At 43.0% G+C, this 121,896-nt stretch overlaps 1 protein-coding gene across 3 annotated transcripts; it reads right to left on the reverse strand.

The window, feature by feature from the left end:
• Positions 1-55,247: 55,247 nt before the first annotated feature.
• RCAN1 (regulator of calcineurin 1) lies at positions 55,248-119,358 on the reverse strand. 3 transcript variants are annotated; one of them, XM_065416308.1, is made up of 5 exons: positions 119,148-119,358; positions 108,455-108,568; positions 62,599-62,772; positions 58,375-58,534; positions 55,248-55,520 (listed from the first exon to the last, which is right to left on the reverse strand). In XM_065416308.1, exons 1-5 carry the CDS (start codon positions 119,355-119,357, stop codon positions 55,348-55,350), a joined length of 831 nt encoding a protein of 276 aa, XP_065272380.1. In that variant the 5' UTR covers position 119,358; the 3' UTR covers positions 55,248-55,347. The 3 variants fall into 3 exon arrangements, with proteins under 3 accessions (XP_065272380.1, XP_065272381.1, XP_065272382.1); XM_065416309.1 differs by lacking the exon at positions 108,455-108,568; XM_065416310.1 differs by lacking the exons at positions 108,455-108,568; positions 119,148-119,358 and adding an exon at positions 65,462-65,548.
• Between the last annotated feature and the right edge of the window lie 2,538 nt (positions 119,359-121,896).

Raw genomic sequence — 121,896 nt, forward strand, 5'->3', positions numbered from 1 at the left:
CCCCATGCCACCAGGGGCTCCAAGAAGCTAAGTTACATGCTTCAGCTCCAGGAGGCGGGGATCGGGCTTCCAACTCCTGAAAGGGGTATAGTAGTCTGGAAAGGTTGAGAACCACTGTATGCCAAAGGGAGAGTTGCAAGAAAAGAGATCATAAGAGAATACAAAAGATTCAAGAACAAAAATGAGACGGATTAAAGAAGAGTGAACCCAGGCAGATAGTGACAGGAGAGAGCAAAGGGACAGGTATTGTGCTAAGGCATGGCATGTGGGGGTTGAAATGGTGGGGGGCAGTCATCTGTCATAAGGTGAATGCCAGCAGAAGAAAGGCTGGGAACCAATGTAGCAGAGTTACCCAGAAATAGAACAGCTTGAATATCACTGCTCTACAGCCAAAATGCTTCTGAAATAAATGTAGTCAAACTTTACTAATTCTGGGTCACTGAGAATGAAAATGATGCTTAAAATTGTTGATTGGCTCTAGTTTTCAAGATATGCTATTGGGTCAGTATATACGACCCTTGACTTGGGAATGGCGGAGGATAAGTGAGTTATAAAGGGAAGGGATCTCAATTTAAACTAGAAATGACTAAAATACATCTTTGACTGGAGCTATGAATAAATCTATGACTGGGTTTGGACAGTACTTGCTTTTTAGGCAAAACAATGAATGATGCAATCTGAAGCTGGTATTGCGTCATACATTATATGAATTGCATCACGTTATTCCTAGACGTCATGGATGATGCAATCATAACGAAGCTTACATCACTCTGCTGAACAAATTGCCCTATATCAGCTCTAGAAATCATACAGTGTCGTGGTCTCTTATTTGTCAGTGTTTGATTTTGCAAAGGGACACATTTCTGTTTAGCCAAAGTGAGCAGAGATGCCTCGTACTTGTGTGAACAGTGCAGATAACTTCTGCTATGTTTGTGGTGAAGTGACTTTTGCATCACAAAAGCGCAGTATAACCACTATGGTTAAGAAAGCCTATCACCTTTATTTTGGCTGCAAAATTGGAGATCAGGACAAGAGGTGGGCCCCACACATATGCTGCAACACTTGTGCAACAAATGTGGTTGAACAGGAAAAGGAAATCTATGCCTTTTGCAGTGCCAATGATTTGGAGAGAGCCAACAGATCATACCAGCAATTGTTACTTCTGCATGGTGCCTCCAGTTGGGAAAGGTGTGTCAAAGAAGAAAAAGTGGACTGTGCATTATCCAAACATTCCATCAGCTATACGCCCAGTACCCCACGGAGAAGGACTGCCGGTTCCTGGGAGGAAAAGTGTTCAGCATCCACCACTTGTTGAATCAAGGAAGGTTTTGTTACCACCCTTACACATCAAGCTGGGTCTGATGAAGAACTTTGTCAAGGCCAATTGACAAAACACAAGCAGCTTTCAAGTACCTCCGTGGAAAATTTCCAAGGTTAAGTGAAGCTAAGATAAAGGAAGGTGTCTTTGTTGGTCCTCAGATTCGTGAACTTCTTCGAGATGATGCATTTGACCATGCACTGCGTGGCAAGGAAAAGACAGCCTGGAAAGCCTTCCAGTTAGTGGCAATAAATTTTCTCGGAAACAACAAGGCAGACAACTACAGGTTGTTGGTGGAAAACCTCCTCAAGGCATACAAAAGCCTTGGTTGCAACATGTCACTAAAGATAAATTTTTTGCACTCTCATCTAGATTGTTTTCCACCGAACTGCGGAGCAGTGAGCGACGAGCACGGTGAGCGATTTCACCAGGACATTGCAACAATGGAGAAACGCTGTCAGGGCAAATGGAGCCCATCAATGCTTGCAGACTATTGCTGGACAGTGACAAGAGATGCTCCATTTAATGAATACAAGAGACAAGCCAAGAAGCGCCGAGTAGACACTGAATAGGACTAAACTATGTACAGAATAGTTTTTTGCCTTTTGTTTCATAATAAATTTTATTTATATAACCCTTTTGCTGATTTTTAAAATGTTACATAAACAGGACAGGTGAAATATTATCATGTAATGCAACCATAAACACATGAAAAGACCTAGGTTTACAATTTATGATTAAAACTCTACTATCTACACAATATACATAGACATAAAATGTAAAAACTGAAATATCTTAGAAACAGTAGCCAATCAGTTGTTTTAATTGTCATATTTGAATGCAGCACATCAAAATACATAATAAATAGCACATTTTATCTCTGAAGCAGACGACTTCTCAAAAATTGTAGACCAGTGATATCTGAGCGCAATACAGGATTCTATTTATGTATCTTTCTTGTTGGATAAAATATTTGTGATACAAAGAGAAAAGAACAAAAACAGTTTGTGATCACTGTTTGCATCTCATGGCTAGAGATCTGTCTTCAGCTGCCTAACCTGTCTAGACCCATTCTTTAAAAATGACTAGTCAGCTGTGAGGTGTCAGTTGATGTGGAGGAACTCATTTTCCTTCGTGACGTATTGGAGACAGGATTCACAAACCACATGCAAATCTTTGGTGATAGAAAGATGCATTTTTCCGGTTAATCCATTTCACCCGGTTAAATCCTGTCACTTGTACTATCTGGCACACTGCCTTTCTGGCCTAGGTTTTTATCAAATGCCTGTCACTTTACTAGGTAAATGCCACACAACAATTAAAGACAGCACAAAGTGTGCCCTAAATGTACTAAAAGGGCGCTAAAAGGAAGATATTTCTCAGTATCTCTCTTGGAATCACTAAATCATCAGGGCTTGTTTTTCTCATGCCCTCTCCAGTAGAAAGACCAATGTGTTCTGATATTTGCAATAATATTACTGAGATCAGTGAGACACCTTGAGGCTTGTCTACAGGTGGGCCCATGAACACTACAACAGGGCTGTGATTTCTAAAGCTGTTGCACATAAATTGGTCCGTGTAGACCCTGCTGGTGTGCATTAAACGTTCCCTAGTGCTGTTTAAAGAAGTGCTGTTTCAAACATGCTGAGTGGAGAGTTGGCTAAGCTAGCCAATGGGAAATACTGAAGAGAAGGATGGGGCCTAAGCCCTTCAAAGAGAGATAGGGGCCTAAGTCTGGGCCGGAGGTGCCTGTCTCCACTCGGGATTCACAGCTGTGAACCCTCTCCTGGAATTTTGCACCTAAGCCCTTTGTTGCTAAACTCTGAAGAGGAGGAGCCCTTTCCCCACACCCCTTATAACCTTTAACTCGGTGGTTAAGGTACTCACCTAGGATGTGGGAGACCCTGGTTCAATTTCCTGCTCTGTCTGATGCGGGGAAGGGATTTGAACTTGGTTCTGAGGCCCGTACCCTAGCTTATGTACTGTTCCGGGGTAGGCCTCTCGCAGTCTCACCTATTGAAGTGGTTTCCCTGTGTATAAATAATTAAAAGTTGTTGGTGCAGGGGTACTGTGCAGCAGCACCATCCGTACCTTCTCCTCCCCCTTTGTCCTGTGCGGGGCCTGATCTGATAGGGAGCTTCTGAGAATGCCTACCAGACCAGGCCCCCCAGGCGAGTTAGGCAGGGGAATGTCTAGTTTGAAGAATTCTATTGTGGTTTAGGCATCAGCTAGGTGCCTGAGCACCAAGGCTGAGGTGGCTGTGTACATACTCACTGGCAGGTTCTCAGGGGACTTTATCAGTGGAAATTTAGGCACCTAGGGACTTAAGGCACCTACAGGGTTAGGCAGCAACTGAGTGGGAGGGTCTAAATTTTGGATTTAGGCACCTGAGGTTGCAGTTAGGCACTTAACTCCCTTTGTGGATCTGGCCCAAAGTTTCCATACCCTACTGGGTCTGTAAACAAGCAGTGTTTTCATTTTCTTTAGTACACCCTATGCAGTAGTGACACGCTGAGCAATGGGATCCATCAGATCAGTCAGATGCTGCCTGTTTTAGGAGATTGGTCAGTAACATTGCACAAAAAACAAGGCTTTGCAGCTCTTTCAAAATTGCTTGCTGGTTGCTTACAAACAAGGTCAAACTGGCCCGCGCTGTCACCCTCCTACAAGCAGCACTGAGCCGGTGTATGGAATAACAACTGTGACAAAGTTCCTTCTCTATCTTGGTGGGTCTGTCACATATCCCTCCCCCCTGCTCAACGCCAAGGGGTTGGGCAGCTTGGGACGCCAGACAGTGCACACGTGACAAGCCATCGGCGTTGCCATGACGGCTCCCTGCTCTGTGTTGCACACAGAACTGGAAAGGTTGGAGGGATAAGAACCATCTGGTCACCCTTGTGTTCTTCTCCTTGTTCCGCTGCATCCATTGAAGAGGGGCGTGGTCGGTCATGAGGACAAATCTGCGCCCGAGCAGGTAGTCGTGCAATGTTTCCATGGCCCATTTTACAGCGAGGCATTCTCTCTCCACCACTGCATATTTTTGTTCCCTTGGAAGGAGTTTCCGACTGAGGTATAGAATTGGGTGTTCCTCCTCCCCGACCATCTGTGATAGAACGGCCCCCAACCCTACTTCCGATGCATCCGTCTGCAGGATAAACTCCTTGGTGAAATCAGGGGCTATCAGTACGGGGTTACTGCAGAGGGCAGTCTGTAGGTCTGTAAATGCTTCCTCTGCTGTGTCAGACCATCTCACCAGATCAGGTCCACGGGCTTTCACTAGGTCTGTCAGGGGGCTTGCCCTTGTGGCAAAGTGGGGGATAAATCGTCGGTAATACCCCACCACACCTAGGAATGCCCGGACTTGTTTCTTGCGACTTGGTCGGGGCCAATTTTGGATGGCATCTAACTTGTTCACTTGAGGTTTTACCAGACCTTTTCCCACAATGTAGCCAAGATATTTGGCCTCTGTAAACCCTACAGCGCACTTGGCAGGGTTTGCTGTAAGGCCAGCTCGCCTGAAGGTATCGAGGACTGCCTCCACCTTCTCCAGGTGGGTTTCCCAGTCTGGGGTATGAATGACCACATCGTCCAAGTAGGCAGCAGCATAACTGTTATGTGGGCATAATAGCTTGTCCATGAGGCGCTGGAAGGTAGCTGGGGCCCCATGTAGTCCAAAAGGGAGGACAGTATATTGAAAAAGACCCTCTGGTGTAGAGAACGCAGTCTTTTCCTTTGCGTCTTCTGCAAGGGGAAGCTGCCAGTACCCCTTTGTCAAGTCTAGGGTAGTCAAGTACCGGGCATTACCCAGACGGTCCACTAGCTCATCTATGCGAGGTATGGGGTACGCGTCGAACTGGGATACTTCGTTTAGTCGCTGGAAGTCGTTGCAAAATCTTGTGGTGCCATCAGGTTTGGGCACCAGCACGATTGGGCTGGACCACTGACTGTGGGATTCTTCGATGATCCCCAACTCCAGCATTTTTTTTACTTCTGCTTTTATTTCCTCCCTTTTTGCTGCTGGCACCCGATAGGGCCTCATTGTTATTCTGGCCCCAGGGTTCGTGACGATGTGGTGATATGTCTCGGTTGTTCGACCCGGTTTTCTCGAGAACACATCTTGGTTCCGGAAGATCATCTCAGACACCTCATTCTTCTGTTCTGGTGTTAAATTGGGAGACACACTCACCTGTTTGGAAGGCTTGTTTTCCTGGGTTAGGTCTTTTTGGACCGTTGTGCATGCCTCTTGTGCATGCCAGGGTTTCAGAAGGTTAACGTGATAAATCTGTTCTTGTTTTTTGCGTCCTGGCTGCCGCACCTTGTAGGTTACTTCCCCCACGGGTTCAACCACCTCATTGGGCCCCTGCCATTGGGCCAGAAGCTTGCTTTCTGCCGTGGGTACCAACACCATAACCCGATCCCCTGGTTGGAACTGTCGCACTTTTGCCTGGCGATTGTAATGGGTTCGCTGGGCCTCCTGTGCCTTCTCCAAATGTTCCCGTACAATAGGGGTAACCCGGGCTATCCGGTCTCACATCTGCATTACATGCTCTATTATATTTCTCCCCTCATTGGGTTCCTCTTCCCAGATCTCTTTGGCGATATCTAGTATGCCACAGGGGTGACGCCCGTATAATAATTCGAAGGGGGAAAACCCAGTTGAGGCCTGTGGTACCTCCCGGATAGCGAACATAAGGTAGGGTAGTAGGGTGTCCCAATCCTTCCCATCCCGACTTACCACCTTCCTTATCATAGCTTTGAGGGTTCGGTTAAACCTTTCTACCAACCCATCAGTCTGCGGATGGTAGACCAAAGTTCTCAGGGTATGTATATGGAGCAGCGTACAGAGGTCCTTCATTAGCTTCGACATAAATGGGGTTCCTTGGTCGGTTAATATCTCCTTTGGTAGCCCCATTCAGGCAAAGATCCCCACCAGCTATAGTGGTTTGGCTATAGTTTTAGAGGCCGTGTTTCGCAGGGGGACGGCTTCTGGGTAGCGAGTAGCATAGTCCAAAACAACAAGTATATATTGGTGGCCCCGAGCCGTCTTCTCCAGGGGTCCCACTAGGTCCATGGTTATTCGCTCGAAGGGGACCTCTATGATGGGAAGGGGTACTAAAGGTGCCCTCAAGTGGGGACGCGGACTATGCAGCTGACACTCCGGGCAGGAGGCACAGTACCTCCGCACTTCTTCATGTACTCCGGGCCAGAAGAACCGTCGTAGGACTCGTGCCAGGGTCTTCTCTACCCCCAAATGCCCCCCAAAAAGATGACTATGAGCAAGACTTAATACAGCGTTCTGGTGTTTTTGAGGTACTAGGATCTGCTGTACCTTCTGCCCCTGTACTGGTGCAACCCAGTATAAGAGATCCTTCTTCATTATGAAGTAGGGTCCTGGTCCCTGGGTTTTTCCTTTCACGGGGACCCCATCTCTTTCAGTCACCTCCTTCCTAATGTTGTCATACCTTGGGTCTTCTGCCTGGTCCCGTCCAAAATTTCCTCTCCTGGGGCTCATCTGCCCAAGATCTAGGGGCCCAGTCTCTGTTGCCTCTACTCGTTCAGAAGCATTAGGGTGGGGGTCAGACTCAGGTGCTTCTCCCTCCTGCGTGGCCTCCTTTTCAGCTGCACGGGTCCGTCTACCTACAAGAGCGACCCTCTGGCTTTGGGTCAGTATTTGGGTTCCCAAGGCCTTAGCTGCCCTTCTTTCCCTTTTTGTCTTTCTACCCTGTCTGGGAGTGGAGAACAAATCTGGGGACATTTCAGAGAAGATTGGGGGTTGACAGTCTGCTGTGGATGCCTCACCAATTTTAGGGTCCCCATCTTTCTCCAATCCCCCTACTGGGAGTAAGTTTCCAAACCCTGGGAAGTCCCTATGAGCACTGGGTATGGGAGTTTAGGGACTACACCTGCTGCTACCTCAGTAGTGTTCCCTTGGATCTCGATTTTTACTGGGATGGTGGGGTAGTAACTAACTGTCCCATGGACACATGTTATCCCGGTACGTTTAGCCTGCAGCAGCTGACTACGCTTCACGAGCTTCCCTGAGATAAGCGTGATAGCACTCCCCGAATCAACCAGTGCCGTGGTCCCTACCCCATTTAGTTTCACTGGTCTGGTATACATATGTGGGGTTAGTGAGACCCCCACAAGGTGGATTAGGGAGCATGGATCTGCCCAGTTCCCCAGGTTACACTGCATAGGCTCCTCAGCATTGGGACACTGTGCAGCTATGTGTCCCCACTCCCCGCAGGCATAACATCTGTATGGAGCCCTAGGCGTTCCCCGGTCTCTTGGTTTGGGCAGTCTAACATCACGATCTTCTTCTCCCTCAGTGCTCTGACTCTTTGTGGCCTCTAGTGGGCCTTCAGCCTCTCTCTCTTTTTCCACCTGGGCCCTCCTGGTGGCCCAGTCACCCGAACTTTAGGGCTTGGTGCTGCTAGTTTAACCCGGGGTGCCTCTTCCTTAGCTGGTCGGGTCAGCTCCCTCGCTGTCCTTCGCCTCTCTACCAGGGCGACAACCTCGTCATAGGTGGAGGGTTCATTCTGGCTTACCCAGGCACGAAGGTCTGGTGGTTGTCCCCTCATGTATCAGTCGATGACCAGAACCGCTAGTATCTCTTCCGGACTCCGGGACTCTGTTTGCAACCACTTTCGTGCGAGATGGATGAGGTCATACAATTGGGACCGCGGGGTTTTGTCTTCCTGTGATACAGCTGGGCCCACACTGCTGTCGTTACCCCAGATCTGGCCAGGATCTCTGCTTTCAGCTGGGGGTAGTCTGCCGCAGCCTCTTCAGGCAGATCATGGTAGGCCTTCTGGGCCTCCCCACACAGGAATGGGGCAAGGATACCAGACCACTGATCTCGAGGCCAGGCCTCCCGTAGGGCTGTCCTCTCAAAGGCCAGAAGGTATGCCTCTACATCATCCTCCCGTGTTATTTTCTGCAGCCAATGGCTGGCCCGTATGAGCCGCGTCCCATCATGGCCGCGATTCAGCTCTGTAAGGGACTTTACCTGGTTTACCAGTTCCCACAACATAGCTCGGTCTTGAGCAGCCTGGTCCATCAGCAGGCGATTAGTCTCTTGCTGCAGCCGCACTGCCTCCTGTTGGGCGACTGCCTGGACACGGGTAGCCTCTTGCTGGGCCGCCGTAGCTTGTATCAGTGCCCACACTACGTCATCCATTGTGGTGGAAAAAAATAAACCCTCTCCCTTTTTTTTTTTTGGTTTGTTTGTTTTTGTTGTTGTTGTTGTTGTTGTTTTAAATCACCCTCCTTCTTCCGCCGCGCTGTGCACCCCAAGATCCCACTCCTGACACCAGTGTGACAAAGTTCCTTCTCTATTTTGGTGGGTCCTGCACTTATTGGCGGATTTTCTTGCCTCAGAGATTCACCATGTGGGTTGGGGAACAGCCCAGAGACCTTCCCCTCTGGAAGAACCCACAGTCCAGGTCAATTGGGAGGTTTGGAGGGAACCCGGGCCCGCCCTCTACTCCGGGTTCCAGCCCAGGGCCCTGTGGACTGCAGCTGTCTATAGCGCCTCCTGTAACAGCCACATGACAGCTACAATTCCCTGGGCTACTTCCCCATGGCTTCCTCCAAACACCTTCCTTATTCTCACCACAGGACCTTCCTCCTGGTGTCTGATAACGCTTGTGCTCCTCAGTCCTCCAGCAGCACACCCTCTCACTCTCAGCTCCTTGCGCCTCTTGCTCCCAGCTCCTCACACTCGCACCACAAACTGAAGTGAGCTCCTTTTAAAACCCAGGTGCCCTGATTAGCCTGCCTTAATTGATTCTAGCAGCTTCTTCTTAATTGGCTCCAGGTGTCCTAATTAGCCTGCCTGCCTTAACTGGTTCTAGCAGGTTCCTGATTACTCTAGTGCAGCCCCTGCTCTGGTCACTCAGGGAACAGAAAACTACTCATCCAGTGACCAGTATATTTGCCCTCTACCAGACTCCTGTACCCCACTGGTCTGGGTCTGTCACACAACTTATTGTTTGGGGCATTTTCAGTGTCTATCAGAAAGGTTAGTGAAGGACTTGCTCCAGTGGCTTTTGTTAGCAATTAAATAATGAATCATGTAGTTCATGAGATTGCTATCTTTGGCACAACTCCCATGCATCATACTATATTAAACCATTATCATCACTATAAAATCCTAGGAAAATCAGCTGGAAGTGATACACCTCTTGCCTCTATTTATAATGTATACGTAGTGCAGGGCCCAGTGGCCAAGAACCTGAGTTGTAGCCCAAGATTGTTCTGTTTGGCTCTGGAAGGGGGGAGGGGCACAAAAGTAGTTCTAAGGCACCTTTGTACTCCCTTGCTCCTGGACCGACCTGCGCCAAGCTAGTCCCCCAGCTCACACTGAGAGAAAATGGACTGGCCTGTTTGATCCTGAACCTTCTTGGCTGGACACAGTCCAGATATCCTTCTCTCCTTCTCAGTCCTGCCTTCGTACATCAAGAGTACTTTTATAAAGTGGGGTCATTCAATTGCCCGAACATATTAAATGCCAACCTCAGTGACCATGGCTTGAATCCCCCTCCTAGTGGCCAAATTGACCTAGATTATCACCTTCTCCCCAAATATAAATCCAGTAACTCCAACAGCTGTCAAATCCCATGATACCTCAAGCTATTAGATTTTACCTTGATCCATGCCGGTGACAACACACAAATCACTACTCCAATCTACCTGGGGGAGGCCTGGTAGATTGGAGGTCTCGGAGGGAATCCAAACACCAGGCAGGTTGGAGGATACATGTAGGCATTCCCATCTTGGTGGTTCAAGGAATTCTTAGAATTTAAAAGGATTACATTGCACACTAAGGAACATAGTGTAGTTCACACCAATGAAGGGTTTGTAATAACCACAGCACTGGTGTGAATTAAGTTTCTTAGGATGTGGGATTTGATCACACACAGACACTATAACAGGCTCATTGGTATTCTGCTTGAGGCACTAGCACAAGAAAACGGAACCAAGTTACTTCATTCTCTTTTCATGTATTTAAAAGTAAAAGGAAATCAAATGCAAAAACCTAATGTTAATGAAACATTAATGCTAATAACTTAAACATATATCTCAAGACATTTAAAAGCTAAGATCCCCACAGAAACATCAACTCACTCACATTCAACATACACTCGTATCAGAGATGGGCCAGAACAAAAGCCCAGGTAAGGATAGTGTTTGCACGAGGACACTCTCTCTCTCTCTCTCTCTCTCTCTCATGAATATGCATATCAAATCTGATCACCCTGAAATTTAGGACAATTTGGATTAGAATTTTAATCCTCCCCCTACGACTAAATTTCACATTTTCAGTCTTTGATTCTCCCCACTAGAGAGAGATCAAATATTGGTTTGGGCCCATCCCTACCTAGTCATTTGAATTGCTTGTTCATTACTCTTCTTCCCTTCAACCCTAACACTTATTGTAACACCTCTTTTACCAACATTGCCTCAAGCTTCTCTCCAACTTCATCTGGGCTCCTCTCCAATCTGGCTTCTGCCCATTTCACTCTGTTGAAACTGCTCTAAGATTTCCAACAACCTCTTCTTGGCAAAGTCTCAGGGTCATAAGCTTCAACTTCAGTGCAAACATACTGAAGTGTCTGGTGATTTTGAGTGATCAGCCTATGACAGTTTAAAGAGGACTGATTTTTGAAGGACCTTAACACCAGCCCTCTGAAAATCAAGATCCTTTAATTTGTCTCAAATTATAGAGACAAAAATAGAATCACTCAGAATCATGAAAATCACAGCTGAGATATTAATACACTTATTGACCTGCCAATATTCCAACATTAATGTATGCCCATCAGATTCATAACAACAAGGACATCAATCAATCAAATTCCTTCCCCATAATCCCAGGTCCTTGAGCCACATCCTCCTCTACCACACTATGGGCTGGGGGGGGGAGGGGAGGGGAGGGAGAGGAAGGGGATAGGGGACAGGGGGAAGCGAGGGGGGAGGGACAGCTTGCTTGACTACAAAACAAGTTAACTATCACAGGCCAGATCCTCAGCTGGTATAAATTGGCATAACTATGTTGAAAACCATGCTGATTTACACCAGCTGAGAATCTGCCTCAACCTTTGTAATGATTCACAGATTGAATCTACAGCTTAGAATGGATTGTTTAATTAAAAATGTGCTTAAACCTGAACAAATTGTACAACCTGTTTGTAGTAGCTTCCACTGTCCATAATGTGGGTAACTATAATTCCCTCTCCCCTTGATAAGTGTGCATTTTAGATGCCAATAGAGACATGCATGACAGAGCCGTTCAATTTTTATGAAGAGCCAGATGTGTCATCCAAATGAGTGCTCATTCATTTAATGATGGTACAGAGAGAATTTGGTTTAAAGGTGAGGGTGCTACAGTTTATACTGATCACAACTCATCTGTTAACTGGTGGGAAGACTGTGCCACTAACTAGAAATTAAAATTCATTCAACCAGATCTCTTGAAAGCAAACTGCAGTTATCGGGTATTGCAGAGTACGCACTGGAGAACCCCGTGCTGAACCTTTGAAATACAGTTTCAAGCAGCTCTACAATACGAGCTTTTTGGGGCCTGGGCTGTCTTTTTACTCTGCTTGTGGAGTGTAGCCCTGGAACCCGGGGATCCTTGATTCATTCCCCTCGGTGCTACTGAAAATACAGTTAATAAAGGATAACGATAAATATAACTGAAATAAAAATCACACTGAGGTGGAACTCTGAGACCACCATAAAGTTCTCAGACACATTCCTACACAGGAGCTGAGTCTTTTTGCAGCAGTAGATTGCCTGATTCTGACCTGGGAATCTGTACTTTCTGCAACTGGGACAAGAACATACCAATCAAGTTGAATGGTCTTTGTTCCATTCTCCGTAGACAGGTGGCCATATCACAATAATTACTGTTGTAATTGGCAGCCGCTACTGCAACTGGTCAGCTCAGCAGAGGTGCAAGGACCGAATGGGGCTAATTACTTGTAAAAAATTAGAATTTTAAATGATGCTCTCCCCCCCCAAAGGAGTACAGACTAGCTCCTTAAAGAGAGCCCTTTTTAAAACACACAACACATACCAAAACATGTAAAGGACTTTTGGTTAAATTGGGAATGGTAACAGAGCCAATCCTGTCTCCTGACCGAGGTAAAATCCCAATAAAGCCACTGGGATTTTTGCCTGAGGTGGTGTGCAGGAGGGAGTCCTCACCTCTGAGTATGCTATTTTGGATGTAGAATTTCATCCTAGAGCAAATATTGTTTCTTCCCTCTTCATCCCAGGAGGAACTCCCTTTTCTCTGCAGCAGTGCCCCTGTCTCCTGGGAATGGGAGAATTCAAAGAGTAGACTAAGGGTAGGTCTACACTTACCCGGTAGTTCGGCGGCAAGCAAATCGAACTTCTGGGTTCGACTTATCGCGTCTTGTCTGGACGCGATAAGTTGAACCCGGAAGTGCTCGCCGTCGACTGCGGTACTCCAGCTCGGCGAGAGGAGTACGCGAAGTCGACGGGGGAGCCTGCCTGCCGCGTCTGGACCGAGGTAAGTTTGAACTAAGGTACTTCAAACTTCAGCTACGTTATTCACGTAGCTGAAGTTGCGTACCTTAGTTCGAATTGGGGGGTTAGTGTAGACCTGCCCTCAGGGCTTGGCTACACTTACGCGGTAGTTCGGCGGCTGGCAATCGAACTTCCGGGTTCGATTTATCGCGTCTTGTCTGGACGCGATAAATCGAACCCAGAAGTGCTCGCCGTCGACTCCGGTAATCTTGCTCGGCGAGAGCAGTACGCAGAGTCGACGGGGGAGCCTGCCTGCCGCATCTGGACCGCGGTAAGTTCGAACTAAGGTACGTCGACTTCAGCTACATTATTCACATAGCTGAAGTTGCGTACCTTAGTTTGAATTGGGGGGTTAGTGTAGACCAGGCCTAAGGAATTAAAGGACTACAGAAACAGACTCAGGACATACATTTGTTTCACTGCTCCATATTTTAAAACTGGGCTTCCAGTAACATTAGTTAACACAAATGGAAAAAACAGCTTTGCAAAAAAAAAAAAAAAAACTCGAGCTCATTATGGAAATATTAAAAAAAACCAACCCTCAGTCCATTGATTTAAATAAAGTCAGTAGAGCCATCAGATGCAAGCTGCAAAAAATAACAGATATAGAATTAGAGTATTTGGTCTATTGTCATACAACATCATGGCTCATTCAATCCAGGAGAAGTAATGATAGTGAAACAAAGACCTCGCCTTGATTATATCTAACATCCCATCTGTAACTCAAGTATGCTACCCCACCGTGGGAAGGGCGATGAACTCCAGTTTCCATAGTGAACAAGTGATGATCAGATATCACCCACTACACAACAAAAGGGCAAAAATCATTTATTACATTCATAATGGAATCAGCAGGTTCTCAGTGTCACTGACTTGAGGAAATTAAATTGTTTGTTATTCTTCCTACCACACAGTTTCAGTACATTAACACAAAAAATGGATCTCAGGGATTACGAATAAAACTGTGGCAGAAAGTTCCCAAAACAGAAAGGCCATCAGGGAGGAGGCTTTAGCATGTGGCCATAACCTCCAGGGCCATAGGGGACTGTGCAGCTCAAAGAATGGGTGGTTCTGGCTGGATAAGAAGTGTGGCCAGGGCAGGGGGGATGAGGTGGCCTTAGTGAAATTCATTTGCCAGTTCAGACCATTAATTCTGTAGGTGGAGTAAGCCCTGAAGAAACTGAAGAGAAATAATGGCATGAATACAAAAGAAACATCCAAACCATACTTGGATTTATGGCTATGATGTTAAATAATGTATGCAACATAACACCGGGAAAGGAAAGATGGGAACAGAATCAACAAGGCTTAGACACCCAAAGACTTCTTGGCATAGGAATTCCTTTTAGTGTTGATGAGGGGCCCAATTCCATCAACTCCCATTGATTTCAATGGGAGTTGATGCGGCTCACCACCTCTGAGGAGATGCTCAGTGAATCTTAGGAAAAGGCCCTATATTGTGGAAACTTGATAGTCTTAACAATAACTGGAAATACTTCTAGAGAGAGAGAAGTTAGGTGATGTTTTATTGGACCAACTTCTGTTGGTGAGAGAGACAAGCTTTTGAGCTTACACAGAGCTCTTCTTTAGGTCAGGAAAAGGGACTCAGAGTGTCACAGCTAAACACAAGGTCGATTTCTGGCATTCAACAACAAGGAGGCAGCCTCCACTGGTAAGAGTGTGCACAGGGATTTGTTGACTTGGAGAATGTCCCACCAAAAATTACTAACTCTGTGTGGGTGGGGTGGGGTGGGATGGTAGGGGAGGAATATTCTGTGTTCTGTTCATACCATGCAAATTGTGAAAGAGACATGGGGAAACTTGAATCCAGTTGGAGAGGGATTTCACTTTTCATAAAGCTGCTAAACTCAGAGACTCTGCATGATTTAACATATCTGATGTGTGTATTTAATTCAGTTTAGTGGCCACGTGCACCTTGAACAACAAGCTTCTGATGTACTTTCAAAGCTTTATATTTGTGACCTTTTATCTCTTTCCCCTTTTCGCAGATTCCATTTCTCTTTTCTAATGGGAGCACTGCCAGACCCTCCTGAATGTTGGAATGCATGAAATCCAGATCCGAACATTAGGTCTTGGGCCAGTCATTTCTTCCAATAATGTTTGCTATCCCCACCCCTTCTCCCACACATCACATAATGAGCAGCTGTGTGGTAAAAAATCCAGGTGGCCAAAGTATTAGAAAAATGTTACTTCCATAAAGTAAGTCCAATCAGAATAGATCCCACTGTATCCAGAAGTCTATAGCTGTAAAAAGGTGTGATCTCCTAAAAAAAAAAAAAAAAAAGCTACACCTGAAAATGTGTGCAGATCAATATTTTTTCAATGAACCATGGAGAGCTGTCATATCACCTCATAGGCGGGGAATTCAGAAACAATGACACTGCTGTATTATGACTAAGTTGTTGGAGCGTTATTTTATCGTGCAGATAACATCAATAGTGCCAAGATCCTAACAGGTTTTAACTGCTCACCTTTGTCAATATGTGCTTTGACTAATAAAAATATCTAGCATGTTATTTTCTATTTATTTCACTAATACTGGATTTTTTGCCTTAATTATTGAGGAAATTATTATAACGCTTATGGGCAAAACACTGTGGAAATCTTTGCACTTATATTTAATGCATTGTATTGTTTGTGACCTGTATTGTTGCTCAGTACATTCAAGTCTGCATTTAAATGGTGTTTCACTTGGCTCAGTGTCAGTAATATAATTGAAAATTGCCAAGTTAGAGACAGGGATGCAGTGAGACAAAAATACTCTGATGTCCCCCAAGGAGAAAAATTCTTTGCCACATTTTTCAGTCCCTTCTAGGGGCAACTGTTTATTTATGATCTGAACAGCTTGTTGAATTATTCATTATGAATAATAACCTTAGCCCCCTTTTATGTAGCAAATGGTTTGTGAGGTGATCTTTATTTGTATTTATTATTCATAATTACCCACCAGATAGATTGAATGAACAATTTTCACCCAGTAGGTTTTGCAAAATAGTCACTTTGACTATTTGCCATTAACTATTTGTGCTGTGTGGCCAATTAATATTCCCTCTGTTTCCTGTCGGGATAACTGAAACAATTTAAACAGTACAATAACAAATAAATCACTTCCTATAAACATTCATAATTACATCTGTGAAAACTGCTGAGATTTACGATTTTTTCACAAATACTTGGCAGTTGTCTAACCACTCATAATAGCTAATAAAAGCTCTCAAATGATAGTGACCCAAACAGTGCTTTCATTCACAATTTTTGAATTATTCACCCAGTCCATAAAAGGAGCATTATGTGGGCATGTATCTCATAACTGACTTCATCTGTAGCACTACATGTTGCTGTAAGAGGGCAGGACAGAGTCTAAGGACATTATTCTGCCAAAAATATTCCTTGGGTAGTACAAATCTGAGCACATAATTCAGAAGAAAGTAGCACATATATAACTTTTTATCTAGTCTATGTGAAAGGTATTCAGTCACCAGGTTTTCTGTTTGTTTCTTTGCACCACAGAAATATATATATTCTAGTACCTATTGGGAAATCCCCGAGCACAAAAAGGGACCCTATCAGAGTGAAGGAGAAGGGTCCTGTCCAGTTGTGCAAATTAATAAAGGCAAAACTTTCCCCAACGAGTCAAATCAAAAGATGAAAGCTACCCTATACATAGCACTTTAACTTATGCAACTGGGAGGATGTGGTGCAGTAAGTAACCTGAGTTCTCATTGACCTTGGCTGCATTATCACAGATGTCTTTAGAAAGGATGTACTGTTCTTTTTAAAAAAACAAAACAAAACTTTCCTTTCCAATGAGGCATAAGTATGCTTTTCTTCAGCAGCAGCCATGCATGCCTTCCTGTTTCAACTATTTTTCTCTTGAACAAATATTTAATGTGAACAGTACCAGAAAATTACCGCCCTTCTGAAATGTCTGAGATTCTCGTTATTTCTTATTCACTGACCCAGAGCAGTAATACAGAGCGGGATTTCCCACTCCACTTTGATTTTTCTGAACCAACTTTGTATCCCAGTAACTTCTTCTTTGAGGGTTGGAATTGATGTTCCCTACTTTAGCATACTCCAGAGGCCCTGATGTCCCTTTACACCAATTTTACACTGGTCTAACCCAATTATCTTTAGTGGAGTTACTTCTGATTTACAATGTTGTAAGAAAGGAAAGACTTGGGCCTTGGAGTGTTGCCTTGATGTGTGGCCAGACATTATGCAGACATGGCACCAACAGCCTAAACTGAGGAGGCAGTAGCTTCTATGATACCAGAAGTAACAGCATCAGAGATGCTAAATAAGTAAGCAGGAATAGATTGTCAAAGCAATTCTTCTAGTGTATTTTATAGGCTCAATCCTTAGCTGGTATACTTTGGGATTCTTAGAGACACAGACAGCTTCATTGTGTGTGGACTGTCTTATTCTTTGAATCCAGGGAAGATACTGCCACATATCTGAAAAACCATGCCTCAAGAGCTTGAAGTGGGTGTCCTTACTCATTAAAATGATACAAGGTAATTCAGGAATAGCTCGTATTTTGCTTGAGTCCCAGGTAACTGAGTGGCTTGCAGTGCCTTTTTCCATGTATGGCTGGACAAGAGGTAGTGACCCTTCTTGCTGTGGTCATCCATGTCTTTGTGACCTCTAGGACAATCTGCTGCAATGTGCTTTGCTGACATCTTCTCTTTAGGTCTACCCAGCATCTTCAGCCAGTGAAGAGTGCAGTTGTTGGCTCATGCTGTTATGAGCACACAACACCTGTGCTGACGCATTCGCACTAGCTTTCTGTTTGCTTCCGGATACCATCGGAGCTGTTGGAGATAATCATTAAATCTTTGTTTGGGCTGGGATCAAGCAGCCTGACAAGGTGTCTCGTGCTAGATCTGACTGTGACAATTATTGTTGGGTGGGGGATGTTCTCGCCTGTACTTCCTGTGATTGAACATTCCACTGCTGCTACCAGATGCTCTCAGTGAAGGGTTAGTGCGTTGGGAGCTCACTCCCCCTGACCCTGAGGGTTTGCCAGAGCCATTTTTAGTGGACCTCAGGGCACTCTGTAAGGTGCATTTACTTGGTCTGGCTTTTGGTTACACTTTTCAGTGACTGTATGTAGTGGGTGCATCTTGATTCCTGACTCTTGGCTGCAGTAGTAATCCTCTGGCTACCCCCAATCGGATACCATTTGTGTAGTTGACTGTTAATTTAATGTTGGCTTTAGTAACAAGTTGCTATAATAATAGGAGGGTGGGGGGAGTATGAAATAAACAAAAATATCCATCACCCAATAAATAGTTAATAACAACTTCTCAATTAGCCACAATTGAGTGATTTGTCCAGGCTCAGAGAATGGATACAATGTTGACTCCCTCGGGCTGAATCACGAAATTATCCCAGGAATTACAACATCTAAAATCTGACATTTGGCATTTCACCCGACTTCCTCTTTCTCAACAGGCCCTCATCCAGTTCATGCAAATGGAGGAAGAAGTTTGTGCAATCTGTAAAACAGGATAAATTGAAATCTAAAAACAGGATGTTGTAAAATTCATGCACTGTTTGCTGTTAAATCTTTCTATGGGAAATCTCATTGATTGGTTATAGTTCTTCTGAATAGCATCATGAAAACCATTTATGACAGGGCTGATAGCTACTGTCTCCAGCGATGGTCTAAAGGGACCTGGTAGCCCAATAAGGCTGCAGCTGATTTAATCTTGATCACAGCAGGCAGGACATTGCACCATCTCTAATTTTCTAAATCCCCTTTTCATGCCCAGCAGAGATCATGAATGGCCTGTTTATGGAATCTCCTGTACTGCAACTGCTCTTTGGAGAGATTTTTCTGTAAAGTGGAGAAATAATGTTTGTGGCAATGCATTTTGGTGGGGGTGGGATGGGATGGGATGGGATGGGGGAGGACAAACACCTTCTCTTCCAGAAGATCCAGCACAAGGTTGTATGACACTTCTCCAGGGGATCAGCACATGTATGAATCTCCATGGGGAAAGCTTTAGATTTCTTTGGTAAAGACAAGTATTCCCTTGTAAAAAAGTTTTCTCCAGCAAAAGCCCAAAACACTGTAGCACAGATTCTCCATTGCTCCATGTGGGCACCAGTATTTTTGAGACGTCTAGGGCTCTGCCTTCCCCTAGTGTCAGAGTCAGCCTAAGGATTGCTCTAATTTACACTCAAGCTGCAATGGCACCCTCTATGGGTCATCCCTCAGCTGAGAACATTACTCACGCTGGTGTAATATATGCCTGATCTTGCCATTCACTGCTGAGGTGAACAGAATGAGGATCCATGTGAACCAACTATTTCCCAGGTCAGGTTTCATTCATTTTGGTCCACCTTTCTGCCGCAGAGCCAACGGACATTTGTGTTTAATACTTCTTTGAAGTGGAGTGCTTTGAGTGAGCTCATGTACTTGGCACCTCTTTATTTGGGAATTAAATCTCGCTTTTGCAATTGTGAAAATCACACATGCCCCTGTGCTGCAGGCAGAGCAAGTTTTTGCCTATGCAAACTCTTATCTTAGGCCACATAATGGATATTCAACCCTTCCAGGCTCTTTTTTAAAGTGACTTTTTGTTCGTCAGAAGGTGCTTAAGGCTCTCACCAAAGAGAAATATTTTAGTTACTATAAGTGTCCATCTGTGTTAACCCTGCAGCCATTCTACTGCAGGCTTGTCAGCTTTCATAAGATTTGCTCAGTGCTTGGTTGAGAGGCCCCATGTAAAATGGAGACGCTCCAGGATCCAGTGTTGGTGAATCAGCAGTTGGCACTTCTCTCCAAATCAGAAAGAATATAATGCCTCAAGCAAGATGTTAAGGGGCTCTGTGCCACTGGGAGTGCCATTTACCGGAAGGGTCTGTGAAACCAAGCTCCTCCCATAGGTGGTCATTCGAGATGCCTGACACTTCTCGCATGAGTGCTAATCCCAGCATCATGGCCAAATTTAAACAAGGGTAATTTCATTCTGCTTCTCCAAAATGCTTGCTGTAGTTTCACCACAAATTATTCTTTGCTTCCGCTACTAAACACTGTGGTGTAGTGTTTGTGAGGCAGAAAGGCTATAGGATACAAGTGGTAGGTAAGTGATCTCTCTCTCACACTAGACTGAAGTCTGTAAAAACATTTTGTGCTTCGTCACGCTGAAAGGTGATACAGAATTTATAAACTGCTGTAATTACCATTTTGCTTGCTTTGGTGAGTAGAATGATAATTCTATAGCTTTAAGATTAGTATTATCAAAGTGTGTATCTATCTATATATTAAAGATCAAAGCCAGCTACAGAGAAGTGAAACTTGAAGGCTTAGAGATGGACAGGTCAGGAAAACATTTAGACCATATACATTCTTTACATTTTTCCATTTAAATAAAAGATTGCTGTTGAAGTAATCTCATGTGCACTGCCTATCTCTGCATGACATGGTGGCACAGGGCAAAAAGAGAAAAGAAACAGGGAAAAATCATTAATTATAAGGGTCTACTTTGCCAGACTAGGCTGACTTGCAACAGCACTTACGCAGTTTCCACATAGCCACCCACCAAGGTCAAAGAGGATAACTCAGAGCTACAGGTTAACTCATTGGTAGAGAACATAAGAACGGCCATACTGGGTTAGACCAATGGTCCATCTAGCCCAGTATCCTGTCTTCTGACAGTGGCTGGTGTCAGATGCTTCAAAGGAAGTGAACAGAACAGGGCAATTTATCAATTGATCCATCCCATCGTCCAACCCCAGCTTCTGGCAGTCAGAGGTTTAAGGACATCCAGAGTATGGAGTTGCATCCCTGGCCATCTTGGCTAATAGCCATTGCTGGACCTATCCTCCATAAATGTATTCTTTATTCATAAACTTATTCTTCTTATCCATAATCTTATATTTTTTTTAACCCAGTTATACTTTTGGCCTTCACAACATCCACTAGCAATGAGTTCCACAGGTTTACTGCATTGTGTGAAGAAGTACTTCCTTATGTTTGTTTTAAACCTGGTTCCTATTAATTTCATTGGATGACCCCTGGGCAAATAAGTGATTATTTGGTTCTGTGGCAGTTCTGGAAAAAAATTGTTTCACGTCAAACTGAATTTGAAATTTTTCAGAGTTTTTATTGAATTGCAAAAGTCTCTGCAGGGATTTGAACCTGGCTCTTCCACATCTCATGTGAGTGCCCAAACCTCTAGGCCTCACCATCTCTTCCCTCCACCATTTTGTGAATGGCAGAAACAATTAATGTCATATCAATGTCATATTTGCAAACAGTTTCATGTCAGCCAAAACTGTATTTTTCATCCAATAAACGATTCATCCAAACACTTTTTTACCCAGCTGTACTCACTAGTTCATGGGATGGGCAGCCACGCCCAGAATCATTTTACAGTCAATTATTTTTGAAAGAGGGGGAAGAGACAATTTAGACAGCTTAAGAACATTGGAGAAATGCTTCATGCCAATACAAACTGCAGTACATTAGAGCACCCACTTCCTCCAGAAAGCAACTAAAGTAGATGAGACCATCAAAGCCTGGATACGCTCTCCTAGTTACCAGGTAAACAACACCTGTGACCCCACTTGTGCTCTCTGGGCACACCCATTGAGGTCCAGGCTCAGGCCATCTCCTGTCTCTTGGGATGGAATCATGTGATTTTCCCACTCTCAGATGGGCCCTATACGTGGCAGTCCCCTGTGCTCAACCATGTTTGCCTCAGCAGGTCTGATGTAGGCATAGACCCTGAAGTTCTGTTCCCCCTGGGGCAATGACTACGGGAACCAGTGGCCAAGCATCCTTCTTCAAGCAAAGTATTTAGAACAAAAGCATTTCAAAAAAATAGATCTTAAAATCACTTAAATGGACTGTATGCATGTTTACCTTTTCCCTTAGGCTTACTATACCCTGCACCTGGAAGGTCCAATTCCTTCAGACTCCTCCAGCTTGTCTGCCTAGACAGCTTCTGGCAAATGATCTCCCTACCTCCCTTCAGAAGGGCTTCTTAACTGTTTTGTGTTCTTTTGATCTCCAGGCTCCCATTCTGCCAAAACAACTGTGCCACTTCAGCCTGAAGCCTTGAAGTGCAAGTCCCTCGCTTCCCTCCCCTCCAACTGTTTGCTGGGATGTTCTTATTTACCGCACCATTGGGCTGCCTTCCTGTACAGTCCCAATTGAATTCAAGCATTATAGGCAAATAATAAACATTCCCGGACTGCCCCAGTTTAAGTTAGATCCATACTGTCATACAGGAAATTCTAACGCCCACTGCAGTAACACAGTAACTGTACCTCACTGGCCAGGCCTCTGATCATACTCGTACCATTCTTACATGTTATATATCAATGCATATCACTATGCATATCATAAGTCCACATCTGCCACAAAGACTTCCATGCAAACATGTAGAAAAAACGGATTTTGTGGATCACTGCATGCATTAGAGACTGATTTACATTCAGGCCCCTAGATAATAAGGCCCCTCTAACTAAAGCAGTGAAGGATATCACTATGCAAAGCAGCGCAAATGGTAAAGTAGTTAGAAATGGCAAAAAAAGGTCAGGCAACGAGAGTCTGGAAGCGCTTACAAAGAAAGACTTCCAAGTGAAGATGGACAATGTGTGTGTGAGACAGACAGACAGACAGAGGGGTGAACTGGGGTGGACAGCATGAAGAGGAACTATACCTGAGGAATGGCAAACCGGTGCACAAGTGCAATGAAACCCAACTGGCCAGAAGAGGCATGAGCAGGAACTGCAGGAAGGTAGGTCAGTGGGAACATGCCTGGTACACCAAAACCACAGCTAAACTGGTTGTTGCCCATTGGGTCTTTCTGAGGGACTCAAGTGCATGGTGAAGCTGAAAAAGTTTAACTGTTTTATTAAACTTTATAATAAAAATAGGAGCACCTGGCATTACAGAGGAAACATTCACAAAATGAATAGAGTCCTCCCCCGAGACAGAGAAAATTAGTTATAATCAACAGCACAGATGGCAGAAAAAATTACAGACACACGTCTGTGGCTTGCACCACCTTTAAGGGCATCGCCTATGCAGGCATATGTAGCTTTTATAATCAGTAGGTCTGCTGTGTATAACTTGTTAGGTCAGACAGCAGACAGAACAATAGATCTTGTAAGAGGAATCTAGGGAGCTTGTGGCATATTTGGCAAGAACCTGTTAAAAGAACTTTTAAAACAATCAGGTAAGATCTTACACTCCCCAAACAACCTACTGGAGAAAGATATAGCAGGGTTAATGAGGACAGAAACAAATGAGAGAGTAGTGAAAATAATGGACCCAACAGAATGGTACACGTCTATGGCACCACTTCTGAAGCTTGGAACAGGAGAGATGGCACAGCTTAGAGGAAAGACTATGGAACTGGGAATCAGGAAAGTAAATGAGGCGATCTTCTGCATGACATTGCCTCAAAGCTGACAGGACACAACAGTGTTTTCATTCCTGGTCACAGCCAGGGGTTTCTGGAAGGTTCCTCTACATTCCTACACATCTCTTGAAATATAAAGCAAAAGGGTGTGGTCTGACCCAGAAAAGGTGAAGGCAATACAGGAACTCTCACCACCAAGCAATACCTCCAAGCTGAAATGGATGCTAGGGATGATAGATTTTTTCAGGTGATATTTGTCAGAACTACCTAGACAACTCCCCTATACCTGATGGAAGAACTAAAAGAATTGAATTGAATTGAATAAAAATTCAAGATCAAATGGCGTTATTTTTAAATGGAAAATGGAAACATTTTTTTTTACAGATAAATATTGCTATAAGAAGAATGTTGAGAAATAACAAATATTACTGAAGAGAATAACTGTTGAAAGTTTCATCTTTCCTATGGCCAGGGATGACTCTGACCTTCGTGGAAGCTGCTATTTCCAGAAAGTGAGAGCAATAAGGATGTAGAGAAACTCATTCTGCATAAAATTCAGTGAGGGAAGGTGACCACTTTGAACAATCTTTATAAGACCCGTTTCAATCTATAATTTCTTTTAAACACAGGTGTTTTTTTTAAATTAACTTGGTTTTGTTCACTTTATAGGCAGATGGGTCTGGTGATGATCGGTGAGGTTAGATAATCAGCCTCCTCCCATACCCCTGGGAATACTGCTCCTATAACTGAACTACACAGTCTATCAGCATTTTTAAAGTGCCTTTCATCACAGTACCTCTTTCTTCCTTCCCTGATTCTTTGGCAACTCATCTGTCTTCCCATCATGCCCTAACCCAACTTTGGCCTCTATGAGACTCATTCAGTAAAGTCTTACTGTAAATACCATAGATAACAGTCTATGGACTTGATTCTCCACTCCATAATGCCAGTATACACTGGCTAACTCCAGTAAAGTCTGTCTAGTTCAGGGGTCTCAAACACATGGCCTGGGGGCCGCATGCGGCCCGCGGGGTTACTTTCTGCGGCCCGCGAGCTGCTCGCAGCCCCCCCACCCTCCCCCAGCGTTTACCTAGAGCAGCTCCGGCCCTGTACCGCCCCCAGCAGCTCCCATTGGCCGCGAACCGCAACAGCCACACACACCCCTGCGCCTCTCCTTCCCCAGGTTCCGTCGGCTTCCTGGAGTGGCGCAGGGGCAGGGCAGGCAGGCAGGGAGCCTGCCCTGCCCCCGGTGCGCGTCGGGCTGGAGCCCAGCCCCCGAACCCCTCCTGCAGCTGAACCCCCTGCTGCACCCCACACCCCTCCTGCACCCCAACCCACTGCCCTGAGCCCCCTGCTGCACCCCAACCCACTGCCCTGAGCCCCCTGCTGTACCCCGATCCCCTGCTGCACCCCGCACCCCAACCCACTGCCCTGAGCCCCCTCCTGCACCCTGAGCCCCTGCCCTGAGCCCCCAGCTGCATTCCGACTCCCTGCCCTGAGCCCCCTGCTGCACCCTGCACCCCTCCTGCACCCCAACCCACTGCCCTGAGCCCCCTGCTGCACCCCTCCTGCACCCTGACCCCCTGCCCTGAGCCCCCAGCTGCATTCCGACTCCCTGCCCTGCATCCCCTGCTGCACCCCGCATCCTGAGCCCCCTGCTGCACCCCTCCTGCACCCTGACCCCCTGCTCTGAGCCCTCTGCTGCAGCCCAACCCCCTGCCCTGAGCCCCCTGCTGCACCCCGCACCCTGACCCCCTGCCGCACCCCTCACCCCTCCTGCACCCCACAGCCCAACTCCCTGCCCTGAGCCCCCGCCACACCCCTCCTGCCCCCCCTGGGGGCAGGAAGGGGGTGGAGTTGGGGTGGGGATTTCAGGGAAGGGGTTGGAATGGGGGCAGGGAAGGGGTGGGAAGAGGTGAGGCGGGGCCTCATGGAAGGGGTGGAGTGGGGGCGGGGCTGAGGGCGGCGTGGGGGAGGTGTCAGTAAATGCGACCCTCGGGCCAATGTACTAGTCCTCATGTGGCCCTCGTGGTCATTTGAGTTTGAGACCCCTGGTCTAGTTACACTGGTGGAATGGAATGGAAAGGCAGGCCATATTATGTGATGATGGATGAGTTTAAGAGCAAACAGAAAGGGGAAGGAAATCAGAGAAACACCAATTCTCAGGAGGAAAGGAGGGGGCAGTATGTAGATTAGGTTAATCTACAGCACCCAGACCCCGTATCTGCATGCAAAGCAATGAAACATTTTTAAAAATGTTAAGAAACAAAAAAGACATTTGCCAACGTTTTTTTTGTAAATATCTATTGAAACTTGCCTTTAAAACAGCATGCAAAGTGTCTTGCCTTTTCCCCCACTAAATCCTGAGCAGAGTGATTTTCACAACACCACACTTCCTTAATTGTCCTCATTGTCTGGAAAGACGGTCTCCATAGACATATTTATTGATTATTACATTTTAAAATGTCTATGCTGTTGTTTTGGACAGAATTCTATTGCACCTAGGTCCAAGCATACATTAAGCAACATGATTAACAACTGTCACATATCTGTTCTCTCATCATCTCCTTAGGGGAAAAGGTGTGCACAGTGGAGTGTTGTTTTGGAATTTTTTTAATAAATGCACACACACACACACACACAGAGCTGTGTGTTTATGTTAGAGAAGGATAAGGTCCCAGAAAGCTACTTTTACTTAGAGTGGCAGGTAGTGAAGTTTGAGATGGTTTCCTTTAAGTATATGAAGAGCACTTTCGTGCTACTCTTATGCACACAAGCAGCCCTATTGAAGTCAATGGAACTACTTGTGTAAGTACTATGAACCATGGGAATATGGGGCAGAATCAAGCCACAAAAGAGCTGGGGTGAAGTCCTGGCCATTGACTTCAGTGGTGCCAGGCTTTTATCCCTGTAACTACCTGGGACCAGCATAGCATGATATCCACAAAACAAGATTAATACCAAACCTCATGGTTCAGCCTCGTTGCTTTTCAATGCATCCCACTTCTCTTCTGTCATCTGTGTTCTGTCTAGTTAGATTGCAAGTTCCTCAGGGCAGGGACTTGTCTTACTTGTCTATAAAACCTCTCACACATTTTGGGCTGCATATAAATAGAGGTAATGTGAATAATTAATTGATTTAAGGTATAATAAATCTTTAATACTTTCAATAAATAAGACACAGAGGAAGTGCCACAGGCTGAAGCTCTGCCTAATGACGTTGCAAAATGTCCAGACATGCTGTGAGGATTAATTGTGGCAGATACTCTGCCAGGAGTCCAATGGGATGTTTTATCACCAACCATCTAGAGACAGAAGTCCAGGCCTATGTTGGTGTTACTGAAAGAGACAGACTAGCTCCCCTGCAGCTAGAACAAATATGAGCAGTATAAATGGCAAAGAAGAATGGGTAGCCCATAAGTAACATCCAAGTATAGGCCAAGAATTTTATACCGTCTCACTGAACTAAATGACCTGATGGCAATTCACATACTGTAAACTGCCGTCCTCAAAACCCACCTCTCAGCATATTGGCCCTGCATTGGTGCAAATATAAAAGAAGAGGTGGAGACCTATTAGGAATGCAGGTTCAGCAGAGGGTCTGAGAAAAAGGAACCACTCCTTTCAGCTCAGTTGCTGGAAGGCCTATGGCAGAGAAGTGCCATTACACACCTACAGAATCTACTGATTATTTTCTGAGATTTATTGAAATACATTTACAGTAAACCATCAATGAGAAGGTAAAAGGCACTTGTGGTTATTCTATCACGCCTAAAGAAGCTATCACTGGAGATGGTCAAAAATGGGAATGGCCATCCCATGGAAAATTCCAATAATTCAAAATTTATGTGTTAAATCAGGATGAAAAGTTGAAATAGCCAAATATTTTGTGAAATGGAAAGTTCTGAAAACTTTCACTTCAGAAATGTCCAAATGTTTTGTTTCAATATTTTTGGTTAAAACAAAATGTTTTGACAACTTTGAATCAAAATGTTTTTGGTCTTGAGTCAGTTCAATGTTAACTGGTGTCCTCCTCAGATCTGCTCTATTGTCTCTGGCTAGTCCTAGTCTGAGTGCCTTATGCCCCTGTACTCTGTAGGCCAGACTCCCTGGCTGGATTATGGCTTCACACACACACACACACACACACAATTTTCTTTACCATAAGCAAATTCACTCCTAAGCAAAACGTGAACCCAAGAACAGGTAAATCACATTTTTGAATCCCCGGTCAAAACGGGCTTAAAATTAAGCAAAATGGATCTGCCCACCCCTAAATCAGACTATACACACTCTTCTCTCTGTGCACTTAAATAAAAGGCTGTTGCTGAACTAGTTTAATATGTCCTGCCCCTCTACATTACAACAATAAGGGTGGAGCATATTCTGTTTCCTAAAGGGTGATTACAGCAGGTGACTGGCAGTCACGTCCTCTAGACTCTCCAGCATTGATTTACTGTGTAACAATGGCCAAGTCATGGTTTTTGGCTTAGTTTCTTCATCATCTGGACCCATGGGAAGGAGACCCTGGAAGAATTCCACCACGATTTCAACAGCTTCCACCCCACCATCAACCTCAGCCTGGACCAATCTACACGGGAGGTCCACTTCCTAGACACCACAGTACAAATAAGTGATGGCCACATTAACACCACCCTATACCGAAAACCCACCAACCGCTATGCCTACCTTCATACCTCCAGCTTCCACCCCGGACACACCACACGATCCATCGTCTACAGCCAAGCGCTGAGGTACAACTGCATCTGCTCCAACCCCTCAGACAGAGACCAACACCTACAAGATCTTCACCAAGCATTCTCAAAACTACGATACCCGCACAAGGAAATAAGGAAACAAATCAACAGAGCCAGACGTGTACCCAGAAGTCTCCTGCTACAAGACAAGCCCAAGAAAGAAACCAACAGAACTCCACTGGCCATCACCTACAGTCCTCAGCTTAAACCTCTCCAACGCATCATCAGTGATCTACAACCCATCCTGGACAATGATCCCTCTCTTTCACAGACCTTGGGAGGCAGGCCAGTCCTCGCCCACAGACAACCTGCCAACCTTAAGCATATTCTCACCAGCAACCACACACCGCATCATAACAACTCTAACTCAGGAACCAATCCATGCAACAAACCTTGATGCCAACTCTGCCCAGATATCTACACCAACAACACCATCACAGGACCTAACCAGATCAACTACAACATCACTGGTTCATTCACCTGCACGTCCACCAATGTTATATATGCCATCATGTGCCAGCAATGCCCCTCTGCTATGTACATTGGCCAAACTGGACAGTCACTACATAAAAGGATAAATGGACACAAGTCAGATATCAGGAATGGCAATATACAAAAACCAGTAGGAGAACACTTCAACCTCCCTGCCACACAATAGCAGATGTAAAGGTAGCCATCTTACAGCAAAAAAACTTCAGGACCAGACTCCAAAGAGAAACTGCTGAGCTTCAGTTCATTTGCAAATTTGACACCATCAGATCAGGATTAAACAAAGACTGTGAATGGCTAGCCAACTACAGAAGCAGTTTCTCCTCCCTTGGTGTTCACACTTCAACTGCTAGCAGAGGACCTCACCCTCCCTGATTGAACTAGCCTCGTTATCTCCAGACTGATTCTTGCCAGCATATTTATACCTGCCTCTGGAAATTTCCATTACATGCATCCGACGAAGTGGGCATTCACCCACGAAAGCTTATGCTCCAATACATCTGTTAGTCTTAAAGGTGCCACAGGACTCTCTGTTGCTTTTTACAGATCCAGGCTAACACGGCTACCCCTCTGATACTATCTTATTCCAGTACTCAGCTTCTAGCAAGTTCCCTCAGGTATCTTTACAATCACAGTCTACATGTGTCTAGAATCTTCCGGTTACTGAATCCTACTGGCCCTCTCTATCTCAAACCTCCAGGTGTATACAAATGAAGGTTGTTAGCTTTCTAGCTGGATGTCCAAATAGCAGGTCCATCTTTATTATGGTAAAGTCCATATGCTAACTACCCGGCAGGTTATTTAAAACCTGTATATTAGCTTTGAAACCATTTTCCATGAGCAGTGGCATTAAGATAGTGTGACATTCACAATGCACTGACTAACAGGGACTTACTAATTTTAAGCCTACTTTGTTTGTCCTGTACGAGGAAATGGAAAAAGTTAATTCCTGTGGGATTAGCTAAACTTTTAGACACAATTTGAGGTTACTCTTTTTGAAAAACTAACAATGTTTTCTGTTCAATGCTATTGACAATATAGCAAGAAAAGCCCAACTGGCAGAATATCCACAGCTGCTTAACAGTGAGAGCTCCTGAAAGCGGAGGAAAATCACAGGAAGGGCCAAGCAAACAATCAATTCTCAATATGTTTTGACCTGGAACTGAGGCTTGCTGGTGTATTTTGTTTTTTCGTTAATAGCTCTTTGATGTCCTCATACAGAGCTTGATCCAATGTTCACTGAAGTAAAAAGGTACCAGCCCTGCAGACTGAAGTCTCCTATTTATTCACCTAGCTGGTGAAGGGTTAGCAGTGCAAGTTTTCCCATTGATCAACTCCCATTGATTTTAGTGGTAAAGGATCAGGGACATATTCCCTTAATCCCCCTCTTAAAGGCCCCAGAAAGGCTGATTTTATATTTCTAATTGAGGAGGGCCTGGTATAGCTCCCAACAGTGACCATTAGTGTTACCCCTGGGTTGGCTGGAGGGATTATTTGGGCCAATGTGAGGTGACCTGCTCCTACCCATGGACTGAGCACATAGCTCTTAAAACCTCAGCAAGCAAATGGCCCTAAATGATTTTGAGCACTTTGGAAAATATGGTTGCCCCTTGGTCCGAGTGGTTAACCAATATTTGGTGTCTTGCCTTGTTTCTGCTAGAAGGAGAAATTGATGATAGGAGTCAGGGTTGTGTGTGTGTGCAATCCTGTTTATTTACAAAGAATGTACATCAAGTCCTGTTTCCCTGACCACAGTAGAACAAACAACAGAAGATAGTTTCCTTATTCACAATTTCCAGGTCTGCCTATCTGGCCAGCACTCTGCCCAAAAGAAGCTCTCTCTCTCTCTTTCTCCCGGGTCACACTTGCACTGAGTCTCTCTCTGCCTGCTCACTTTATGATTCCATTCACACACATTCAAACAGCTGCAACCAAATCAACACCACATCCCCTCTGTTTACAATCAGTCTCCAAGGAAACCTCTTGGGCCACATGTCTCAACTTCTGTTCAGGCCTTGCCATGCTGGTCCATGTCTTGGGCTGTGGCTTCTGGTGTTTCAGCTACTACTAAACAAAAGGTAATTTAGTTGCTGAATGAAAAGTGGCTAGCATGCCCTTCAGCTTCAGCGAGGTCTGTGATTGCCCATAGAACAAATACACAATTGCTGGAAGCCATCAATACCCTCCAGCTTAACAATATTTTAAAAAACCATTGACTCAATACTATCATTGAGCATCGTTGACTCAGTACTACCTCTTATCTCCCCTCTCTGTGAGTCCTAGCAACTGTCTGAATTACAGTGCCTCTATATGGGGATGGATACAGAGCGCACACAAAATTTGCTATCTATCCATGACGCACTGACCACAGAATGCTTTTCATTTTGATGTAGGACAGTACCGAAAGTACTAATTTTTAGAGATTACTTTTAGATGGAAAACCATTAACCAACTGGTTTTACTTACCCCATGTCTGAAAGAAAAAGCAGGTTGGATGAAAACCAACATATGTGTAGGAGTAGTTAAATATAAGGGACAGCATGAATAATGTATTTCAGCAATTTAGGGAACTTTATTCATGTCAGAGAACTGTCCCTTAAAATGATATGGCCTTTTGGCTCTAGAGATGTGATCTACTGAAATGAATAAAGATCTTGTCACTGGAGATGAGGAAGCTTACGATTGCTAAAGGAGCAGTGAACTTTGGCTCAGTTCAGTAGTGAGTGACCAAAATTGATTGCCACCAGTGTCTGTTTGCTGTACTCTGTGAAACAAAAAGAGTTTGAATTCTCAATCCACTTTTCAGTGGCTGGATGTCCTCGTTGTAACTGACACCTTTACTGGCAGCATCAATCAAAAAGTCAAAGAAGGGATGGATAGGGGATGGATAGGGGAGACTGAACTATCTACTCCTGCTACTTGTCAGGGCTGAGTCATATTGTCAGGCAGCATGGGAAAGCCAGCTCACCTGATGCCCATGCTGTAACTGCTTTGTGACTAAGCAGAGGAAAACACCTGACTACTGAGCTATCATATTTTATAGACGCTAATAGACGCATTGTTTTCATTTTTAAAATCTTGCAATTAACTGCTGACTATATAAATGACCAGCTGAAGTTCTATAGTTAAATCTTTTAAATAGAAAACTTGAATGTTAGGATCACTATAATAGTTTATAACTCTACTCTAGCAGATCTGGAAATGACCTTAACTTTTCACCAGCAAAATGGTTCTCTCTCATCCTTCACAAGATGTAATAATGAGCTTGATGGCAAATACATTAAATATGTTGACAGCCTTGTCTCAGCCGCTGTGGATGGAACAAAGTATTGAAAGTCAAAGATACAGCATGCCATAAAAAGGTTTTCCATATAAAGCAATAAAGTACATTTGCTTGCTGTAGTATCATACTAGTTTAATATTAAAGGGACATTGTCAGGTCAAATTTGGCCCCAAATCTGGGATGTGTGAAAACAAGGTCTTACAAAAGCTAAGAACAATACAAATGTTTCCAAGTGATTGTGCACATATACAGTCCACTGCAGGTATGTGTGTGCCCAATGCACTCGTGTTGGAGACTTTTGCCAGCAGGACCACTAGGAGACTCATGTGCCCCTGCTCTCCTTGTGCATTGAGCCAAAGCCAGAAAAGGGGCGTGTCTGCTGTCCACATCTCCGCTCCTTCTTGCCACTTGTGCAGTTATTGTCCCAAGCAGCAGGGAAGGTCACAGGGTCACCGAATGTATATGTGCACACCTCTCGAAGACCAACAGTAACTGTGGATAAGTAATCGCTTTTCTCCTTCACTTGATTATGCACATATATGTTCCACTGCAGGTGACTCTGTGGCAGTTCCCTTGCAGGTGGTGGGGGACTTCAGATTATCTGCACGGAGACTGCAATACTGATTTGCTGAAGTTGGCATCGTCCCGAAAGACCTGAGAGAAGGCATAATGTCTGGAAAAGGTATGTATAGACAACCATGTTGCTGCTTTGCAGATGTCTGTTATGGGAACATTGCTCAAAAAGGCTGAGGAATTGGACTGAGCTGTTATTTTTGGTGGAGGAGAGACTTTGGCAAAATTGTAACAAAGTTTGATGCAGTCAGAAATCTTGTGTGACGTACGCTAAGCTGCCACTGGTTGGCCTTTGACTCTCGGCATAGGCTACAAATTGCCTGGGAGAAGCTCTGAATGATTTAGTGCGGTCAAGGGAGAACACGAATGTTCTGCAGACATCCAAGTGCTGGTGGAGCTGCCAGTGTCGGTGGAGCCATCCTGCGAGAATGGAATGATGCTGTCGAAGCTTCTGATGATGCTGGTCACACTGACTGCATTAATGATGCCAGCAGTGCCGAGCGCACGGAGGGCACCAATTGCACTGATAGTGCAGACCAGATTGATAGTGCTGACTGTGCACCAGCAGTGCCAGATGTGTTGATTGCCTGGAAGGTGCTGGCAGAGCCATTGGAGCTGGATGTATTGATGGTGTCCAAGAAGCTGGAGTCTTCAATACCAGAGCCAGGTGTAATAGTGGGGAGTTTGGTACAGGTAAACAAATCAAACCTCTCAGAGATAGAAAAGTCTGCAGAGTGGAAGGCACAGAGACAGGTAGGTGCTTAAGTGACAGGGCCTGCTGCAGCAGCAATGTGCCAAGACTGTCTGGACCAGCTGCAGTGATGATGGCAGCCCTGGTACTGATGAAGGCACTGGACTCGATGGTCCTGGAGGAGCAGGAGTCAGCAGTGCTGCCTCAGATGGAGCCAATGAGCGCTTATGTGCGTGATGTTTTGAACCAGTTCTGGAGAACTTACTGGAGGGAAGACCTAGTTTTAGAGCATTTGTCAGCATGAGAATACTCAGAGCACTTGGAAGAGGACAGGGGAAAGGATGAGGAATGAAGTTTGTCATCTGACTTGCGTTTAGAGTCCCAAAGAGGTGGTGAGGCACTCCTCGTGGACTCAGCATCTGCTGATTCATAGTCTGAATAGCTGAAGACTGGGGAGAGGCAGACATGGTGAACTCAACCAGCTCGTTCTCCTACAAGGTTCAGCAGCGGCACAAGTGAGTCTCTGGTCTCTTGGTTTGGTTCCATCTCTGTCTCCAGGTGGTGGGGCCACACAGGGCTGTCCCAGAAGCATTGGAGAGGGCAGCAGGAGAGGGCAGCCTGTCTCTCTTGTTCCTTTTGCTCTGGCACATACAAGTCTACATATGCAAGTGCATGCATAGGTACTGGTGAACAATGTAGAACTGTAGGGGAAGATTTTTCAAAGGCACATTGACAGGTGTCTAATTGCTATTGGCTTTAAATAGAGCCAGGCATCTAACTGCTTTTGGTGCCTTTGAAAATATCCCTCTTGATCCTTTCTTAATCCTAGAGCATAGCACTAGAATCAGCTCGCCTCAATGCCTCAACAAAAAATAAATTTTTGCCTTTGAAAAAATATCACCGTGTCAGCGTTGCAAAATTTCACAAGCTGTGGGGAAAAACAGATTTCCATGACTTTTACACTCTGTTCAAAGGTGAGTTTTTGCTTTTATTAAAAAAAAAAAAAAAAAAAGTTTTCTTCATGATAATAAGTAAATAAATGCATTTAAAAATACATTAAGTTCAGCCGTTTAAAATTTTCACGTTGCATGGAAAACAACAACATTAAATGACACCACAAAGTGCCTTGAGAGCAAAAGTCTTGGGCCCTGATTCTGTAAAGACCTGTGAAGGCCAAGACTATAACAGGGTTCACAATAGAACTAGATAAGTTCATGGAGGATAGGTCCATCAATGGCTATTAGCCAGGATGGGCATGGATGGGGTCCCTAGCCTCTGTTTGCCAGAAGCTGGGAATGAGTGACAGGGGATGGATCACTTGATGATTACCTGTTCTGTTCATTCCATCTGGGGCACCTGGCATTGGCCACTGTCGGAAGACAGGATCCTGTGATAGGTGGACCTTTGGTCTGACCCAGTATGGCCATTCTTGTGTTCTTACGACTTACGAACATGCTTAACTTTGCACACCCATCAACTTCAACAAGACTATTCATATTATGCAAGGTTAAGCATCTGTGTAAAATCTTTGCCAGATTGGGGCCTTGATTTTTCCCTGGTGGTATAAATTGTTTTCCACTGATTCACTCTACTGCCAGCTTTCTCTCTCCTTCACACACCTTTGATTAGTATCAGCCTGGTTGTGCTTCTTTCTGAGCCATTAATGCCCTCTCACTCACCTTTTTGTGTGTGGTCCACTCAAGGTAAGTATTTCTGTTGATACTACAGCAAATTGTGTAATGTTCTGCACCTCTTCCAATAGTAAACAACCGATCCAAATTCATGGACCTTGTGATGAGGACAGGGATAAACGAGTACCATAAATCACTCTTTTCAAAAGTGTTTATTTGTCTTGCTGTGGTTTTTTAAAAAAAATAATAGTGGCGACTTGGAAATTTAGTCTTCAATTGCTCTGAGCCTAGGGTGATTTTGGCTGATGAAAAGGCCTGTATCCCATTATCAGACACACAAACCCTACAGTCTTTTTATGAAAATGCTTTTTTAATGTTAAAGATAGTTCAGAGTGCTGTAAAGAATCTCACATTTCAACGTTTTCTCTTTAAAGATGAAGTCAGGTACAGTAGAACCTCAGAGTTACGAACAACTCAGGAATGGAGGTTGTTTGTAACTCTGAAATGTTTGAAACTCTGAACAAAATGTGATGGTTGTTCTTTCAAAAGTTTACAACCGAACATTGACTTAATACAGCTTTGAAACTTTACTATGAAGAAAAATGCTGCTTTCCCTTTTTTTAGTAGTTTATGTTTAACATGGTATGGTACCGTGTTTGCTTTTTAATTTAGTGTCTCTGCTGCTGTCTGATTGTGTACTGCCAGTTCCAAATGAGGGGTGTGGTGGACTGGTCAGTTCATAACTCTGGTGTTCATAACGCTGAGGTTCTATTGTAATTAGGGTTGCCAACCCTCCAGGATTGTCCTGGAGTCTCCAGGAATTAAAGATGAATCTTTAATTAAAGACTATGTCATGTGATGAAACCTCCAGGAATATATACAACTCACATTGGCAACCCTAACTGTAATATACATTAGTTTCAGAAATTAGAAGATTCACATATAACAGTAATTCCATTCCAGCCCTAACATTTCCATATTACTTAGTTTTTAGGGTTAAGGACTTGCTTCCTGACACAGTTTAAACACAAAAACAGATTTTAAAAGCAAAAAGTCTAAACAATAGTTTTTAAAAGGAGGGTTTTTTTTTTATTTGTTGCATCCAAAACAGGTCTAGTCATGGGAAATTCAAGGGTGTCCCAGGGTCCAAACATGTAAGGCCAGTTTTCAATACCTGAAAAATTTTAGTCAGCAACTATGAAGGGTGGCTGTTAGTTATGAGAGTTTCATGTGCACCCTGCTAAGAGTGCTATTAGAATAACCTTGTGCTTCACCCACTTTGAGGAATACAACATCCTGGATAGGTTTGAGGACCTCTCAGCATGAGAAAGTGTTCTGGTTTCCAGTAGGATGTTAATTTAGATAAAAATCTGAGATCAAATGTTTGTGCTCTGAGGAGCCATCTGCTGTCACATGTACAGCTTCCCAGATGCACAACATGGGCATCTAATAAACTAATGAAGGAAATTAGCAGAATAGCCTGGATTTTAGTACACTTGCGAACTTGGACAGCTACCAAATTAAAGTTGGCTGAAGCAGGAGTCGTTTAATTGCATTGCCAGAAGCCAGTCATTGCTCAGATCAGTCCACAGAAGTCCTGCTTTGGTGTCTAATGCAGCTGAATTTGCAACATTTTTATGCAGCTCCTGTAAAACATTCAACATGTTACTCTCAGGGCTGGAGTGAGGTGAAGATGACTGGACAGCCTAATCCAAGTCTGAAAATGGGGCTCTCCACAAAGGTGCAGACTTGAGTCTATTTCTGTTAAGGAATATATTTTAATAGGACCTCCCTTCGTAAGTGTCTCCTCCTGAGAAAAATCATGATTTTCCATAGCACAATGGAAGATAGCTCAGAAATCCACAGGGGGTGGGAGAACGCAGATAAGCAAAACATTTGGTCAGTGGTGTTTATGTGTACTTATATTTTAGTATATGGGTGGGAACAGGGTGGCACATAAGCAGATCCCAAGTTTAGCTGTACTACAGATTCCTCACAGATCTCCTGTTTGAAGACAGTTTCTAGAATCTGTTTTTGTTTTGATTTTAAAGTTGGTACAGCCCATCTGGTGCAATATCATAAGATGTAGTCCAGGGAAATTGAGTTTGGAACCAAAATACTTAACATCTACAGCTAGTAAGAGGCATGCAGGTCAGCCAAGCTGCAGTGCAAGCAGCAGTAATCTGCCAATACTTTAGGATGTATTTACAGGAGTTCCAGCACCAGCCACACAGCCTTGCTGATTCTGCAATGTTAACTTGAGAAGTACTGCTTTTGGGGGGCTAGCACTGCCGTTCAGATTGGCCCTGGATAGCAAAATGACAACCCCAGCTCCAGTCATCCTAGCAAATGGATGATTTTTATGATGGTCACAGAAGTGAATCCTTGTGACTGAAGCGAGTCATACAGTAGTGCCCATGAGCTCCTTTCAGGCTCAGGGTTCATTGCGGTAGGTACTGCGGCAACTGCGCAAACACATACAAAGATAGGATCCCTACCCCAAACAACTTACAATCTTAGTCCCCAAGTCAGGAAAGCACTTGAGCACATCTTAAGTCCATCCCCATTCAGGACAGCACTTAATACACTCCTAGGTCTCTTTGATCTCAATGGGACATGAGCATTTAAATGTATACTTTCCTCAATAGGGCATGAATCAGGTTCTAAGAATTTTCCCAAAGTTTGAGAGAGTTTGGATCCTGAGTTCTTGATTGGGTCCATCTCTATTTAAAGGCTGATTTATTCATTTAGCCTTCCTCTCTGGTCTCTCCAGTGCAGTTTGCTCACATGGCTGGATCTGATCCCTAATTGCCTGTATTGTAGCTTAAGTTGCTTGAGGCTGAGACCTCAGTTTTGTAAAGCACATGTGCTATGACATGGTGATTGCATGTGAATAGCAAATAATAGCTTTTAACCTGAGTGATTCTTCCCTTCTCCATTCCCACAGGCAGTCCACACATCCACTGAGACTCATGAGATATTATCAGCACCTTTGAGAGTAACATAGGCAAAACAAGTGAGTGAGGCACACCTTGCTTCCTCGTTAGCATTCTCTGAGATACAACCTGGGGCCACATGCTGACATGTGCAATGAAACCCCAAAGGACTCGTGCAATCTGGCTGGAGCTCAGGGATAAGTACAGTAGTACCTTGATGGTGGTGTTTATCAGAAAATGAGGTCAAAGGGCAGCTGGATTATGAGGATGGAAGTGACTTAAGTTACTAAGCAGTTATATTATATTGAATAAAAAGTTCAGTTATTACCATCCAGCACAACATGCATGAACCATGCTCCTGAAATTAGTGCTGCCCCTTCTCTGGGCTCCAGCCAGTGTTAAAGGAAGACAAGCGTTTTTGCTAAACTCCTTTCCTACATAATGCAATTTGGCTAAGGGATCAGTAGCATCATGCCCATATGGCCCTTTAAATCTGTTATGCACAAATTTAGACTGACTTAAAAATACTCTCCTTAATTAGCAACTGGACATGTAAGCCACTCTACTGTGAGCACTTATTATATACTGCACCACAAGATTACAGGGCTAGGATCGGGAAGCTTTCTTACTGACCTACATACCGTAGCTATATTATAACAGCACTAGTCTATCATTAAGGCTGTGTCAAAGTTTCCATTGTACAAACCAGCCATAGAATCACAGATTTTTTTGGAGTTAGAAGGGACCCACAGTGCTCTCGTGTTTGGGTTTTGCTTTAGTTCAGCTAAGCCTCCAAAATGTGAATGCTTATCAGAAAGCTTATCCAAATCTTCCTAGGAGCCCAACATCACATAGAGTAACCCTCCATTCCTGAAAGCCCCATCAAAGTGAGGCACAGCCTACAATAGCCCCAAACTTCCCACTATCACTTTACCTTGAGTTGTCTTCTGAGAGCAGGGAGGCTTTAACCTATCCATAAGAAACGGTTACCTTTCTGTCAAGTATCAGAGGGGTAGCCGTGGTTAGTCTGAATCTGTAAAAAGCAACAGAGGGTCCTGTGGCACCTTTAAGACTAACAGAAGTATTGGGAGCATAAGCTTTCGTGGGTAAGAACCTCACTTCTTCAGATGCAAGAAGTGAGGTTCTTACCCACGAAAGCTTATGCTCCCAATACTTCTGTTAGTCTTAAAGGTGCCACAGGACCCTCGGTTACCTTTCTGTAACGGTCCTTCTTCAAGATGTTTTGCACATGTCCATTCCACTGTAGGTGAGTGCACCCCAAGCACACGGTTTTCGGAGATTTTTTCCCCCTCAGTGGTACCTGTCAGGACATCTTGAGCGCCCTCTGCTGCTTGCACACCACTGTGTGCAGATATAATGAGTGAAGCCAACCCCCAAGCTCCCCTCAGTTCCTTCGTACTGGATAGTCTCCGACAGAAAGAGGAAGGAGGGTGGGTCGAGGAACGGGCATGTGCAACACCTCTCAAAGAACAACAGGTATGGAAAGATAGGTAAGTGTTTCTTCTCCTTCAGGTGATTGCACATATCCATTCCACTGTAGGTGAGACACAAGTAGATCAGTCTGGAGGTGGGATCAGAATCTATTTGAACAGTGATTGTAGAACACTATGTCTGAATCTGGCATTGTTCTTGGCTTGATGGGCTATAGAGTCATGACAAGCAAACGCGTGCACCGATGACCAAGTTGCCACTTAGCAAATGTCAAGAACTTGTGCCAGGAAAGCAGCTGAGGCTGCATGATCTCTAGTTGAATGGGCCAACACTCTAGCTGGAGGAGTTACATTAGTCAACTAGTAGCAAAAACAAATATAGGAAGAAGTCCAGGGGGAAATTCTGAGAGGATACTGTATGGCCCTTCACTCTGTTGGCCACTGTGACAAACAGCCGTGATGAGACCTAAATGGCTTAGTCAGGTAAAAGGCTAAAGCTCTTCTAACATCTAATGAATGAAGTCTGACTTCTTCTCCGTGAGTATGAGACTGTGGGGAAAAAGTTGGAAAATGGTTTGCCTACTTAACATGAAATTTGGAGACCACTTTTGTCAGGAACATATGATGAAGGAGAAGCTAAACCTTGTCCTTACAGAAAACTGTACAGGGAGGCTCTGATACCAGTGTTCTCAACTCACCCACTCTCCTTGCTGAGGTAAATGCAATTAAAAACACCACTTTAATAGGAATGACAAGTTGTGAGTAGTTCAAAGGGTGGCCCCATTAACTTTGTTAGTGCCAAGTTCAGAACCCACTGGGAAACAGGCTCTTGCACTTGTCCCTTCAGAAACCTGACAGCTATGGGGTGGGGAAAAGATCTACTATCCACTGATGGATGGAAATCTGAGATATCTGCCAAATGAACCTTGATAGAGCTAAATGCCAGGCCTTGATGTGTTAGGTACAGAAGATGGATGGGAGCTTGCTCTGGAGGAACACTTTCTTGTGGGACTGAATGGGAAACACACTTCCATTTAGACAGGTAAGTCCCTCTGGTGGAAGGTTTTCTGCTATTGAGAGGTACCCTCTGTATGTCTTTAGAACAATCCCTTTCCCGTGGTGGTAACCATGAGCATCCATGTTGTCAAGTGGAAGGCTTGCAGGCTGGGATGAAGCAGGCACCTTGGCCCTGGGAAATCATTCCTGGATCCAACAGGAGAGACAGTGGAGGCCTGACTGACAAAATTAGGAGGGTCCAGTACCAGTGTGGGCAAGGCCACCCTGGTGCTATAAATATGATACAAGTGTGGTCTTGCTTGGCCTTGGACAAGACTTTGGAAAGTAATGGAATTGGAGGCAAGACACAGAGTAGAGAGCTCTTCCAGGGTGGCAGGAACCCATCTATCAATGACCCAGAATTGATGGCACTTTCTGAAGGTCCTTGTTGCAAATAGGTCCACTTGGGGAGTCCCCCACAGCTGGAAAATGGTTCTGGCAATGTCCAGACATAGTGGCTGCTTGTGGTGACCAGAGAAGGACCTGCTCATCTGATGTGCCCAAGTATTCAGCACCCATGGAAGGTAAGCAGCTCTGAGATTAAATGAATTGGACTCCTCCCTGTACACAAAACGTACTTGTGCGTTGTCTGTCAGCAACAGCAGATTCTCTCCCACAAAATGTGGCCGGAAGACTGAACAAGCTAGACTGACAGCTCGCAATTCCCTGATGTTTAAGAGAGTCTTCAGATCTTGAGAAGACCACAGACCTTGAGTCTGCAAGGTCTCCATTTATTCCCCCCCAATCCAGGGATGACACATCTGTGATTAATGTGAACATTAGTTGCGGGATAATGAAGGGTACCCCTATACAAACTCTCAGAGGGTCTGTCTACCAGTCCAGAGAGGACAAAACTAATGTTAGTATGTGAACCGTCCTGTCCTGACAGATGAGGACTCCAGGTACACACTAACGCTAGCCATCCTGAGGCATAGTCTGGTGTGTTGCACCACATAGGTACATGCTACTACATGCCCCAGGAATCTATGACAAATGTGCACTGTGGTGACAGGATGTGCTTTTAGTTTCATGATTAAGCCCTGCAGCTTTTGGAGCCTCTACTGCAATAGACACGCTCTGGCTTTCACAGAGTCCAGGACCACTCCGATAAATTCTATTCTTTGCACTGGTTTCAGATAGACTGGTCACTGGAGCCCCGAGGCATAGGTGCCAACTCCCTAGCTTAGCAACCACCGGCAGCCTCAGTGCCTCCCATCTGTCGGTGGCCCCTCCAATCAACTCCTCCCCCTCCCTCCCAGTGCCTCCCACCCACTGTAATCAGCTGTTCTACAGTGTGTAGGAGGCGCTGGGAGGAGGGGGAGGAGCGGGGATGGAGTGCGCTCAGGGAGGGAGCGGAACTGGGTGGGAAGAGGCGGGGCAAGGGTGGGAAGAGATGGGGCAGGGGCTTGGGATAAGGTGTCAGGTGGGGGCAGGACTTGGGGTGGAGCAGGGGGTTGAGCTCCCCAGGGGCCCGGTGAAGCTGGCACCTGTGCCCCAAGGCCCCACCCCCTGCTCCACCTGTTTCCCCAAGACTCCCCCCCTCCAGATAAAAGAAACAGACATTAGGCTTGTCAAATGGCACCCAGACACACAAGCCAAAACCTGGTCTGTCCAGGTGAAAACTGGACTGGTGGCAACCCTAATGGAAGTACTGTGAATTGGTAATCAGTCCCTTTTACCATGAACCTGAGGAACTTTCAGTGATTGTGGTGGATCGTCATGTGAAAGTAAGCGTCTTTTAAATAGAGGGCAGCATATCAGTCCCCTTGTTCTTGGGAAGGAATAATAGAAACCAGTGGAACCCTGCCAAATTTTATTTCCTTCTGGTATTTGTTTAACTCTCTTGAATCTAAAATAGGCTTGAGACTGCCTCTTGCTTTGGGCATGAGGAGTCTAGGGAATAAAAACCCTCCCCCCTGCAGAACAGAGGAACTTCCTCTATGGCCTCCACCTGAAGGACAGCCTGCTGGGGCAGGAAAGTGGGGATAGCAACAAACTGAAGGGAGTATCCCACTTGCACAGTGCTTAAGACCCACTGATCTGATGTGATGAGAGTCCAAGCACATAGGAAGTAGGATAGATGATTGGCAAACATTGGGATAGGAACAGATGGTACCATGGGGGAGAGTCACTCACTGCCCCTACACCTGATCTGATGATGAGGAAGAGGATGCAGCAGGATGCTGAGTCCGAGCTGTATCCATCTCCTGTGATGGTAGAACTGGTAGAGTGGCTTCTGCTTGTTTGGTACTGGTCCAGTTCTGACTATCAGAGGATGGTTGTGGTGCTGATGCTCATGGTCATGGTGAGATCTCAAGGAGACCAACTGAGGTGGGTGAGGGAATGCCCTGGCAGGAAGAGGGAAACCCTACAGGGTCCAAGCCATTGACAGTCTTGGAACCCATCCTTGGGTGGACCATTGGCCCTTAACAGATGACCATTGCTGAGTCTGCTGAGAGATCTATGGCCCACAAAGGATATATGTCCTATCTAGTTTGAGACACATATGACCCAGTCTCTGACACTGAGAAAAATGATGACTCCAACTGCTCTGATAACAGGGCAACAGACCCTGTCAGTACCATAGAAAGACAGCCAGAGCCCAGAAATGGGGGAACCAACCAGACCATCGGCAGCTTCTCTCTCAACCGTACCATCTTCTGAGGTAGGGAAAGTGGAGATGGCATTGGTACTGCATTCTCCAGAAGAACAGAAGTAGGAGCCTTAGGTATGAGTATTGGCTGGAAACCTTCCTGCACTGCAGGGGACATCAGTACCAAGAGGTTAAGTAGCTCCTTAGAGAATGCAAATATCTCTGGAGTTGTTGGTACCAGTAGTCACTCATGTTTTTGAGACTTTTCCACAGGCACTTCAGGTGTCGGCCTTGATGGACCTGGCAGAGGTTCCTTCTTCTTAGACAAGGAGCCTCTGCCTCCTCACAGACCCCCCACCCAGAATATTTGCCTCTAGGTGACTTTGGTACCGATTAACTTGCTGAGCAGGACACTGAGTCTTTTGAAGCCCTGTGCCGCCTTTTTGGCACTGGTGACAGGGAACATGCTGCCAACTCAGGCAGTGCACTCTGGACAGAAGCCATGGTACCTGGAGCCCGCTCCAAACGTGGCCATCTCTATCAGAAGATATTTAAGTCTGGCTGCTCTGTCCTTCTTGGAGTGAGGTTTAAACCCATTGCAAATGTGACACTTGTCACTTACATGGGATTTTCCCAAGAATTTCAAGCAGGTGTGGTGTGAGCTGCTTACCAGCATTGGTCTACTACATGACCAACAGGTCTTAAACCCTGGAGAGTGAGCTTTGCTACTGGTCCTAGTACTGAAATTCAAATTCAGTGAGAATAAGGACCTAATTTAAACTGAAACGTATCGTTAACTGTCTATAGTATAACTAGCTAACCAACTACTAAATCTAAGAAAAACAGGCTCTTTACAAAGATATGAGGGAAAAACTTGCAGTAGTAAGATTGAAATCACTCCAACTCCAACGGTCACTGATGGTAAGAAGGAATTGTGTGGGGGTCACGGTTGGCTCCACATTTTATACGTAAACAAAGTAGCACGCGGCAGCAGAGAGCTCTCAAGCCACCCCGACAGGTACTGCTGAAGGGAAAAAAATCTCAAACTGTGGATTAGGTGCGCACTCACCTACCGTGGAATGGACATGTGCAATCACTTGAAGAATATAATTACCTTCTCCTGTGGCATATAGAGGGGCAAGCTGACTTGTTCTATAGTAAATGTGTTGCACTTAAATATGCATTTCACCTTCCAGTCATATCTTTGAGGTTCTGTCTTTGTTCAATTTGATTGTGTCTTTTGGATAGTTAATCACTGGAATATAGAACGTGTCTGTATATTTATATCAGTTACATCTTAATTGCGTATATTCCTTGTAACTAAATTAATTAGTACAGTGGTGGCTCCTCTCCTCCATTCTACTCCCCACTCCTCCAACTAGCTGCGCTGCTGCAGGTTTGGAAGTCCTTGCTGTGGCCTAGATCTAGCCTGGCCCACCCAGACCCGGTACCAACTTTGATACCTCTTGCCGGGCACAGCGATGGCTGCTATACACTCAACATCTCCCTCCACACTTCCCCAGTCTCCGGTTTCCCATTTGTCACCTCAATTCCTTTGCCTCCTGCCCAACCCTTGCCTCCCTATTTCCCTTGTCTCTTATCTATCACAGTGTCTTTCTGCCACACCACACACTCCTGGCATACTCTGCTCAGTCTGCCTACTGCTCCCCATGTTCTGCCTGCACCCTCTTCAAAAACTCAACATCGGTTTGGTAATTTTAAGAGAAGTAGAGAAGTATTGTACACAGTGATGCTGATCAGTTTGTATAAACTTGCCTGTGGCTCAATAAAGTGCCATGAATGGCAAAGGAAGCAAAGTACGTTTCAAACAATTCTTCTTTCTATAATGTATCTGAAAACAACATAACCGCTTGAGAACTGGACGTTAAAATAACCAGGGCAATCACCATGTTTCAAAACCAGCCACTTTATGCTGAATGGATAAAACAATTACAGGCAAGAGAGGCACCAGTTTTCCCACAGCAGAATTTCTACTTACAAAAATAAATAGGTCCCCCCCCCCCCCCCCCATCATTCTTCAGCACAAAAAAGCCTATTTACATTGTAACATTTTTAAAATAGCCCTCACCTTTTCAATATTAAAATGACAATTCAATATTACAATTCCATTTTGCAACAAAACATTTTATTCCTTTTTTATATGGTCTTGTCCTGAAACTATACATACAATAGGTGCAAATTGACTTGGGTTCTCAGGTTTTTTTTATTTTTTTTTTTTATTATTATTATTATTATTATTAAAGGTACTTGGCTGAAGAATATTTTCCTAAAGCATTTAGTTTAAAGGCAACCATTCACTGGCTGTTCATTTCTGCAATATCATACAGGGATTAGGAACAACTTTTTTCAAATGCATCCTTGCATGAGAAATAAATTACATGTAGGTAATGGAGAAGATCTAATACCTTGAAGGATATGTAAATTCTTAGAGCACATAAATAGATAGGCACACAAAGCCATTGTCCATAATGGACTTGTTATACACTATTTGTCACTTAACTGCCAAATAATTCCTGATACAATTTATTCATTTTGTTTTTCAGGAATATTATGACATCATAGCTTAGTATGGGCTCAGTCCTACACGGTATTGAACACTCTGGCATGTACAGCTAAACACTTAAACACATTGAAGTCAGTGGGGAAATATTGAAGTTAAGCAAGTGCTTTGCTGGATCAGGCCAAAGTGCTCCGCACCCTGCGGGATCAAGCCCTACATAAGAATAATATAGGTTGTTTTATCAAATGTGCCTCCTAACAAATCGAGAAAAAGTTCAGTCTCAGGGCTAGATTGCTGCACTTTTACTCATGCTGAGTAGTACTTTTCCCTGTGAATAGCCCCATTGGTGTCAATACCTTAAATAAAATAAATAAATTGCTTAAATACCACATCACAGGCCCAAGCCAGCACCCATTGAAAAACTTCCATTGACTTCAACGTTGGATACTGATGCAAAATTCACAATGGTATCTAGAGATTAAATGCTGCATTTTTTTGAAGTTGCTTCCATTGTTCACTCCCGTTATGAAATGCTTTTGGCTGAACCAGAGCCTAACTTTTTAATATATTTACATTCCATATTGCTTCTAATCTTGCAACATTTAAGTCATTATTTAAAAAGGCATGAATTAATATCAGACATTTCTAATAATCTAAAAATTGTTCATGTAGGTCAGGATATCTTAATTTGCAAAATAAATATGAGTATTTTTTCTCATTATCAATTTTCTATACATTCATTTACAAGTGAATTAACCATGCTAGAAAGATCATTTTAGACAGCTGAAATGTTCTAAAAGGCAGATTAAAAATCCAACATCCAGACTCATGTTTTTGTAAACAGTTGTGATAATTCCAGAATTGGAATATCTAACTTTTAATATTTTTGCACAAAAAGTCTATGTGGCATATAGATTTTCATGACTTTTGTATATACAGTATATATGCACAATACAACGTGTCAGAGGCAACATAACTATTAGAAACCATACTGAAGTTCATGCTCATGGCTAGATTGCTAACGTCACTGCACCACAAACAACATAAAACTAGCTTTAAGTTTTTCTCTTTTAACATATAATTTCCCCTTTTTTTAATATGTAGCTTAGTTTTTGGGTTATATGTGCTCTGAAATAGCCCTCAAATCTGGGGTTTAGAATAACAGTAGTCTGAAATTTTGCAATACAAAGACTTTTTTAAAAGTAGAAGCATTAGTTACTACTATATATATCAGCATATAATGCATGCAAATCTTTGTATACCTTTCTTTTCACATGTACCATGTAACCTTCATGTACTGCTTGTCACCCACTAACCCCCACAAGAAGAACCTCACACTACAGATGAATTTCACCCAAGTGTTGAGGACCTACACAAGATGTTCTGTCCTGCACCACTTGAGTGCCGTATGTAAGAGACTCTGCAGACATAGCACAGTTGTGCAAAAACCCTAGTCTATGAGTAGATGTAGCCAAGGGACTATGTTGCAGCCCTCTGGCTCATCCACAGATTGAAGATGTGAATTCTGTTCCCTGACCTAACTCCCACTGAGTTTCCTGCACCTTGGTTCTACTTATGAGTGGAAGTCCATTACTTTAGGCTCTCATCCTGTTCAATGGGACTACTCAGGGGAGAATGGTTTCACATGTGAAGTCACAGAGTTCCCAGGGTTGGGGCCTAAGATGGCAATTACAATTTCTACATTATAAGTTTAGAATTTTCATCGCTAAAAAGGGAACATCATTACACAGTGTTCACTAAAAATCCCATTAAACAGTTTATATTTTAATCAGCCATATTCAAAAGGGACAGAGGCTCTGTGATGGCCACATCTCTCTCTTCTACAGTGGTCTTGCTATTGTGAGTTGAAAGGTGATCAGCAGCTTGCAGGATTGGGCCTTTATTTTGGCTAAATGATAAGCAGTTTGATATTGCTGGATATTTAGCTCCATCTACTGGGCACCTACATATACTATTTACTTTCTAACTATACGCAGTGGGACTAAACTATTTTATTTATATTTAAGACCTGATCCTGCAAGTTTTCTACACAGGCAGATGTAGAGGTCTGCTCAGAGCAACATGCAAAATCAGGGTGTACTTTAAAAACATTTTTGGCCCCAAAAGCATGTTTTGAGACAGTTTTCATTGTAAATAAACCAGGAAAAAGCTAGAAAGCATTCAATAATAAAAGCCATTAGTTTTTGTAGATCCTTAAAATGAAGCATAAAAAAGAAAATATTTTCAGTGTCTCTTTAGATTGCTTTGGGTTGGTTGCAGAACCATTTAAATTTTGCTTTCAAAAATGGGTTGGGAGCTTTTGTTTGACATATCAGATAGAGAGCTTGAGCTGGACAGCCAGTAAGAACTGTTTGTAAAACCTCTAGTTTTTCCTCATTTTATTTTGGCCCACATGAACTAGATTATTACAGTGATGGTATCTATCTTTTTACAGAAAAGTTGGCTTGAAATCTATGTTCCAAGTTTGGATACCTCTAACTTTTCAAAGATTTGGACAGTTCAAAAATCTAACCGGATATGGATTAAAGTGAAAATCTGAAATAATTCTGTAAATTGCAGTTTATACACTACTGCACAAAACAGAGCATAAAAAGCCCAAGCTATACTTATTTTCATGGGAACAGTTGTTTTTTTAAAAAAAATATTTTTCAATCAAAATTTAAAAGCATGGATAAAAAGACATCTAGAAATGGTGAGAATTTCTATCAAGCTGGGTCCCTGATTTTCATTAGATTCTCCAACACCAAATCTTACTTCAGTGAAAGCTCAAGGTTTCATCTAGCTATTCTTGTGAATGCAGAGGTCACAACCACCAGAAAAAACTGGAAAGGCAAGATCTCCAAAAATAGCTATTCTGCTCGGGTTTTTTTAATTAAAAATCAATAACATTAAGGAGATCTGAGAGTCTTGTGAGGAAAACGATTAAATGCAACAGATGGATAGTTAAATAGATTTTAATTTTCGCCTGATACTTTTCAACTTCAGTCAGGGCTTGAAAGATGAACCCAAAGAGTTTTAAGAGAACTAGCAGAGGAAATCTTGGAACTTCTCAAAATAATCTTAAGAAAAATATCACTAGAGTCAGAAGAGGTGATTTGATGATGATGGGAACCCCCCAAGCTTTAGTGATGGCCATTAAAAGGCAACTATTTGTCCATCAAAACAAGGACACAGAATGAAGAGGTTCAAAAGTGCAGAGTACATAGCATACATAGAACTAAACGGAGGTTCTAGCACAGGTATATACCTGAGTGTAGTAGCTATATTTTCTACAGCCAATAAAAAAAAAAACATTAAATTGAGTGACTCCAAATCAGGTACTCCTTGGGCTCTCCCTGAATCACTCCTAGAGTAGAGGTCCTTCCTTCGCAGCATTGTCAAGATCTTGAACCAACCATGGAAAAAACTCCAGGCACTTGGCTAAAAGGGTGGAAGTTTGATTTCCATTGGTCAGAGAGAAGTGAAAGAAGGCATCTCAGATCCTATGGTGAGACAGATCTATACCTAGACTGGAAAATGTTCCAGAATATATATTCAGAAGTTCCACAATGTTTCAGTGAACATCATTCCCTGACTGCGCCTTAAACTGAAGCTTGTCTAATGCTATGAAACAGAGCCCCACAATAGGAGACCTGGAAATAACGAAGAGTCTGAATAGAGCTTTAATTACCAGTGGAGGGGTGCTGAATACCACAACCAGGGTGCCTCGTCTAAAGCACTCTTAGAGATTCCCTGCCTACGGTGGTATTTCCAAGAACTCAAACTTAAAAATGAAAAGGGAACAGAGTAGGGGACTACCAAGGAATTACAAATAAAACTAATGCCTGTGCTTTGGGCTCCCTGTACATTCATTTACCTTAGGAAAGGCTTTTTCTTGGGCTGAAAGTTCAGCTTCTAGGCCTGTAGTCTAAAGGAAATGTCTTGTTGTCAATTGTCTGATGGGAAGCAGGAATGACAGGGTGAACGTGTCCAGGGATGCATCACAGGACCAAAAATAAATAAATAAAAATCAGCAACTAGGAAGATGTCCTGGTTTTCCCAAACTATTTAGCATCTTTGGGAGCTCTTGGGAGCCAGAAGGCCTAAAGAAGGAGGAGGGAGAGGGGAATGGAACAATGGGAGATAGCAGGGAAAGGGAGAGCCCTGTCTCAGGAAGAAAGCCCATGGTACATCACCCAGTAACTGTAGACCAAGTGCTATGGTAACTCACAGCCCTCCCTCATGTGCTGCAGCAGCTTCTCTCTTCTTCCTAGTAGCAGGGATTCAATAAGAGGGAAGAGCTCAGGTTGCACAACTTAAGACACCTGCTGCTGAACAGGTGAATGAGGCAAACATGAGAGGAAGCACTAGGATGGGTAAGATATTATGGGTTTACTCCCCAAGTTGACCTTTAAAGACCCAACTGAGGAACTGCACATGGACTGGGATAAAATTGGAATGATAGCTTCTGCTGCAGCTATGTGGCCCATATTAACCAACATACCTGCTGTCGCCAGCTCCTGCTTGCAGAGAGGTGAAAAGCAACTGCCCTGGTGGCAGAAAGGGTAAGTGAGCCCTGTCACCATGGGAAACATCCCAGCCATGCAGGTTGAACACAGCCTCTATTTCACAACCACCAGGTTTTGAAAGCAGCAGACCTACTTGTAAGTTCAAAATGGGAAAAGGTAGAAAACCAATTGGTTAGAGTAGGACAGACTCCTCCTGAGAAGGGCAGGATTGAAAATGTTTGGTCTACTCAAGTTTGTTTAGTCTACCCAAGTTACCTAAGAAGTTAGAGCAGCTCAGACTTAGGGAGACTTTGACAGGAAATTCTGCCAATGAACATAACATCTGTTCCAAGCAGAATATTCATGTGTATTATTACAGGGGGGAAAATTGGAAGAGATGTTTAAGACTATATATAAAAAAAGAGGTTTATTAGAAAGAGCATGTGAAAAATCTAGTGTCCTTCTACAACCTGACTGCTAATTTGTAAGGTACATATGTTTCCCCATTTCCATTGTATCTGAGTGCCTCATTCTTTCATGTATTTATCCTCAAAATACCCCTATGGAGGCAAGGAACTACCATCAAGAGTCTATGACTTGACCAAGATCATGCAAAAGTGTCTGGCAGAGTAGGAAATTGAACCCAGATATGAAGTCCAGTGCTAGTGCCCTAACCTCTGAACCATCCTTACATCTAAAAAATAAAGTTAAAGGGAAGTCTGGATGGAGCATGTTAAATTTTCAACAAGACATTCAGTATAGAACCACTGAATAAGTTTGATACCACTATATCAGATTACAAATATAGCACGTGTCTGAAAATTAGCCGTTATAAAGAGTGCTCATTGACAGTTAAACCTCCAGGCGTGTGACCCATACCATTTAATATGTAAATATATGGTATAGGAAGGTGTATGATTCTCAAGGTCCGAAGTTGTAGATTGTTCAAAATTCAAGGGATAGTAAACAAGAAGAGTGTGGATTGTCTTCAACAAGATCATGTTTATTACTAACAAGTGTAAAGTTATGCAGCTAGTGAGAAGAAATGATTAAAAGAATCAAAAGGCTGTACATCTGGAAAAGTCACCTGTTTGACAGAAATCGGTAGGAGATAGGTTGCAAATGGACAGATCGTGCATTGCTGGTGCAAAATGAAAAAAGAAGGCGGCATTTTTGTGTGTTTGCAGGGAGAATTCAATGTAATACCAAAAGTAATAATAGGCCTGTTGCAACCAGACCTAGTAGTCTGCATGAAGAGGGTGCTACTGTTTTGGGAGAAAAAGAAAATACAAGGAACAGCCAACTATATGGCAGAAAGACTGAAGGATAAAACATAAGGAACAAATTAGGGAGCTATATTTTTATAGGTTACAAAAGTAGACCGAAGGTCAACAGAAGGGCAAGCGATAAATAACTTTTCCTGTTACTTTGAAGTTAAAGAATATAATTATTCACGGGGTCAGAATTTGCTAGCACAAAAAAGCAATGGGATGAAGATAAGGACTGAAGAGTTTTGACTAGATATAAAAATGTTCTACTGCTCCTCCATGCTACCCTGCCTATATACAAACTCCAAAAAGGAAGTGCTAGGACATCAAAATATCATGGTTTCGAAGCCATGTCTTTTGTGGGAAAAGAGAGGAGCTTCAGGCCTTAAAAAGTGACCAGGGGAGTCTCCCCTAAGCTTCATGGAGAGGCACCTTACTTCTTCAGGCTTCTTTGACAATGCCAGCCTAAGGAATTAGAACCCAAAATAGTTAAGTACTTCTTGATGGCTAGAAATAACAGCCTGCTTAAAAATAATTTTTGCCCTATGCATTTTTGGACTCGTCTTGACTATGAGTAAGGGCCGTATTCTGTTAACACTTAAGGCACCGTACACAGCCCATCTGTACCAATTTCATTAGAATGAACACACATTGGTAACTATTCTTATATGCATGTGATTTCTTGAATGGCAGAATATCATTTTCATTTTGCTGGAGTTTCACAACAGTGGGCGGGACTCTTATAAAACAGACAATAAGCAAAACAGAGTGGAATTAGCCAAACACAGCAGCTTCCATGTATTTTTTTCTAAAAAGTGAACCAGCTTAAGGAGGTGTGCGAGTTAAAGCAGACTGGTCCAATTAATCCTGTAGTTTGAGTTGTACTTTCTGATCAAGAGCCAAATTATTTCCTCAGATGTGTATAAGTGGCTTCCATTGAATTCAACTAGAGATGCTTGTCTGTATTAGAGGCAGAACGTTGCTACACACAATAAATATAAATAATGCCAATTGTAAGATGCTGATACATCAGAGTTTCTATGCAGAATGCAATGTAAAAGACTGACTAACACTGACATCAACAACTCCTTTCTCCACATCTTTATTTTACAATAAAAGAATTCTTGCCCTGGGTTAAGAGGTGGCCCTTTAATGCATTTTGCATGCCTCGTAACGTTTTGTAACGACTAGGCTTGCTGGCTAAGTACATGAAACTATTCAAATGTTGACACTATGAAAAATGTAAGAAAATCAGTTTTTAAAGAGATTAAACAATGTTGTAAAAGACTATCAAACTGGATTCTCCCCTCTCCCCCCCGGTAATTAATAAAATTAAATTTGGCTGGCAAGGATGTGAGCATACCAAGTAAGCTGGGACAAAGTCCTTATCCTGACATAAGTATATTTTTGGATACTTGAAGTTTAAGCATTTTTACACCAAAATCTTTAACTATTGCTTCATGCATAAACACCATGACATTTATAAGTAGACAATCCAAATATTTTAATTTAAAATGTCCCATACTATACAATCTTATAAAATACCAGTTTGTCTTAACATAACAGCTGTTATTTTCATACAGAAACAGAGTGATCCATACACCACACTGGTGCTAAGAGAACAGACATAGGCCAGGATACACAACCTGGGGCCAGACAGCAAGATGGGCAGTTACCGTCCAGCAATCCGTGTTCACAAATACAGTTGGGAGTGGCAGACACTGCAGCCAGCCCAAATCATTCATAGTTCTGATTCTGAATGACTACCTTCAACCTCCATCATGCAGAATGTCTCAATGTGTACCAACATTCAAAATCATGTCACTGTTTGTTTTACATTCTCTTTTCTATTGAAGATAAGTGATGCATCTTGGCCGTCCCATAGAGGCAACAGTAACAGCACCTAGTGTCCAGGGTCTATGCTGATAGCAGAAGAGGAGGTGGAGGAGAATGCTACAGAAATTAGGCCAAAGATTTTGTGTTGAATGAAGGGCAAATATAAAACATCTGCATCAAATCTAGCAGCAGTGTCTTGGGCTACATGAGAAGCCTTAGAAAGCTATACTAGAGACATTTGTATACTTCGATGTTTCTCTAGTTTGGTCATTGTATCCTGCACTTAAAATATAAAAAGGACAAAATGTCATGCATTGCAGTCTGCTGTTTACACTTCAGTAACACAAAAGTAGCTCATGTGCCCCTGTATTTATACACTATATGAAATCAGCAGTAAAACACAGCCTGACCTAAAGCTATGCTGGGTGACATTCTACACCTGCAAACTTTGTATCAAATAGCATAACATACACGGGGAGAGCGTATCTCTCTCTCTCTCTGTGTGTCACAGATAGGAACCAAAAGTCAGCATCAGTCTGTGTGCATGCATACGTACTGTAAGTCTAATCCATGAGAATAAGGCCCTACAACTTCAGACTATTACTGAGGTTTAACAGGTTTGTGTTCTCTTTGGTCACAATAACATCGTGTGTCTTGGTCAGCACAATGGTAGGCTTTTAGTAGTGTGGAGTCTATACTGTATTATCAGTTGGAATGATTGTACAAATTCATCAGTACATACAGTATTGTATTCTTTATAATATTTGTTCTATTTCTACCCCAAAGTGTATTATGTTGGGCCTCCAAGTCAACATTAACTACAAATGGCACATAATAATGCATATCATTTTAATGCAACAACAGCTACAATGCTCATCCCGAGCCTAGTCCTACTACTAATGAAGCGAATGGCAAAGTTCTCACTGACTTCAAAAGAGGATCAAGGTTTTTAGAAATAAAGACATGTCTGAACCCCCAAAATAACTCTCCTTCTAAAAGAGAAACATGTCCTCCCCCAACAGTATATTTTGTCAATATATTAGTGTGTTTTTAAAAAGTATTAAAATTTTCCAAAGTTAGAATCTCCATTTTAAAAGCAGATTCTTGGAAACACTTGAACTGGTATAGCATGTATTTGTTTGTTATGTAAACATGACAGAAAGCTTGTACATCATTCACCACTGTCCTTAAAACAGTACCCAAACCAAACAGAATGAAAGCTTGTCTGTTCCCACAGCAAGCCATCACCTGAACTGGTAAAGCATGCATTATTACTTGGTACTAAGCATTTCTAAATGCCAGCCTGTTTTGGAAACAAAGCCAAAAGAGAATACATACTTATTGGACAGACACAGCTATTAGAAAAAATACAAGCGTTCAGCTAGTATAACAATCCCATCACAAATTAATGGGGAAAAGGCACTCCATCCCTCTCAAATATACCACACATCTGTCATCTATTTCACATCATGTGTGTTGAATCACTGTTAAAATGTGTAACTGCACCAGCTAAAATGTACAAGTTAATGTAAAGAGTAATACAGCTCGGGTTTTCTTCCATTGCCATACTTCTCACTGAAAATTGTACATTGCTGTGAAGATACAGTACTAGCTTTATTTACATGTTTAAGAATTTTGTTTTTCAAAAGGAGAAAATCAAAATAATTGAACCAGTATTACTTAAAAACGTATAACTTAAAGTTTAAATAATTTAAAATCCACTTACTTGAACAATTTTCCTATTGCACAATTTTTTCCATAACTTTGCTAGACAAAACCCTACATAAGCATTTAATAACAGATTAAAATTTTAAAAGCACAAATTATATTGCACCAAAATAAGGTGCTACATAAATTGTATGTCCACTGGAAACTGAGTACCAATAAAACATACATACAGTAAGAGACCCAGGATGCTGAGAGAGAAGCATTGAAGACAACTTCCCAGATTTCAAAAAGCGTGAAGTGAGAAACTATATAGAAAATAATGCAAAGTTATTTTTGAACATCAGTAATACACATGCACAAAACAACCTAACATAAGAAAAATGTTTACAATTCCCATATCTTTAAACCCTCTCAGTATCACATGTACTTCACATATGTTTAGCCTATGAATTAGAGGCGTATCATGTGAGATAGAACAAAGAAAGCTTTCCCCATCTGTTTTATAATGAAGCAGCCTAGGATTCCTTAAAAAGGTATCTTCAGCATATCAATTCTTTCTCAAAATGCCTTTTTCTGATCACCCTAACTCTGACCTGGAAGTTGATTTTAGGTTCCGTATATATTAACCAATGTGCAGCATTAAAAACAATGAGGAAACTTCCGGTGTTTTTCTGAGTAACATTACATTGGAATTTCTCCTACTACTGCTGCAGCCACTGCCACCAAAATTGTGACCTGACACTTCCATAGTAAGCATTTTTCTTGTATACGTCTACTTGAAACCCTTGAAAGTTAGAATCACTTCAACTTAAATGAGTAGGAGTATACTCCGGCCTTCTTGTCTGAATAATTTTTGGTTTGGGTTTCTTCGTGCCTTCCTCTTCCTCCTCCACTTCATTTTCCTGGTCACTCTCACATACGTGGACAACAACACTGGGAGTAGTGTCAGTTGCAGCATGGAGTTCATATTTTTCTCCTGAAAGTTAGAACATTAGCAAAACTGGTCAAAAAGGCTCCATTCTACACAGTAAGCACAGAACATATAGTCTAAATTTAAAGAAAAACAAATAAGAGCTTGCAAATAGTATACTACTGACAAGGCAGTCTGAAGCTAAAGTCCAGCAGGTCAACTTTGGCAGCAAAACTTTCACAGATTGTAGCAAAACCAACACCAAACGTTTTAGGCTCCATTTTCAAAGACTGATGCTCAGCTACTTTGCACATACAATTGCACATACGACTACATGTGTTCATATGAATGTATGGGTATTCACAGTCAGTCATGTGTCGTAGCTAGCCACTTGTGTGCACAAATGATATCCATTTGCGCATGCAGTTGTGGTTTCTCAGCATGCAAATTTTATACACCCATCTTTGATAATCAAGCCTTTTTTAGTGTATCATCGAATCAGAACCAGAGGTTTAGAAGGGACTGCAAGGGTCATCTACTCTAACCCCCTGCCAATATGCAGGATTTGTTGTGTCTAAACCATCCAAGACAGATGGCTATCCAGCCTCCTTTTGAAAACCTCCAGTGAAGGAATTTTCATTAAGTAGTTTGTTCCATTGTCCTACTGTTCTTACAGTCAGGAAGTATTTCCTGAGGTTTAATCAAAATCTTCTATGCTGCAGTTTGAACCCATTGCCTCTTGTCCTACCCTCTGTGGCAAAAGAGACATCTTTTCTCCTTCTTTTTTTGGCAGCCTTTCAAGTATTTGAAGACTGCAGTCATGTTCCCACGTCATCTACGCTTTTCCAAACTAAACATACCCAGTTCCTTCAGCCTTTGCTCATATGGCTTGCATTCCAGCCCTTTGACTATCTTTGTCGCTTGCCTCTGGATCCTTTCCAGTTTCTCTATATCCTTTCTATACAGCAGTGACCAAAACTGGACACACAGCTCCAGCTGAAGACTAACCAGCACCAAGTAGAGCGATACTATCACCTCCTGCGACTTGCATGCTACGCCTCTGTTATTGCAACTCAAAATTGCATTTGCTTTTTTTGCAACAACAGTGCATTGTTCACTCATGTTAAGGTTGTGATCCAACACAACTACCAGATCTTCTCAGCAGTGCTGCTGCCAAGCCAGTTATCCCCCGTTCTATATTTGTGCATATGGTTTTTCTTCCTGAAGTATAGCACCTCACATTTGTCTTGGTTGAATTTCATTTTGTTGTTCATAACCCAATTCTCCAATTTATCAAGATCCCTTTGAATTTTAGCTCTAGCCTCCAAAGTGTTTGCAGCTCTACCAGGTTTGTCTCATCTGCAAAATTTGAACAGTATGATCAAATCTGACCATTCAGGAAAACTGTCCATCTCCATACAATGAAGATTTAAAATCACAGAAGCAGATTTTTTCCAAGGCTTCCACTGGCAGAAGTTAATGAAGTTAGATATGGTTTTGATCAGCAAAACCTAAAGGGCTGAATTCTGCCTTGGGATTCCTGTGTAATAACAGAATTGGCTAGAAGGGATTTTACAACATTTAGATATGTTGTGTTTATAATTTTGTTATGTCCATTGATTAGTCATTTGACAGTGTCCATCAGAAACAACTCTACAATTTATTATTTTCAAATACCTTTTCGGTAGGAGAGGGAGGTAGGGGAAAGAAACCAGCACTCATATTTCTAAATGTGTTCCATCGGTCACTTTTTCTTCTGTTTCACTCAATTTGGTATGTTTTATCCTCATGCTTTTAAGACCTCAGTATCTTAGCTGTTGCATCACCATGCAAATTGTGGTGCTTGAGACATCAGCTATTTTAGGGAACCAAAGAGCAAGCCAGCCTGGATAGTCTGTAAGGTGTCCCTTGCACAGTTTTTCCCAAACAGTTCTACAGAGAACTGATGAGAGCTCCCACAGAACAAAGAAGGGATTCGGTCTCCAGCTCTGCAGATAAATGGGAGCCAGGCTCTTAGAGCTTCCTCTATTCCCCTCTGCCACTGACTCACTGTATAATAAGTCACTTATCCTCTCCGATTTCAAAAAAACCTCTATCAAATGATTACAACACAACAACATCACAGTGGTGTGAGACTTAATATGTGCAATGTCTGCAAATCCTCTGATGAAAGTAGCTAAAGATATGTAAATTATTAATTTACTGTCAGATGGTTGAACAACAGCAACAGTGTTTAAGAAAAAGTAGTAGTTATATACACCTCTACCCCGATATAACGCGACCCGATATAATATGAATTTGGATATAACGCGGTAAAGCAGTGCTCCGGGGGGGCGGGGCTGCGCGCTCTTGCGGATCAAAGCAAGTTCAATATAACGCGGTTTCACCTATAACACGGTAAGATTTTTTGGCTCCCGAGGACAGCGTTATATCGGGGTAGAGGTGTAGTTAAAATATAAATATTTTACAAGTTTCATTTTATTTCTGGGGAAACGTATGTTAGAGTTACAATTTTATTTTAAATCTTGGCATAAAAAAAGTAAGTAGCTTTGCTAAAACTATTGGCTGGTCAAACCTAATTAAAACATTTAGAAAAATGAGTAGTATGCATTATGTAAGGTCATGACCTTCATGAGATTAGCAAGTTGTAATGCAATTCATGCTGTATGGCTCAGCAAGAATGTTTTGTTCTGGCAAGGATATTCCTATGGAAATTTTTATCTTTTTGATACAAAAAATGTGATTTCAGAAAACAATCCTTGACATAAAAAAACTTCAGAGTGTTTTCTATAGTTAGTAATTTAATTGATAATGAACAGATATCTTGGGGGGGGGAAGCTTTTTGAATTATTACTAGTATTCCAAGTCATTTTTTACTCAAGCACAAGTATTAAAACTTTAAGCTCAATATCCTTCTTACCTGGCCCTAGCTTGGAGATAGCATAGAGAAGGTCATAGTTAATGACTGGCGTAGCATCTTCTACTTGTTTCCAACCAACAGGAGGAGAGGCTGGAGGTGAAATCAAAAACTGTTTGTCTGGTTTTGGTGGAGCCAAACGCGAGCTTCCAATGTGCAAAGTCTGGGAGAATAAAACAAACGATTAACTATTACTTTTAACTTTCCATTAATCAGTCATTTACATAGAATTTAAAGTTTGAACAGATATCGTACTACAACAAGCACTGAAGGTGGCAGTATGTAACCATGTGTGATAACATATCAGACATACAAATTAAAAACCACCATGCTGACAATGCTGACAAAACATGCAGGGAAATGTGCACATCTGCTTTTTTTTTTTCGTTTTTGTTTTAATATATAGTTATTTCATCAGAGAAAAATCTGCTCCTAAAAGACCAAAATAGAGGGAAATTAAACAGGGGCTGTAAGGTCTAATGATAAATGGTGTTGAAACTTATTACCACAAGAGGTGAAAATTCCAGAAGGTATATAAATAAACTGGCTCCTTCAGGATTGTCCCTAAGGACATTTGAAACAAACACAAAGGATACAAAGATGAAAGGGACACTCAGATTGATTTTCCCATTAAAGTTTTAAAAGGGGTGCCTAATGATAGCAGCCGAAAGTGCACACATTTTCAGAACTGAGGTACAGTTAGAGATCTCCTTGGTCTTTCCTACACTCAGGAATCCAGCAATCAGTGACCCACTGACCACCCATATAGGTGCACTGGTGGAAACCCGTAAGTGTAAATAAGAGTATGCAGGGGTTTGCACCAACCAGTGCAACCATACAGGTTTTAGAAAGTATTGACCAGAAATCAGTGTAGCTGTATATACTGGTACAGACCCCTGCACATCCTTGACTATATTTAGTAATCACTGCCAATGCAGCTCCCCAGACCATGTCTGCTGAATCAGGGCTATTTTTGAGAATGGACAAGATTTAACTTCCAAGCCAGTGTTATTTGCATCTCTGTATAACAATCAGAGCAGTGTTTTCTTTACAACTCCACAGACATCAGGTTTGCTGAGAACCCACTCCATGCTACAAGAACTGTGCTCAAGAATGTAAGCTTTGACTGAAGAAAAATTACATTTCTAACTGTTATGATTGCAAAGAGCACCAAACATTAACCAAGTGTAAACTATGCAGGTATGTGTAAGAGTTTGTGCATAGCCAAAACAATTGGTCATCCCAAAGGGGAGTTAACTTATCAAATGATTACCTTATCTAATATTACAAGTTAATTCCCCAATATCATTTACTATTTAGTTGCTTTATGTAGTGTAGTTGGGTCCCAGGATATTAAAGATAAGGTGGGTGAGGTAATAGCTTTTATTGGACCAACTTATGTTGGTGAAAAAGACAAGCTTTCGAGCCATACATAGCTCTTCTTCCGGCCTGGGAAAGGTACTCCAAGTATCACAGCTAAATGCAAGGTGGAACAGATTGTTTAGCATAAGTTGTTAGCACATATTCTATTCTAAGGGACCATTCAAGGTAGAGTGGCCAGCTAACACCTTTGCAGTCATAGGACAAAAAAAGAGGACTTAGTGGGTTACATTTCATTGTAATAAGCCATGGCTCAAAAAGCTTTGGTCCAATAAAAGATATTACTTCATCCACCTTGTCTCTCTATTTAGTTGCTTATCATTTTGGCAGAAACCTCCAGCTAACGCATTTATCCAACATAATTCCCACACCTTCCCCCAGGTGCCAAAGCTATAACTGTCACTCAAGCTGCCAACTATGTTGTCAGTACAAATCCCTGTAGCATCTTTAAAAATATTAATGTATATATTAAACACCTCAAACTAATTAACACAAGGGACACAATACTAGTACAGTAAAAACTTTTTAAAACTGGCATGTTGGGGTAATGGGGGGTGCCGGTAAGTGAAAAATGCTGATTAAGAAAGAGGGAGTTTGGGTGCGGGTTCCCATTGGTTCCCAGCCAATGGGAGCTGTGGAGCCAGTGGACAGGGCGGGGGCAGCGCACAGAGCCGTCTGCTGGGCCTCCGCCTAGGAGTAGCCGGGACAGGTCGCTGCTTGGAAGAGCCTCCCGAGGTAAGCGCCCCCCCGGATCCTGCACCCAACTCCCTCCCAGAGCCCGTGCCCCGCACTCCCTCCCGCGCCCCATCCCCTACTCTCGCACTCCAAACCCCTTGTGGCCGTTCTCCACCTAGGAACAGCCGGGACATGTCGCCGCTTCCGGGGAGCCACATGGAGCCAGGTAGGGAGCCTGACGGTCTGGCACCAACCGGACTATAAACCAGACTTTCTATCAAGATCAGAAATGCCGGTTTATAGAGCTTTCCAGCTGGTACAGGGCCAGATAATACAGCTTTTACTGTACTAGTTATTGGGATTTAATTCAATAAAGCCTTCCATTCCATTGAATAAATGTATTTGAAGCTGCCACAGAATCTTCTATAGCTGCACTGTAGCGATGCAGAATATCTAGGAAGTGTTGCTAACAATTTGGCAAAGAGTAGACATGCTTTCAGTGACATATTCCCCCGCCCACCCCAGTGAAATCTTACAGTTATTTTGTTTTTTAAAACCATCTTTGTTTTATGTTTAATAATCTGAAATTAAAAATGTACCTTTTTTGTCATTACTGACACCAATATAATCTTGCTTGGACACAGAAGAAGCTATAAAAATGACCCTGGATATCTTTAAGTGTCTCATTAGGAGTTCTGGGGTTACTAGATTTTCAATTAAAGCTGGCTGAAAAGTGTCAATTTTTTCAACAGAAAAAGTATTTCCAATAAAATGGAAGTTTTTGCAACAATATTTCATTTTGATTAAAATTGATGAAAAATTTCAGAACATTATGAAAAAGAAGAAGCTAGGAAGAGATGAACACTCCCCTCTTTCAGTGGAAAAAAATTAAAGTAGTGAGAGAAAAAAGTTTTTATATTCAATAAAATCAAATGTTTTGAATATTCCCAAAAGTTGTTTGAAATTTTACAAAATATACTCCTCCCCTTGTTTACGCAACCAGCTCTTGGTATGACACAGTGTTGAGTACTAGATGTTTGCCCTGTCTTGGGATAAAGGGGAGACAATACACAACCAGGCAGAAACCTAACATATCCATTAGCCTCCAAACACTCCTAAGTTTGGAGGGACCTACCTGATGTTTTCTCCAATGACTGCACCAAAACTAAGGTGGGGCAGAGTTTGTCTGGGGCTTACCCAGGAAGGACAACTCTGCTTTATGGTGGGGGGTGGGGGGGGAGGAAGGAGGTCAGAAACTGCTGCAAAGCTGACCACCGAGCCCCTTTTTACAGCAATGACTCCCTCTCCTCCCCCCCAGGAATGTGAGATCTGAAGGGCATAAAGGTATGAAACCTGGGTGGGGCATGTCTCTTTGTTCCATGCAGCGAGGAAGCCAGCACCCACCCTCCCTCCCCTAGTGGAGGTGAATGGCAGGCTGGGTTAGGTCCTGCTGTGGGCATTACGCTAGTTGCTCCTTTTAAAGGGGGGCAGGGAAGGAATTTTTCCCGCACCACCAGAATTGGCTTCGGTGGAGTGTTTTTTTCGCCTTCCCCACAGCGGGTGTGAGGGAGGACCTCTTCTAGTGAGAAGAAAAGGTGGCAGGCCATATGTCGCAACTTATTTTGTAAGGTTGGGTGGATGGTCAGTGCAGGTACTCCATAGGGAAGGCAGCCAGTGACCAGATAAATGGCATGGTAAAGGACTTAAAAGGAGGTAACGGATAAAGGAACAGAACGGGGGAGGGGGTTGGGGACTCCTCTGATTGGTACGGCAGGGAGCCAACCCCCACCCCATTCTCATAGCCCACCTTAACCCTATTACAAGGGTGGTGGATGGTAAGGTCCAAGCCATGGGTCGGCTGGGGGACCTGGATGGAAACAAAGGGGGGGCTGGTGGAAGCCCCAGAGAATTGATTTGAATAAGCAGATATTTGGCCGCACTGTACACTTTATCTGCCGGGTAGTCCCAGACATCTATATAATAAAGTTGCGGCCTAATTAAAATCCATAACAAGTGTCTCCTGTCCTTCTTGCGGTGTACCCAGACAATCAATTTGATCACTAATGAATGTTACAAATTTTCACGGGTCTTTAAAAAAATTATGTACTACAACAGCATAAAACTCAATGGCAAAATGATTACATTTATACAGAAATGCTTGGTAAAACATACCTGAGCAAAATACAGTTTTATTTCCTTTCCAAGAAATTCTGTCTTATGTAGCTGGATTCTAGCATCTGCTGCTGATAAAGGGTTGCTGAAGTTTATTCGTACTCTTTTGAAGCTCTTAAAATACTGAAAGGTGATATCTTTGTCATATGTTCTAAAGAGAGATTCAAATTTGGCCTGTAAAAAAAAAAATTTTTTTTTTTTTTTTACAAAACAAGCCATGTACATGCCACATCCCTTTTTTCTTGTAATTTATTCTCACTCCCTCAAGGACAACTGGTGATTATGATGGTTAATAGTGGCATGCTAAAATATTTTAGTAGAGAATACAGTAAGCCATTCAAAATAAACCAATCATCATTTATTTACAACATAGCAGCTGCTTTTTTCTTGCTGAAATAATACTGCCTTCAAGGTAGAAGAAAAGATTACAAAAAAGTTAAATATGTTGCATGTCTACTGACTTCTGTCTCAATTTTGTGGCATGCAAAAAAAGGTCTATTCACAAGTGATGAAAATCATGGAGTTTTAATTGCTTAGTTTAGTTTATATAGAAATATCTATAAAAAGCAGGCAAAGTAAAGTGAGGGTCAGAAGTCCTTACTCAAGTAAAACTCCTGTTCAGTAGACATGAAAACTGAATATTGTGCTGTACTAAAATGTGCTTGTTTTTAAGGTAACCAGACACCTCAGTAATGTTATGACATATGAAAACTATTTTTTTTACTTGTTTTTAATTTAGGGAAACAAAGTGTGCTTAAGGAAACTTCAGTTATAATGACACACAGTAATTCTATAACACCCTCCATCTATGGATCTCAAAGACCTTTACAAATGAAGACTCAACTCCTTTAGTAAAGAAAGTATTGTTCTAATTACGCAGACATGGAAACAGAGGTGAGGGCCTTGCCCAAGGTTAAAACAGTACATTTGTTGCAGAGTGGGAACAGAACCCAGCCCTTCTGACTCCGAAACCTTGTACTTTTATCGCTGTTGGCCCAATGCCTTAGCCATCCTATCTGGATGACAGTACAAGAGTAAGTCCATCAAAAGTTGGCAGTCTTCACTGACTATTTGTGTAAGGCCTTGGCTACACTGGCGCTTTACAGCGCTGCAACTTGCTGCACTCAGGGGTGTGAAAAAACACACCCCTGAGCGCAGCGAGTACAGCGCTGTAAAGCGCCAGTGTAATCAGTGCCTGCAGCGCTGCACGCTCGCTCGCAGCACTGCAAGCTATTCCCCTCGGAGAGGTGGAGTACATACAGCGCTGTGAAGTCCCTAGTGTAGCCAAGCCCTCACTAATGTTTGAGCTTTTAGAGCACATGGGGCAGCTATCCAAACCAAACTCAGCTATTTTTACATTATTTATGAAGAATGTTTCCATTTTTACTTCAGGGTGCTGAGGGGAAGGGAAGGGAAAAATGAGTCTATGGCTGGCATGCTTGCTGTTTCAGATTTATTTTAAGCACAATGACTCGCTATGTACAGCCCTTAGTAGTAAGTTATGTTTTATGTATTGACATTTTGTATGTTACTAATTCACAGAATCTTACTGATCAGAATGTTCTGACTTCATGTTCATCTTTCAACTGCATTCAGTCTAATCACTGAGTTTTGGATAAGACTACATAGAAGGGTATAAAAAAATAGCGTAATAAATTGTTTTCTTGAACACTTAATTTCATTATTCTCTTATATAAACCTTTGGTTATAGTTTTTATTTAAGCTAAGTGTGGTTCTAACTCACAACAACTTGCTACTGCTATCCCAAGACTCTAAGTAACAAATATTTATTAGACAAAAGCCAAATATTTCATGAATGCATGTTAACTCAAAACTGTCCTGTCTCTTGTTGGGCTACACTTAGTGTTCTAATAAAAGCAAGTTGTATGTAAACTCCAAGTAGTTTTAATACAATTCTCAAGAATAGAACCCTTAGCACAGGAATTACTTGTTATTGTTAGCCTTCTACACTGGAAAGAAAGCTGCTTTGTATTTCTGAAATCTAAGCCTGTATTTATCCTTTTTCTATATTACACTACTTGGTGCACCAATCTCTCATTCATATCTATTCAGAAAAACAGTTTGGTCTATAATTCAGAATTCATATGCACCACTAAACCTTTGGAGACCTTCTGCATGATTAATTAAATGTATAGTATCTTCAATTTTATGTTAGCCAAAAAGAAAAGTCTGTAGTATTATAAAATACTCACCTCACAGATCCAACTTCCAGATGAAATCAGATGTTAGCATCAGTGTCTACTAATAAAATCCAATTGTTTTGCGCCTGACAGGTGTCTTAAGACAGCTAATCAATAATTCACTGCTGTAAGTCCAACATTTATGTGTTTGTTATTCCTTCATTCTCTTCAGTTATATAACTGGAGTGATTGTATTATGTAGCATTCCAACACTACAGCAGTATCACCAATCTTAACGATTACAGTGCTACACCAACTATGTAATTTAAACATCTTCATATATTCTAATATAAATGATCCTATTAGCAACATTTTAAATCTGAACATTACTGAAAATGCCTTCAAATGACATTTTTTTCAACTCATACTCACATACACATGCATATATACACAGTATTTTTATGGACAGACTACAAGTATTTGAAAAAGCAGAAGATAAAGATCTTAATGTATCACATGGAATTTAAGACTGAAACATAATACATGAAATACACATTTGCAGACTACAACCTGTTAACTCTGAAATAGTTCTTCCCTACTTCTTAAGCATTATCTGTTTAATGTTTTAAACAGCACAATATTTTTCAACTATTTTAGAACAGCACCTATCCTTCAGTATTTAAGAAGTTTACAGAACTAAAACAACTTTAAAAAAGCCTTACCCTCATTTCAATTTGATTGAAGACATCGCTGTCTGCCACATAGGCAATTAGGGAACCAAAACTGTAGTTAAGGTTCCTAAAATGCATTTTGTGCTTCACTAAAGCAACGTTAGCAGTTCAACACAAATCCAAGGCAATTACTTTTAAGGAAGCTGTTGGTTCTGCAGACTGTGTTTATAAAGGAAAAAAGTCCAACCCCCTCAAAAAAGCTTTCAGTGCATCCCGTAAGTGACAGCAAATTCCTGAACAAAGTCCTGCATGCTTTAAGGCAGGCAGGGACAAAATGTAAGCGTCTACTGGAAAGAGGTGACATCAGCACATTAGTCAGCTTTCCTATGCTAATTAACTTTGCTTTGGAAGATGGAAAAAACAGCTGAGGTTTGCACAGCAGCTGCTTTATCAACTCCTCTTGCAGCATAGTTTCCATTGGTAGTAATTCCATTCAGCACTCAGACAACATGCTCTTCACTTGAATGGGCCAACCCATCTTAAGATGGAAAATGTTACTGCTAAAGGACCAATGTCTACAGTAATAAGCAGTAATTAGCCAGCAGGGAAATTTCAAGACTTTGGAAACCAGAAAACAAATCCCTCAGTAAATTTAGTCCTTATACTTTCCGAAAACGTACAAGAAGTTTTAAGTTGGGGATTAGAGGAAATCTATTTTGAATAATATTTTTTCCAATGAAATATTTTATAGTGGAAATTCATTTTGAAATACTTTTTCCAATTAAACTTTATGGAGAAATTTCCTGCTTCCACTTTATTTGATTCTCTTATGGTCTCAAGGCCCTGTAATATGAAATCATACAAGAGCTCAATTAGTAGTTTACTACTAGGATTTTAATACAAAACCCTAATTCTCATTGCTGTACAACTGTAAAGCCTACACTTATATCCCCTGTTCAATGAATTCAGAGTGTTGTTTGGAGAAAGTTTCCAGGGAATAGAGCAAGATGGAGAGATTTAAATCAAGGCTATTTAAATCACTAATTTAAAATATTTATATCAGATCAGATGGAGCTTTTGTAAAGCTAATTTAAAAATCTGTGCTATTGCAACTATAAATTTTAATCTAATGAACAAAATTACAAATGCTTTTTTTAGTTAGTTTATTTTAGTATAAATTCTACTACAGTTAAAGTATCTTATTTGAATTTTACAAAGCAGCTACAGGCAAAAAACAAAACAAGGACAATTAAGAGTCTGTAGGACAAGGACTAAAACCAGCATGTAACTTTACTCAAATGAAGAGTCCCTTTGACTTCAGTGGGACTACTCATCTGCTTAGTTAAGTATGTGCATAAGTATTCGCAGCACCGGAGGCTAAATGTTCTTAATATTTGTGTACAAAATCTTTGTCACTTCAAAAGACTTTCAATACATTAAATTACTGTAAACTATTTTCTACACAGGCAGAAGTTTTCAAAACTATGAGCCTAAAATTAGGCTCTCAAGCCCATATATAGGCACTTAAAGGTGGAATTTTCAAAAGCACAAGTTACACTGAGTTCACCTGAGAACAGCCTAGCTCCATCCTCTTTGAAACCCCCCTTCAGGTAGTTGAGGGCTGCTATCAAATCCCCCCCTCACTCTTCTCTTCTGCAGACTAATAAGCCCAGTTCCCTCAGCCTCTCCTCATAAATCATGTGCCCCAGCCCCCTAATAGTTTTCGTTGCCGTCCGCTGGACTCTCTCCAATTCGTCCACATCCTTTCTATGGGGGGGGGGGGCCCAAAACTCGACGCAATACCACTCCATGAGTGGCCTCACCGGTGCCGAACAGAGGGAAATAATCACTTCCCTCAATCTGCTGGCAATGCTCCTACTAATGCAGCCCATTACACCGTTAGCCTTCTTGGCAACAAGGGCACACTGTTGACTCATATCCAGCTTCTCGTCCTCTGTAATCCCCAGGTCCTTTTCTGCAGAACTGCCGCTTAGCCAGTCGGTGCCCCAGCCTGTAGCAGTGCATGGGATTCTTTCGTCCTAAGTGCAGGACTCTGCACTTGTCAAACCTCATCAGATTTCTTTTAGCCCAATCCTCCAATTTCTCTAGGTCACCCCTGCACGCAGAGCCACGTAGGGAGCCTGCCACCAACCAGACTATAAACCGGACTTTCAATGAAGATCAGAAATGCTGGTTATATAAAAATATTAATGTTAGCATTTTCTTTGCCAGTAATGCCTGCCATTTTCATCATATGGAGTGAACAAAAGTATTTTAAGAACTCTAAAAGCAAGAATACCTCTTTGAATATACATATATATCCCAAACCCCACTTACTTCAAAAGTGGAAGACTAATTTAAAAATTTCTCTATACTGATACACCCAGAAATCCAGCTTTCAGCAATGAACTGAACAAGTCAACTTAAATCACAACTGTGATATCACAGCATTAACTGACAACATACTTAGTCAATTTATTCTAGTTCTTGTTGCAGAGTTCTATATTCAGTTTATTTCTACTCAGAAGCTGTTTTTTCCTGAACGTCACCTTCATGGTATAGTAAGTGTATTACTAGTAGTCTGCCCAAAGCATGATGTTGTATTTGCATGTGGGGGGTCAACTAAGAGACAAGATTTTGACCGTGTAACAACCGTTCTAGATGCAGTAACTCTTCGCTTAACGTTGTAGTTATGTTCCTGAAAAATGCGACTTTAAGCGAAACAATATTAAGCGAATCAAATTTCCCCATAAGAATTAATGTAAATGGGAGGGGGGGAAATTAGGTTCCAGGGAAATTTTTTTCACTAGACAAAAGACTATATTTTATATTATATATATATACACACACACACACACACACAGTATAAGTTTTAAACAAACAATTTAATACTGTACACAGCAATGATGATTGTGAAGCTTGGTTGAGGAGCTTGGTTGAGGTGGTGAAGTCAGTGGGTGGAAGAGGGTGGGATATTTCCCACGGAATGCCTTACTGCTAAATGATGAACTAGCAGTCAGCTCAGCCCTCAAGGGTTAACACATTGTTGTTAATGTAGCCTCACACTCTACGAGGCAGCACAAACGGACGGAGGAGAGACAGCATGGCAGACAGAGACAGAGACACACACTCTGTGTGAGAGAGACTCGCATTGCCCCTTTAAGTATGCTGACCCCACTCTAAGTACATTGCCTTTTTAAGTAGATTAGCAAATTGAGACAGCAGCAGCTGCTGCCAGCAAGCTCCCTCAGTCCTGAGCCCTGTCGTGTCCCCCCCGTGGAGATAAAGTACAGGAGATGGGGGTACAGGAGTGGGGGGAGGGAGACACCCTGACATTAGCACCCCTCATCCCCCCCACCTCCTGCACAGCAAGCAGGAGTCTCCCGGGAGCAGCTCCAAGGCAGAGGGCAGGAGCAGCACACCGCAGTGGGGGGAGGGAGAAGCTGAGCTGCCGGACAATTGATAGCCTGCTGGGCGGCTGCTGCACAGGGAACTTAGGGGAGCGGGGAGCTGATAGGGGGCTGCCGGTCCACCCTGGTTCCAAGCCCCCACCAGCTAGCTCCAACGGGCTGCTCTTCCTGCAAGCAGTGGACAAAGCAGGTGGCTGCAAACGTTATAAGGGAGCATTGCGCAACTTTAAACGAGCATGTTCTCCAATTGATCAGCAACGTAACAACGAAACAACGGTAACTGGGACGACTAAGTGAGGAGTTACTGTACATAGTTTTAGGGCCTAATCCTGCTCCCACTGATGTCAATGTGTAGCATTCCTCTTGGGACTTTAATGGAAACAGGATTGGACCTTAATTTGCTATGGAAAACACACACGGCATTTTCTCACAAAAGCAGTTTCCATAAGAGGTAATGGAACTAAGGAGAACTTAGTTCTATGGGAAATGAGGCATAAAAAAAACCTATCAGTCTTCCTGTGCTAATGCTCCTCTTCCTGTCACTATGGCCCAAACAGGATGACTTCATGTTTCTTCCTGATGGCACAGTCACCCACATTCTGGAGATTACTTTTGAGGCTCAAAACCTGACTGAGGCTTCTGGGTTATTGTAATACAAGTCAACAAAATCATCAACGTTCCATGAAAGTGTTTAGCATTCCACAAGATTGATTCCTTATACTGTACTCCTTGCACTTAAAACAGAGCATCCTGGTTCCTGAATGCATGTATAGTACTTTTTTTTTTTTTTTTTAAACAGCAAAGACACATAGGTATGGGGAGAAACCAGTTTATGTTGTGCTCTATATTATCCTTGCACCTCAGTTAAGGTTACATCACCACTTAAGCCCCAAGGAGTTAACTCTGTCCTCCCCCCCCCCCCCAAAAAAAAATAACCAACCAACCAAACAAAAACCAGTCCTGCTCCAAAACTTCACATATAATGCATCAGTCAGAGAACAAACTGTTTTGGCTCCAATCTGAAAAGTGAAGTTTGGTAAGAGATTAGTTTAAAACAGAGTCTAACCCATTGGTGCTGTATTTTGATTAAAAGAAACAGTCTACATGCTCTGAGATATTCTGTTAAAAATAAGATAGTGTATTATAACACAGTTTCTTATTTTTAACAGAATCTCAGAGTATGTAGACTGTTTCTTTTAATCAAAATAACTTGCTGTGTCTTTATACAAGAAAATAAATGTATACTGTCAACTATTCTGTTTTATCTAATAAAGCATTAGTAATTAAAGCAGTACTCTGCCTTGAAGAACTGAATATCTGTTTTAGAAGCAATCAGAAGTTACAACAAAATAACTATTACAACTTCCTGAAGTGTGTGACAAAGTTTACTCGGTGGCAATGTTGTTTTATAGCATTTGATATTGCCACAGAAATGACACATCATGAAAGAAAAACTGAAAAAATGTAGGATTTCACAGAATCTGTCTCTGGCTGCTCTATTGCAATATCACCTTTCCTTCTTCCCCACTCTTGACTACTAGGGACATGCACAATTTGATGCTTTGCCTCCATGATGGCCTGGTGCACCAGCAGGGGGAGAAGAAAGGGGAAGCAGAGAGGGACCCTGCCTGCCTAAATCGAGGTGCCACAGCAGACTTTTGTGGCTGAAGGGGAAATGGCAGCACCCACGTAAAGACACTCCAGTAGGGTTGCCAACCCTCCCAGTTTCGCCGGGAGTCTCCCAGAATTGGGCTCTATCTCCTGGAGACTACTGAAGCCACACAGGGAGATGTTAGGTCGCTAAAACTCTGGTGGCGCAGCGGGGCTAAGGCAGGTTCCCTGCCTGCCCTGGCCTCGCACCGCTCCCGGAAGCAGCCCCGAGCTCTGACTCTGCAGCTCCCATTGGCCGGGAACTGTGGCCAATGGGAGATGCGGGGCGGTGCCTGCAGGCAGGGGCAGCACCTGGATCCCCCTACCCCTTCAGGGGCCACAGGGACATGCTGGCTGCTTCCGGGAGCGGCGTGAGGTAAGCGCTGCCTGGCCGGAGCCTGCACCCCTCACCCACACCCAAACCCTGAGCCCCCTCCTGCACCCAAACTCCTTTCCAGAGCCTACACCTCCTCCTTTACCCCAACCCTCTGTCCCAGCCCTGAGCCCCCTCCTGGAGCCCACTCCCCACGCCCCCTCCTGCACTCCAACCCGCACCCCCAAACCCTGAGCCCCCTCCTGCACCCAAACTCCTTCCCAGAGCCTACACCCCTTCCTTCACCCCAACCCTCTGCCCCAGCCCTGAGCCCCCTCCTGGAGCCCACACCCCATGCCCCCTCCTGCACTCCAACTCCCTCCCCCAGCCCTGAGTCCCCTCTAGCACCCAAACTCCCTCCCGGAGCTTGCACCCCACCTACACCATCCTGCACCCCAACACCCTGTCCCAGGTGCAGTCTGGAGCCCTCTCCCACACTCTGAACCCCTTGGCCCCAGCCCAGAGCCAGCACCCCCACCCACATCCCAACCCCCTGCCCCAGCAACGTGAAAGTGAGTGAGAGAGAGTGAGTAATGGAGGAAGTGGGGGTGGAGTGAGCAGGACAGGGCCTCGAAGAAGGGCGTGGCTGGGGCGGGGCCTCAGGGAAGGGGCATGGCAGGGGTGTTTGGGTTTGTGTGATTAGACAGTTGGCAACCTTACATTCCAGCTGGATGCAAGAGGGACCTGCTGAACATGCGACAGGGCTATCAAACATAGAAATAGCACATGAGATAAGAGAATCGAGATAAGAGAATCATGGCAGCTCTGCTTTCTTAATGTTTTCATTTCCAGCCAAAGCCTCAGGGATTGTGACTGATAAAGCCCAAGTTTCTAGACGCTGATTTCTGCCACTAAGTTGCTGTGTGAGTAGAGAAGAGGCTGGCCGGAGACTGCAGTCCCCTATTCTTGTACCCTCTAGCTACTCCTCCTCCATGATGCTTAGTTGGTAGCAGTTTCAGGACAGAAAAGCAGACCTAAGTGGAAGCCCAAGCAGCAGGGTTTTTTTGGAGGGTTGGGGGAGAGAGATGATGGGTCACAGATAGGTGACAAGTGGACAGTGGAAATATGAATGGACAAGTGGAATAGTGGGAACGTGAAGGGGAATAAGGAGACACAAAGCCACAAATGGTGTATAAAAGGATATCAGGAATTCCAGGGGACACATGCAAGACAAACATGCAGAAGGGGGCACACAAAAAAAAAGAGGAAAGCCACAAACATCACTTTTTTTAGTTGACACCTGTGCTATCACTGACTGGGAAACCAAGGAGGAAAACCTACGTAATATCAGAAGTTACAGAATTGACAATGCTGTTAAAGAAACGTTTGTCCTACAAGCAACAAAACCAGAATTTCATAATCCAGCTGATGCCTTCTTACACTTGGTGAATGTTTACACCAAACCTCAAAAGGTTCATAACCCAAACACTCCCACCTTATTATACAGTTGTTGATTTTCTGTGTCTATGTACTGTGTCCATTCATGTTTTTATGTACTACATAAAGTTTAAGATAATAAAGGTTAAACACTACCCTGGAGTATTCTGGAATGAAATTTCCTAATAGCATTGATAGGTTTTGTTTTTCAAAGTCAGGGAAACAAGATTATCTATACATGTCTGGTATCAGGAAAGTATATTTTTTGCGCATGTGTGAAAATTGAAGTCAACCTCTTACCCAGATCCCAATAAAGGAACAGGAATGCATAAGTGTGTGAAAGGCATTCTAAAGAACAGGATGTGAAAGACAGCCTGCATTCCTGTTTTGCACTCTGGATGAGAGGTTATTTTTAAGGCACACTCTGAAAAAAGAGCTGAAGAAATTACTCAAGGAAAGAAAAAAAGAGGCAAACTCAAGTTAGACAAACAGAGTCAGCCAAAACACTCTTTACTCTGTACCTGTGTAAATGGGTGCCCTGAATACTCGAACCAAATTATCAACGTTTTAGTCATACAAGGGACATACAAGAAACCTCTTTGAGCATCTCTAATTTTCCAGTCAGTGGGAGCAAGAAACTTTCCTGTAAGGAGAGAAACTAATTTAACAAGAGGCTACTGTCTTTACATCTTTGTCAGCTGGCTGATCCACAAAAGAGTAGTAGGGACAGGGATCAGAACTTCCTTGCCTCCCATATAGTGAAAGAGTCTATGCTGGCAGTTAGCAGTAAATGAGGCTTAAAAAAAGTAACATGATAGAGAAACAGGAGATATGCATATAAAGAGGATGATTCTGCAATAATTTTAACAGTCAGATGTTTTGGGTTTTTTTTTTTTTTTTTTTTAGTTTTTTTAATCTGGATGTTTTTGTTTTTTAATGCCTCTTTTGGCAAGTCTAATGGGACTTCCCATGACACAAAAACAATTGGCAGATAAATTATGCCTGACAGACCGTTTGTGGGCACCTGACAGCCTTGATCTTTCTCATCCAGCAAGGAAAACAGTACAAAGTGGATGCATCTTCTTATGTAGCCATGCAAATTTACAGCACTCCTGCAGCTATTTTAAGTAAGTCCCTGCAGTGCCATGCAAAACCATACATGAAAGAAGTTAGGCAGTGGTTTTGCAGTTGTTCTCAATTAACACCATAATAGAAGATACAACAAAGTATATCCCAAATAAAAAAATAATTAATAAGACACCAAAAACACCATCATGGCTAAACAGCAGAGTAAAAGGTGGTTAGAGGCAAAAAGGCATCCTTTAAAAATTGGAAGTCAAATCCTAGTGAGAAAAATAGAAAGGAGCATAAACTCTGGCAAGTCAAGTGTAAATGTATATTAGGCAGGCCAAAAAAGAATTTGAAGAGCAATTAGCTAAGGACAGAAACACTAAACAGAATTTTTTTTCAAGTGCATCAGAAGCAGGAAATCTGCCAAACAGTCAGTATAGTCACTGGGCAATCAAGGTGCTAAAGTAACACTCAAGGAAGACAAGTTTCAGAGTGGTAGCCCTGTTAGAGTCTGTATCAGCAATTGTAAAGAAGCTAAATGAATTCTTTGCATTGCACTGAAGAGGATATGAGGGAGATTTCCACACCTGAGGTGACAGATCTGAGGAACAGTCCCATATTGAGGTGTCAATAGGAGGCTTTGAAGCAAATCAATAAATTAAACAGTAATAAGACACTAGGACCAGATGGTATTCACCTACGAGTTCTGAAGAAATTCAAATATGAAATTGGTACGTAACCTATAGCTTAAATCAACCTCTGTACCAGATGACTGGAGAATAACTAATATAGTGCCTATTTAAAAAAAAGGCTCCAGTGGCAATTCTGGTAATTACAGGCTGGTAAGCCTAACTTCAGTAGCAGGCAAATTTGCTCAAACTATAGTAAACAAAATTATCAGAGATACATAGATAAACACGATATATTGTGGAAGAGTCAACACAGCTTTAGTAAAGGGAAATCATGTTTCACCGATTTACTAAAATTCTTTGAGTCAATAAACATGTGGACAACAGTGATCCAGTTGATAGAGTACTTAGAGACTTTCAGAAAGCTGTTGACAAGGTCATTCACCAAATGTTCTTAAGCAAATTATGCAGTCATGGATATGAGGGAAGGTCCTCTCATGGATCAGTAACTGGTTAAAAGAAAGGAAACAAAGGGCAGGTCTAAATGATCAATTTTCCATGACAAAAAGAGGTAAAAAGCAGGGTCCCCCAAGGATCTATACTGGGACCCATGCTGTACAACGTATTCATAAATGATCTGGACAGGGGAGTGAACAGTGAAGTGACAAAATTTGCTGACAATACAAAATTACTCAAGATAGCTAAGTCCAAAGCTGACTGTGAAGAGCTACAAAAGGTATCTCACACAATTAGGCAACAAAATGGCAGATGAAATTCAATGTTGGTAAGTGCAAAGTAATGCACATTGGAAAACATAATCCCAACTATACATACAATATGATGGGGTCTAAATTAGCTGTTACCACTCAAGAGTCATCGTGGATAATTCTCTGAAAACATCCATTCAATATGCAGCAGCAGTCAAAAAAGCTAACAATGTAAGGAACTATTAGGAAAGGGATAGATAATAAAACAGAAAATATCATAATGCCACTATATAAACCCATACCTTGAATACTGCATGCAGTTCTGGTTGCCCCAACTCAAAAAAGATATATTAGTGGAGAATGTGCACAAAAGGGCAACAAAAATTATTAGGCGTATAGAACAGCTTCCAGACAAGGAGATATTAAAGAGACTAGGACTGTACAGCTTAGAAAAGAAACAACTAAGGGGGTGAAATGATAGCGATCTATAAAATCATGAACGGTGTAGAGAAAAATTAATAGGAAGGGGTCATTTGCCCCTTAACATACCAAAAACCAGAGGTCACCCAATGACATTAATAGGCAGAATGTTTAAAAACAAACATAAGGAAGTACTTCTTCACACAATGCACGGTCAACATCATTGCCAGGGGATATTGTGAAGGCCAAAAGGATAACTAACTGGGTTCAAAAAAGAATTAGATAATTCATGGAGGAATTAGGGATATACTGAAACTATTTTAACACAGGCGAGCCAATCAAACATGCTTTTTCCTTAGAAGATTTATTACATTTCCCATATTTTATACATTTATTTCAGCCTGGAAACTGACCTTTAAAAAAGTATTTAAATATCAATTGATTAATATTTACCACAGTATTAACGACAGCAAAAGCTGCATGTGTGTTTAAATGGAGGAAATTGTGAAGCCACAAGGCCTTTGTAATAAATTATACAATGGGTTTTGTTCTTCTGGGGTCATAAGTGAGTCATAAGGGAATTATAGAAGCATTTTCCCAGAGATACAACACCTTTTTAAATAAAGGAAACAGCCTACAGGGAAGCATGTAGCCAGAACAAAATGATAGAAATACTTGGGAAAGAAAATCCAGTGACACTAAAGGACGATTCTGTGTTTTTTTCTTTAAAAAATGAGATCATAACACTTTTGTCTTGAAACAATGAGTACCGCCACTATGAGGAAATTTAAGAGGCTGGTAATGGGAAAAGTGATTTTTTTACATTAATTGCTGGATTTGTAGGCCTCTTTAGAATCAACTCTCCTCCTCTGTGGTAGAGGGGAAAATATCCCAAGAGAAATTAATTAAAAAAAAAAAAAAATAAAAAAAAAAAAGGCAACAAACCCATCTATTTAGTTTTAGTAGCACATTTAAAGAGTGTAAGAATTTTTACCATAAAATAGCATTAATAAGGAAATTCTTGTTAAATAAGAAATAAAGATCTGAAAAACAGTTTCAGTGGAGATAAAAGTATCTGCAAGACTACATATAAGAAGAATAGAAATAAGTAATAAGTAATGTTTTTTCCTAGAGATATACACCATACATAAAAATACATTTAAAGCCTCAGGGTGAATTTATTACTGTGCTGTGGAATACAGGAAGCATCAGATATTCTTCCCACTACTATACCTAGGAAAAAAATGAAAGCCGCTTCAAAAGAGAGTTTTAGAGGGTATTAGTTTGAACATCAGGTCTGGGGAAAAGTTATAGACAAAATTATGGGTATTTAAGGCAAATTAAATATTAGAAAGAAAAAATGCACAATTTACAATTCAAATTTGGACCAGATAGAACTGATTCTCCATCTTACCAGAGCTCTGTTTGGCTGAGGAATAGGAGTAGGTGGGGAAGAGGAAGGGGAGAAATGGGGGGAAGGGAGGAAAGTGGCTTCATGCACCTTTACACTTCTTCATATTGACACTTCTCACAGCTGGAGTGCAGCAACACTCCAGCCCTTCCCCAGTACAACTCCTATGCCAGGGGCTTGTGAGAAGGGTAGGGTCACGTCTACATCACCTGAGGAAATCCCTATGCTAGGCTTGTATCCTGGCAAGAGAAATATGCTGTCATCATGCTACTGGAGTAGCATAAAGGGGATATAAAAATTATAAATTATCTTTGTGATAATTCACAAAGAACTGACCCCAGTAGTTCACTGTTGGCCAAGTTAATGTTTAAATTAGTGGCGAGGTATCTAGGAGACATCTTAGACAGGTACAGACATGCACCTGGATGGAGGAGGGAGAGGAGAGGTAAGAAGTGGAAAGGCAGGTTAGAGAGTCCTGGCATAAAGATGATAGAACCACATGAGCTGATGAAAATTCCCAAAGTAAGGGTGCAGAATGACAGAGGGAGGCAGAGCAGCTATGTGGAAACCCCAGGTGGTGAAAGGGGAAGAGTATTGGCAGTGGATCCATATTGCTGTGTATTTAATAGTCAAACCTAAACCCCAACACCTAACCTGCCTTACTCCTCAAAACCCTCTGATGCTATTACAGACCAAGCCCAGGTCAAGCGAAGCTCCATAGCACACAGGAATTTTCAAACTAGACCTTTCATTGTCTGGCGTCAGCTTACATAGCAGCCCCAAAAGAGTTGTGCAGCGTTTTGAGTCCTATGTCTTCCATGGCAATTTGGGCTCAACATTACTTAAAATGTAGTTTGTTCATTTATTCTGATGTGTAGTTTTTAAATTACACTTTATAAAAATACTTCCCAGAAAGCTATTAAAGAAAACAGGAGGGGTATATGAAATCTAGACTGAATGGGGGGGGAAGGGATAGAGTAATAGCCCAGGCTCTCAAATTTTAACTTTATATGGATAGTGTTATGTAATTAAAAGATTTAAAAAAAGTGTATTGTAGTAGATTGAATAAACAGTCTCAATGTCAACCTTTAGAGAGCATTCTGTCCTATTAAATATTTGCTAAGAAATGAGGATTTGTTAAGCATGTACCTACCTAGTCTTCATTATACTAGGACTTTAAAATACTAAAATGCTCATGTCAGTCAAATATTCCAATGTTGTATGCAGTGTTATTGCAGCAATGTTGGTCCCAGGATATTAGAGAGACAAAGTGGATGGCAATATCTTTTATTGGACAACTTCTGTTGGTGAGACAAGCTGTCGAGCTTATACGAAGACCTGAAGATAAGCTCTGTTTTACCTCACCCACCTTATCTCCCAAATATTCCAACATCAGTTAATACCTTCTGGAAAAATCATATGCGAAAAAGCCAAGAAATTCTTATCTTAAAAATCGTAATAAATGGAAGAGAGAGCATGCAAGTTCAATATGAGGGAGAATGAATGGAAAGAATGAATCAGCTGTGTCACTGTGTTTACCTAGACTTTCAACTCAAAATCTAAACAAGAGCTATCATAAAAGCACTGATCATTATATTGCAGATCCTCAGATACACGTTAACCAAAAGAATGATTCCCCCCCCCCCCATTAACATAGTTCGTATATATTTTGAATCTTGGGTTTGACTCAATATTGACAAGATGAATTGCCTTTTATGGTTTCAGTTCAGCATTCACCTTTGCTTTCACTGGGTGAAGGACCTTTTTAGTTTGTCCCTCAGTCTCCTTGGGAAGACCTAGCTGTTATCAGACTTCTATAAAGGAAGAATGCTCTGAAGCCATTGTTGGAGAAACCTTGTTCTAAATGCATGCCCCTCAAGGGTAGAGAAAAAAAGCAGAGAGGTATTTGCCACTGCTGAAGGAGAAAGGCAAGATGTTATTTATTTTTTAAACATAAGGGCAAAGTGCTGACTTAACTCAAAACAGTACTCTTGAGGTCCTCACCCAAGACTCCACTCCATCTCTTGACAATGGCACTCTAAATGTTTCCCTTTGGGATTATGAGGAGTCTTTGGTGTCACCTGAAGTCCACCAACATTTTGCAAGTGTCATTGTTTGGATGATCGCTAAGTGATGGAATATGGTCAGGTGTCTAGGATTCCTTAAGATTTGTTCTCAATCTTTGTGGGTTGTGTTAAGGTGGGCTCTGGTTGGTTTGGACAGGATTGCTTTGGAGGGGTTCTGTTTTCTCTTCTCTGAAAGGATGTAGAGGGTGGTTTGGGGCAGTTGCTCATTGTGCCCCAAATAATCTCTTTTGCAGGAGTATGCGATACTATTTCATTACCACTCCTTAATGTGTGTGAGACCATATAGATTGTGAAGCAGTTTTGCCTATGGTGTCATCAATAACCCCTGAAGTCCCATATCTGTCTTTTCTCCCTTTACTGAAAAATTAAATGATTCTATTAAAAGCACATGAACTGCAAAACCACTTGGCTCTAGTAAATGCTTACTCAATTGCTAAATTTTTTTTTTTAACCCAGATTCAAAAGTTTGTCACAAGATTGACAAAAAAATTCCCATAAAATGCTGCCTACCTCTACTACTACTATTTTCAAAAACATCAGGAACAATCCTCCAAAAAGCATAGTATTTAATAAATTACGTTTACTTTAATAGTATATTGGGGAGCGTATGATACAAGGAATCCAAATTTTGACTGCAGATCAAAGTGTGCCTTAGCTATAGATATCAATGGGACTCATGTATCCAAGGGCAGAATCTGGTCCTTGTTCTGCACAGAACTACTGTATAACTATTTATTCTGTAGTCAATACAGTGAGGGGTAAAAGAATCATAAGAAGTGCTCTGACAATGCTTTAATTTCCTTTTTTGAATGCACTGAAATAAGTTATTTCCTTCCTGGAAACATTGCTGCATGGTTTTTTTTAAACTGTTTATACTGAATAGGCTCTCATTAAAGGAAATATTATTACAATAAAACATAATATATTTTTATACTTGATCATGTAGTTTTCATGTGTCCAAACAGAGTATAAAAAGCTGTGCTTTTTCATAGAAAGGCTATTTACAGATTGGCTGACCATTAGTTGGAAAACTAACACATTCAACCAGCAGAAAATAATACCTACAGTGCTTAATTCCTTCCTTGGAAAATCCATGACTTACTTATATTTCCAAGCATTAAACATTAAATTCCTGTTCACTGACTGGTAATATTAGAGTGGTAATTTGGAAATTCCACTGCAGAAAATTTTTGCGTAACCAGCTAGACACATTTACTAAACTCTGTTTTTTTAATGTGGCATACAAGTTAAAAAGTTTCTTCAATTATGTAGTTCCCCTTTTATGGAAAGTATTTCCTGAAAATACACACAGGGAGATACATTAAAATATATGCTCCATGTAAGTGTGTAAACGTATTTTAATAAGCATTCTTCATATGCTGTATTTACTGGAAAATCCATGATTACCTACATTTCCAAGCATTCAACATTACATTCCTGTTCATATTGTCAAATAGAACTGCATTTTCTAGTGGAAAAAATATCCAGAACTTGTGTATTAGCAGTGACTTCCTCAAAGACACACACAACTTTTATATTTTTCTATGCTGAAATGTAAGTAAGTATTAGAACAGAGAAACAACTGCAGTTGGGGTATCAAAACTAATTATATCCACTGTAGAATTACTGTAAGTGGTTTTTAAAAAGTCTATATTCCAAGTGAACAAAGTCAGTGTAACTACAGATAGGGTCTAAGTATCATGGTCCATACATTAAAGCAAGATTATTCCAGGAACAGAAGCTATACAAATGCTATGTATATCTGTACAAGTACTAGTGACTAACTCCACATCTCCTAGTAAGTGCATTTAGAAAACTACACATTGTGCATTAGCAGATCTGTCCTTAGGAAGCCTTACTTCCCAGCTCAGGAAGTGGCAGTGCTTTCGGTAAAGTAGGTCTTGACCACCATTACATAAGGCTGATTCTAAACACTCAAGCATCACTGATCCACTCTGATAAGTGAACAAACTCATCAGCACTAAAATTCCCTTCTATCTGTGTAAAAATTCCGAACTCTGATATCTGAGTTATGGAGGCACCAATTATTATCAAATGCCTAAATCTTCACCATTGTATTATCATCATTTTAGTGTGTTTCTGGTAAATGATCTACTTGTTGGGATTCCTCCACATACAAGCAACCTCTGTTCCACCAAGTGGATGCCTTCTTAATCTTTGGTTCCAAGGATCTTTTTTGCATAGTTTTTATAATCCCCTTTTCTGAGTGGCAAGACTCAAAGATGGCACCACTCTTGTGGCTCTTCCTTGGCCAAGGCTTTGTGTCAAGGACCTAGTCCATTTGTCCCTAGAAAGAAGGCTCCTATGTATCTGGTTTTGCATTTTTCTGGCACTAGTCCTTGATTTGTGTCTCAAGATCCTAACCCTAACAGCCTGACATGTAAGAGTTGTTTCTCTTTCTCCCTTGTTTGGAGTTGACGTGGGGTGGTTGGGGGAGAGAATCTGACAAACACTGGAGACTCTTTAAATCCAAAATTTTTATGCTTTCTTTTCCTATAGTAGCTGCCATTGACTAAATTTAAAAAAAAAAAAACTTTAGCCTACAAAATCTCACCAGTAGTATTAAAAAAAATCCCAATGGAATTGACAAAGCTGTTGCAATCAGGTCCTTAGCAGCCTTTGCTTTTGGGGAGGTGTTTGAACATGGGGGTACCATTCAAAAGTACACTAGAAGACACCTTTTTTCCCAGAGCATTTTTAGAGTCCTTTTTACGTTTAAGCCCAAATGGAGGATGAATCTAGTATTACAAGCTCTTAATAGTTCTCCCTTCAAACCTATGCAGGGTATTCCTTTGAAGTTCTTAATTCCTTTTTTTTCTAATGGCAATTGTCTCTACTTGCCTTGACTAGGAGTTAGCAGCCCTGGCTTAGACTTTCTCCTATACTTCCTCAGAAGAACAAAGTTGTCATCAATACTCTTTAGTTTGTTCAATACCCACATTTCCATCAGATCCAGAATATCTGTCTTCCCCCTAATAGTTCTCTCCTGAGATTGGGAAGTTATTTGCTATAAGGTTGCTTGTTTTTGGGTCTTTTAGAAAGGGGGAGAAGTGAGTTCTGCCACCAATATTCAACCATAGCAAAGGCTTGATCACTTGCTGGTCTAAAGCATAACAGTAGGATCTCGAAAAGGTGTTTTATGTAAGTGCAAGATGTCCAGCAGGATGGATGGGCAAAATCTAAAAACAGTCAGGCCCCACAATGTGAAGGGCTCTAAAAATAACTGTACTCGTTAAAAGGAAAAATAAATAAATAAATAAAAACACTTCAGTTTGCCAATATCAAAAAAGCCATGATATGATCATGCCTACTCAAGCCAGTGAATCAACATACTTCTCCTTTATGAACATGATGCAAGCAATTGAAAAGAATAAAATGGAACAATAATTGATCCACAGTGATATGGCACATGTTGCTGTTACAAGGATGCCATAGGATTAAATAAAAAAAATAGGTACAAACCCTTTAAAGGAACAGTAATATTTTCTTTTTCTTTCGAAGGTACATTCCTTGAGAAAAAAAAAAAAAAAAAAAAAAAAAAAGCTTACGGATGGTAACTGGTTTAAATTGAAAAATGGAATCAGCAATTATGGTTTCCTAAGTCAGGGTCTGAATGAATCACTAAATTTCAAATAAGAAGCTTTACTGTTTATCATCTTGAGGTAGACTGTATCAGTCACATACCATTGAAATACAATTTTTTTTTTTTTTTTTGAAGTGAACTAGTGATCATGAAAAATAAATTAGAATATATACCCAGCAATTTGACCGTATAGCCCATGAAGATGCATTTCCATTGGCTGAAATGTAATATGCAAATTAACTGAGTAAGAAGCAACCATCCCTGTGATATGCATCTCACTATTCAAAATGAGCAGTCTGAAACATACGTATGTACCTACAGTATTGGCATGCGTACACAAGTGATAAGCCACATCCATCCTGATATGGCTCATGAAATTACCTTAGGGATGAGTTTGTCCTAATGTCTGCTTTAAAAAAAATAATAATAAAGTAAAAGCCGTATTTGGTTGATTTTTAAAAAACAGAGTAAAGGTATCTACTTCAATACCTTAAATATGGTTTTTTCAGTTATCATGAGGTCAACTGGCATACTCTGCAAGAGCTGAGCTGTAAACACTCAGCAAGTAAATAAATCTTTCCTCCTTGAATGGATCTTCTGAAGTCTGAAGGCAAAGTCTCTGGATGTAAAGATCTATAAAACTTGAACTGCAGTACACTCCAAAACAAGGAAAATCACCAGGTTATTTTCATTGGTTATGAAAGTGTTCTACTATAAGAAGCTGGAAGATTTTTGCTTTCACCATATCATACATATGCATAATTAAGTGCAAAAAAAGTTTTGCATGTTGTAGAGGTAGCACAGTTAAAAGCAAAGATATGCAAAGCTAAGGCTGCCACAGCAACATTAAACATTGCACATGTAATGTTTTCTATTGCTATTCTTCTGTTAAATATATAGATTAGAAGTGGTGCTAATCTGAAAAGTGAAATAAGGTCACATTATTTGCTTAATCTGTTGCATGTGAAGATGCTATTTTTACAATTACTTCTCAAAACAAACTCCATTTCTACATATAATGTTAAATGTGTATCAAAATACACAGGTATGGAAAGTTGATACAGAAGCCTTAACTTTTGCAGTTTTGGTAATTTCAACTGTACAGCCTTAGGACTAAATTTTGGCCTGAAGGATGAAGTACAGATGTGGAACAGAAATAAAAAGGAGCTAAACCCATATATTTGAAGTTTACACCTCCGTGAAGGAATACATTCCGTATATTACTATTACTATTTGGCCAGAGACAGTTTTCTACAATTTTGTGTTAATAGCCTTAATTATTACATTTTGCTAACAATCTTAGATATCCACTGAGCATGTTCTACTCCTGGGGGAATTCTGTGCCAAAAACTTAAAATTGTGCACCACAAAATTAAAATTCTGCAAAATTAAATATTTTATTTGTCGAAACAACACAATATAATCACACCAATTTGAATTATTTTTGTAATTTATTTCAAAATACATGTCAGCAAGTGTGCACAAAAAATAATGCATTTTCTGGGGCGTTGGGAGGGGGGAAGGAATTCTGCGTGGCACATGAATTCTGTGTGCGTGCGCAGTGGCACAGATTTCCCCCAGGAGTAATGTTCAGAAGCTTTTTTCACTCCTTCAAAGAGCTGCCATTAAATTTGATCACTCGCATAATCCAAAAAGGCCCTTTTTTGTCCTTAAACAAAAAAACAAAAACACACCCCAAACAACGACAACAGCAATAAAAAACAAAATAAAACAAAAAAGCTTCTCATGTCAGCCGAGATTAAACATGGAAATTCATTCCAAATGAGTATTTTTGGAAAGTTAAGAGTGCTCAGATTGTAAGTGCTTGCAACCTTACTAGCAAGCTTTTCTTATTATGCCATCTGATTTTAATAAAACCATGGAAAGTCACAGTATTTCCTGATAGCAGAAGCTGAGGTGGGTCACTCAAATACTTCTTCTGACTAATTCATTCCATCGTGTTTTCCATAAATGATTCACAGTTGTATTCTACTTTCCTGACTACCTGGAAAACTTTTTCACAAAGTCTGTACATTATGTAAAGCAGAACACATTCTTTGTTTAGTTTCTGACTACAACTTCTGAAGACATTGTTTTCTCCCTAAAAGCAAACAGAATTGTTTTTTAAACAATTTATTCTGGTAAATATTCTTACAGTTTCATGAAGTAAAGTACCTGCCTGAAATAAATTCTGCTATGGAAAAAAACCCCACATTTTTTGCAAATGAAAATTTCACTATGTTCTTGCAAAATTATAGTTACATTTCTCACACAGTTCTACTCAGTTATATATAAAATTTATGTCAAACCTTTTTAATATTTATTCTACTCTTATATGTCATCTCCCGGTGTGAGGTCATTACTTTTTTATTTATGGCCTAATCTTGCTCCTATTTAAAACCAGCACTATAAATTTGCCACTTAAGTGGAAGCAAGCTCAAGCCCTTAATCATAAACTCCTAAACAATGACCGGTCCTTGTCCAGAGAAGTCTGTAAAGCTATGCTGCTGTATAAACAGAAAAACTTGAAACTGATTATATTAACTTCTTGCAGATAAGCATGGATTTACAAGTGGTCTTTTTAAAAAAAGACACTACCTAGATAAGCGCATGACAGGTTGTGAAATATGCAATACGTTATGTTTAAGGATAAAATTATTCTTGAAACAACAATAATTCAGCTCAAAACATGGAACTCAAACAGTGTAATTTAGAGGTTTTATAGCTTTCTCGCACCTAAATTAAGTTACAAAAGTAAATTTGGTTTTCCAGTATTTCATTGTGATTTCCTCACATATAACTATATTTCTCACAATTTTTTTCCAGTTAAATTCTCCATTACACTGCTGTTCAAAAGCAAGCTGGGTGATTAGATCTGTGTCACAGTTTGAGGGGGTAGGGTGTCACACTGTGAACTCCGTTTTTGTTTAGGAGTGCCACTTTTGATTGTAAACTTTATTGTGACCTTCATTATTGTCATAACTAAAAGGGAAGGGTAACAGCCCTCCTATGTACAATACTATAATCCCTCCTGGCCAGAGACACCAAAATCCTTTTACCTGTAAAGGGTTAAGAAGCTCAGGTAACCTGGCTGACACCTGACCCAAAGGACCAATAAGGGGACAAGATGCTTTCAAATCTTGGGGGGGGGGGGGGGAGGCTTTTGTTTGTACTCTTTGTTTTGGGGGTTGTTCGCTCTTGGGACTAAGAGGGACCAGACATCAATCCATGCTCTCCAAATCTTTCTGAACAAGTCTCTCATATTTCAAACTTGTAAGTAACAGCCAGGCAAGGTGTGTTAGTTTTATCTTTGTTTTCTCAACTTGTAAATGTTCCTTTTGCTAGAGTGTTTATCTCTGTTTGCTGTAACTTTGAACCTAAGGCTAGAGGGGGTTCCTCTGGGCTCTTTAAGTTTGATTACCCTGTGAAGTTATTTTCCATCCTGATTTTACAGAGATGATTTTTACCTTTCTTTAATTAAAAGCCTTCTTTTTAAGAACCTGATTGATTTTTCCTTAAGATCCAAGGGGATTGATCTGGACTCACCAGGAATTGGTGGGGGGAAAGGGAAGGGGGAGGGAATGATTAATTCCTCCTTGTGTTAAGATCCAAGGGGTTTTGGATCAGTGTTCACCAAGGAATTGGTGGAGGAGTCTCTCAAGGCTACCCAGGGAAGGGAATTAGTACTTGGGAGTGGTGGCAGCAAAACCAGATCTAAGCTGGTAGTTAAGCTTAGAAGTTTTCATGCAGGCCCCCACATCTGTACCCTAAGGTTCAGAGTGGGGACGGAACCTTGACAATTACGTATTGTAACCATGTTGATTAATGCATCAAGTTTGTGCTAAAAAGTGCCTGGTCTTGACAAGGCCAGTCTATTCTAGACATGGTATTGCTCATTATGAGGAGCAGGACTCTTCAGAGAAGGCTAACAGAAACATCAATATTTAATGACTCCTCCCTACTGGAACAATGGGTTTTCTATCCTAGGAAAACTGACTTTGAATAACTCTAAGGGAGTTGGAAGGGAGCAGTGACAATGCTGGAGCCTGGTATTCTTCCATCTGAAGCACACGGTACACTTATACTGAAGCTGGGAGCAAATCTTCCTACCTACGTAGATAGACTCATGCTAGCAGGGCTAGCACTAGTGTGCTAAAAATAACAATGTGGACATCCCAAATCAGGATCTCAAACATACCTGATCTCCTTAGCTTCAAAGCCTGAGCTGGAACATCCACATTGCTATTTTTAGTATATTTGTTTGAGCCACACTAGTGCAAGTCTGCTACTCGGGCTGGGAGGCTTACTCCCAGCTGCAGCATAGACATACCCATACCAGGAAGAGGTACAAACATGAGACCTGCACCTGGAATGTGCCTTAGAGACCCAACGGAAGGAACAGTGACCTTGACTCAGGTTGGGACTACTCCACAGACTGGTGTCCACCGAGAGAGGGTTGTGACTCCCTGCTTCTGCTTACATCCAATCTCACAGAAGTAGGGGGCTCTTATGGCTAAGGCAGGATTTCATCCACTGTTGTTTAGGACTATTACAACTTGTCAGGTGGAAGAGCAGTGAAGGGCCTAAAAAACTGCTCAGAAACTTAAATTCTCATCCCAACAAAAATATTTTCAAAAAAATGTAATAGACCTCTAAATTGGCATATAATCTGTCTAGACAAAGTGTTGCTTGAACACCAATCAGGGATTGACCAGGGAATTTCAACCAAAAAAAATTCTAAGATTATGCCCTATATAGTTAAAGCCACTTAAAAGCAGGATTCTCAATATGGATCTAATAATGTCTACTAGTAGCAAAAAAATGCTTCTGACATGTTTTTTTTTTTTTTTTTTTTTTTTTTGACAGAGAACTGAACTGTTTCAGAAATAAGTGTGGCTAAAAGTAAGTATGATTTAATCACATTATTGCAAGAAGTCTGAGATAATTCCAGAATATTAAATGTTAAAAATGTCAACACCTATTTATCAGGAGTACATCTGTGCATAAGTTCCTAGTGCACATCTAAATTCATTCAGATACTCCGTTAACAGTAACAGTTAGAGAGACATTTAATTTTACTTGTTTACCTTGGACCAGGACATGAAATTCACTTACTTCAAATGTCTTTACTACTTAGCTAAAAGACATGACATTCTTCAGTGTCCAAATAGGTATGGTAAAATTAGGTATTAAAAAGAAGTATTTCATGTCAGAACTGACACATCTGACCATGTATGGCTGAATTTTCTTGAACGCTTCTGACAGTGCAGACCCTTACACAGTCCTCAAAGGTAGAATTCCACACAGGGACATGGAGACATTAGGCTCCTGCAAGCTCCTCTTTGTTGGGGTACCCTTAGGTGGGAGTGGTCTCTAGTGAGGTTTTGCTACACAAGAGGAAGCACTGATTCACATCCATGGCAACCTCCAATGGCAGATGCTGCCCTTACTGGTGGAACCCTCAAGGGAGGGCAGCACTGGCAGCAGAAACAATGCCTTCCTTTCCCTGGCACTGAATGTCCCTTTCCCCTCTAAGCAAAGGAGCCTTTGCTGGCATAGAAGGTGTACTAGTAGGGATCAATCTAGCCTACCTACTTAGACCCGAATCCTGCACAGATTTGTGCATGTAATCCCACTGCACTCCTTGAAGGATCAAGGCTTAATAATTAGCTGTGTGCTCTTTAATGGAGAGTTTCAGTTACAGGCCTTAATCACACACACAAAACTCTAAAAACCTCAAATACTTCTTTCAACGTGGAATATCATGTGTGGTTGCTTACAGCGGAGAATTTTTTTTGGAACGTGATGGACAAGCAGGTTGTGGTTAGATGTTGATAGATGTTTGGCTGCGTGTGTGTTTTTTTCTTTGTGTGTTGCCCCAGCCCTGCGCAGACAGCTAGCATGGCAGACTTCGAGTGACCCACCCAATGACCACAAGATTTGTTAAGGGATGAAGGCACCCAGCCAGGTTTATTGTTGAAGCACAGTACTAGTTTCCCACAGACTTTACCGGACCACTAATACATGTATGCTCATAACAATGGACCAGCTCAGTGAACGGCAGGACTTTCCATTCCTCCCTAGGCCAGACAAATATACTCCCTTTGAGATACAACTTTATACCCCGATATAAACAAGTTAGTATTGCCCCTCTGACAGAGTTAGTTATTATCCATCACCTTGTACATATTGGTTTGATTAAAAATTTTTTATTACGTACTGTTATCCTGACCTTATCTTTTAGGAGGGGTCAGTGTGTTCCTGTTATTCTTGGGGAATGTTTTTGTACCATCCTTGATATTGGGATATTCTGGTACCACTTGATATCGGGATGGGTTTGCATGAGTACTTTGTGACTAGCACTTTTTAGGAATGTGTATTTTTGCAAGATCAGCCCTGTTCTTGCCAAATTTTGTGAGCAGGTTCTGCCTCATACCAGGCCTCTGATACAATGGCTTATGTTTCAGGCTCTATTCCTACTACATTCTCCTGCTTTTTGTCTTTTTATGGGGACGATGTTTACCCATTGTCCAGAAAGGCCTAGTGCATGGACTGAAGATGGCCCAGTGGGCTAAACACTTATGTGGCCACCTTACTTAAGAGTCTTGGGAGACAAAGGAAAGGAAAGGGAAGAAGAGGTTTTTCACATTTCAAAACACAATTTTTTGAAAATGGGCCTCAGCTTGGTCTTTCAAAAAAGTGTGTACAAGTTGATTTTATTTTTTTTATATTTATTTATACACATACACAGTGTGTTTTACAATATTTATTAAATATTCCAACTTTATTTGTCCTGGTCAAATTTTGTTATCTAGGAATACTAGTGAAATGTCTACAGAAATTATTCAGTAAACTTTTTTTTATTCTAGTAAGTCTTTTGTTCTAATAATTTTAGAAGTTTATTCTTCTCTTGATACACGTTGCAACTCTGACCAGAGTTTGTCTACATAATGAAAGGAGAACTGACTAATTACATGTATTTTGGCTATTCCCAAGAATAGTTTCCACATTATGTTGGAAAACCTTGCATGGCATAAGCCTTTAGAGTAATTTGAAGTCAATTAAATGCTAAACAGTATCTCATCTAACCCTTTGTCTCTCAAATGACCACTTCCACTGACTGTATTCAGATGAGTCAAGTTACACAAAGGTCCAGTTATCTCTCTACTTGCATACAGAAGTAATGAAAACAGAGAACTTGAGTTTGATTTTTAAGTGATGTATGAATACAAATGATGCTACAAAAGTAAGAGACTGACTATTTTTGTCAATTCTGTACAGTTTTCTAAATGTGCCTTAAAAACTAAAAGAAAATAGTGCAACTATGACCGATCAAACATACATTAACATTGATTTAATTTCCCAAGTTTCAGGATATTTCAGTTTAAACTTATGATTGAGGAAAAATTGTATATCAATTTTATAGCCATAAAAATCCTTTTAATGGCACCTATAATCATGAAACATTTTCTCAGGTTAAGAAGGCAAAATATAAAGCTTCCTTCAGAGTACTGCTCAAAGTTATCTGTAGTTTGTCTACTATTAATGCCACTCTCTAGTGTATTTCTTGGAGGAGCTTTATTAAATTACTGCAAAGAAAACATCTTGTTCAAAGGAAAGACTACCACTGTATATACAGTATATGTACAGTGATTAAAATAACCAAAGAGTTGAATACAAAGGGCCTTCTCCCCTTACCCATCTGGAGAGCAAATTTAACCGGAAAAAGTGACCAGCTTCTTGTGCCTCTAGACTTAAAATTACATCAGAAAGGCAACAGTATACAAATCTGAATCAACATTCATATAGAAACATGTTAAAAGAATGATGAGTGTTAATGGAATATGTAGAAGAATAGGGAAGGGAGAAGAAAAAGAAAAGGAAGACTACTAGTAGTACTTTTCCCCCCCTAACAGACAGTGGTCTGGAGATCTCACAAGAAAAGCTGTTCAGTTAACTATAAGAAAGAGCGCCAACTGTCTATTTTGAGACTCGGTAACTGACAATTATGCTAAAAATAAATCAACTTGGTTACAGTTATACAAGGGATACAGTTATGCCTGTATCAGGAAAGCTGTAAAACTGGGAAGTGTCTATTTTTGATTACAATTTTTTTTTTTGGAGCAATAAAACACCTTTGATAGTTTCTTGAATCAGGTGTTAAGCTGCAACTGGTGCAGGATTGTGCTGGACATTAATCTGGTCAGATCCCACTCTCGCTTACATACGATTTTAATATACAATGAAGCCTAGCTCCTTAGGGATTACTTTTTTATTCCCTCACCCCAAGCCAATGTGTGACCAGTTCATTGAGCTCTGTTTAGTTTGCTTTGTGCTATTTAAGGTAATTCATATTAGTGTTTTCTATAAATCCATCAACTATATTTCTTTGATACTAAAATTTTCATTCTTCATTGTCGCACACAGAAGGAAGAGTATATGTGAATGTGAGTGGGAAAGAAGTGTTTGATTTAGCACCTAAAATCCTCACTGGTGGTTTTGTCTTGTTACTGAAGGTCACCAAAATCAGAATACACAGACAATAGTGACTTGCTCAAGGTAACCTACCTCACCTACTTTGTTTTGCTCAAGTTAACAGTCAACTGCAGGGATGTGAATAAAGCCTAATTCTTTGCACTATGTTGTGTCCACTAGACAACCCTCCCCCTTCAGCTTATTCTTGGTTTTCTGTGCTTTCATAATGGAAACCTAGAGTTGTAGTAAGACATTAGGCAACAGATCTTATCAAGCTGAAATCTTTGCTTGTTCTGGTCTTTAAGTCTCCTCTACTAAGGAAAACCTTAAAAGACAGAGTTAGTAGTCTCCTTGAAATTTAAAGTTTTATCCAAGTCCTGTTTAGCATATACTACTCCCAGGGGAATTCTGCGCCACTGCACGTGCACAGAATTCACGTCCCCCATATATTTCTTTGCTTCCCCACAGAAAAATGACTTTCTGACAGGGAAGCAAAGGGAAGCTGCAAGAGCAGTTACGCATCATTCCCTAGCCGCGCAGGTACATTATTTCAGGCACCCAGAGCTGCTGGCAGAGAGGTAAATCACCCCAGGGCTGGTGACACCCCAGCCAGAGGCTCCTACTCTGAGCTGGGATCAGATGCTAGTCCCGGCTGGGCTGAAGGCAGGAAAGGACGGGACTTCCTCTTCCCCTACTATGTGTCAGACCCACCCCAGAAACCTTCCCCAGCTGCAGTAAGCTCAGCATCCTCCCCTGCTTTCTACCCCCATTGCTCCTCAGCTGTGTGGGGAGAAGTCACTGTACAGGGAGCTGCTCCCCCATCCACCCAACCCCCGTGTATCTGGCCATCCCATACCCAGACACCACTGCCACGCCTCGCCCCGTACACCCAGAACCCTCCTAGTCCTCCATACCCAAACCCCACCCCACTGAACTTCAAGCCCTGCATCTGGAGCACCCTGCACCCAGACCCCTGCCTCCAGACCACCCCCCACTGAGCTCCCTGCACTCAAACCCTGACATGCCCCACTCCCCTGCACCACCCTGAGCCCCCACATCCAGACCCCCAATTAGCTGCACCTAGATCCCCACCCCACCAAGCCCCACTCCCCCAGCACCCAGACCCCCTTGCTGAGACCCCCACACCCCTCTGCTGAACCCCAACTACCTTCACCTGGAAACCCCTGAAGAGTCCCATTGCCCCTGCACCTGGAACCCCCCCCAACAAGCCTGTGCATCCAGTTCCCCCCACACCTAGACCCCCCCCCCAATCTGCACCCAGATTGTCCCACACAGAATCCTCTCACCCCACACTTGGATTCCTCCACACTTGGATCCTGCCTGATTGAGCCTGCCTGCCCCACACTTGGTGCACCTGCCACAGAGGGGCAGGGCCCCAGAGTGTTTCTGGGGCAGGCTCAGGCCCTGTACTGTGTCAGGGTTGGGTGCAACCTCACCACTGAGTCTGTGTCCCTGGGGTGGGGGCTGCAGGGTGATCTCCCACCTTCGTGCAGCCAGTGACCTGTGCTCTCCACTGCCATGTGGTGCCTCTGCATTTATTGACAAATAAAACTTGCAGAATTTTAAAATATTGTGCGCAGAATTTTTAGGCGCAGAATGCCCTCAGGAGTAACAGTTTTCAGAAGTTGGTCCTTTAAAAACAACCAGAATGAAATAGTCTGTAGGACCTGAAACAGACTTTTCTGATATGCTGACAAACTAAGCATTTTTGGAACCAAACTGAACTTTTCAGATTTTTTGATTTGTTAGCCAAAATGGAAAAAAAAAACAATTATTTGTGCAGCTCTAGTTATAAACCTGACGAGAATTAGATTTTAAGTATTTACACTGTGTCCAAAGCACACATATGAATCAGAAAATTGCAGATGTATGTAAACCCTGAGGTAATATATCCACTTGATGAACAAAGGCATTTAAATATGAGAAGCCAGCAAGACCAGATTCTAATATTAGGGTCATGGGGGCTACAAGCGAGCCACAGCTATTGCGGTTGCTTCTTCCTGTCTATCCTGCATACCAGTAGACTTGGAGGAAGTGCAGAGACACCTTTTGGCCCTAACTGATAAGAAGCATCATGGACAAAAAGCAGGAGGTTCTGTTCTTTCTTCTTTGAGCTTACTCCTTCAATTGCCTTCTCAAAAAGCTACCAAAGAGCTTTGAGTTATTCCTAGGGACATTCTGCACCAAAAATTAAAAATTCTGCGCACAATATACTAAAATTCTGCAAATTTGTCAAAACAACACTACATAGTCACACCAGTTTCGATTATTTTGGTAATTTATTTCAAAATACCCATCAGTATGTCTGTCTGTAACAATACAGACACAAAAAATCACAAAAATTCCCCTAGGAGTAGAGAGTTAAAGAAACCCCTATGACAACCCAGTTCATATTTCTCTGCCCCCTTCCTCCCCAGAGCCCAGCCATAGGCCCGCCCCCCCCCCCCAGCCCAGACACCCAACTCCTTCCCCCCAGAGCCCAGGCACAGGCTCCCCCTTGCCAAGATACCCAATCCTCTTCTCTCCCCGCCCCCCTGAGCCCAGCCATGGCCCCCTCACTACTCAGAGCCCAGGGCTCCAGAGGGAGAAACAGCCTGATGCTGGATCTCGAGCTTGTGTGGAGTTTCCTGCGCACTGCCGTCTCCTTCCCTCAGGGCGTGCAGGGAACTGTAGCTGCCAGAAACCGTCTAGCTCCTTCTCCTTCCCCAGTAGTGTCTTCTGTGTGTGAGCTGGGCTCTGCCAGGTCCAGCAGCCCCTACTGGCAGCCAGCAGTACTGCAGCCCATTTCTGTGGGGGAAAGGAAATTCTGTGCACACATTAATTTCTGCAAAATTCTGCATTGCACAGTGGTACAGAATTCCCCCAGGAGTATTTAGTGTATCTGGAATCTGCCATAAACTATTAACCTGGATATCTGCTTTCCGTGATTTTAGCTACAAATGTCACATGGCTACCATATGCATCTGAACCTTACTGGTGAACTTCAATGGGTTCTGTGAACTCCCAAAAGAAAGATTTTCTCATTAACAGATGCTGCACTAGGTCAAGTTTGGGATTTGGGACACCAAAGAATTTTCCATCCTGCAGACTGACACAAGATTTGTCTTTTTCTGTGCGGAGATGAAGGGTGGCAGAAAAAAGGCACAGTTTCTATTATTTTCCTTCATTTGTTTGGCCATCAATCTGGGCGCCTCTATGAGGGACTACTGCTGTCTATATGGAAGGAAAACTCCTTCCTAAAGGCAAAAATCACTTCAAAAACGCAAACTTGGTTTCAACTTCCAAACGAAACAAAACACCACAAATAAAATAGGCTGAAAATTGAGGGGGAAATCTTCCCAATACACCTGTGCCAACACCGCACTTCCTGCGTAGTAGAAGTCTAAAACTGAACTGAACTGAGCTGCCAGAGAGGGTAGAACCAAGTCCTATCCTGATGACTGATTGAAAATGGGACCAGACCAACCTTATTCACAGAGGGGAAAATGAGTTGTCAAAATAAGCCTAGATGTGAAGAACAGGAACTCACCTTTCCCATAAATAAAATCCTGTCATTATGAGATTTTTCTAATGAAAGTTTACTAACCTGATTTTTTAAAATATGAAGAGGGAGGAGGAAACTGACAATGCCTGGTATACTGTATAATGTCATCTATTATGAGCTGCTCCATTTCCATTATCATTAAGCGCTCAATACAAGCAGTACCCAGCTTCTTTAGAAGACCAGCTTCCACACTAGGCTTGCTCGCCTCCTTTCCTGGAGTGGTAATTCTGAGGTTGCTTTATGACCCTGGATCACAGGTGACAGTGCAGAATGCTGCAAGCCTACAAACCACGTTGCCTAGTTGCTTATATCAGCTTTTTTCAGGGGGCAAAAACATCTGGCAGTACAAAAAATAAAAATGTGCTTGTGGAATATTGGTTTGGAAGATGTTTTTTTTTTTTTTTTAAAGTGAGAATGAGTTCAAACCTAAACAACTAGCAACATCATTCTCCCATTTTCTGAAGTATGCTGAAAAGGGAAGTCTCTTGCAATATTTCCTGTTAGGCTTCTTGGCACTTCAGCCATGTCACTGCAGTCTGATAGCAAACAGATCTGTCCTAATGGAAATAGTGATTGCTCCAGGGAGATACGTGAAACAGCTGCTGTTGCAAGCAATGGAAAGTATGAATAACTCCTGCCTGGGGTTGCATAACAAAGAATAATCAGATCAGAGTTTATGTTAAGTTATCATTACTCTTGACGATTAAATCCACTGTTAACCAATGTGTTTTCATGCCTCAAAACAACATATAATGATTTAAAAGTGTCAATAGACACTATGAATAACTGGAGAAAGCCATCAGAGTTCAGGAATCAGACACTTTCCTCTTGACTGTTCCCAATTGCTCCCACTCACAAAAGATGCAGCTATGTCTCTTCGGTAACTAACCAAGGGAGTAATAAAAGGAACTATTGATCTTATCAATATGATAATGCAATAGTAAGGTTTTGAAGCTCCACTGTAAAAGACTGCCAAACAAAAGACAAGATTAAAAAGCAGCAAAAAGGTGGAGAGAATGAAATGAATAATCATCTCTGGTCTTACGTAATACTAACTAAAGCTTACGTTTAAAATTGAAAACTGTTGCCCTGCCAGTTGAAAAAGCTATGATAGTGGAGGCATTATTTCCTATAAGTGATCACTTTTTCAACTTAAAGACCACCACTTTTCCCTATAAACTTAAAAAAAAAAAAATCACTTAATAAACATGTCCTAAAAGTTAAATGCATACTTATTTAAATACTACACTGTCACAGACAGACAGACTTTTTCTGCTAGGACATTGCAACTGGAATTACCCTACACTCAGGCTTTTCTATTTAGACCATAGGGTCATATGACCCTGTCTCATTCTATTTTTAGATGTCCAGAAATGCCATCAAAAGTTAACCAAGTACTATATTGTCAGATCATTGGTGAAACAGAAGGGTTAAATAGTAATATTAGTAAGTTAGAGATACGTGTCACATATTCCCTAAACAAGAAGAGCTGCTTGCAGTTAGAATTACAAAAAAATCAAAACCACAGAATCTTAGTGTCCATTATGAAATTTACCTTTTTTGGGCTTGTGCCATCATTAGTGTTAAACAATTCTCAATATACAGTAATTGCACCTGGAAAAATACAATTACTTCTTGAAATTATGTTGTCTGTTTGGCTAACTATCCAAAAATGTTCCACTTCAAAATATATTTTTAAACTAACTCATTGTTCTTCCTTCACTGACTTCAGTGGAAAATTTCATTTGATGGAGGCTACAGAAATATAATCCTGCCATTTTTAACATCTATTGTGGTTTTCTGAAGATTCCTAGAGCAGACAGTAATTTTTTCCTTGACTATCCTTAATTACAGAGGATGCAGAGGAAGACTAGTCAACAGAAGATAGATATTAAAAAGTTCGTAACTTGTATTTAGCTGTGATCCCATTTCTACCTTTAATCATCCAATCATACAAGCCAATACAGTACCTGTCTTTGTAACAAAAACAAAAAAAAAACAAAAAAAACAAAAAAAAAACTGAATCTGCAAGACAACAATTTAAAATCAAACCTCAATCCAAGCAGTAGTCTGATTTAAAAACCCAAAACCTTGTCTTTAAGTAGTACAGAGAATCAGGCACCAATTATACAATACTTTATAATAAATCAGTTAACTGCAGGAGTATGCTTTAGAAAGTTTGTTTAATCATTCAGGTGACTTAGATAAGTCATACAGAAAACTAATTTCTTGGTGTTTTGGGGTGGTTATTCTACCTATGAAGATACGAGTTCCTGGATGTAGATAACACCTACCACAGAATATGCTCCAAGGAGAAAGTCCAGGATATACACCTTAACACACTCAAAACCGCCTTCACCAAACACAGACAATCCTCCAGAAAAGTAAATCGCATCATGGAATGGACCAACCAAATAGCCTGAGAGAACCTGCTTCAATACAGAAAACGCCTTCTGACCGCCCACCTGTACTTGTCACCTACCACCCCACACTGGAACCTATATGGGTATCAAACAACTACAACCCATACTGGATGGGGACCCCCATCATGAAAGAAATCTTTCCTGAACCCCCTCTTCTGGCCTTCAAACCTATGTGGGTGAAACCAGACAATCACTACACTTGAATGAACTCACAGGAAAACTATAAAAGACAAAAACCCCATGTCACCTGTGAGTGAATACTTTTCACAAAGTGATTGCTCTACATCTGACCTCTCAGACCTTGTCCTCAAAAAGGAAACCTGCACAACAATTTCAAAAGACAAACCTGGGAGCTTAAATTCATAAAAAATCATGGAATGAAGAGACACACTGGATACTGTAAAAGCTGTTTTATACAGCACTTCAGCAACCAGAAAGTTCTATAAACTGGCATTTCTGATCTTCATTGAAATTTCGGTTTATAGTTCGATTGGCGCAGGAGTGGGTGCAGGGCACGGGATCTGGGAGGGAGTTTGGATGCGGGAGGGGGCTCAGGGCAGCAGGTTGGGGTGAAGAATCTGGGGGCTGCTCATCTCGGGCATCACCTCACAAGCGGTGACCTGTCCCGGCTACTCCTAGGCGGAAGCGTGGCATGCGACTCTGCTCACTGCCCCCGCCCTGCCACAAGCGCTAACTCTGCAGCTCCCATTGGCTAGGAACTGTGGCCAATGGGAGCTGTGGGGACGGTGCGCAGAGCCGCCTGCCACGCCTCTGCCTAGGAGAAGCTGGGACAGGTCACCGCTTGCAGGGAGCTGCCCAAGGTGAGCATCCCCCGGATCCGGCACCCCGCACCCTCTCCCATGCCCCAACCCGCTGCCCCGAGCCCCCTCCCTCTTAGTTAACCGGCATTTTTCACTTACCGGAACCCCCCATTCCCCAAACATGCCAGATAAAACAGCTTTTACTGTATATGGCTTATTACAACACACTATAACCCATTAGCAACCCCCCTAGTTGCCTTCTCTCTCTTCCTTTCATGCCCCCCCCCATAATTGGAGGGCTGTTAATGGGCCACTTCACCTTGAATGGTCCCCTGAAATGAGTTAACTACTTATGCTAAACAATCTATTCTACCTTGTATTTAGCTGTGACACACTAAGTACATTTCCCAGACCTTAGGAAGAGCTCTGTATAAGCTCAAAAGTTTGGCTATGTCTACACTACAGACCTTACAGCGGTACAGCTGTACCACTGCAGCTGCATCGCTGTAAGGTCTCCTGTGTAGCCGCTCTATGCCGGCAGGAGAGCGCTCTCCCGCCAGCACAATTAAACCATCTCCAATGAGCGGCGGTAGCTATGTTGGCGGGAGATGCTCTCCTGCCAACATAGCGCTGTCCACACGGGTGCTTTTGTTGGTGAAATTTATGTCAGAGGGGTGTTTTTTCACACCCCTGACCAACAAAAGTTTTGCAGACAAAAGTGCAAGTGTAGACATAGCCTTTGTCCCTCACCAACAGAAGTTGCTCCAATAAAAGATTACCACCTCACCCACCTTGTCTCTCTGAAATCCTGAGACTGACACAGCTACCAAAACACTGCATACCTCCACATATGGGCATTCTATCTGCATGCCCATTCAGTCCCTGGTCCCTCTGCTAAGAATGCCAGCAATGCTGCCAAATGTGACAGCAATTTTGAGATGTGAAAGCATGTTCACTATAGACTAGACTAAAGTCCCCTACTTCTTTTGTAGGGACCACTAAGGTAATAGCTTCCAGGCCCTGCTAGTCTGGATTTGAACCTGTAACCCCACAGTAAAACACATCTCCTATAATAATCCTGTAAGTCATCCATTCCCACAAAGAGTTGATTTATCTTATGTGCAAGGTTGGAAAAATTTACTCACTTACTAGCCAGCATGAAAACTACCTGTGCCACCACACAGCCCTAAAGCCTTGCGATCTGCAATTCAATGTCCCAGTCATACAAAGACTTATGCAATTTCTTAACTGTATGCATTGTCTTTGTAGATCCAGACCCAAAAGATTACAATAGTCACATGCTGTCTGAACACGTTGTCAAGCTACTTCCTATTTAAATATCTTTTTTTAAAAAGTGTGGATTACAACTATTATTTTTTTTCTGTAAACACCTATTGGCACTATTTGAGAACTTAAGACAAATTGTTACAAAGGGGACAAATGAATGAACTAAGCAGGGATCACTGAAGGTATACCTTGCAAATTATAACTTTTTGGCACAGATTTCTTTCCCAGTTCACTTGTCTATTCAATGTGTTCCCATATGACACATCTAGAATCTAAGGAACCAGGGCTAACACTCTCAGAATAGTTTCTCTCATTTGTCTTTCAATGAGACACTTTGCTTCACTACATTCTCAGGGAGTGTTTCAAATACTCAGTTTTTACCCAACTAATGGGTCAGAACAGCTAATGAACGTATCTTCTAAGAATCCATGTTCCTAAAGAGGATGCACCATTAAAATATGATGCAATCAAAGAATTATAATTCTAGAATAAAAACACTATTTTCCAGGCAGAATGCCCACAGCATAGGAATAAATATGGACTACTGAAGAAGTGACTTTACTAAAGATTAGTAGATTTAGTCATGCTATTGGAAGTGAAGTTTACTTACTTTGGAATTCTATGACCTTTTCATTTCAAAGTCTCTGGGCCCAAAACAGAACTTCAGGAAGCAAAGGTCAGAAGTAGTGAATTAGGAACACAATCTGCTCCCTCATGTCTACTTAAAAACTGCCCTTGGAACCTTCCAGCAAAGTTCCAGATTTGAGCCAGCAGCAAAGGCTCCTCTCAGAAATACAGCCAACAAAACAAAAATGACTGCAAAATTAATAGCTCAAAAGGCAAAAAATAAGCATCCAAGTGTAAGATATATTCACATTTAGCTCTGAATGATCATCTGAAGACAGACGCTCTGACAGGTCTGAAACAGAGTTCAGATTTATTTTTTTTCTGGATCAGTAGGGTGGTGTAAAGACTAGGCATTTTTATGGTGGTAGCCATATTGCTACCACCGCTGTAACTGAACTATCAGTACTGTGTAGCAGTAATTTGTCTAGTTCAACTTCACTGGTGGTAGCAATATGGCTTAACTCAGGTTTTTCTGCAATTGTGTTCTCCTTTCCTATTAGGTATATAGGGAGTAGGAACATCCTGTGGGATAGAGGCCACTCCCATATCTGCAAGGACTTCCAGAAACATGAATCACAACCCAATGCCTTCCTGCTTATTTATGTAAAACATGATGAACAATCAGCCCACTGGAACCTCTTCAGATAGCAGATCTCAAAATCCTTAGTGCATACTGGACTATCCTTTGCACAGCATTGATGTTCAGCTGTCGTGTTTGAAGAGACTGAGTTTCCTGGTTATGGGGTATATCCATATGCAATTCCCATCGCAAGCTGGATGCATCCATGATCGTTACAATTTGAATGAGTGGCATTTGGAAGTCCATTCCTAACTGCATATTGTCCCTGAACTTTCACCAGGCCAGAGATGTACAGAGAGGTCATCTGTCATGCAGACAGTATTAAGTCCCTGTGATGCTTGCTTTCACTGGAATGTAAAGGTGCACTGTGGTGGTCCTATGTGGACAGGTGGCACCGACATCTCCTATATCTGTATTTACAGTGTCTAGTAAAATGTGACCCCAATCTCAGGCCTCTAGATGCTACTGTAATAACAAAAAAGTTGCAGCCAAGAGATCAAGGATTCATAGCATGTTTAAAGTTTCCCTCTACTGTCTCTTGCATAACTTTTGTTCTAGACTAGGATCCTGGAGGATTTTTTAGCTACAAGACTAGGTAAGTCTAGTAGAGCTCACATGTATTCCAATTATCTATTGGGAAAAAACTGAGAGTTTGCATGGTTGTCATGAAGCTTAGTAATTCCTATACCCTGGTGGTGCCACTGGCTAACTGATACCATCCAAACTGGATCATGCTATTGTCCAAGAAGTGGTGCACTCATTGCTTGTTTAAGGAGTCCAAGATAACTCAAGTTTTTCATAAAAACGTGCAGTACTGACACCAGGAGGCAAGATATAAAGTATGTAGTGCTATATTTCCTTACAACAAATCCAAGTACCTCTCTATACGTATAACATACTGAGTCCCTACCCAGTCAACTTTCTCTAGTAGGGACATTTATAGCTTCCACAGTGTCCATCTTTAATATTTCTTTGACCAAATATTGACTCAGGTCCCCAACATCCAAAATGGTCTGGAGTCCACCTGCCTTTTTGACTATCAGGAAGTTAAACCCCTTCCCTCCTCCATCTGGTGGCATGGGATTGGTGGCTCATTTCACAGAGAAATTTATTTCATGTTGCATTTTCTAACACAGGAGCCGATAGCATTCTTCAGAGGATCTACAATACATTCCCACTGAACACTGCTGAGGATGTGTGTGTCCAGGGTCCCTGAAAAACATGCCTCCACTGAGTCTTCCTGGAGCTGAATAGAAAGACTCCTCGGAAGTGCCAAGGAAGCCAAAATGTAGGGCTTGTCTTACTGTGCATTGCTGTGCCATGTAAGGGGTGTGATTTCTACAGCGCACCAACGTATTGCACACTAACTAGCCCATGTAGATCCTGCTGGTATGAACCAAAATTCCCTAGTTCACATTAACATAGTACTGTTTCCAGACTACAGAAATTTTAGTTCATGCCAGCTGGGTTTGCATGGGCAAGTTAGTGCACAACACTTTGGTGTGCTTTAGAAATCACACCCTCTACTGAGCAATGCTGTTCCATGTAGTCAAGCCCTAAAATGCTGAAACTCTTACACAAGTTCCTCCATTGTCTCCTCTGCAGTCTCTGGAGGCCAATGCATCATTGGTACTCATTGCAGCTCGACTGGAAGCAAGAGGGAAAAAACCAATTCAACAGTAAAGGAAAGAAAGTGGACGTGAGTAGAAGGCAGGGACCTGATGCAGTTGAGGCTCTATGGGATGAGTAAGAGCTGGAACAGAAGTTAGAAGAGCTTGACTCCTGCAGAGAACTCTTCACTGCGTGCAGTAAGAGTAGTTTTTAAGCTCAGTGTTAGCATGGACCCATCACTGAAAGAGACAGATATGAGTGGACTCATCTTTCCAGTTGCTGTTATCCACAGAGGCCAAAAACCTGCAGCACATTCAGAACTCTTTTTTGTGTCCCTCCCAAACTCCGCCCGCACAATCCTTTCCACTTTCCAGAACTTCTCGGTTTTCCCTTCACTTCACTCCTCAGACAACTTTCAAAATGATAGCTTGACCTACAAACAGCTCTGAAAGTCTGCCCTTCCCTGGTACCTCCTTTTCCACCAAACATCTTTGTATATGTATGTTGTTCCTTGAGCAATAAAAGCAAAGTTTTTGAACAGTAACATTTTTATTTGTTTTTTACAAATTGAGATAGCAGGCACTACCAATACATACACAGACAGTTTAATCATTTGATTACTGGAATGTAAGGCTCCAAATTTCACCACTGCTTCCTACGAAAACTACATGCGACGTAACAATGCAGCACCAATCACAGAGACATACATTACTGGTTCTCATTTTCAAAGTGTTGCCTCAAAGCCTCTCTGATTTGAATTGCCCCCCTCTGGGCCCCTGATAGCCTGGTATCTGGCTGCTCAAAATCAGCAGCCAAGCGATCTGGCTCAACACTCCACCCTTGAGCAAACCTTTCACGCTTAGCTTCACAAAGTACAACACGCGGCTATGACCATGGGAATATTATCCTCATTGAGGTCTAACCTGCCATAAAGGCATCACCAGTGTGCCTTTAATCTGCCAAAGGCACATTCCATTGTCATCCAGCACCCACTTAGCCTGTTGAACCATTCCTTACTGCTGTCCAGGTTTCCTGTGTAAGGTTTCATGAGCCATGGCTGTAAGGGGTACACCGGGTCTCCCAGGATCACTATGGGCATTTCAACATCCCCCAATGTAATGTTCTGGTCTGGAAAGAAAGTCCCCGCTTGTAGCTTTCTATACAGGCTGGTGTTCCTGAAAATGTGTGCGTCATGCACCTTCTTGGACCATCCCGCCTTAATGTCAGTGAAATGCCCATGGTGAGCCACAAGCGCCTGCAACACCATGGAGAAGTACCCTTTCAGCTTCCCTCCACTCCTTGCGTTCCCTTTTCTCTGCATTGGAGAAGTGCAGTACCTCCTGGAGTACTCCTATTGATGTACTCCATCGCAGGGTGGTCTGGTGCCAAAATTGGAATGTGTGCACCATCTATTGCCCCTCCACAGTTAGGGAAACCCATTTCTGCAAAGCTGTCCACTATTTCATGCACATTTCCCAGTCATGGTCCTTTGTAGCAGGACGCTATTAATTGCCCTGCACACTTGCATTAATGCAGTCCCAACAGTCAACTTATTGACTCCAAATTGATTTGCGACCAACCAGTAGCAGTCTGGAGTCACCAGCTTCCACACAGTGATTGCCACACACTTCTCTACCAACAGGACAGCTCTCATTCTGGTCTGGTGGCCTTGCGCTGCAGTGAGCTCTGCACACAGTTCCAGAAAGGTGGCTTTCGGCATCTGAAACTTCTGTAGCCACTGCTAGTCATCCCAGACCTGCAGGACGATACAATCCCACCATTCAGTGCTTGTTTCCCGAGCCAAAAAGCGACAGTCCACCATCTGCAGCTGCTCCGTGAATGCCAAAAGCCATCTAAAGTTGCTCCTATCCATATCACACAGCATGTCAGGCAACTGGCAGTCTTCTTCAGTTAGGAACTTTGTGATTAACTGCACTGCCATCTGCGATGTCTTAATGACAGTTATCAGAGCATAGGAGAGCAGTGCTCTGTAGTGTAGACAAGGCCTAAGGTTATCTATACACTACCATTTATGTCAGTACTACTAATGTCACTCAGGGGTGTGAAAAAGCCACCTCCCTGAGCGACATAAGTTACACAGACCCAAGCACTGGTATGGACAGCACTATAACGGCTGAAGAAGCTCTCCTGCCAACGCAGCTTGCAGGGGGCTGGAGTAATTAAGCCGACAGGAGAGCTTTTTTTTTTCGGTTAAAGCAGCTACATTAGAGAGCTTACAGCGGCGCAGCTGCACCAGTGCAGCTGCGCCGCTGTAAGCTCACTAGTGTAGCCATAGCCTAAAAGTCACTGTTTTGTCTTTTGAGAGCTGCCCACATTCCAGGACACACATCACTTGCGTACCATTTCAGAAAAACAGATTCACGTAACAAAACCATACAGACACCCTTTTCAATACTGTAGTTTCTAAGGGGAAAACTATAGAAATGGCAACGCTGGCGACAACGCACAACATAAAGGTCATTCAAAGGGGACAGCTACATTAGCTCTTCAGTGTTCCTGCACAGCACAGCTAAAATCGAAAGCTTCTTATGAAATCTAAATGTTAATTTAGCATACAGCACAGGATCTGGATCAGAAAGTACATATTCACATGTAGGATCAGAACCTCGGCCGGTGCAAGTCAGTACAATTCCTTTTACGTCAGTGCTGTAATACTAGCTGATGATCTGGCCCCCCGGGTGCAATCACATTTTTCCATAAATATTAACAGAGAAAATAGTATTGAGTTAACAGATTATATATAGCTATAAAACGTGATACCTGTGGAGATTCTTTCCCCTTTATTAGATGCATGATATGTATGCATATTGTTCTGGAATTGCCACATTATATCCAAGAAGAGGGAGAGGATGCATGCAATGAAAGCAGCAAACTTAAGTATTAATAAACTTAACTAATTCATCTGATCCCAATCTATGGGCTGGACAGTGTGCGCACATATGCATGTGTACGTAGTTTATTTTTCAGCGTTTCTCATGCCACACACTTCAATTACAATTATTCCAACGCAGGACAACAAGCCATTTGATTTAATATCATCCATTTGAACAAAATTGTTGAAAATTCTAAATATTCAAAAGCTAGGAGTACTAAAGCCTCCTCTCTACTTCTTCCTCACAAGAACCCAATTCCCTATTCAACATAACATATTAACAAAATTATGCATTTTTTCCTATGGCTATGAACTCCAGAAATGTTTTTCCATCCTTGAGTTGCCTGCCCATTAAAATGCCAGTAGCTTTTATAAGTTTATGTATGATAACAGACCACCTTTATTAAAGTAATTCTCTTTCCCATTGCCCCTATTTTAAGGCCCTTTTAGTAAATGCCTTTTTAAAGAAGTGTACCCACTATTTATTTTACACAGTACATTATATTCACCTATCAAAGCTATTTGACCAAGACATTAAATCAAGGTATTTTCTTTTTATCTTTCTGGACTGTCTAGGTAAAGAGGATGATCTGAGCATTTCTGAAATGAGTATGTAAGAGCCCTAGGATTTTGAACAGTGCTAGAAATCACTTGCCAGAAATAGACTAAAAATGGAAGTGGAATCCTCTATCTATCATGAGACGTTAAGGGCTTAGCTATAAAATTAACACTGCTGCTGAAAAACATGTCCTCTCAAAACAGATTCTTTCCAATCGTTAAAGCTCCAAGCGTAAGGTATTCATGATGCCCTGGTCAAACACTTTTATGTTATATAATCTATTTAAACCCTTCTATTCCAGACTTCTTTTAACTTATCTTCCTAGTATGTACAGAAAAAAAGCTATTAAGAGTTACTGGGAAGCCTCTCCTGAATTGGGGAGCCAGAAAAAAAACATGAACCAAAGTATTTAAAATGTGAAATATTCCCATATTTTAGGGACACCATCCTCTGATAAATAGAGACCCCCCAAAACCTAACACAATACTTAGGTATTGGGGTATCTCTATTCAAAAAAATTAAATTAGGGGGGGAAATAGCATTTTTAAACACCTAGCTCAATTTCCTGACTGAGATTGTCAGAGAAACTCCTTTGCAACCCTATGAGAGAGAAACAGCAGAGCAGTACCCCTGCACAATTTCTGTATACATACATATATACATGGAATGAGGATCTTGTGTTCAAAACTCCTAAAAAACTAAGATTTTCAATGTTTCATCTCTTTCTTTTACTGCTTAAAATTTTTCAGCAAGTATATATGCACAATATAGAGGGGCTTTACATTGCATTAGGCTCATAATACACATGGGGGGAGGGATAGCTCAGTGGTTTGAGCATTGGCCTGCTAAACCCAGGGTTGTGAGTTCAATCCTTGAGGGGGCCACTTGGGGATCTGGGGCAAAATCAGTACTTGGTCCTGCTAGTGAAGGCAGGGGGCTGGACTTGATGACCTTTCAAGGTCCCTTCCAGTTCTAGGAGATGGGATATCTCCATTAATTATTATTATAATTATGGTTCTGTATTATGATTTTTTTTTAGAATTATGAATTATAGAAAAACATTAAGGATAACGTTTCCCAAAGCATGAATGACTTAAGAATCTAAGTCCCAAGGACTTTCAATAAGACTTTGAATCCTGAGTGCCTAAATAATTTTTGAAAATTTTACTCGAGGCCTCAATCTTCCAATTAGATTAAAAGATTTTTGCAGTAATCTCACTGTTCAAATTATTACAAGAAAGGAAGTCATGGAGTTTTTGTTTATGAAAACTAACATGATCTCAATTGCCAGAATGCAGTGCCACTTCATGAATGAGTAGCACAGGGAGAATTTTGTGAATGGGTGTGGTAACAAAATGCATATATGGGAGACAAAAAAAACCCCCCAAAAACCCACTTCTTAAAATATATTTATCCCTGACAGGGAAATAGAATGCATGTGTACATACATTTATTGAATAAAACACTTAAATTGTAAATTCAAATTGCAACAGAATCTTTCACTTAAAAATTAGTATTTTGGCCAAATTAAAAACACAATGGTTTGTAACACTTATAAAGTGCACCTCTTTAAATACTTCTTTTTAAACACTAAATATTTAAATGCAATTCATGACAAAAGAATAATTGTACATGTGAGGGATTAAATGAACATGTGAGAGACACATGAAAACCCAAGTACAATTTTCTAAAGAAATTTTTGTAAACACTTGAATAAAAAATAAATAAATAATAATATATCCTGTAAATGTAAGGCTAGCTTTATGGAGAAATTCTGTGAATATTTAATGAAAGACAACATAATGAAAGCTTCTGTTAAATATGTCTTATGATATTTAGTAAGCAGTAGATCACAAAAGTTTTAAAAAGCTTGAATCACTTCAATAATGACTTAGCATTTAAAGATCAATTCATAAATGTCTTTTTCAACATTAACCTTTTACACTGCAGACAGTTTTACAATTTTAACATTATATGACAGTCATTAACAATATACAGTATATTTGCCATTAAGAACCCTTGCCTATATTACTTCAAACTTGCAACAGGTCAGTTCTAACTTCTGAACACAAATTGTGATCCTTCATGATTTTAGCAGGGACACTTTTTTTATATATACATTCTGTTTGTGTCTGCCCTGGAAGGTCATTTGAGGGGATAGGCTTTGTGAAAGACTGTTTCCACTCTCCATCCCTTACCACTCCAGCAATTGGGGCAAGCTCTCTTTTTTAATCTTTGAAGATAGTTTTGGTAAAAACTGAATTATTCTCCAGAGTTTGCTGAGAAAATGGTCTTACCTTCTAGTTAAAATCCTGTCTTAACCAAGAGGGATAGCTCTGATTGTAATGGTAATGATTTTGATTATTTAAGACAGATCTAGCACTACATTCATTAATTTGTTTTAATATGCAACAAGATTTACAAGTCTACAGCAAACTTAAATCTGTTAAGCTAATTTAAGGTACCTGTACTCAAATGACAGACGCCAGCTGGATCATACAATCTTTCACTGTACCTGATCTGCTAGCTTCAGAACTACATTTACTGCTCTAACACAGAATTCCTTCTGAGTGCACAACACATGTATTAGACCCATACTCATTTTAAAACCCAAACCATGAGAAAAATATTTATAAATGACAAACCTGTCCATAACTAACTTGAAACAGAAGCTTCACTCAGAAATTCTTTGAGATCTTAAATCTGAACAATAGCCTACTTTGCAGGAGCCTAACAAAGCATAAATGAAGTTACTTAGCCCCCTTGTGGCTTTACCCAGTATTATTTTTTAAAGTCATTAAAGTTTGTTGGTGCAATCCTCTAGCTAGGATATATAAGGAGCATACAGAGCATCAATCTACTGTACTTATGCGACAGTAAATTCTATAAAATCAAAGACCTCTCCTACATTAAAAATACCATTAAAAACTCCAACTGGAGAACAAGTTGGAGAGGCAAGGAGATGGAGCCATTGTGACAACGAGGAGTCCAGTGGCGCCTTAAAGACTAACAGATTTATTTGGGCATAAGCTTTCGTGGGTAAAAAACCCACTTCTTAATATGCACTTAAGAAGTGGGGTTTTTACCCACAAAAGCTTATGCCCAAATAAATCTGTTAGTCTTTAAGGTGCCACCGGACTCCTTGTTGTTTTTGTGGATACAGACTAACACGGCTACCCCTCTGATACTTGGAGCCATTGTGCTAAAGCAAAACATTTAATGTTTTTTGTTAATTGAGTACTGCCACATATATTGCATTGGTACACAGGACTAATATGATTACAAGCTTATCATGAGTTGTGATGCTTTCCTAAGAAATTCTACTTGTCTATAAACACACCATTACTCGCCCATCTATACGTCTGACATTACAGCTGCTAGAGAAGTTACTTTAGAGGCGGCAATTTCAGAGGGTCAGAACAGAAAAGTGTTTCAAAGACGACTAAATCTTTGAAGCCCAGGGAAAGGCCCTTGAGAGGAATACATGAACCTGAAATGCAGAAACAGAACCACTTTTTAGTAACCTGGAAATTAAGGAGAGGGGAGGCAGAATCTACAGTGATTCTTCTAATGAGGCATATGAAAACCCTTGGAGATGAACATTCAGGTTTTCTTAGGAAGATTAGCTGTAGACCATTCTAGAATCCAAGTTGAAGAAATTTTAATAAGTCAGAGATTGTTTTTGTTCCTTGATCAGTTTATTATGCCTGGTAAGGAAAAAGCAACAGACTAATGAGGATACTTTTACTCAAATTGAGAGTCCAGTCTTTTAAGAGCCTTATATCACAAAACAGGCTAAGAGAATTACTACTCCTGGGTTTAAATGCAGTATTGACCCCAGATGTAGCATTCTACAAGACAGAGAGAGGAGCATGTGCGCCAACTCCATGTCTCAGGGGGTTTCTAAATAATGTATTCATTATTCTAGTGCTATCAACATGAAAGCAATCTGATGTCTTGTTTATTTCAGCACTTTCCAGAATAGGGGAATTGGGGGGAAATCGGGGGATGGGAAGAGAGGCATGATTTAACTAGAAATTTCACTTTATGAAAAAGCCATTTTGGAGACAGAGCACTCATTTCAGCGTATCTGCTGGGGGAAAAAAAAAAAAAGATTTCCTTTCTATTTTTCTCTGCTGACAAATACGTTGTTCATTGGTCTTCCCCACTCGAAGGCTGTCTGGTTGAAAGCTGATCGGTTTAGGCGAAATTCTTAGCCACCGTAAATCAGTGTAGCTCTACTGCCATTTTACGCTAGTTGAAGATCCAGCCCTTTACTTTCTAGACTCCACTTTCCTGGGTGGATTTCCTCATTGCTTAGCCTGCCTGTCAACCTGGATGTCCTGGAACATGAAGGAATGATGGACTGCAAGTAACTCTTGACTTAAAAAGAATTATTACTCTGAAAGGTTTTACTCTTGGACTGCTGACTGTGATATGATACTGGAGTTACATTATCTGTCCTGATTGGTATATGTTGCTGAGCACAGGATTTTTTCCATGAGGAGCAGTGAGTGATTGCTTCACTTCTGAAAGTTGCAGTATACTGGCATATAGTGACAGCTCCCTATAAGGCAATTCTCCCTGTGTAGAAGCTTCAGCAGTTTGACTCCTTTGGGCTATCTGTGCTAATACATTCTCTGTACATCTGAAAGCAAAGGCCTTTTAAGGATGTTCCTATCCATCTACTAAAGCAGGGGTGGGCAAACTACAGCCCGCAGGATTGCCACCCCCGTGGAAGTGACCGGCACCACGTCCCTGCAGCCCCTGCGGGAGGGGGGAGGGGGCAGAGGGCTCCATGCGCTGCCCTCGCCCGCAGGCACTGCCCTCACCCGCAGGCACTGCCCCCGCAGCTCCCATTGGCCGAGAACGGGGAATCGCAGTCAATGCAACACAGCTTCGGGGGAGGTACCCACAGGCGAGAGCAGTGCACGCAGCCCTCTGCTCCCCTCCCCTCTCCCAGGGGCCGCAGGGACGTGGTGCCGGCGGCTTCTGGGAGTGGCGCAGGGCCAGGGCAGGCAGGCAAGCAGGGAGCCTACCTTAGCTTTGCTGCGCGCCGCTGCCACTCCGGAGCAGCGCCAGGTAAGCGGCGCCGGGGCTGGAGCCCGCATCCCCAACCCCCTGACCTGAGACCCCTCCTGCACCCCAACCCCCTGCCCTGAGACCCCTCCTGCACCCCGCACCCCTCCTGCACCCCAACCCTCTGACCTCAGCCCCCGCCGCACCCCGCACCCCTCCTGCACCCAACCCCCCTGCCGCACTCCTCCCTGGACCCCTGCCCTGAGCCCCCTCCTGCACTCTGCACCCCCTCCTGCAACCCAACCCCCTTCCCTGAGCCCCCTTGTACACCCTGCACCCCTCCTCCACCCCAACCCCTTGCCCTGAGCCCCTTCCTGCACAACGCACCCCAGCCCCCTCCCTACATTCATGGCCCTGCATGCAATTTCCCCACCCAGATGTGGCCCTGGGGCCAAAAAGTTTACCCACCTCTGTACTAGAGCAAGGACAACATTAGTTTTGCTAGGACAGATGGCCTGACTTCTAGATTCCCTCCTGCAATTTGGACGGTTGATCATAAAAGTCACTGGAGTTCTGTATGAGGGCTTGGCTACACTGGCGCTTTACAGCGCTGCAACTTTCTCGCTCAGGGGTGTGAAAAAACACACCCCTGAGCGCAGCAAGTTACAGTGCTGTAAAGTGCCAGTGTAAACAGTGCCCCAGTGCTGGGAGCCGCACTCCCAGCACTGTAAGCTAATCCCCTCGTGGAGGTGGAGTACCTGCAGCGCTGGGAGAGCTCTCTCCCAGCGCTGGCACGCGACCACACTTGCACTTCAAAACGCTGCTGCGGGAGAGCTCCCGCGGCAGCGCTTTGAAGTTTTGAGTGTAGCCACAGCCCGAGTTTGGCATAACCTAAGACGGGGCGTGCAAACTTTTTGGCCTGAGGGCCGCATTGGGTTTCGGAAATTGTATGGAGGGCCAGTTTGGGGAGGCACAGCCTCCCCTAACAGCCAGGCGTGGCCCAGACCCCGCCCCCTATCCCCACCCCGCTTCTCACACCCTGATGCGCCCCCTCCCCCCCCGGGGACTCCTGCCCCATCCAACCCCCCCTGCTCCCTGTCCCCTAACCACCCCTGGAACCCCTGCCCCTGACTGCCCCCCGCTGCCCCATCCAACCCCCCCTGCTTCCTGACTGCCCCCTGGGATCCCTGCACCCATTCAACCCCCCCGTTCCACGCCCTCTGACCGCCCTGCCCTCTAACCACCACCCCAAACTCGCCTGCCCTCTATCCAACCCCACCTGCTCCCTGCCCCCTTACCGTGCTGCCTGGAGCACCGGTGGCTGGCAGCGCTACTGCTGCACCACCCGGCTGGAGCCAGCCACGCCACCGCGCAGCACAGAGCACCGGGTCAGGCCGCAGGTCTGCAGCTGCATTGCCCAGCTGCCCAAAGCATTGCGCCGGTGGCGCGGCACGCTGAGGCTGCGGGGGAGGGGGAACAGCAGAGGAGGGGCCGGGGGCTAGCCTCCAGGGCCAGGAGCTCAGGGACTGGGCAGGAGGGTCCCGTGGGCTGTAGTTTGCCCACCTCTGACCTAAGACATTAAACTGCATATGACACCATGGTCTCCATCAGATATGCAGTTTATGGCCATTACTTTTGTAAAGGCTTGCATAGGGGTCAGTCTGATTACCTATTCTAATAGTAAGAAAACTTCCTCTGGGCAAAGTATTTTTTCCCCCCTCCTGGGTTCACCAGTGACTTGGAAGAATTGTGTTTCTCACTTAGGACCTGATTCAAAGCCTAGTGAAGTCATTCAAGTCCTCCCATTGACTCCAGTGGCATATGGGAATTCACATGGGGCCTAATCCAAAGAGACAGAATAAGGTTAAGGCCATGAATAGCATTTGCTAAGTTGGCCTCTGTACATTTACTGGGATCACAGCAAGTTATCAGGGATAACAGGCAGTGTACGTCAACCTAATGATGTCAATGTACACACTACAGGCTTGCTCCCGCTGATGTAAGTACCCTACTATACCAACATAACTCCATCTCCACAAGAGGCTCAGGGCTTAGGTTGGTGTAGTAGGGCAATGCAGTGTCCATGCAGACACTCCATGCTGGAGCTGTGAAATTGAAAAGAAAGCCAGGCAATCACCCCGAGACGGGTGCCTGAGTACAGCTGTCTGGACTCCAGGCAGGGAGTGGAAGGAGGGGGAGCCAGGCTCCATGGAGAACTACGCAGAGGTAAGCGCCCAGGAACAATTGCCCCACTCTGCCCCAAAAATATTCCTGCTTCAGGCCTCCAATGGGATAGCACCAGCACTGATGGAGACTGGAAGTCCATTGAAGCCCTGCAAATTTTTGAAATTCCTTTTCCTGATTGCCTGGCTTAGTGAGGACACCTAGCACCTCTCCATTCTTGAATGCAACTCCCCAGGTGACCATGCTCGTTATGCACTTCAGATGTGCGCCTGCCTAAAGTAGACAGGCGATATTGGATCTCATGGGCCTCAGGGAAAAGGCACAGGCCCAAACCACCCAAAGAAACGTTGACATCTAGAAGAAGATTGCTCAGGTAATGCAGGAGAAGGAGTACAACATAGACTAGCTGCAGTGCCACATGAAAGCCAAGGAGCTGAGGCAGGCATGCCAGAAGGCCAACAATCGACACAGTGCTAAGACACACATCTGTCACTTTTATGAAGATCTGCATGCTATATGTGGCGGAGACACCACCTGCACAGCACAGTGGATACCTCAGAGGAGACTGAGTCATAGGCCCCTGCTCTCAACAGTGAAGAGGTGGTGGATGAAGGAGGAGGAGGATGCGGGACAGGCGAATGGGGGGGAAATCCAGCTACACAGTGAACCAGGACCTGTTTTTGACTCCAACGCAGTCCAGCCAGTCGAGCATGGGTGAGCCCGATGCAGGGGAAGACACCTTGGGTAAGTGTGCAGATAAACTTTCAATTACAGGAATGGCATCCCAAAAGTCGCAGAACACATCTTTTGACTTTTCCTTAATTTACCCATGCTAGAAAAGGTAGTGGTACAACCAAGAGAGGTAGAGTTATCTGCTTTTCATTCCCCTCTAGAGTTAGGCGGCAGGAAGGGTGTGGGGTGGGGAGAACAGCGTGAGTGGTAGTTTATGTATACAGGGATGTCCCTTGAATGCTCCTGAGAGACCTTGATGAAACTGCCATGGAAGTACTCTGCCATCCTCTGCCAAAGATTTCTATGGAGGGCTGCCTTATTTCTTCCTCCATGGTAGGACACTTTCCCACATCACTCAACGATAACTTCAGCAAGCACAATTGCAATACACGGGCTCAGCAGTACATGGGCCCGGGTAACATCAGGACGCCGGCAGCAGATGTGCTCTTTCTGCCATTGTTACCCTGAGGAGTGAGATATCAGCTAAAATCACCACCGCCTGTGGAAAATAATGCCAGTATTCAGTGCCAGTGCCCTCTTCTACTAGAATCAATTGCAACCAAGCAATTCCCTCTTCCTTTCCCCAAGCCCCAGAGGGCCATATTCACCATGGCTGGTGCTGTGCACAAGCAATCCCAAGCAGGTGTGAGAAGAGTGAGAGGGTAGTGCTTAAAATTTTGGGGTAGCAAGGGGTGTGAGCTCAGCACTATGCTTTTGTAGTAATTATGCTGACAATGGTACCTCTATGTTTTATCTGGAGGCACTGCCATTGCAGCCTTCAGGGTCTCCCTCTCCACACCCACAGAATGCCTGAGCCAGATAAGGAGGAGAAAGGAGAGGACTTGGGATGATATGTTCAATGAGATCCTGCAAGCTAGTGCTGCATGGGACCATGAGCACGGGGCCTGGAGGATGGACATTGCGGACAGCCTGGAGAAGGAGAGAGCGAAGAATATAAAGGCCCAAGACTCCCAGCAGGAAAAGAAGAGGGAAATGCATCAGGACATAATGGGGCTACTTAGGCAGCAAAACACACATGCTGCAGACTCTGGTAGACCTGCAAGTTCAATAATCCCAGGCTCACCTCCCTCTGCAGCCCACTGAGAACTCCGTATCGGGACCTCCCTACATCCCCCCACCATTCCATATGGTATCAGGGGTCACTGCACTAGTCCTACCACTCCACCCTGGAGGACATTAAAAACAATCAAAACTTCACAAACATTAACCTGCAAAAGGCACAGCTGGTGTAAGGGTAGCTGAAATGGACCTGAATGTTCTTTCCCCCTTCATAAACTCTTTCCTATTAATTTAAGTTTTAAATGTATTTGTTTTAAAATTGCACTTTTTTGCACTGATTTTTTTACAGAATAAATTTCCATTCTTTGGAACATAATTCATTTTTATTAGTTCACAACATATGCAGCTGAGTGCTCAGCAGTTCTGAAAGCAACCAATTACCTGTTACTGCACAGTGTCACACCCATAGGATCATTCACAAACAAAATTAATAGATGCATTGAAAATGTTATATTCCTGCATATACAGTAATCACCACACAATTCCCACCAGGCCACAAAAGAGCAGGGCCAGGTAGAGCACTCTATTCAGGATCACAGTTAAAATGATCTTTCAAAGCCTCCAAGCCATACAGTTCCACAATGAGCTCTTTTAATAGCCCTTGTATCTGACTACTCAAATTCAACAGACAGCCGCTCCACCTCTGCCCTTTATCCCAGCAGAGACTTTTCCCCCTTTGCTTCACAGATATTATGCAGGACACAGCAGGGAGCTGTAACCATTGGGTTATTTTTCTCACTAAGGTCCAATTTTGTGAGTAAACTATGCTAACATCCCTTCAAATGACCAAAAGCACATTCAACTGTCATTCTGCACCTACTGAGCCAGTAGTTGATGTCATGGGCACACAGACTCAGTGCTCCAGAACAGCTCTGAATTAGTCTTAGGCAGGACCCTCTTCAGTGTGGCACTCCCTCAGGGTGCACACTCACTAGGGAAAACCTCCTCAGCTTTAGCACCACCAGGGACTGACCTCAGAGCTTTCAGCACCCCCGTTCCACGCCATGAGCTCCCCACAGTAGGTTCACCTGAGTGGGACACCTGGGGAAGCTTTATACACCCAAAGGGGCCATGCACCCCCAACTTCGGCAATCAGCAGTGACTCTCAGACAGAATTGTAAAAGAGAAGGGTTTATTAGTTGTCTGGAACACAGCGTAAAAGTTCTTTGTTAGCACAGAAAGCAGGAAGTCCCAGCAAAGTCCATCTTGGTTGGGCCCCAAGCCTGGGTTGCCTCCCCAAAAGCCACAAACACGAGACTGTCCTGTTTCCAGCAGCCACACTCAGTCACGCCCATTTGCCCCTCCTCTGTTCTGTTGGGTTTCCCAGGAAAAACTGGTCACCTGGCCTCTACCCCTTTGTTCTTCAACTCATTGCAGCCGTCTGGCTTCTTGCAGAGGATGCCCCCCCCCACAGCCATCAGTTTCTAAGTTAAAAAATGTCTAGCCATTGTCTGGGCCTAGGCAGCTAGACAATCACACCTGTTCCTCTAGGAGTCTCTGCAAAGATCAAACACCGTCTCACCACGTAGTTAATCGTGCAACACATAGGGGAAACTGAGGCACACAGTATTCGTTCAAAACCTTAAGAAAATGCCACACTTCGTCACAACTGAATCATTCCTTGGTGTTGCTCATGAAGCCGTACACCAGCTACCTCAACAAGGGGTAGGCTGGATCACCCAAAATTACTATTAATCCACCAATTGAGAAAGGAAGTCCCTGCTTGCAGCTTTCTGAAGAGTCCTGTATTCTTAAAGATGCGAGCATCATGCACTCCCATCCTGACCAGCCCACCCTGAGGTCAGTGAAGCATCCCTGGTGATCTACCAATGCTTACATAACCATAGAAAAGTAGCCCTTTCTGTTGATGTACTCAATGGCAAGGTGGTCCAGTGCCAAAATAGGGATATGCGTGCCATCTAGCACTCCATCGCAGCTCAGGAACCCCACTGCTGCAAATCCATCCACTATGTCTAGTACATTGCTGAGAGGCACAGTCCTGCGTAACAGGAGGCGATTCATGACCCTACATGCTTGCATCACAAGGGCCTCCCCGGTGGATTTCTGGACTACAAATTGAGTCCCAACTGACTGGTAGCAATCTGGCATTACAAGTTTCCACAATGCGATTACCATTCACTTCTCCACTGTCAGTGCGGTTCTCTTTTTGGCGTCCATACACTGGAGGACATTTGAATGTCCCTGCGCTGGAGGTGAGCTTACTGCACAGATCTAGGAATGTGGCTTTGCACATCTGAAAGTTCTGCAGCCACTACTTCTCACCCCAAATCTGCATTACAATGCGATCCCACCAGTCAGTGCTTGTTTCTCAGGCTCAGAAGTGGCATGCCACCATATGCAGCTGTTCCATGAACACCACCTCCAACCTTGAATTGGTTCTTGCTATGTCCCACAGCAATTCATCCTCCAAGGAACAATCAAGTTCCCCGCTCATTTGGTTCTTTTTGAAGCTCTCCAAATATTCCAAGATTATGCACTCTGTGCTTGTAATGCTCACAAATAGTGCAGAGCTTTGCAGGCTCTATGATGTCAGACAGCGAGGAGGGTCACACAGGTTTGTGGGATTTTGAAGGGGAAAAAAAGCATGAAAATTATGGGATACAGATAACACCATGGGATGGAGACAGTTGCAAATAAGAAGTTGACCCCATGCTCCCAGACACCCCTGCCTGACTCGTTTTGGCCCCCTCACACAGTGCCAGAAGTTCTCAAAATACAGTGTGCTGGATGGTGGTGAGTTGCACAGTGGGATACCTACCTCTGGTGCATCACACACTGCACCGATACAAGCATTACTGTGAGTACACACACCGCTGCCACAAGAAGTCAAGTATGCACACACACAAGCTATGTCTTAGCAGTAGCGGCTACATGCTGATGTAACTTGAGTCAATATAAGTTTTTAGTGTAGACATGGCCTAAAAGTGAGTGAAGTTCTTCATTCCTTTCTTCAGGGGTATTGTGTAACATTCATACCATTTTATAAGGCATCGTTTGGTTGACACGCTACATTAAAATTCTTAAATTCAATGCTCTGTCACAATCTGACATTTTGCACTATAAAAATTGTACTTCAATAGAAAAAAAGTGTTATCTTCATCCTCTCTGTTATTGCATTAACTAAGATAGTAAATTCCAGATGTTTTTAATGGCTACTGGTCCCTGTATAGGCAAGACTGAAACCTAGTCTTCATTCTCATATTTAAATCTCATGTTCATCTACATAACACTTATAATACAGGCTGGCAACATGCCTACAGCACTTAGTTTTCCTAAGTCTTGAAAAGAGTATGTACACTAAGAAGTCTATTTTTCCTCTGATACATGCATAACTTATCAGTGGCAGTGACACACATTAACAGGATACTAGGCCCTAAGAGATAAATAAAGTTTTAACTTTTCATGTAACTACATAGTCTTTTAAAGTGAATACAACCTTAAACATAAACATTGAAATCAGCAGTTAATACTGTTGCCAGTTTTTAAAAATGTAGTCTCTCATCTTTAATGAACTGTAATTATCTGGGAGCTCAGAGACTTACTACTGGTCTACTGCCATGACAACCAGTAGCTGTACTTAAAAAAAAAAAAAGACTGTCATATTTGGCCCCTAAATCTGAATATTATAAAAACATGCTTTTGCAAAAGCTAAAAACCAGTACAAATATTTCCTCAAGTTTTAAATCCAGCAAAAACAGTTGATTTGAAAACTAAACAATCCCTTGCAGTGTTTGAAAGGCAGACATTGCAAGTAATAAGACTGTAAAAGCGAAATGAAACAACTGATTTCCATCTTTTTCTACACTTTTAATAATCCAAGCATTACTAGTAACATAGGCAAAGAGATCGGTTTACAACAGAAGGCCCTGATCCTGCAAACATGTACTCACTCGCTTAAATTTACTCGTGTGAGTAGTCCCATCAACTTCACAGAGACTACTCAAACAAGTGAAGTAAAGCCTGTAAGGCTCGGTCTATGCTAGGAACTTATGGTGGTAGAACTGCGTCGCTCAGGGGGATAGAAAATCCACGTCCCCAAGCAACAGAGTTATACCAACCTAACTCCCAGTGTAGACAGTGCTATGTTGACTGGAGCGCTTCTCCCATGGACAAAGCTACCACTTCTTGGGGAGGTGGAGTACCCAGACCAACAGGAGGAGCCCTCCCATCTGTGCAGGTCTCGCCTTCGCCGAAGTGCTACAGCAGCGCCGCTGCAGCATTTTAAGTGTAAACAAGCCCTGAGTATTTGCAGGGTCTGAGCTTAGTATATTAAGATGTCAATGTCTGCTTGTAATTATTTCTTTAAAAAAATGATTATTTCTTTAGAACTAAATCCTCAGGTTAGGGACCCTCGTCTCAAACCTGAAGACACCTAAGCACATGCTATCTTCACTCATAGAAGTAGCTATAAAAAAAAATCAAAATCATTATCTTCATATGTTTGTTCAAATTTCAGAATTATTCCTTTTAAGGTCGCATAGGTTAAAATATAACCTATCACTGGTCACAACCAACAACTGCCATTTGTTTAATGCAAGTGACTTGCAACAAACGAACATCGCATCTCTTTCAGGAAGTCTGTGGAAGGGTCACCCCCAGGGGGCCACACGCCTTTGCTCTCAAACAGCGCTTGGCAAGGGACCTGGGGGCCCGGAGTCAGGCAAGTGCTGCAAATGCTTCATCTACTGGGCACCAAGGGCTCGCAAGCGGCCTGCGGCCGTCACGCTCCAGCCAGACGCCCGGCCCCCGCCGGCTGACCGGTTCCTCACCAACGGTCTCCCCAACGGCCGCCCAACCGCCCCATGCCCGACTGAGCCCCGGCCCACCAGCGAGGCGCCACAAGAGCAGCAGGCTCAGGCCGCCCCCTGCTGTGCTGCAGCCCCTTGCCGGTGTCCAAGCACAAGCGGTCTGGCAGGCAGGGAGCGAGGAGCACCTCCGGGGCTCGGCCAGCTTCTGTCCGGGTCTCCCCGGGACGGGGCGCTGCAGCCGCGGCGAGCTCTCCCTCTGACAGCCCGGCTAGCGGGGACGCTGTGCGGCGCCTAGCGCCCGGCTCCGAGCCCCGGCAGCCGCCGACACCCCGACGGCAGGGAAGGGAAAGGCCACCAAGTGACCGGGGCGGCGGCCGGACTCGCTGCAGCGCCCCGGGGCCCGGCCCGCCCAGCGGCCCCAGCCCGCGCTCACCCGGCACAGGCTGTCCTGGAAGAGGCGCGGGTCCAGGTTGCAGGCGATGGTGGCGGTGGGCAGGTCCTGCAGCGCCACCGCCTCCATCTCGCAGTCGATAAAGCTCCAGTCGGACTCGGTCTCCGGCGGCGCCTCCTCCCCGGGCTGCGGCTCCCGCTCGCTGCCTGCCGGGCCAGGCAAGCGGCTGCAGCCAGCGCCCCCGCTCTCCATGGGGCGGTCGCGGAGCCCCTGTCCCGGCCCGGCCGGGCGGCGCTACTGGCTCCTCCTCGGGTGGCGCCGCCTCTGCCCGCGGCCCCGGCGTTAACCCCTTCCCCGCCGCGCAGGGACCGCGGCCCGGGGCAGCCGGAGCCAATGAGGAGCCGCGCTGCCTCCACCTCAACAGGTGACCGACCCGCCGGCGTCAGCCCCGGCCGCCATCTTGGGTGAGGGCAGCGGCCCCGCTTCTCGCCCAGCCCAGTAACGGGCACCCGGCGTCTCCTGCTGCGCTGCACACGGAAGCTCCCTGGGGCATCAGGATCCCAGCATGGGCCAGCAGCCCTCAGGGCAGGGTCGGGCAAACTTTTTGGCCTGAGGGCCACATCTGGATGGGGAAATTGCATGCAGGGCCATGAATGTAGGGCTGGGGCAGGGTGTTTGGGTGTGGGAGGGGGTGCGGTGTGCAGGAAGGGGCTCAGGGCAAGGGGTTGGGGCAGAGGAGGGATGTGGGGTTTATGAGGGGGCTCAGGGAAGGAGGTTGGGGTGCAGAAGTGGTGCGGGGTGTAGCGGGGGTTCAGGGCAGGGGGTTGGGGTGCAGCAAGGGGTTGGGACAGAGAAGGGATGTGGGGTGTATGAGGGGGCTCAGGGAATGGGGTTGGGGTGCAGAAGTGGTGTGGGGCATAACGGGGTTCAGGGCAGGGGGTTGGGGTACAGTAGGGGGCTCAGGGGGTTGGGGTGTAGGAGGGGCTCGGGGTGCAGGTTCCAGCCCGGCTTTCCTGGAGCAGTTCCAGGGTGGCAGCGGCGTGCGTCAAGGCAGGCTTCCTGCCTGCCTGCCCTGGCCCCACACTCAGGGCCGGCTCCAGGCACCAGCCCTCCAAGCATGTGCTTGGGGCGGCTCCTGTAGGGGGGCGGCACTCACCCGCGGAGAGCGGGGCCGCGGCCGGGCTCTCCGCCCTCCTCCCGGCGCTCCGGCCGGTCGGGGAGAGCAGGGCCCCGGCCGGGCTCTCCGCCCTCCTCCTGGCGCTCCGGCCGGTCGGGGAGAGCGGGGCCCTGGCCGGGCTCGCCGCCCTCCCCCCGGTGCTCCGGCCGCCAGGGAGAGTGGGGCCCCGGCCGGGCTCGCCGCCCTCCCCCCGGCGCTCCGGCCAGCCGGGAAGAGCGGGGCCGCCCTCTCCCGGCGCTCTGGCCGGCCGGGAAGAGCGGGGCCATGGCCGGGCTCTCCGCCCTCCCCTGCTGCGCTCCCCGCCGGGGGGCGGGGGGCAGCAGGAGGCTTTTTTGCCTGGGGCAGCAAAAAAGCCAGAGCCGGCCCTGCCCACACTTCTCCCAGAAACAGCTGGCACCACATTACAGGGGGGGGGGCGGGGGAGGAAGAGGGCAGAGGGCTCTGTGTGCTGCCCTCGCCTGTGAGTACCTCCCCCGCAGCTCCCATTGGCCGCGGTTCCCTGTTCCCGGCCAATGGGAGCTGCAGGGGGGCAGTGCCTGGAGGTGAGGGCAGCGCACGGAGATCTCTGCCCCCCTCCCCCAGGTACTGGAGCCGGCTTGCAGGATCGTGGATCCCCCTAGCCAGGGAGCGAGATCTCACCTGCCCCCCGCCCCCTCCCCAGTCAGGGTGGAGGAGTAGAAAATATCACCCTCTGGACTGGTCCGCTAGCTAAGTTTATCAGTGGGAAACAGGGGAAAGACATTGCCCCGCCTGTGGGGGCATGCTTACCCCCAGCAGGCAACCCCTTCTGAGGCTTAACAGCTGTGAAATGGGCTGATTTGTAAAGGCCAGCACGCCATTGTGGTGGTGCAGTCATACATTCACCTTCTCCCACAATACACAAGAAAGGGCTCTGCCCCTGTAATTAATTAGGCAGCAGGTTTAGTACAAAGAAGAGGAAGTACACTTTCCACACACTGCACAAGGAACCTGTGGAACTCATTACCATGCATGTGCTGGTTGATGCCAAAAGTACAACCAGTTTAAAAAAAGAACTGGATAAGTTCATGGAAAATAGGTCCAGCCTTGGCTGTTAGCCAAGATTGCCCCAAACATGGGCTGGACTACTTGAAACCTTTCCCTACAAGAAGCTGGGGCTGGAAGACAGGGGTGGATTACTCCATAAGGGCTCTTTTCTGTACACTCCCACAGGAGCTCTGCGGTGCACAACTGTTAAAGACAAGAGAGTGGGTTAGCTAGACCATGGTCTGAAGCAGTATGGCAGCTCTTCTGTTCTTATGTGTACTGCAGCATATCAACCTTTTCCTGTCATTGAAGTACATTTCTCCTTCTTATAGACAAACCTAATGGGGGGCGGGGGGAGGATATTAGACACCAAATAAAGGACATGTGTTGCACAAAGGGGCCAGGTGATTTATGATCAGCTACACAAGACTTCTGACCCACATTAAGTTTAATTTTTTTTTTTTTCTGTGCAGAACAAAGTCAAAAATAAGTCTGAAAATCAAGGCATGTAACCAACATTACGTGGGCAGGTGCAACTTCTTGTGCTGGAGGAATTATACAGCTAATCTTATTCATGAACTTATATTTGTGATACCTTATTTCTAAGAC

Source organism: Emys orbicularis, chromosome 1 (genome assembly GCF_028017835.1).
Source record: "Emys orbicularis isolate rEmyOrb1 chromosome 1, rEmyOrb1.hap1, whole genome shotgun sequence".
Lineage (NCBI taxonomy): Eukaryota > Metazoa > Chordata > Testudines > Emydidae > Emys > Emys orbicularis.

Coding starts and splice junctions, on each gene's coding strand:
- RCAN1 (XM_065416308.1), bottom strand. CDS start 119,357: ATGGAGAGCGGGGGCGCTGGCTGCAGCCGCTTGCCTGGCCCGGCAGGC. Junction 62,773..108,454: donor CCCCTCTCCTTAATTTCCAG/GTTACTAAAAAG, acceptor TTTTTTTTACAG/GCCAAATTTGAATCTCTCTT. Junction 58,535..62,598: donor TAAAACTGTATTTTGCTCAG/GTATGTTTTACC, acceptor TTATTCTCCCAG/ACTTTGCACATTGGAAGCTC.